At 39.5% G+C, this 144,179-nt stretch overlaps 1 protein-coding gene across 2 annotated transcripts; it reads left to right on the forward strand.

Moving 5' to 3' along the window:
- The first annotated feature begins 29,329 nt into the window (after positions 1-29,329).
- SNAP25 (synaptosome associated protein 25) lies at positions 29,330-108,679 on the forward strand. Of its 2 annotated transcripts, none has more exons than XM_081034706.1 (8): positions 29,330-29,496; positions 79,816-79,951; positions 81,994-82,035; positions 89,440-89,488; positions 96,249-96,366; positions 99,981-100,106; positions 102,004-102,148; positions 107,384-108,679. In XM_081034706.1, exons 2-8 carry the CDS (start codon positions 79,880-79,882, stop codon positions 107,450-107,452), a joined length of 621 nt encoding a protein of 206 aa, XP_080890832.1. In that variant the 5' UTR covers positions 29,330-29,496; positions 79,816-79,879; the 3' UTR covers positions 107,453-108,679. The 2 variants fall into 2 exon arrangements, with proteins under 2 accessions (XP_080890832.1, XP_080890833.1); XM_081034707.1 differs by lacking the exon at positions 96,249-96,366 and adding an exon at positions 95,964-96,081 and having other exon boundaries at positions 29,348-29,496.
- Positions 108,680-144,179: the final 35,500 nt, after the last annotated feature.

Raw genomic sequence — 144,179 nt, forward strand, 5'->3', positions numbered from 1 at the left:
CTGTCACCTGGCTGATGGAGGGTGGCCTCAGCTGGGATGACCTGGCTCCACTCCATGTACCTCTCACATCCCTCCCGCAGGCTAGCTCAGGCATGTCCTCTTCATGATGCAAGGATCCAAGAGAGAAAGCAAAAATGCACATGCACTTTTTCAAGCCTCTTCTTTCAATGGTATGGCTACTGTCTCATTAATCAAACACATCTCATGGTGAGACCCAGAATCAGTGTGGAAGGTCACTAACCAAAGCTATGGATAACAGGAAGCATGGAAATCTGTGTCCATTAAAGCAATCAGTCTCCAATTGACAAGCCAATAACCATGAAGCTGGACAGAGAAATGGGTTCTTAGAAGGAAGAATAGCAAAATGCCTCATGTAAGTGGAACTGGGGTATTTCAGGAAGGTCAGAAAACTGTGATAACAAAGTGAAAGTGAGTTAATGCGTAAGTACCTGGAATAAGTATGTGGGCACAGGAGTAAGTCTGTGGAGATCTAGTCTGCAGATAGGTCCAGTGTGGCCGAGAACACCTCCTACAATTTACTTAGCAACAAATTCCACATATTGACTTAGCAGAAGAGAAGCTCCCAAAAGGCACAAGTGCAGATCCAATAGGAGCTAAGGTTTTCAAGAGTGTGGTCTTAGCCTGTGCGTACCTTAAGACATGGCACAGTTGAACATTTCCTGGCTTCCGTGACCTTATAATCATTACCAGCCCTTGACTATAAACATGTTATTTCCATTTCTCAAATTGTAGAATAAAAAATGATCATTCTAAGGAAAAAACAGCAAATAATTCAAGAGTATAAAAGATGAAAATATTATATTTTCTATCCCACTCCTCAAGGATAATCACTCCTCTTAATTTGGGCACTTCTTTCCAGTCTTTCTCTTATACACATACTTTTTGAGTGTGTCTTTTGTTCATTACTAAACAGGGCTGGGGTAATGAGGCCAACATTCTAGGCATCACTTTCTGACAATCCAGAAAGCCAGCCTTTTCCTCTTTCTGTTCAACTCTTGTGCTATCCTTCCCTAACCAGAAAGATATTCCCCCGGTAATTAGTCCCACTTTGCATCTCTGACCAATAACATTGGAAAATCTAATGTAGAAATGCTGAACCAAAAAAGTAGGTGAGAGTAAAACAAAGGGAATAAAAAAAAATCAAGTTGGAAAAAACTGATGAAGTGGGGCCGGCCCGGTGGCTCAGGCGGTTAGAGCGCCATGCTCCTAACTCCGAAGGCTGCCGGTTCGATTCCCACATGGGCCAGTGGGCTCTCAACCACAAGGCTGCCAGTTCAATTCCTCGACTCCCGCAAGGGATGGTGGGCAAAGCCCCCTGCAACTAAGATTGAACACGGCACCTTGAGCTGAGCTGCCTCCCTGATGGCTCAGTCGGTTGGAACACAGGCTCTCAACCACAAGGTTGCCAGTTCGACTCCCGCAAGGAATGGTGGGCTGCGCCCCCTGCAGCTGACAGCAGCAGCTGGCCCTGGAGCTGAGCTGCGCCCTCCACAGCTAAGACTGAAAGGACAACAACTTGACTTGGAAAAAAAAAATCTTGGAAGTACACACTGTTCCCCAATAAAGTCCTGTACCCCTCCCCCCAATAAAAATCTAAAAAAAAAAAAGACAGAGAACTTTAAAAACAAAATGATGAAGTGAAAAAAAAATCTGGAAAATGCTATGGAGATCCTCTGGTCCAATATTGAATCTAAGGACTAATAGAAGTATATTACATCCCAAATAAATATGGGTGATTGGCCTAGATATTAGATACATCTTAATAACGAACAGGCCGAACGGGACCTCACATCTCCCATTTAATTTTTAGTCCATTTTTAGTCTTATTACTAACTGGGCCCTTTAAGTTGCAGAAGCCTCAGTTACATAAGTGTCTTCTACTTTCAAAGTATAAATGTTTCACTTAGGATTTGATTTGGGTGCATGTATGTGACAGAAAATGCAAAATAATAGTGGCTCAAGAAAGATAAAAGTTTATATCCCCCTCACAGAAGGAGACTCTAGATTTAAATAGTTCAGAGCAGTTTTAGTACTCCATGATACCGAGTACCCAAGCTCCTTTTATCTTGTTCCTCCATTATCCTTGTCATGTGGCCTCCACCTCATGATCCAACATGGCCACCAAAATACCAGCCATCAACTTTGCATTCCAGCCTGCACAATGGATAAAGGAAGTGGAGAAGGGTAGAGACTCTTTCTTTAAGAAAACTCCTCCGACCTCACACAATACATCTTCTTATACTGCCTTGGCCAAAATGTAGTCACATGACCATGGCTAACTGCAAAATAAGATGAGAAAGGTAGTCTTTGTTCTCAGGGGAGGGGCATGTGCCAACTAAAACTAAGGTTTTCTATTATTGAGGAAGAAAGAAAAAGTGATATTGAGGGGTAATTAGTAATCTCAGACATATAAAGTGTTCAAATTCTTTTTTTCTGCCTGAATTCTTTTGAGATGATGACTGGGCACCTCAAGCTTGTTTTAAATATACAATTTGTTCTTTCCAAAGAATCATTGTCCATACTGAAGAATGCAGACAATGTTAAACGATTGCAGTCCAAATGATCTCCATACCTCCAGAAGCCAGCCCAACCCAAAGAGTCTTTACCATAGAACAGTGGGGAAAGATCTTAATTTTCTGGAGAGTCTTTGGCTCTGAAGCAAAGCAATGCTCTCCTTACCTTCGAAAAGGAGTGCTACCTTCAGGTACTCTTCAAGGGAGGAGGAGGAAAGTTAGTTCTATTCCTTGGGCGTAGACCAGTCTTCCCCAGGCTCTGAAAGGAATGGCAAGCAGAAAGCCTGTCTTGTGTTGCTTACATCTGAACTAAAGAAGTTGGGCATTCTCTCAGATGTTCAGGAAGTACATAGAACAAGATGAGGAAGACAGGCTAGAAAGCTGACAGTGAGCACCCTTTGCTTACTCTTTTCTCATTTGGAAACCTCTGGAGAGAGAGAAAGATGCCATGTGCTTGCAGCAAGTTCCCTCTCACTCTCAGCTTTCAGTTTCCCAATGCATAAAATAGGGACAATGAAACCAGCCTCACGCTTATTATAAAGGGTTGTTTGGAAAATACTTGCCGAAGTACCTGGCATACACCTCCACTTAATGTGTACAAGTTCCTTATTCTTCTTCACGGTGGATAACATAATCTGATAAGTTTCCACAAGACAACATGATGAGAAAAGTTGGCAAGATGTCTAGAGCTACAATATGGTAGCCACTGGCCACTTGTGGCTATTAAGCACATGAAATGTATCTACTGACTAACTTTCCATGCAATTAGGAACTGAACTTCTAATTTTATTTCATTTTAATCTATTTAAACTTACATTTAAAATCTGATGCTTGATTCAAGTATTGGAAACTGTTTAAGCATGTTTGTAACAACAATTATCAACTATAAATTTTATAAAATTAAAATACAGATCAAGGATTTCCTATGAAAAGTTAACATTTAAATCAAGATATACTATAAGCATTACATACCAGATTTCAGACTTACTACAGAAAAAGTGAATGTAAAGCATCTCATTAATAATTTTTACATTAATAATTTTACATTGATTATAATGTTGAAATGATATTTGGATATATTGGGTAAAACAGAATACATTATAAAATTAATTTCATCTGTTTCTTTTTATTTCTTTAAAGTGATAACTTTTAAAAAATTTTAAATTACATAAATGGCTTGCATTATATTTCTATTGAATAGCGCTTGGCAGAGGATAGCAAATAATCTATTAGACTGAGTGTTTTCTTACCAGACTGACTGTTGATTTTGGCCTTGCTCAGACATTTCATTAATAAATTGAGCACCTTGGGTCAGCCGGATGGCTCACTTGGTTAGAGCACGAGCTCTGAACAGCAGGGTCGCCGGCTCGATTTCCACATGGGCCAGTGAGCTGTGCCCTCCACAACTAGATTGAAGACTACAAGCTGCGGCTCAGCTGCAGGCGGGGCAGCCAGATTGCTCAGCTGGTTAGAGCACGGGCTCTCAACCACAAGGTTGCCGGTTCAATTCCTGCACAGAATGGTGGGCTGAGCTCTCTTCAACTAAAGACTGAAAACGGTGACTGGACTTGGAGCTGAGCTGCGCCCTCCACAGCTGGGTTGAGGGACAATGACTTGGAGCTGATGGGCCCTGGAGAAATGCACTATTCCCCAGTATTCCCCAGTAAAATACATACATACATACATACATACATACATACATACACAAATTGAGCACGTATTGTGAGCTAGGGATAAAGTAGCTACTGAAAAATATAAAACCACATAAACAAACATTGTAAGTAATACAATTACAAATAAATATGAGTATAAGGAGGGAAATAGAGTAATGAATAAAGAAATAATTGGCCAGAGATGGGGGTGATTTACTTAGGTGAAAGAGCAAACAGAGAAGGCCTCTCAGAGGATAAAGATTTGAAGGATAAAGATTTGAAGGATGATGAGCTAGAAGTAGAACAGTCTAGATGAAAGGAACATTTTACAGAAATATTAAATGTTATGCTCAAAGTGAGACAGCTAGTGAAGAGTCAGGCTAGGATTATATACTTAGATTGGTCTGTCCTCAGAGTTTATGATCTTAATCATTTGTGAAAGATGCTGCTTTTCCCTCTGATAATAATATAGTCTTCTAAAGGGACAAAATTGTTGCCAATGACCACTCCCTGCCCTATCATATAAAACCTACCTCAACATGTTATCAATGGGGACATTTCCAGAGCAACATTGATACATGTAGGTATGTGGCATATCTTAGGGGAAAGCAGCCTTTTCTATTCTTTTTAGCATTTTGATTTTCTATGATAAGGGCCAATTACAAAGATTGTAGAAATGATGGAAACGATTTCTGAGGAAAGGAGTTAAACAGGTGTATCTTTCCAAAGCTATGACTTAATGGGGTCAGGCTAACAAGTTTGAGGGAATAGAAATGACCTAATGGGAAAATAACGGCAATTCTGAGAGAGAGAGACCATGTGGATTTGTGAGCAGGGGACCATCCAGCAGTACCATCCCATGGAGAGTTAGTTAATAGATGTGTTAATAGTTAATAGCAGCCATTCCTTGAGGCTTTATAGACTGAAAAATGGATGTAATCCACCACACTGGGTTACAGAATTTTACAGGCAAACTCATGAGAGGCACTACCTTTTTCTCAGACTTTGGGTCTCCAGCACTTCTCTTCAACTCCTAGGGGCTGCTGTGAAATTACACATGTGTGATGTGGAGCTGAAATAAGCTTCAGACCTTGATTCTTTTTTGTCCCTGATGCTGTGCCTAAGAGCCCAGAAATTTGGTTAGCCTTTCCATTCCTTCACAAAAGGAGAAAGCTGAAGAAAATCTTCATAGGTACAAAAAACTGAGATGGAGGAAGATGACTCCAGTTTTGTGTGAAGAAACCTGGATCTGAAGTGATTGGGAAATCCAAGAGGACACTGAGATTCACGGGTTTGGAGCAAAGCCGAGATAGCTGTGTCAAAAGAGTAATTCACGTTGAAAAAACTCATTTTTGTATCATAAGAGAAATTCTATATTTAGCTCAGATGTCTCCACTGAGCTCCAGGCTTGTAGATCCAATTGTCCATTGGATATTCAAACACCAATAGAAATTAGGCTATCTCATGATCATCCCAAACAGAACATGGCTAAAATAGAACTTTTAGGTTCTATGCCTAGTTTTTCCCATCTAGGGAAATTAGCACCATTTAATTACACAAGCCATAACTTATCATATCCATTCAATCACCAAGTTCAGTTAATTCTACCTCCAAAACATATTTAGAATTTCTTTACTTCTTTCCATTTCCAAGCTGCCATAATTCTGTATGGCAGCAACAGTCTCTGAACTGGTGTCCTGGCTTCTATTCTTGCTCCCCAACCTGCCATTTGTCCTTAAGGTAGTAGTGTCAACAAGCCAGCCCAGATCCAGGGACAGTGACATGGACCCCCACACTCTCAATGAAAGAGGTGTCAAAGAATTTGTGGCCATTTTTCTAAAACCTGCCACACTCATCCTTACTGAAATTGGCACACATTGTAAACCACTTCCTTTGGCATTCCCACTGCTTCTAATTACAGGGCTTACTCAATATGGAAAAAAACAAAATCTATGCCAACTGTATCTTCCATAAGGTCAATTTTTGCATGATTTACCTAAAAAACACAAGCCTCTCTGCTTAGACTTTGAGGTGATTAACTCAGACCAGCCCTATGCCCCTTTATTGTTCTTCAGATAGCCTTCAGTAAATGGTTTAATCTCTCTGGGCCTCAGTTTCCTCATCTGAATTAAGGGTCCTTGTACCTCATCATCTCTGAGTGCCTTGTTATTTAGCCAACTTAAGGACAGTTCAGCCACTGACCATGCTCAAAGGCCATGAGTACACAGGCAATCATAATTTTTCAGTTGTATTACTTATATGAGGACTGTTTCTATTTTAACTTTTCTTATAATGGAATACAAGTCTCAGGAGGATTTGAGCTCTCTTGCCATCCCTACTCCTCAGCATCCGTAAATCATCCAAACTGACTTCAGATGCCATGATTATTGCTATAGCCAATTTTCTAAAAGCTACTTTCTCTTTTTTGACCCAGCCAATTTGTCCGCATTCCAGTTTTCCAAGCAAGCTCCTATCTGATTTGACCTTTTTAAAATTCCTGCAAGGTCTTCTTTTCTTTCTAATTGTCCCATTTTTATTTTCTTTAGTTGTCTTACTCAAAAGAAACTTCTTACCTTTTGTTAGCATAAATTTATTTAAAAAGCTATTTCTCCTCATCTTGAATTTTCTTTTGCTCTATGTTAAAAGTGTATGAGATTTTACAATTAAGTTCGCAAACTTATCCCAGAAAAAGTGCTACATACCTCATTGCTGAATATTATTATGGTCACCTTCAAAGTACTCCCCTTAGGAAGCTATCCACTAGTGCCAGTACCTCGTCCACCCTCCAAAGCAATTTTGGAACTCTTTTTCTGGAATGGCCCTCAGAGCTGTTGTCATATTACACTTGATGTCCTGAATGTCATCAAAATGTCTTTCAATATTTCATTTATCTTTGGGTAAAGAAAGAAGTCATTGGGGGCCAGATCAGGTGAGTAGGGAGGGTGTTCCAATGCAGTTATTTGTTTACTGCCTAAAAACTCCCTCACAGACAGTGCGTGTGAGCTGGTGCATTGTCGTGATGCAAGAGCCATGAATTGTTGATGAAAAGTTCAGGTTGCCCAACTTTTTCACGCAGCCTTTTCATCACTTCCAAATAGTAAACTTGGTTAACTGTTTGTCCAGTTGGTACAAATTCATAATGAATAATCCCTCTGATACCAAAAATGATCAGCAACATCATTGCAACAAGTTCGTGAACTTAATTGTCTTAACTTAATTGACCTCATATGCTAAAGCAGAGAACTAAAGTTCTTTTACATATTGGGGGTTCATTTAAGCTGGGGTAGAAGACAAAGTTAATATTTGTTTTCCAAAACTATTAAGATAAAAGTTTTAAAAATTCATCATGATTAAATTGCTTATAAGGAGACAATTTATTTTGTTTATTCTCAACCCTCTTTCTCTAAATTTTGGTCCTAAAATATATATCACTATATTACATATATGTAAATTAATATAACAAAAGTAAGTTCTTATAAAAAGACATTTAGTATTTTTGTTTTACATTTAGTATTTTTAATTGAAATAAATCACTATCAGGGTTCAATAACCCAGAGATTGAGACGGGTGTTTTCTTTTAACTTTTTAATTTGTTTGCAATATAACATACATATGGAAGAATACACAAATAATAAGTGTATGATTTATCAATTTTTCACAAAGTGAAAACATCCATGTAACCAGCCAAAGGGTTGACTTTGATCTTGATGGAGGATTCTCAGTGATGGGCTCTTGAACAACACCTGTATAGTTGTCTTATATTGTTAACTTTATGTAAGCATGAACATGTCCCTCTAACTAAACTATACATTCTACATGATTTCTACAGTAAGAAAGACCTCAGTTTATACCTCATTTTTTCTACCACAGAGCTAGCTAAGTGCGTTGAACTGAGGATACCCTCAATAAATAAATATGAACTACTTTCAGACTCATTTTATGAAACAGTAACTCATGTTCTACATACTTCTATTTCCTGTTTCACCTTCTAAGACCTTTTGCTGGCCCCAACTTCATTGGCCAAATGCTGGAGTTTCTTAAGAGTCTTCTCTTCCTTATCTCCTCTTTCTCTCTATTGAGCTCAATTGTTCCCATAGCATACACATACATAAGTAATATAAACATATAGGCTGAAGACTCTCAAATTATAACCTGTACTATAGTCAATTAATTGTACCATTGGCCCAAGTAATGACCTCTCAATGTGACTTTGCAATAGCTTTCATTATGAGATGGAGTCTATTTCTCCACCCACTGAATCTTGACTGGCCTTATAACTTTCTTTGGTCAATAGAATGCTGGGGAAGTGATGGTGTACAAATTGTTAGCTTAAGGCTCTGCTTACTCTTGGTACCCTCCTTCTATCATATGAGCAAGCTCAAAGCAATCTACTAATATGTATATATATATATATATATATATATATGTATATATATGCATATGCATATACATATACATACATACATACATACATACATATGTGTAATATATATATATATATATATATATATATATATATATATATATATATAAAATCATATGACAATCAACCAACTACCAGAAGCAAAGCCACCTAGACAACTTACAGCTGACTGCTGATGTATTTGGTAACCCAAGTGGGATCAAATAAGACCCCCACCTTAGTCCAGGGGAATTCACCAACCTGAAGAAATATAAGGTAATATAAGGTAAAATAGTTAAAATAGTTATTTTAAGCTGCTGGATTTTAGTGTGATTTGTTACACAACAAGAGGTAACTGATAGAGCAGCTTAGACTTACGTATAGACATACATTCAACTACCAACCTCACACCTCCATATGAATGGTTCATTGCCATCTTTAAAAAACTCTACACTAGACTAGATTTTCTCACCCAAATCCAATATGTCCCCCTCAATTCTTTTTCTCTTATAATGTAGCCCAACCATCTTTCCAGTTCTTCAAACCAAAAATCTGGATGATACCATTTAATTTTCCTTTCCTTTACCTTCTACACCCAAACAGCAAGTCCTGTTGACTCTACTTTCTAAATTTGTCTTCAATTTATTCACTTCTTTCTAGCACCTCTAACATCACTTCTCTCAGTCTAAATCTCTGCCATCTCTTGCCTATAGTGCTATAGTGGCCTCCTATCTGATCCCCTCATTCTACTTCTGAACTTCTCCAACATTTTTCACAGAAAAGCTGGAGTTTTGATTTAAAAATCGTACAATACCATGCCACTCCTCTGCATAAAACCCTTCAAAGACTTCACATTGCAATTAGAATCAAATTGAAATTTCTTATTATGACTTATAAAGTTCTATATGAGCTAGATCCTGTCGTTCTCTCCAGTTTCACCTCTTGTCATTCTCCCTTTAACTCACTATATTCCAGCCACACTTACCTTTTTTCTTCTCCTAGAATAACCAAGCTCCTTCCATCTCAAGACTTTTGTTCTTGCTGTTCCATCTGCTACAAAATCTTTTCCCTTGCTCCCAGTTGTTCATCTGGTGGGCTCCATTACATGCTTCTCAGATTAAATCTCACCATCTCTTGGAGGTTTTCTCTGGACACTATCTAAAATGGTATTCTTTCCCCATTCATTGTCTTCCATCATCCCCTCCTGTTCAGCTCACTGAAATTATTATAATTTCTGATTCTTGGTATGGTTACTTAAAATTTTACTTTTTTGGGTCTGTCTTTACTAGATCACAAGTTCCATGAGAGTAGGAGATCATGTTTACTTTGTTCATTTAGTATCATCAATGATTACCACAATTTCTGGCTCACAATAGACACTCAGTAAATATTAGTTGAATAAATGAATTTAATATAATTCTTCCAATGATGATAACAGGTAGATTTTAATCATCCCAATTTTACCAATAAGAAATTTGAGGGCAAATATTAACAGCATCACCCTTTTTCAGAGTAGATAAAAGGTATGGAAACATAGTGTTTAGGCTTATTTGTCCGAGAAGGGATAGGGCCCTGGGATCCAATAAACCTATTGGGAACTTATTGGGGGTCTAATCATTTATCCCTCAATTCCAGTGACTTAAGAAAGAAACAACTGTTTATTTGTGGGGAGGGAGTATTGCAAAGGGATATGAAAAACAAAATGCCCCAACTCACTTTAGTTGTTTCTCACCCTTGGTCTGCTGCTGCAGTTTCCAGAGTCATGTCCTCATATGACTAAAGTCAGATGTAGGAAAGAAGGGGAAGACAATAACAGCCTTTCCTTAGCACCTCACTCTTAACAGAGAGTAAAATATTTCCCAGAAGCCTCCAGCAGATTTTTAGTTACATTTCATTGGCCACAACTTGGTCCTACTCCTATTTTTATATAAATCATTTGCAAAGAAGACCATGACTGTCACATCTGGTTTACATTCATCATCATTCATCACCTGGGCTAGGCTTGTTGCCACACAAATGCATCACAACTCAGTATCTATGACAGAAGTAGAGAATGTCTATTGATTATGCAAGCAACAGCATCTGCCATAGCAGTTCAATTACCCCATGTTCTTTTGTCCCACTTTATCATGGAAAGGAAATCCATGAACTAAGAAACCTGTAGTTCAATCTGACGACACTGAAGGGCAACAAGATTACAGCCTACTTTTCTCAAAACTGATGAATCCAATGTTGTACCCAAAGAATTTCAAACTCTCGCCTCGCGACAATGGATAAACTTCAACACCAGGCATAGTGTAACAAAACCAAACAATATAAAAAGCCTCTGTCCTGATGACAAACCTAAAATTTTCCTGATAAATCAGTCCAGCCATGTTTTAAATTCAATACTTTACAAGCAACCTAAATATGCCAACATCAAAATAAATCACTTTTGCCTAAATCTCAATGTTCCCCTCCTCATAATAATGATTTTTATCTCCCACAAAGTTCAATCTGTATATTTCTGTTTCACTGGCAGTCAGACAAGAGTTGCTGAAAAGTATATAGACTAATAGAGGCAAGTTTTGCCTGGTGGAGCCAACCTCTGACTGAGACTTGAGAGACTGAATTCTAATCCTGGTACTTCCAAAAACCAGCTACGTGAATTTAGACAAGTCACTTCATTTCTTCTTGTATAATGAAGAGATTAAGTACACCAAGAGCTTTCTAAGCTCTAAAATTCTGTGGCTATATCTGATATCCAAGTTGAAGCCAATTGGACAACATATTAGTAAGGTAATTGACGCTAGCAGTTATAACAAACAGCCTCCAAATTATAGTAGCTTAACACAGTAAAAGTTTATTTCTCACACAACAGTCCAATTGGATTCATGAGTCTTTCTTAGTGTCACCTCCAAGCAGTGTTTCAAGGACCCAGCTCTATTCATCTTATGATGAGCTTCTGCATTTGGCCTCCCTGTAAAAGAAGAAAGAACATGAAGAAGAAAACAGGAGGTTTCATAGGAGGTATGTCTATTTGGCCAGATACATTGACCAAAACTTTCTCACATGGCTTCAGAATTTAAAAAGTGAAGCTGAGGAATGTAGCCTGTGAGAACAGAAAGCAGCAATAGGATTGGTGGGTATTGAGCCAATCTCTGCCATAAACATTTTTGGAAATATTCCTTTCTCTGAATCCTAAGTAAATGGGGGGAATATTAATCTCACTTTGAATATCCCCATTGTGTCACTCCTTATCCTGTATTCCCAAGCACCTCATATAAATTAACTCTTTATATGTCTATTTCTCATTGTTGGCTGGGAGATCCCCGAGAGAAGGACATCTCTGAAACTTTGGGGTTTAGGACAGTATATGGCACATATGAAGGAGTGGAGGTCCTGGACGAATCAGAAAAGAGGAGATATTCCCAACTGCTTTGTGATGGTGGTAGTCAGTGCCCACTCCCAAATATCTATATTTGGGAGGGATGATTTACAGGGTAAGCAATTAACTTTTGAGTGTGTATTTGGGGTGGGGGTAAAATTATGTTCATTTAATACTTTAGAAAAGTTTGAGGAAACAGCAATTGTTACTTCATAGAAAGATAAGGAAGGTTTACTGAAATGGGTTGTGGGGGAGGTAAAACTATCAACTTTGATCCCCACCAGTGATGGGCGATGATAATAGTGGGAGTAAGTAATAGGATGATTGTATGTGTTTGTGAATGTCAGATCTTTTTCAGCCTAAGCTGGCAGGGCCTTCTTCTTGATCACCTCAGGCTACCTCCCTGAGCCCACAGACCCTACCAGGAGAGGATGTCAGGACCACCACACCAACCGACATAATAGTTCTGCTCTAGGATAATTGCTGATTTTTTCTCCACCCATCCCACAGTCCAACACTGCTACCCAGCATGGCCTAATTCACAGTCCCCTCCCACAGAAGTAATTCTGTAGGTTGTTAGAATTCCAAGAAGCCCCATATGCCAGAATTAGAAAACATCCCCGTGGCAGTCACAGATTTTCAGCAGACAGATCAGGCATGCACACATGACCTTCCTTTATTTGAAGTTAAGGACGAATTTTAGTTTTATTTTTAAATTCAATAATGATAAATATTTGTTGAATGCCCCACTTTTAGAGCTGTGCTATTCAATACACTAGCCACATGTAGCTATTTAGATTTAAATTTAAACTAATTAAAATTAAACAAAATATAAAATGCAGTTCCCCAGTCACCACTAACTACATGTCAAGTACCAAAAAGCCGCATGTGGCTAGTGGCTCCTTTATTGCCTAATGCAGCTGTAGAACATTTTCTGGCATCACAGACGGTTCTATCAGACAGCATGGCTCTCGAAACTGCTTCCAAATCAGTGTGTCCAGATTTCTAGATCAAGTTATCTCAACTGTATTTGGTAGAAAATATAATAAACTTTTTTTTTTAAAGGAAATCAAAAGAGGACCTGTATTTCGCTAAAATTTAGACATATTCATGCAGTTTCACTTATTTGAATGATCAGTCCACTATGGAAAGCTAAATTTCATGTCTCTAACATAAACAAAGTTTTAACTGCCTAGAGCTCATTGATCATTATAGATTATAGGTTACACAAACAGCTAATATCTCCTGAGAATATAAGAAATCTGAATCTTTTTCCAGGAAACAATAGAAGCAAAAATGAACTGAAAAAGAACCTTGACTATTCTTAAGTGTACTATCTCTGAGTATATATCATTTTAAAAAATAAAATTCTATCTTACTTTATTCAAAGCACTGAAACATATATATTCTTTATACATGTTAACCTCTAAGCAATATAATAAGATATGATATGATTTATTCCTAAGGGAAGAAGTTAGTCAACCCAAGAGGAAAGTGACTTGGCCAGGGTCCTATTTTATCATTGGTTCTGGGGAAGCAAGGACCCTACCTGACTATCAGAGAGACCATCTAGGCTAGTTGTTAGAATTATTCATAAAACCCCTGGCTTTACTTCTCCAGGAATACAGGGGACTCTCCTTCTCCATCCCATAAACTAAGAGAAGCCAGATAACTTGGTTTGCACAATTAAATATGAGCAGGAGTAACACATGTCTCGTCTGGTGGAAGTATTTAAGTTCCTGTGCTTGGCTGATTCCCCCTTTCTCCCGACTCTGACAATCAGGGAAGCCCATACTGGAATCTCCATTAATTGAAACCCATTAGTGATTAATTGAAATCCAGATCATCCCTACTAACCTGTATTGGACAAGTAGCAAGTAGAAGAATAAACTTTTGCTAGGTTAGGCCATTATGAACATGAGGGTGTTATTACTGCAGTATAATCTAGCCTGTTCTGACCAATATATCATCCAACTCCAAGTCATGTGGCTCAAAATGGAAACAATGGGTTTTGAGTTTTTTTTGTTTTTATGACTAAAAATAGAAAAGCTACATCTGTGCAGATCAAGAACTAGATCGCTTGTCTTTGCAAGAGATCAAATTTGACAGTCCGTCCTGATTTCCTATCGGCATTAACCAACAGCTTATGCATGTGAACATAAATAGTGTGTTGAGATTTATTTAAAATTTGCTGTGAGCTTGAGCCTCCTTTCTGACCAGTTTGAAGAAAAAAAAAATGCTGTATAGGTTGTATATATCTAAGATGCTTTTTCTACCAAAGCTTTAGAATCTTTATTATCCTCTTTCTAGATAGGAGGCTAAGAGAATTTCTTTCCTCTAAGAATAAATAAACCATTGAAATGCTTGCTGAGTCACTTGCCTTCTGCTTGAATTTTAGCTACAGGGATCTGAAGGCAGCAGGGAGAGAGAGAGAGAGACAGAGACAGAGACAGAGGGGGGGGAACTGATTCTAGAAAGAAAGAAATAACATTAAATCAAATGGAAAAAGCAAAAATAATCTTTGAAAGATTTGGCTCAGACACCCACTTTCTTACTCTGTAGTGAGAGCCCTGAATGCAATATTTTAATAAAAAATCTAATGTGATTAAGGTTTGAACTGGGTTGTAGTAGTGGCTAGAGCAAGGTCATTAGAATGAAAAGATCTGAATTATTTTTTATCCCAGGACTTCTACTACTAGCTGTCTGATTTTTGACAAAGTCAGATCACTTTTCTGACTCAGGGTTTCCTCATTTATACATAGGGAATAATAAAACATACTATATAAGTTGATGAGGAAGATAGAATGCTATAAAATATATTAAAGGACATAGGAAAATGCCTGACACCAAGCAGAGATCACTAAATGTGTCTTTCTTCTGTCTCTCTTACACCATCTCTTCTTAATTCTACCAGAAATTTTCTCCATAAGTCTTCTTGAAGACCTGTAGGAGGGCAAACTGTACTTCTAATTCTTCCATTTATTGAAATACTGTGTTGAATTCTTTACCTTCCTCATCATTTAATATTTACATAATTCTATAGATGCTTATCTCCATTTTACAGAGGAAACAGAAGCTTACAGAGGATTAAAAAACTTCCCAAGTTCATATACATACTCTTTTAGTGATCTACATATACCACAATAGTGCAGCACTGTATACCGCCCCAAAACTCAGTGAATAATAACAACACCCAATTGGCATGGCTCATCAACCTGTGGGTTAACAGGCAATTCTATTGATTTGAGTTGGCCTTGGCAGGGCCTACTCATGCAGCTGCAATCATCTGGGGTTTGGCAAATCTCTCTAGTCTACAGCCGAAGAACAATAAATGAGTAGCAGGAAGTGGAGTAATCTCTGACTCCTTCATTGAATAAAATGCTGACCATGGGCCAACTAACTCATCTTCCTGGGACCCTAAGCCAGGGATCTCCCTTGGTCCAATGTCTTAAACCTATGCTGGCCTGGAGTAAGGGAATAAGGAAGGCCATGATTCTGATGGAAAGGCTGCCTTCATCCCCATGTTCTCTGATGGAGGTGACAGACATTACTGAGGGCACACAGACCCTTCCAACCTCCCCCCACCCTTTCAAGAAAAAGGACAATCAAAGGGAATTCACCACTGCTAAAGATGATTGAATGAACATTCCCTGATGCTTCAGCACAACCTCACATCAAAATGTGGTCCACGAACTAGCAACATCAGCATCACTTGGGAGTTGGTTAGAAATGCGTACTCGGACTCCATCCTAGACCTCCTGAATCAGAATCTGCGAAGCACTGCTTTACCAAGAATCACAATGGGGACACACCACTAAAATAGCATTTGTAGCCTGATTTGCTCTCAGAGGTGAGTTAATCCTTCAAGACCCAGCACCATGCTGAGTCTCTGACTTCCCACCCAAGCTTTTACCACCTTCAGTTGCTCAACTGGCCCTACTCTCTGGAATGAGTGTTTGTTATTTTCACTTGTTCAGCATGCATCCTCCTTCTTGTTTACCTCATTCTGATTTTTGTTTTGGACAAACTCTCCTCCCACACTCTCGGTCCATGTGTTTTGGCTGAGACTTATCATGGTTCTGACCCAGACTAGCCAATTAGAGCACAACAACCTTCCAGCCACAGTGACTGGTTGAAGAAGGAGCACATGACCCACGCTTGGCTAATGAAAAAAGTAGTCAGACATTTCCCACTATTGGGAGAGTGGATTGTTGTTTTCTGCTACTAACCACAGCTGGGGGGGTCTATCTGAGAATGAAGTCCACACATAGATTACAAGAGATAAATTTTCAACAACATTGTTTGAACATCTGAATCAGAACTAGCTTGAAGCCAGACCTGATCCCAGCCTTTTTAATTCTGTAAGCCATCATGTTACCTTTTTTCCTAAGTTATTATGATTTGGATTTCTATTACTTGCAAGCAAAATAATCCTAACATACATATTATGGAGGAGCAAAATTGCCCCATGGCCCAACCTTGCTGACCCCACACAAGTCCTCAGCTCAGCTGCTAGTCTCTCTTCCATTCCCCATCACCTATGACATGGTCATTTTCCAACTTCCAAATTGTATTTTCTGCTATAGTCATAAGTCTAATGGCTTTTCATGAGATAATCCTGTGCATGTCTCTAGAGTTTGGGGAAACACAATTCTTCCCAAGTGTCACATAGATATGAAGTGCTAGGTTCTATGTAGAACCTCACTACTCAAAGTGTGGACCAGCAGCAGCAGCATCAACCAGGAGTTTGTTAGAGATGCAGAATCTCAGGCACCACCTCAGACCTATTGAATCAGAATTTGCATCTTTACAAATCCCCGGGTAATTCATGTGCACAAGTTGAGAAATGCCACGGTAAAACACTTATCACACAGTGGGAAATAGTTACTGCCTGGGAGTTCAAAGATTGGTTCTGTAGTTCGTCTGTCTCAGTTTCCTCATTTGTGAAATAAATAGACTAGACTGTTTCATAGATTTACACCACCCTGGACTTTCTAAGACACTCATGTTTTGGGTCTCTGGATCAAATTTTGACAGCCTAGCATGCAGTTTAACAGGAAAGGCAGGGGGCAGAAAAATAAAAGAGTGCCTCTATCAGTCAGCAATTGGTTAGACCACTTGGCATGGCATCCACTTCCACAAGAAACAGTTTTTTATTTTAAAGATGAGAAAACAACTCTAGAGAGGTTAAGAGGTTTTCAAAATTACACAGCACAGACACAGCAGAACAGGAATGAGAAGATACTGAAGAGTTGAGAAGGTTCAAAAGAACAGAGGATAATATGTGAGCACTTGTGCTTAGGAGCAGGGCTGCCTGAGTCCAGGAACTTATAACTGGGTGTCCTTGGTCAAGATATTTAACTGCTCTGTGTCTGAGTTTACTCATCTGTTCAATGGGCATTATAACAGTTGGGCATTCATAAAGTTCTAGGGAGTTAAATCTTTTTTAATTACTTTGAATTTTTTTCAGCGTGGTGAATATAAATTGATTTAATATGAATTACTTACCTGATAATCTATTCTTAGTAGAAGCTACCTGAAGTAGCAGGTTAGCTCCACTAGGGCTTCTTGAAAGGAGAAGGAAATTGAATAAAAAGGATTAATTAGATGGAAAGGACCAAAAAGGAAACAAACAAGGCAACTCTTATTCATCAGTGTATCTGTGACTTCCCCACAACAGTATTTTAAGACATTAGATATACTTAGGAAGCTTTAAAAACATTACCAATGTCCAGGATTTACTTTAACCCAATTAAATCAGAATTGCTGGAAATGATACCCAAGCTTCAGTGTTTTTTGAAAGCTCCCTTTAGTAGGCTGAATATATCCCCCAAATACATCAGGTTTTAATCCCTGGCATTTATAAACACTACTTTGTCTGGAAAAGGGTTCTTGCAGAGGTGATTAAGTTAAGAACTTTAAGATGAGATTATCCTAGATTACATCAGGTGAGGCCTAAATGAAATCAGCTCCATGCATTCTTATAAACGGGGGGCAGAGAGAGATTTGGATATATGTGCACAGAGGAGAAAGTGATATGCACTTACGAAAAATATGTATTCTGCTGTTTTGTGTGAAATGTTCTATAGATATCCATTAGGTCTAGTGAGCTGTAGAGTTATGCAAGTCTTCCATCCTTGTTGATCTTCTACTTAGCTTTTCTATCCATATCGAAAGTGGGTTGTTGAAGTCTCCAACTATTAATTGTTGAATTGTCTTTTTCTCTCTTCAATCTGTCAATTTTGGGCTCTGCTGTTTATATATATATATATATATATATATATATATATACACACACACATATATATATATACATATATATACATATATATGCACACATATATGTATATGTACATATATATGTGTATATATATTATATATTATATATAGCTATTATATGTTATATATTATATATAAATCATTCTGGTGAATATATATGTATATATAGTCTTTAGTTGTGCTGTCATGGCTGCCTTGATGTCCTGAATCAATTCAAAACATTTAGCTTTCATGGTCATTTTGACTTTGGGGAAGAGCCAGAAGTCGCACAGTGCCAGATCTGGTGAATAAGGTGGATGAGGACACACCGTAATGTTTTATTTGACAGAAATTGCTATACCAGAAGCCATGTGTGACACAGAGTGTTGTCATGATGGAGGATGAAGTAAAGACACTCATGAAAGAGGACTTCCAGAACTGCTTCAGAAAGTGGCAAGAACGATGGGATAAGTGTGTTTGAAGCAAGAGGGGGTATTCTGAGGGGGATTAATGGCAATGTGTCTTTTATTATAATACATTTTTTAAATTTAAACATTCACTGTATCTTTTGATCACATTTTGTATGCATTATATCTTCTTGATTAACATCTTTACAATTATAAAATATCTTTTGTCTCTAGTAAAAATTTTTGTGTGCAAAATATATTCTGTCTGTTATTATTAGGTCACTCTAGTTCTGTTCTGGTTGTTTGCATTGTTTATCTTTTTCCATCTTTTTTACTGTCAACCTATTTGTGTCTTTGATTTGGTCTCTTACAGAGAGCATATGGTTGGAGCATGTGTTTTTTAAAAAGTTCATTTGACCAATCTCTGCCTTTTGATTAGAGTGTTTTATCCATTTACATTTAATATAACTGATCAGGTAGGATTTATTCATGCCTTTTTGCTATTTGTTTCCATCTACGTCTTTTTGCTTTATTCCTCCATTACTGCCTTCTTTTGTGTTAAATAGATATTTTCTAGTGTACCTTTTTAATTTTCTCATCTTTTTTCTTTTACTATATTTTGCTAGTTATATCCTTGGTGGTTGCACTGGGAATTACAATTAACATAGTTAACTTTAAAAGTTTTGGTCAGAATAATACCAATTAATATTAATTAGTTAATATTGAAAACTGATTTCAATATTACACAAAAATTTTGCTTTGATATACCTTCATTCCCTCTCTACAGTTTTGTGTTATTATTATCATATAAATTACATCCTTATATATTATAAACCCATCAAAAGTTTCATGTTATTGATTTACACAGTTGTCTTCTCAATTAGTATGAGAAAAGAGTTACAAATGTATATATATATATATATATATATATATATATATATATATACACACACACAATAATACTGACTTTAAGTTTAATTGTGTAACTATATTTACTGATGCTCTTTACTTCTTCACATGGATTTGGGTCACTGGTCTAGTGTCTCTTCATTTCAGCTGAGGCACTCCCTTTAGTATTTCTTGGAAGGCAGTTTTGCTAGCAATAAATTCCCTCATTTGCTGTTTTTGTTTTACTCTAAGAATGTCTTGATTCTCCTTTTTTGAAGGAGAATTTTGCAGAATATCAAATTCTTGGTTAAGAGTATTTTTCTGTCATAATTTTGATTATGTCATCCCATGGCCTCTATGATTTCTGATGAGAAGTCAGCTGTTAATCTTACTGAGGATCCCTTGTATTTTGTGAGACACTTCTCCTTTACTGTTTGCAAGAATCTCTCTGTGTGTGGCTTTTGATTGTTTGAGTATGATGAATGTAAGTGTGGATCTCCTTAGGGCTTTCCTACCTGGAGTTCATTAACTTTCTTGGATTAGTTTAGGTTAATGTTATTCCTCAAATTTGGAAAGTTTGAGCCATTATTCTTCAAATATTCTTTCTATCACTTTCTCTCCATCTTGGACTCACCTTGTGCACATTTGGTATGCTTGATGGTGTCCCACAGGACTCTGAGGCTCTGTTAATTTTTCTTCATTCTTTTTTTCCTACTGTCTCAGACTTAATAATTTTAATGGACATATCTTTATATTAACTGGTTCTTCCTTCTGTCACCTTAAGTGCCCCTCTAGTGCATTTTAATTTCAGTTATTATACTTTTAAACTGCAGAATTTTTATTTGATTCTGTTTTATAGTATTTATATCTTTATTAATATTCTTTATTTGGTTCCATCTTTCTAATGCTTGCCTTTAGCTCTTTAGACATGAGTGCTTTTAGTTCTTGAACATATTTAAAATTTTTTGCCAGTTCCTCAAATGTTTAGGTTTCCTCAGGGCAAGTTCCTATTGATGATTTTTTCTCCTGCTTATGGGCCATATTTCTTTGCATGTTTCAATAGTTAATTAAAAACTGGACATTTTAAAGAGTATAACATGGAAACTCTGGAAATCAGATTCTGCCACACACACAACCCCAGTGTTTGTTGCTGCCACTGTTTGTTTGCTTATTCAGTGACTTCGCTAAACTACTTCTGTAACGTCTGTATTCTTTGTTGTATGTGGCCTGAAGTCTTTGCTCAGCTAACTTAGCGGTCAGCTAATGAGTGGAAAGATTTCCTTAAATGCTTTATCAATAAGTCTCACAGTCTTTGTAGAGAAGTTCTGTCTGTGTGTTAGGGTAGGGTTTCAACACCCTGGAAAGCAGTTTACAGCACTGCTTTAGCCTTTGCTTCCTGCTTATGCTAAGTCTCACGGTCATTCACAGAATAGGACAATTTCAGATCTTTCCTGGGCGTGCATACAGTCCTATACATGTGCATGATCTTCTAGATGCCCAGAAATACATTGAAGCTTTTGAAAACCCATATGGACATCTCACTTATCAGCATTTCCTTTTAAATTTTTTGGTCAGCTTCTTGTTTATCTCCAGTGTTATCACTGCGTCAGGCAGCTGCTATTAAGCATTTGCTGCTGATTGTTTTTGACAAATGCCCTAGGAAAACCCTGTTTACACTGATTGAATTCTGAGTCATGTCAAATAAAATCAAGCCCTGATAGTGGTAGTTTCCAGAAAACTTTCAAGCAGGTCAGCTAGTTACAATTCTCTCTGCATGTAGCTTCTGGGAAGCTCCAAAGAAATTATGTCCCCCTCCATTGACTTCTAGGTTCCTGGTTTCAAGGTTACTACAGAGCTGGGGAGAAAAAGATGAGAATAAGGAAAGTCAAATGCTACAAAGTCTGCTGTTCTTTCATAGATTCAGACATTTTTCTTCAATAAATGCTCCTCAGATTGTTGCAAACCTTTGATTAATTTCCAGAGTTCTAAAAATACTGATTTAGACAATTTTTGCCAGTGCTTTCATCATTTTTATGGAGGAGCAGATTTTGGAGGTCCTTACTCTTCCATTCCAAAACTGGCTCATAATCATAATTTTTTTCTTAAAATGTTAACTCCAAGAGGCCTTCTGCCCAGATGTCAGATCTCACATCTCACTTTTCAATTTTCATACAGACTCTGTCCTTAGCATTGCCTAGAAAACCAAAAGGGTTAAAAATACATTTCAGGGAATATTTTTTTCTTCTCCACTGTGAAAGTGGATTTCATTTTGATAGACTAAACAAACAAAGTTTTTAGAATTGCCAAGGTAGAATGTTGCAGCCCACTTGAAATCAGCAGTGTTTGCTTAAAAGCATTTTGAAATAATTTTAAGATTTCCATTCTTTTTAAGTGTAATACAGTTACATGAAAAAGAGAGTTGAAATAAAACCATGCATTTTAGTCTTTATCCTTCCCCAAAGTGACCATCTTTAAATATTTCAGTTTTAACTCCTTCTTTGTGTTTACAACCTTGATTTTAAATGGTATACTTCTATTTCTTGATTTACTAGCTTTGAAAAATATGTATTAATTCTCTCTTATTAAAGATTAGACCATTATCTAATTGACTCTTCCTTATTCTAACACACAAACTTTGTTACTTATATTTACCTTTGGTTTTCTGTTGGTTAATTTCATTATTTTACATATAATTTTATATGTAATTATATAAGATGATTGAACTTTAACTTTCTTCTATCAACTTTATACCCCTTACCATGTAAAATGAGTAAATTGGGACTTGTACAGTAAATAACACCCCTTCACCTTGTGCCCTTCTCAGTCCCTTCCTTTAATTACCGCATTATGACAGTTCTATCACTTTTATATGTTAGGCCTCATAACATTTAGATTCTGTTAGGTAAAGATAATTATCTTTTGTGCTTGATCAACAGCTTGGTAATAAACTTTGAAAATCAATAAATAGCATTTACAGCATTAAGATTATATAAGTACTATTCGCTGAAGAACCAGGTAAAGTAGTGTTTTTAAATATTCCTATGGCACTAAATCTTCACACCAAGAAAATAATCAAAGAGAAAGAACAATTGGAAGATTTTTCTTTAATTTCCATCAAAGATGGCTCAAAATTTTGTCATATTTGAACCCAAAATACATGGTATAGCTTCTATTTCTCCTGGCATTTATAAGAACCTTTTATTCTTATTGTTGTTAGAAGATGCTTATGCCATTGCCAGATTAATAGTAGGAGCAGCCTTTTTTAAATTACACTATTTGTTAAATGATCTTTTTTGAACTGATTTATTTTTATAGTTGCTTCCTAGCTTTGATCCAAGTAAATCAATTCTACATTAGTTCTGATATTTACTATATCACTAGTCTTCCTACATATTGTGGATTCCATTGCGAATTGTTTTGCTGGGGTACGATCCTTAGAAAATGTTTTTATTTGCAGAGTACATAGGAGGTAAACTTCCTGAGTCTGTATATGTCTGGAAATGTCTTTATTTTGTCCTTCATTCTTAATTAACATTTGGCTTGGTATAGACTTATAGACTGAAATTTATTTTTTTTCCCCAACACTTGAAGACTTATTCCATTGGCCTCTACCATCTAGATTTGCTGGTGAGAAGTCTGATGTTGGTGTGATTCATCTTTCTTTGTTAGCAACCATCCTTTTCTCCTCTATAGAGGCCCTTAAAAACTTCACCAAGGAAAGTGGAAAATTATTCGAAAGAAGAAGCATACTTATTGTGAGGTACTCACTTACCAGTGAACAATATTTACCTACTCATATTAATGGCTGAGTGATTATTTAACAAAAAGTTCTGGTATTGAGTGCATGGTGAGAGAAAAAAATGGTGATGTAAGTGAGCTTGATTATCGTCAAAGAAGTTAAATGATAGTCTATGTTATAAACCAAGAATTAGCAATGTCTGCATATTATTTAGAAACAAACAAAAAGAAAAAAATTACTCAAAGGAAAAACTAATGTCATTGAAAATTGTTGCCTCTTGGAAACAAGATATAGATAAAAATATAAACAAACAAGCACATAATCTCAGCAGGAGAAAAGTGCTATGAAGAAAACTAATTCAGGTTAAAAGAATAGAGAATGATAGTGAATTGGAAGTTAGCAAGTTCAGGTATTTGAATTGTCAAAGAAGACTCCTTCGAAAAAGTAGCATTTGAGGAAGCAAGACATGAGAAGTCTGGAGAACAGTCTTTCACATAAAGGTAATAACACATTCAAAGGTCCTAAGGTGGGAGTGAGCTTGATTGTACAAAGAACAAAAAGAAGGGCGGGAGAATGGTGGGAGAATAAGTGGAGGGAGAATGTTAGGAAATGAGTTTGGAGAGGTGGGTAGCAGCCTGGTCTCCTGCAGGTTAAGAGAAGGACTTCTAAGTGTTATAGGAAACAATAAACATTTTTTAGAAAGATTTGTCTTTTAAAAATATCATTGTGACAGGTATGTGGAGAAATAGGGCCTAGGAGGAGACAAATTTGGAGGCTACTGTTATAACCCAAGTAAGAAATGGTGGTGGCTTAAACTAAGACAGGATCTGTTGAAGTTTGATCTGTTGAAGTGGTTGGATTTAGACAATGTATTGAAGAAAGTAGAGCAATATTTGCTCATGGGTTACATGTGCATGTGAAAGAGATCAGTGAAATAAGACAAGATTTTCACCCTGAGAAATTAGGTAAATGTAGTTGCCATTTACTAATTTAGTTAACATTGAAGAGGGAAGCCATTTTGGAGTTAAAAACCTCAAATTCTTCTTCGTACATGCTAGTTATATATCTATATTTGCTTTATAGTTAAGTGCAGGTATTGAGTATGAAGTTGGATATACAAGCTGAAGTTCAGGAGATAAATCAGGGTTGAATATATAAATATGAGAGTATTAACACATAGATGCTATTTGAATTTCTAGAATTGGATAAAATCACCAAGAAATGAGTGCATAGAGCTGAAGAAAAGCCAGAAAAGGAGAACAAAACTAAGATATTTCTGACTGCTAGTTTAGTAAATGGGATACCTGGCGAGATTGTTAATTAAGAATGTAAGAAGAGAAGAAGAATAGAGGAAATCAACTGATACATAAATATGCTCAGTTTGGGATGCCTTTGATCCTTTGGGTGAGAGTATTCACTAAGAAGCTAAGAATATGACTCTGAAGCTCATGAGAGAATATGGGACTGTGAATATAAAATTAACAGTCATACATACATAAATTATGGTTAAACTCAAGAGCATGGATCAGGGTTTTTAAGACAACATATGAAAGAAGGAATAGGACATTGGGTTCTCTTGATGTACCATGGTCAGTACAGGAGTCTGGAAAATCAGCCATAATTCTCATGTATTAATTGGAATTTAAACTAATAATTACTTTCATACATACCTCAGAGTGTGAGAATAAAATGAGATCATGTGTGTGACAGTGCTTTAGAATTTGTACAGGGTTATACGAATGTGAGCTGTTCAATATTTTCAATATTCTCTTTGGCCTAAAGCATATAAGTTTTCACGATGGAGAGTCAGGAGATGTGCCGTGGACATATGGAGCTCCCAGAGGGCTTGTGTGGGGCTCAGGGAAATGTCCAGCTTAACCTGCTGAGCACCACAATTTTTCTGCTTCAACCCATCTGCCATGGAAAATGAGGAAACAACAGATAAGGGAGAAAAACAGAGATGAAGGCACATTATAGAGCACTTTAAGAAATGTAATGAATGGTACAGTGTCAGGTGAAGCCAGAGGTTCAGAAAGATGGAAGCCCATTGGATATAACCAAGAGATCACTGATGCTATCTGCTGAGATATTAGACTGTGTCTTGCCTAGCTTGGTGCCTGCTAGCTGGAAGAACTGCACTGCCCTTTCTGACCAACATGAATGGTATGGTCCCAAATATCCTTGCTCCGTTCCCCAGCCATATCTTGAATTAGTCACCTCAACCCATCTCAACCTGATTTTCACAGCCAGAGTTCCTGGCCCTTGGAATCAATTCCTACTTAAGATCTCATATCATGTCCTCAAAACCTGTGGTCAATGTTGCTGTTCTGTTCTGAATTTTGGCTGTCTCTCAATATATTTTGAGTGCAAGTTCTGACCCAATTTTTATTTATGCTCTTTATTAGGTATTGATCTCTGAAATCCCTCCTTGATTGTACTTGGCACTGTTTTCCTTTGAATATGTTGCTTCTGTTTACTCCATGCAATCATCTCACCAGCCTAGATCCCTCTCTTGGAATTCACCGCAACCAAACTTTGTGGTCAGTGATCCCATTAGCAAATAGAACTCTAAAGCTGCTAATGAAAAGTCGTACACAAACCCCAATATGCTGAAGCAGAAAGGTTAGCTATAAAAGGAGGGTATGATAGTTAATTTTATGTCAGCTTGACTGGGCCAGATGCCCAGATATTTGGTCAAAAATTATTCTAGGTACTTCTATAACACTGTCTTTGAATGAGATTAATATTTAAATCAGTAGATTGATTAAAGCAGATTGCCCTCCCTAATGTGATGGGCCTCATCCAATCAGCTAAAGGTCTGAATAGAACAAAAGGATTGATTCTTTCCAGAGAAAGAGAGAATTACTCTTGCCTGACTGCCTTCAAACTGGGACACTGGCTTTTTCCTGCCTTCAGGTTCAAACTGAAACAGCCACTCTTCCTGGGGCTTGAACCTGCTGGCCTTTGGACTGGAACTACACCATCATTAGCAGTCCTGAGTCTCCAGCTTGCTGACTCACCCTGCAGATCTTGAGATTTGTCAGTCTCCAGAATCACTTGAGCCAGTTCTTTGTAACAAATCTATTTGCATATATATATATATATATATATATATATATATATATATATATACACATATATATATGGATAGAGAGAGAGAGAGAGAAAGAGAGAGGAAGGGGAGAGAGAATGTGTACACACACACACACACACACACACACACTTTATTGGTTCTGTTTCTCTGGGCAACCCTAACTAATACAGAGGAGATGAGTCTGAAGGGGCTGAAAGAGCCTGTAAAGCATAGTGATTATGAACTTGGGCCCTAGGGTTCAAATTCCAGCTGTACCATATATTAGCTGTGCCCTTGGTAAGGTTATTTAAGCTCTCTAATCTGAATCATTTCAGGGCAAATTTTCCATCACCTTTCTTCTCTGTGGGATTTAACACGAATCTGCTAGTTTCCTATTATCAAGGATGACTATGGATTTTTTTTTTAATCAAGCAGTGAGAAAACCCTAGGGGAGAAAATTTCATTATCATATTAAAAATACATTGAAGGCTATCTGATCATCCTTAGTAGACTTATATTTATCCGATGTTTATGTTTCTCAAATTAGACTCCAATACCTTTCCCAGAACAAGATGGGAGAACCTCTCAAACAGCATCATTTGTAACACAAGCACAGGTAGCTGGAAAACGCTGCCGCCACCACAAGATAATCCTGTAGAGCCGGTGGTATTTTTTGTGATGCTTTGAATCAGCCTCTCTCCTCTTACCTGTAATTTCTTAAAATGTCAGTGTGGGGCATCAGCAGTTGAAAATCCAGAATACCACGCCAGTCCTCCCCTGTGACTGCCACATAGCTTTTGCCAGCAGGAAGAGACTACATCAGTGACGTAGTTACTCTTTTATTTTATTGTTTTCTTTAATTCTGGAAAATCCCTCACCTCCTCCATTCCTTCACAAAACTTTCTGCTGAATGACTTTCAGTCTGAGGGCCATAAACATGTTTTATTTCTCCTCACTGCAAGCTTATTCCCCCAAAACTTCCTCATGCCAAAAAAGTATCACTTTTTTTTTAAATGTGATACTAGAAAAGATTTTGTAGTGACACTGCATTTGTCGCCACTTCTCCCAGCCCAATTCCAGTGTACTTTATAATGAAAGTAAGAAGTATCACTAGTTTTACTGGCAATTAAGTGTCTAAGAACCACGCAGATTTTCTTCTTTATTGTTTTAAGAATCTTAAATGTTTAATGAATATTTAAGCAAATTTCAGCAACGTACCTTGTTTTAGGAATCCAGCTTTAATAAATTTCAAATATAATAAATTTCAAACCCTATTTGTTAATTATTATTGAAAACAATATTTCAGAATACCCTTTGGACCATGGAATCTTTAAGAAAAAAAAGGACTTTCACTTATTTCAATTAAAGACATTCTTTATTAAATATTTATAGCTCTGCTTGCTCTAAACACCCCCTTTACAACTCTGCTTTCTCCTTTCCTTTCCTGGGTCTCTCTCTCTCTCTCTCTCTCTCTCTCTCTCTCTCTCTCTCTCTCTCTCTCTCTCTCTCTCTCTCCCTCCCTCCCTCCCTCCCTTTTTCACTCCCTCCCTTTTTCCCTCTCTCCATCTCCTGTAGTGTGCAATTAAAAACCAAAGCTTGGTGTTCAGGCCAACACGTGTGTGTGTGTGTGTGTGTGTGTGTGTGGCGGGGAGTGTGGAGTGGTGCGACCGAAGGGTGCGTTATTTTCCCGGACCAGAGACAAGGATTTTCCATCACCTAAAAGAGGCCATCAAGTTTCAATATTTCGAGGCACGACTTCTCATCACATCCTTTCCGGAAAAGTACAAACAGTTCCTCAGCGGAGGTCCCCCACCTCCCACGCGCTTCCCAGTTCGCCCCCCCCTCGGAGCCCCGCGCCAGCCTCCCAAACACCTGTGATTCATCCGAGAGGCTGCCGCCGCGGAACCATTTGCATACCTCCCCTCTCGGGGCGCACAATACACAATAAAGAAGGACAGTTAGGATTATTGCTCACGATTATTATTTTTAATCCGTCATATGACCTGCGCAAGTACCCTTTCTCGCCCACACCCAGTTTTGGGCTGGCACCCAAGCCAGCCTCGACTGGTACCCAGGGTTTGCGCGCTGAATGGACCACCAGAATTTGTAGCGCCCGGGAGATCCTTGGACCCGCAGCCCTTCGCATTCCCCCAGAAAGTCTGGAGGGTTCTATAAGGCGTGTGCGCGCCTCTGTGGACTATTTGTAAGAAATCCAGGACAAATTCAACCGAAAACAGCGTCATCTATTTTGCCCTCCGCAAACAACTCTCAGTTCTAAGCCTTGAACTCCAGCAAACCCACGCTGTTTGGGTTAACTACCCTTCCGTTCTCTCCCCCCTAAGTCATTTCATATCTCTCAGCGATAATTGCTCTGACGTACTTTAAAATAACGTGCGCGAGTCTCTCCAGCTGACCACATTAATGCGAACTGCAAGGCCTCGATGCTGCTTTAATAAAATGAAGCAATCACTCATAAAAATAGCAACCCACGTAGTCTGTCCATATATGGAGCTGATGAGGGTGGATAGGGATGCCCCTTCCGACCCTCTCTCTTCAGAAAACAACAAATTCCAGCTGAAATCTCCACCCCGCCCCCCCCGCCCCCCCCCCCCCCGCCTTCTACTCCTCTGCCTTCCCCTCTCCTTCAATGACTCAACTAAACACTCAACTCAGCAGGGGAAATTTTGTATATGTATATATAATCCATATACATCATATACATACAGTACATATATATCATGCACACACACATACATATATATACATACGTACACATATGCAAATAAAGAATATCAGAAAACCAGCCGTGGGACAAGTGTGTTTGCCCGAGACCGGATGTTAAAATGGAGTTACACGACTCGTCCCTTTCGGGTGTTTATAAAAGACTGAAACGCGCAGGTTTGCAGTGCAGCGCACCTCTCCGCCCACTCCCAGACTCCGTCCTCCTCCAGCCCTCCCCCACAACACACTTCTCCCCGCCCCTCCAGGAGACGGCTATTAAAAGCTGCTGACGTCAAAAGGGACGGCCATCTTTGATGAGGGCAGAGCTCACGTTGCATTGAAGACGAAACCTCGGGGAGGTCAGGCGCTGTCTCTCCTTCCCTCCCCACTCTGCGGCTCCTGCACACTCGCAACCCGCAGGGGCCGGGCGAACAGCACCCTCTGGAGAAGCTAAGGTAAGGGGCCCACTCCCCGGGTCGTGGTTCTGGATCCGGATGACCGTATACCCAGCGGGGAGCACAGCGGGGCAGCCCAAGTGAGCTTGGGCAAATACAAGAATTTGTGCACCTAGGGTGCGGTGCTCAGTACGTGCGCGTCTGGCTAGACTCCCGCCTGGGGCTTTAGAAAGTATATTCGGGGTGAGCTGCTTGGGGAAGGGCTGAACGGGGACCCTGCAGATGGAGCGATTGGGAGGACGCGCGAGGATACGTGCTGAATAATAACTTAATCTTTTGAAACTAGTGGGATCCTCTCTTCCATTTTGCGATGCAGTTTCCAGAGATGTTTAGGCTGTTTTGTTGTGTTTTTTTTTTCTGTAGACCAAAATAAGCCAACTCTGTCGTTCTGATCCTATTATTATGACTGTTGACGTTAGGGCGCTATTACCCAGGGAAGAATGGGGGAGAAGGCAGGGTGTCGGCACCGGGGAGGCGAAAGGAGAAGGGGTTGTTCCCGCCTCGGGCAAGCTGGGCCGCAGAAGCGACAGCAGCCTCCATGCCCCACAGACTTGATTTATGCCGCCTGCTCCACGTCCACTGCAGGCTGGCGGGAGGCGGGCGGATCGTGCTGGGTGGGAGGGCTCTGCGGAGGGCTGGCGGGGGTGGTCTCGCCTCAGGGACTGCGGCGAACCGCACTCAGGACCCTGGACAGCAATACCGAGGGGCCGCTCTGACACCCTCAATCTTTCAGCACGGCGGACAGCGGTCCGGCCGCGGCGTCTCATCTGTGGCAGAGATTTCCTGACCAGGGCTAGATGTTCCAGGGCTGGAGGCCAAACGGCATCTCTGAGACCCTGGTCTCACAGAGACCCCTAACAGAGCAGACATGGAAGGAAGGAAAGAAGGGAGGAAGAAAGGAAGGAAAAGAAAAAAGGGAGGACGGGAGGAAGGGGAGAAAAGAAAAGAAAAATAAATCCTACCCATAGGGACTCCTTTGCTGGCAGTTACCTGCTCCCATCCTCTCAGCTCCAGCAAAGCTTTAAAAAAGTAGTAGTCTACTTGTGGAAATTTTCTGTGTTGCCCCCTTCCCTTCTTTTGCTAAGAAATAAACATATTTTGAAAAGATATGCAGTTATCCTTGAGTCGGATATCAAGGGTTTTGTTTATTTTTGGTTTTGGCACAGAGTAGATCTATCTACAGATCTTAGGTGGGCATGAGTGAGGTGTATGTGAAGCTGCCATATGGTTTGTTTATAAGAATTATATTTATCCATATATATTTCTGTTTGATAAAAATAATGGGGTAGTTGAACTAAGCAGAATCAACTTTGAGAATGAATCCTTCTTCTTCTTCCTTCTCCTCCATCCTTGTAATTACGCATGAACCCAAGCACATCCCCACAAAAAAGACAGCTCTAGAAATTACAGGTCTGATGGGGTGTAAATTTACTCTTTTCAGCCCTGGTTTCAGAGTGAGTGAAAGTAATTCCCACGGGCATTGGTTATCTCAGTGATAGTTTCTGATTTGACAACTAAGACTGGTTTTCCTCAGGTGAACCCAACTATGTCCTTCAGGGTAATGCTGGGGAAAGGACCGTGGTGTTAGACTGAAACTGGACTCTGACTTAAAGATCTACTGCAATTTCTATTACGGCATTGCGGGATTTTGCTGAGGTGGTGATAAGTAATTTAACCATTTTTTACTCTGAGACTTGGAGCCTCTCAGTGAGCAAATTATCACAGGATATTTCCAGCCATTTGATACAGATAAAATTTGCATTAAAATACCAGGAGTAAAATTGTACTATTTGAGTAGTGTTAAATAAGTGTAACAGTGCCATATGTAAGAATATATACGACGTGTTGAAAAAATACTATCATGGTCCCCTGAAAAGCCTCAAAATAAGATCTTGGATTGTGTTTAGTTAGTCATAGCTCCAATCATTTACATACTAGAGGTGCCAAAATGCCCTGTCCACATAGACAGAGTACTTTCATTCCCAGCCATTGATTTCCGAGTGTTTTCATTTTTATGGATAAACCATGTGTTTCCACATAAATATATATTGATTTGTTGTTGTATGTGATGTAAAATTATTATTCAAGAGTATGGAACTGCATGGAAGAATTTTATAACTGTAATCTGCGGAGGAAATAAACAACTGTGTTTTAGTGATGGGAGGAGGGGAGAAAAGATAGGTAGGAGTCTTCAAAAAGGCTCTGACTTCATGCTACATGTCCAGACAACTCTGCGTAGTTGCATCAAATGAAAAAGCCTAGCATTGCTGGCATTATGTGCTTGGACATTAGTAATTACTGCTGGGTTTGTTTGCTGGTGGAAGACTGGAGTGGGGGGTGTGGAGGTAGAAGACTGCAGTGAAGCTGGCAAAGGGCACCGATCTGGGAGGAAGTGGCGATGTGCAAAATTATAGAGCTAATTCTGGAATAGCTTACCGAGAAATTAAAGAAAAACATATTGAAGCATGAATTTAACATTTCCTTTATTGATAAGCTTCAGGAAAAATCAAGAGATGTCCTATTTTAAATTTTAAAACTTCAGGGCAATACAGGGAGAAGAGGCAGGAGCAGATGGCCATGGGACGCATCAGGAAACATTCACACAGACCCTCTAATAGTACCCGCTTATTTGCTCACTGGCATTTTCTGAATTACCACCTTGACACTCAGAAGACAAAACAATTTATAATTTTCTTAACCTCTCCATGTAAAACCTCCCAAGAATTCACAATTTTATTTTTACTTTGTTGTAAACATGCACACCCACACTTGCACAAACACAGTCCAAGCTGCCCCTAATTAGCTTGTCTAAAGACATTCTTAAGCTCTAAGTGTTAACCCAAGTGATGGTTACCAACCAGCTGATGTTTCTGCCTGTAGCAGCTGGTCTTCAAGCAGAACGTGTAGACTTTGATGATTAGTGGAAATGAGAGATAATTTGAGAAAAAAGGTTGAGAGAGAAGGCATAAAGGAGAAAATAGATAAATCTGCTTTTTAGATGATGCACTATGAATAAACTGTTTTTCTCACATTATGGAACTGCTTTACCATACTATAAAGATAAGAAAATTGGTGTTTTCAGCCTCAGTGCTAGATATGTTTCTGCAGTGTCATACCTTGTCAGCAGGGACCAACCTGATAGGAAGATATTGATCAATCAGTGAGCACCAGATACATAAATGAGCCCCGTGGAGGATATAAAGTCTCATGCTTATATGGTCTTTGACCTCAATAAGTTTAGCTCTAAAAACAATAAATAACAGAAATTAATAAATAATACCAGAATGAAAATGCAATAAAACAGTAGAAGAAAAATCATGAGAGCATATATCATTATTTGCCAAGTGAACATGACCAAAAGTAAGAAATGTAAATTCTGAGGACCGCAATAATGCAATATGATCTGAGAGTTAGGACTTGAGCTGGCCTTTTGGAGATTACAATGAGGTGAGGGAGGTATTCTATAACCAAGCAAAAGTTACAGCATAGGCAGAACTACAAGTTAGGCAAGCCCAAGTTGTGGTCAGCCAGCCCCAAAAATGTTCATCCATTGGGAAGGAGTGTGAAGCTTGTACAGGGGAATATGGTGCAATGAAGAGTTGGAGCCTGCTGTGGAAGCCTTTGAATGCCAAGCTGAGGATTTGGTACTTTGTCCTCTAAAGTGATTTCTGAGCAGAGGCTGACATAACAAAGTAATCAACTCCTTTTTAATATCTAGGAATTGCTATTGACAGACTGGATTGAGTTTGCATTCTTCCAGAAATAGAGGGTTGCAATTGCTATCATAAGGGATGATTAATTTTTAAAAAGAATCAGTCCTCATTCAGGCATCTTTTATGCTCACTCTTCAGGATACAGATAAATTTGTAAGTCTTGCCCAGAAGTTATTTGCAAGTTTCAGTTTTCCATTACTGATTAAAACAAATTGTTCAAGATGAGCACTTACCAGAGAGATTGAAAAGTGGGTCAGGAATCTGGTGATGAGAGGTGCCCAGAATGTACACTTGAATAATAAACATGCATAACCGTCTCTTGCACCCTCTGAGTATTCTGCATTGTCAAATACACTGGCTGGAAAGATATTTTTTTTAAAAAAAAAGTTTTTCTGTGCATGTTTCATGCAACATGATACATAGAATAAGCTCCAGTGGCTAAAAGTGAAAAAACAAAAAAGATGCTGTGGTAATAAATTTGGAAAACTAAGGTGAGGTGGGCATTATATCCTGTTTTTCCCCCGACTATCCTTGGTGACTTTGGCTGATTACTCTCATTTAAGGGCTAGCTTAAACTATACCCACTTCTTTTTTAATGTTTTACTCTCTCAGCAGAGCTTTAAATTTCCAAATGCTGACGGAACTGCTGAACCGAAATAGTTAATGGCTTTGTGTGGAGGAAGAAATAGCAACTGCAGACATAAATCTTGTTGCTATTTCCATTCTGGCTCTGAAGTGTCAAGGGACTATCCTCATGTGTTCTTCCCCAGAATACTGGCAGAAGAGACATCCTTAAGAAAACGTTTTGATTTTCAAGCTGACTCCCTGGGAGAAATTTGGAGGTAGTGAGGTTTGATGCTTTAGGAGGAGGTCAGACTGACTGTGCAGAGGGCTTTCCAAATATCAAATGAGAGGGAGGGAGGAGAGGCGACATAGCACTGAGGAAGCAGGGCATGACGAGTGGAGAGTTCGAAAAAAATTAATCTTTGAAGAAGTAAGAGACTTCAGAGAAATTGCCAGAGGACTCTGGTTGCACCATGAACTCTTCAGAATTGCTATTATTGCTGTAAAGATTATAGCTACTCATTTCCATATAATTTTCTTCATAAAGATCTCAAAGCATTTTACCCAATATAAAAGTCCAAGCAGTTTCTGATTTCTGAATTAATGATGCAAACTAAACCATAGTGATATGAGTTTATATATAATATTAGATAACATTCAGTAAACCATAAATCTGATTTTGAAAGACAGGTACCCAAGGCAGTGATTCATCAGAATAGGTTTGTGGGGAGAGACGAGTGAGTCACTAATTCTAAAAGCTTTTACCTGTACTAGCTCACTTAGTCCTCATAACAACCTTGTAGCCAAGGTATCATTATTATTCCCATTTTACCGATAGGAAAGCTGAGGCAGAGAAAGGCTAAGTAACATCACAGAGCAGAACCAGGATTTCAATGCAATCCTCTGACTCCAGAGACTAAGCTCTTAACTCTACCTCTTGCTTCATCCACATTTTTCATATTTGTCAAATGAGGTGCTGAGAACGTACATGCTTTTTTTGCACTATCTTCTCCCCCTCAGTTGGGCAACAGAGTGTGATGGCAAGGATGGTGAGCAGGAGGCAGGAGACCTGGTTCTAGACCTGAAGCAACTGCTTGTAATTTCCTGTGTTGGAATCATACCATCTTTAAATAAGTCACTCAACCACTGTTGAACTCAGTTCCTTCATCTGCAGAATGATAGAACTGGACTAAAGTTTTCCAATATTCCTACCATTCAGAATTCAATGAAATCAGTGCTGAAAACCCTGGGTAATAGGTCTGGATCCAGTGACCCAATAGTCTCAGCTGGCACTGCCTTAATACTGCTTTAGTAATAGACCTGACTTCCTCCACTATTGTAAGATTAATTACATCCCCAGCCCCCCTCCTCCTCAATCTCTTTTTTTCTTTTCCTCAATAATTGTTTTGTCATCATCTTTCTTCAGTCTGTCTGGTCAAATGTAAGAAATCCTGGCTCTTTCCTCAAAGCCATGATCTGACTCATCACTGCTTTGGGGATCTCCGTCCTTCTCAATCAGATTTATTGCTCTCTGGCACAGACTATTTTTTACAACCTGGCTGAACTTTTCCTCATTCTTTTTTCAACCTAATTAACTATTTTTTTATTCCTTTCTAGACCCCTTTTGATCATCTCCTATGTCTAACTTAAATGAATTTATTAACTGCTATTTACTCACTCCTCCTTTTTCTTTCTTTGTCACTTTAGTAAAGGGAAAACAGAAGCTTTTATAGAATCTGTGAACTCTTAAGTATTTAAAAAGTAACATTTCCATATGACCTGAATCACATGATATTAGTTGCCAGTTCAAACAAATCTGGAGGATGGGGGTGGGGTTTGGTAAAATAACATTCCAAAACAGTTTTAAGGACTAGGGTCAGGAGAGGAGGACTTTTTAAAGCCCTGGATATTTGAAGTTCAGAGGCTAGCAACTGTCAGTACGATATTAATTAAATTCATAGTCATATGTAAATTAAATCCACATATTTCAGAAAAGCCCTATTCTTGTTGCTACAACCCCATTTCTACTGCAGATTTCAGCATCTTTCCCAAAATAAAACATGATGTTGCAAGAGGAGATCCTACCTGATTTTCTTATTGCTGATTCACAAGAGGTTAGCATAAGTCGTGATTAGCTGATGATCAGAACACATCTGTATCTCCAAAAAGAGATGGAGGAAAATCCTGTTGAAAGGATTTGCCTTTAATGTCTCCTTTTAAATGCTTAACAACCATTCTAGCGAAACTCAAAGTGAATTACAACACCTGCTCTGGATTGATGTTGAATGACAGCTGCATGAGATTTATGGATTGCTTTCTTAGGTCCAGAAAAAATATATTTGATCCTCTTAGCTAATAAAGGAAGCCGAATTCCGATCTATGTGAAGGGAATACTGAAACAATTCATTTACCTTGTCTTCTGCATTTAGGTTTTGTTGTTGTGGATCTGATTTTGTTCCTGTTACCCAAAGATCGCGTGTCTTAAATCTCATGCTTAAATTGAGAATGCACTTTCTGCTGACTCACCTCATCTTGTCTTCCAAGATGGTCCATTTTATGCTCGAAGAATAAGGTTATTTTCCTGTTAAAATGGTAGGTTCCGTATGTTCCAGGCTTCCCCATCACTTCCTATATCCAAACTGGTCACAGATTTTCAGTTTGGGAGATGGCTTTTTTATGCCTGCAGGCTTGAATTAGTGCTTTCTGTCCTTTACTGATAACAGCAGGTAAGCAAATGAAAGCCTTGTAGGTGGCCCGGTGAGGCCAGAGTCATTCTGCTCTCCTACCTCATTCCTATTTTAGCTCTGAGAGTTCTTCAGGTTGAACAGAATTCCCTTTCCGTGGAGAATCTCAGACAAAATTACCGATCTCCTTTATTCATATATATTTTTTGTACAGTTTCAAAGAATAATGATGACAAATTGCAGAACAGTAAATTAAATTTTCCTGCAGTTCGTCCAAGACTGGTCTGACAGCTAGCTGTAAGTAAATCACACTGCAACTTCTCCATTGATAAACAGAAAGCAGAGGGAAGTAAATACCAGTAATCCCTGCTAGAAAGAACACTAGCAAATGTTTTCAATATGCATTAGTCGTGTGAAATACATTTTCTTTTAATGGGGAATTCCATTATAATTTCACTATAACACTAGAAATCAAGATGGTGTTCCTGAATTAAGCCTGAGAAACTGCTGAATATATCCACTTCTTTCAATTCCAAGATGATTGTCCCTGTATTCCTCAAACATAAATCATCTGTTATTATGACATTCTTCATTAATTAATTCATTCAACAAATATTTATTTAGTATCTGTCATGTACCAGGAAAACACTATACTGGTTACTGAACATAGAGCAGTAAATAAAATAGGTGTGTTTCTGCCCTCGATGCATTTTCCTGAGCATTCCCTTTTGAGGTATTATTATTTCAGAAGACATGTTTCACATGAGGTCCCTTTTAGAATCTAAGACATTAACTCACCTTAGAAAGTAACTTGTTTCTCTATCCAAAATATGCAATCGATTAAAGGTTTCTACTGAGTGGTCAGTATCCACCATCAAGCCATCAAGGAACTTCATAAATATCTTAGTTATGCCATGATATAAATTTGTTTCTATTTACATGGCAATTAACTAGGATTTCACTAAAATTTCCCTTAAATACATGTCTATGTTCCAGTATCCCAGTCTATTGGGACTTCTCCCTATATGGACTTCTCCCTACATAGGCCATTTCCCACCACCCATAGTGAAAACAGGTCAAGCTTCAAGATACATGACACCTTTTAGGCTGGATAACTTAGTCTCAACTCAAATTCAGGGAGCAATGTTAAGAATAGGGTGACAGAAAGAAACAGAAGCTTCTTTTGCATGACAATACCTCCCAAGCCAATCCACTTACCCCCTTGAAAACTGCCTACCATTAAATAAGACTCAAAGATTTAGGATCAATCTCCCAGGTGTTAGTCCTTGATTTTAGAAATTTACTCCCAACCCCTGATTTTAGAAATTTACCTCTTCTTATCAATAAGCAGTGTTCTCATCTCCCTTGTAAGATTTACCCCTTTGCTGTGTGACTATGTACTTATGCATTTCTCTTCCCTAATAGACCATGAAAGCCTTTGAGAGGAAAGGCAAGATCTTAACCATCTTTGAATCCTCAGTGTCTATAACAGTGCTTGTCACATACCAGGTATACAGGAAATGAATGAGGGAATGAGGATATCCGTTACCCCTTTGCAGAGATAAGAATTCTACCACATAAGTAATTCCTCCCTAATTGATCAAATGTTATGATCAGAACAACTCAGGAATGTAGATTCACCCTAAATGTTGGAATAAAATTATGTCCCAAGCAAGCACTTTGATCCACCCCAACCAGCTGCCAACCTCTGGCAAATAATCTATTTTTCTGACCTGCTGCTGTATCACCTGTGAATCAGGGGTTAAAATGCTAATGAAGAATTAGAAGATTCTCCAGAAAAGCATTGCTAAAAACAAGTTTATATTCAGGGATGAAAAACCATTGCCTTTGGGTGATTAAATTAAATTTCACATATAAAACCAAGCTATTTGGTATGTATGAAATACATAGTTAACTTTTTACTAAGATGGAAAAGATATTTTTGATACTACTGAACATGCATCCACTGAGATATAGATGATAGTCACCGGGGGATAGGTTGGTAGCTTAGGCCAACCCTTGCCTTCAGGGTCATATATTTGTTACTGCTCTGTTAGAATTGCTGGCATGGTATGTATAAGCTCTCCACATTGACTTCAAGGCTTCTTAGAAAGTGTCTTCCAAACACATCAATCTCTAACTTTTTTTCAAACATCCAATGCCCGCTTACATAGGATAGAAAAATAAACCTAACTATGATAAGTAAATCAGTACCATTTATCTTTTTTAAATATATATATATATATATATATATATATATATATATATATTTAACAATTCCTTTATAGACCCATTTATCATTAAGAAATAGCCATCACCATCCGAACACTAAATTTTGCATTTCTTCCAGTTCTTTTCTTGAAACAAGTCTAAAACCACTGGTCAGTTACTCTGCACCCTACTGTCTCAGTTTAGAGTGAAGGCATTACTTGACCACAAGAAAAAAAGTAATTAACTTATTGAATGCCTATGGTATGCTCCACTGGACCCTTGGCATACATTATTTCATTCATGGCAACCTTAAAAGAGTTTGGAATTCTTGTCTTTCTGACTGAATATTCCAGTGAGTTACGCATCGAGATCTTCTAATAGAAAGAATGCTCCTGACATAGAACATGAGACAGCAAAATCCAATGAAGTCAGTCCTATAGGCTAAAAGGCCAGGCCAGATACAATAGTATGAGTGACCGGGAGAAACCAAATATCCAGACAAGCTTATTGAGCCCCGAATTGAGAGTCAGATGACTGCATACTTAGCCCATCTGTGCCACTTCAGTTCTATGAGCCTGCCCAACTTACCTTAACTGAATCTCAGTTTTCACATCTGTAAAAAGAAAGCAGTGCTGCCATGTATATGTCACATGGTTGTCATGAGACCTAAAGGAGCTAATGTTAGTGAAGTGTTGTTACCTCCACCATTCTAGGAGAGAGGAAGGATCTGTTGTTATCACGTTTCACTATCTGCCATTTGCCATGCCAGATTTCCAATGTTCTTTATTGCAGGTATGCTTTGTTTTCTCTTTATGATGTTGAGTTTGCTCAAAGAAACAACTGGCTTGGTATCACATTGGGTTTTTTGTTTTGTTTTTTAGCTTGAGTATCATGCATGGTAAAATGGGGAAAATGTGTCGATTGTCTTTGATTTTTCTATTTGAGGGAGGATTTTAAAAATGCCTTTGAATATTATCTCTGGGAATGGCCCATTCTCAGGATAATGTTGGGAGACTCGATTATGGTTCAACTAAACACTGGTCCCCTCTTGCTTAATGCCTTGGGTTTCAAGGCCCTTAAGGAGTTAAATAAGATGATTTGCAAAATTTCCTGCTGTTCTTTAGCTCAAGAAAAAGAAATTTGCTATAAGCAATTTAGTGAACCATTATTAAAGCTACATCTGTTAGCTTCATTTTGTGTTCAGCTTTGTGTTAAGGTTTATTGTTATTGTTGGGGAGGTTTGGGTTTCTTATTAAATTTTGTGTGTGTGCATGTGAGTTTTTGTATGCACACACAACGTGAAAGCAAAGGGGTGTAAATACACCCTTTCGCGGTGCAGCCAACTTTGGGTACATGATTCCTACATGCATCACCTCATTCAAAACCTTTAGCTTTATTTATAAACCAATAAATATAGAACCTACAAGTTATATGAACATCAAAATGTTTGCCCACATGCTGCTTTCACAGAATGATTTCTCTTCAAAGTTGGAAAAGGTTTCCAAAGCAATCCTGTATGCAACAATGACCTTAAACTCTGCTTTTGGGAGATTTCCTGCAAATGTAGGCAAACAAGAGAGCTTGGGAAAAGTTTTTTAAACCCATACTATCTTTTGAGTGTCTACTATGTGCTAGTTATTATATTACTGTCTATTGTAGTAAGTATTATATTTAATTTCTACAGCAACCTCCTGAATCATAGGTGTTATTTTCCACACTTGACTCAGGTCCTATCAAAGATTCCAAGGTGCTAATTGGTTCCCTCTCCACGAATCAACTGGTTCATAGACAGGAGTTAGAGGTGAAAATTGCAGGCTTTTTGTTAAAGACTGATTGGGGGGCGGGAAAAACTAGGACCAGCAGCCAGAATCACAATAGTCCTACTCCAAGTCTAGACATTGGGACCCACCAAAGGAGAAAGGGCTACAGAGATATTTGTAATCAGACAGCACAGTTAGAGTACCTTAGGTGCTACCTCCCTTCTCCACCAGCCTTCCCAAGGTGCAGAACCTGCCTCAGGAGTTGTGCAGCTTGGAGGAGCAGTAAATGCCAGCTTGCTGTGGGGAGGCTGATCGCAGAGAAAAAAACCAAGTGGGTGCTGAGCTAGGCAGAAAATGTTCCTCCTTAGAGCTTCACACAGCTAATAAGAGAGAGAACTTGAGTTTGAATTTAAGATCCCAAGTGCAATGCTACTGACCCTCCACAATCAATGACTCATTGTTCTAGGACGTTGATTCTCAAACTACAGTCTTTGGACCAGCAGTAGTAGCAGCATCCAAGGGTTTATTAGAAATGCAATTCTCAGGCCCAACTCCACACCTACTAAATTTCAAGCTCTAAGATGGGGCCAGAGTGTTCTGTGTTTTCATCACTTCCAGGTGATTCTGATGCATGCTCAAGTTTGAGAACAAATGTCCTAGAGATCTTAGTAGCTCCTTCAAGTGTTGGCATTGATCGTAAACTGGGTCTGATGAGGATGTGGTGTTTCCACTGTTCTCTACCTTGCAAACGTTGTGACTAGGAGAGAGAAAATCTGTTCTGGGCCACTGGATAGAAGTCTCTATTCACCCTGCTGACAGAGTAATAAAGATGCTATTGTTCATCAGAATGAATTTGAAAGATAAGGAAGATGAGTGTCTATAGAATGAGGACACTGGTCTTGGGAGGGGGACAGAGGGCTCCTTTGTTTTGCTTTTTCCCCCTGCAACAATGGATCTGGCTCTTGGACTCTCCCCTACTCCAAACTTATCAAAATTTAAAATCTCACCAAATGATACAACAAACCCTTTTTTCTTTCTAAAGTCCCAGCCTGCAGCCTCTGAAGGACACCAAAGAGGAAAGGTACCCACTGTGAAAAAGATAAAGCAGTTCTCATTGCTCCTTCTCTGGGCCCCTCAAGAAACTGCCTCAGGCGAAAGGAAGAGGCCTGGCCCCTTTTCATTCGTTTTTGCAATTTGTTGTTTTCTGCCCTGGATCTGACCTTGGGAAAAGAATACTGATGGCTCACATCACCCTTCTTTTCTGCCCTCATCTCATATAGAATCAGAGATTTGGTTTGCTTAGGTAAACCTTACAAATGGCATTTTTTTAAAAATGACAAATAACTAGGCCTAGAAATAAATCCCTTACCAAAGTCGCAGGGTGAGCATTGCATCCAGGGCTCCTGACTCACAGTTCAGTTCTCTTTCTACTCCTTGTGCTGCTTTGCCACTTCTGCCTCCATCTCTTCCAAATTTTCTCTTCAGCACAGCTCCACACTCCAATCAGAAAACCTCTCTGTCTGTTGTTATCGTTAGAGGTTTTTGGCCTCAAATGGTGACCCAATGTCTATAAAAGCAGGGTTCGAACATTCCTATAATTCTGAGCCGCCAGGTAGAGTTTCCTGAAAAAGTTAGCTATATTGCTTATGCCTATTTGGATTTTGTACATGACAGAAACCCAAATGTAAGTGGTTTAGGCAAAAATAAGGATTTATTGGCTCAAAAGATCTGAGTAAATGTTAAACAGTCAAACCATGAGAAGGACAGAAAGGTCGCTGGGATTCAGAAACAACTCAGGCCCAATGTTTAAACACTACTAAGGCTCTTTCTCTGCCACCTGTCCCTGCTTCTTTCATTACATTGATTTCACTTCTCTTGGTAAAAAGCCAGTTCCTCCCTCCACATCCTAGAAACATGAGCACCGAATTTGTACTTCCTGCACATCCACTATGGAAAAGGAACTGCCATTGGTTGTCCATACCCTATGCTCAAAAATCTCAGGGAAGGGTTCTGATTGGCCCAGCTTGGGCCAGGTGCCCAGCTTACACCAATAAATTGTGAGTGTGGAGTGTCATGAAAGAGTATGACTCACACGCTAGAACCACACAATTTAACCGAGGCTAGAACCAGTTTCAAGACAGACATAATACATCTTTGCTTCAAAACCTTAGCATGGATAACAAACCACAGGCAAAATCTCTGTTGCTTTGGAAGAAGAAATGACTTGCCCTCAAGAACATAGAATAACATAACAGAAGTGAATAAAGATGGCTCTTTCACATCTTTCTGGGCTCAGAGTTTCTGGTTTTGTAGGATGTTCCCTTCTCATTATAATTCATTCATTAAATATTATTCATCAAATATTTGTTGTCCTCTACTATATGATGGACACTGTTCTAAGCATTAGGAATAAGCAGAGAACAAAGCCGATAAAGTTCTACTCTTATAGAGCTTACACTGTAATGGAGAATGACAGACAATATTGTGAATAAAATAATGCAGGATCGGGGATAGAGTGATTACCCAAGAGGGCAGAGTGCAGATTTACAAAAGGTCATGAAAGTTCCCTGGTGGTCTAGTGGTTAGGATTCGGCGCTCTCACAAAGGGTCATGAGAGAATGCCTCTCTGAGAAGTGGCATTTGAGCAGAGACCAAATCATCTGAAGTCTCAATGATTATTATTTTCCATTCACTCTAAACCTTTATCAGAACCTCAGCACTTGATTCCATCATTTATCAGCAATAAAAATAAACTAGACCTTGGTCTGAGTAACATACATATGCTTTCCCATTATCTTCTTATTTGTATCTCAGATTTCAAAACCTGGGGCACTTATAGCTCATGGTACAGTGAAAGAGACTCCATGAAATTCAAAGAGCCCACAGTGACAGAAACAAAGGATAACTCTGGTCCTCTGGTCCAATTTTTTCCTCTTCTGGCTCACTTTGCCTCTTATGTGCATGGTATGTGCGTGAATATTCTGATGAGCTGGGGACACGTATGGCCTATGTTAGGCTGATGAACTGAAAAATGAGAGCCAAACCAAGGATCTTGGCGTAGGATAATTAACTAGGTGGTGGATTTCCCTTTAAGGCTACAACTTATACTTCCACGTTCTTCTATAGCTACATATGCTGTATCCCATGTGGGATTCATAAAAACATACGTGACCCAATGGGAAAAAAATATGAATGTAAGTCCTTATCCCAGCCAACCATAATGAATTTTCCACAAATTTCTTGGACGCAATAAAGCGAGGGGAAAAGGGAGAGAAAAGGAAGGGGGAAGAAAGGGAAAACCTTCTGCTTCTGCATTCATTGACTTGAGCCCATCTGTCCATCAATCACCAAAAAGACCCAGTATAAAGCAAGTTATCTCTGGTCCAGTGAGACGTTTAACATGAAAGGTTGGCATCTGATTGAATGATGGGATGCAGGGAGGCACACAGACTATAGAAGAAGAAATAGGTGCAAAGATGCTACTAGGCCATAAGATCTTGTTTCTGGACCAGCAAATTCAGGTTCAAGGTCATGTTTTCATTCCATTTGCTCTGATCCCCACTTTCTCTAGCATTCCAGGAGTCTGATTTTTCTTTCTTTTGTTTTATTGATTTGAGCTTGTTTTCAACTTTGGTTTCTTGAATAAAGCTTTTGTGTATTATTAAATTAGAAATTAGTCTTCCACATTAGGGCTTGAGACTCACATGCATGGCTCTTACGGCTTTTTTCCCTCCTGGCTTTACTAACAAGTCTGGCCAAATGGATCAGAGTTGTCCTCTGGATTCCTTGATCATTATTGAGATACCACTTTAGGATGCAATTAGCTGGTGACTTAAAAAAAAGTGTCCTATATTCAGAGGCTGAATTTTTATCAGGTCACTTACCAAGCAATTGTATTGATTCACACTGCATCTATTTAATGATGCTTCTTTTTTTTTTTTTCCAAATTGTTTCCCCTACTATGATCTAATTTTTAAACTTCATGACAACTTTGGACAGGAAGATGATAAAGAAACCATAACCATTTGCAGATAAAAAAGCGGAGACATAAGAAATTTGTCCTGGAAAGAGCACTACTTTAGTCAATGGCAGAACCAGCTCAAGGAGGAAGATTGATGTCTGATTTTGATCCTAATCCATAGACGAAAAATGTCTGACTTCTAGGCTTAATACCATCCACAAACATATTTTATTTGGGCAGTGCTGGATTTCCATATATCTTAAATCTGAATGCTTTCAGGCAGGGCATTTCCTTTCCAATTTGCCCCAGAACCTAACACCGCATGTCTTTATATACCTGGTGTCATCTACACATTTTTATTATCTTCATAGCTCCTATAAGAATTTGAGTTTGATTCCACTGCCTACCATAGTTTTGCATTCTTGATAGTTCTGTGATCTGCCAGAATCCGATACAACTAGAAGTTTCCTGGGTTATTTTGCCACAACTTTTTCTTACAGATGTCTTCATAAGTTATGTCAATATTTTGAGAGACAAGATTGAGCAAATATGCACTAACTAGACTAATCAAGTTTTAATTTTTACCTGAATAGAATTAGCTTTTTTGTTTTTCCCATTGACCCTACTGGCAGTCTGGTAAAGCTTATGCAGAGTGATATTTTTAATGTATAAAATAAAATACATAGGATTTCATAGGAAACCAATTATACGGAAGTACAGTTATCAAAATAGGTTATTAATGTGTGATATAGTAACTTATTGTCTTTTTAATTAAAGCATTAAATAACAATATTTGGTGGGAAGGCTAATAACTACCATAATTTCAAAGTTGTGGTGAGAACATTTGATATTTTGAGATACCCGAAACAACTGTAAAGTGATATGAAGACATCTGATGTTTCCCCTGGTGATACAGCAGGGTTTGAGTGTTCCTCCATCCCTCTCAGGGGTAAGGTAGGAGAAAGCCAGTGAAGTGGAGGGAGGAGTGGATCTACATGCCATCCAGGCACGAATAATAGCTGGGAGACTGACGTAGTTATTTTTTGTTGTATAATAAATTACCCTAAAACTTAGTGTCCTGAATCAGCAACTATTCAATTTCTTATTGCTTATGGTTTTGTGGGTTAACTAGGTGATTCTTCAGTCAGTTGGTAGGCTGCCTGAGGTCTTGTTGGTCCATGAAGGGTGGTTGGTGCTTGTTGGTGGCTAGGGCAACTTGTCTCTCATCCTCCAAAAACAGCAAGAGAAGGCAAACCCCAATGTGTAAGGACTTTTCACGTCTATTTAGGCCAGTTTTGCTATTGTCCTATTGACCAAATTCTCACATGGCCAAGCACATAGTCAGTGTGGGAAGGCCCACTGAAGGTTATGAATACTGAGAGATGAATTACATAACCATTTTTGCACAAAAAAAAAATACACGTCTACCACAGCTTCCACCAATCTTAGAAGCATAAGTCAAAGAAATCCCCTTCATGTACCATAGGCTCTGTCTGTCCATCCTGGGACTACATCATTTCCATTAAATTCCACAAACCAGGGAATTTAGACATGGATTATTATGACCCTGGTGCTGTAGGCCTTCCAGTTTCTTCCCCAGCCAAACTTGGAGCCTTGGAGTGTAAGTGTTAGATACCCTTGGGTCAAGAGGAACATACTGCATCTCTCCAAGATAAGCAGTCACAGACCCAGCTGTCTGCTCAATTCACAGGAGAGTAAAAGGGAATTTTTTTTCTCTGAACATCGAGGATGAGTAATCTTTTTTGGATTCAATCTGGAAAAAAACCATCAGCTTCTTATTGTTTTGTGATGATGTTTCTTTATATGAAATTTCGTTTGGGCTGGTCTTAGTGAAAGCAACTGTATTTGAAGATTTTTCTCTGTCCTTCCAGAAGTGCCTCCTGTTTAAGCAAACCCTGCTTTCTCCTCTAATTGCAAGAGCTCCCCATCATGGCAGAAACAATTCTCAGCCAACCCTCTGCCCAATGAGTGCCTTGGAAATGGGAACCCAAGGGAGGAGGCAGTGGAAAAAACCCTGAAGGCTTTCCAGCGGTGCTGCTGCGTCATGGAAAACAAGCCAGGCCCCTGCATGGGGCTCCGCAGCAGGCACCCACAGAGCCTTCGTCTTCATTCTTTCATGGATGAGCAGGGGATGTCTGACTCAGCCAGCTGTCTAGTCAGGCACTTCCAAAGAACATCCTGAATCCTGGCTGTACAGTTTCTCAGCTCACTTCATCTGGAGCTCACCTGGCAGACCCCTGATGACCAGACCCTGGCCACTCCTTCAGATCGTTCACGAGCTTCAGGTTACTGAGCCACCAAAGGAAAAAAAAAGTTAAAGGTTGGGTCCTCCCAGAAGCAGACCCTGGGAGAAGGATGTTTTATGTGAGAGGTGATCCTAGGAAGCGCTGGTAGGTGAGCAGAGGAGGTAGATGGGGTTGGAAGGAAGCCAATACAGGGGGCATTAGTGAGCAAGTTACCACCCACTGGGACTCAGTCCTGAATTGCCCCCACTCCCAGGGCAAGGAATTCAGGCTATTTATGGGCCAATTCTTATTCCTCAGTGGCTAAGGGCTGCTCCCTGAGTTGTAAATTTGCACCCAGCCCTGTGGAAGGTGATGTCTACTCCCAAGACTTGAAATCCCTAAGGCAGTGAGTGGTAGGTGCTTGCAGTAGAGACGCTCAGAATATACAGGAAAGGTGGGTGCTAAGGAGACACAGGTGGAGCTTCAAGAATGGCTGCTACAGTTTTGTAAACTCTTGTCCAGGCATCCCAAGCATCATGCATATTCATTGGGCTCCTACTGGGAACCATTTATTCAGCACCCATGTGACAGGCACTGAACTAAGGTCTTTGCTTTATCATCTCATTTGACTCCCATGACAGCCTGCAGGGTATTATTAGTTTCAATTTACAGCTGAGAAAACCAAGATGCACTGAGATTACATAAATTACCCCTAGTCCCTCAGCTTGAAAATGGCAGACCTGGGGTTGTCTCATCCAGATCCATCGTCAAGACTAAGTACCATCCACTGTAATCACCACCCCACTTAGGCGGGGATTCTGTTCTCCTGCTGATTTGAGAGAAAGCCCCACCATGCCCAGCCGGTACCACCATTTCTCCAGAATGCTGCTCTCTCTTCTTTGTCTATCCTGTTCCTTTATCTGTTGTTCTCAAGTTGGCTCCAGGGAATTACCTTATGTACCTGTTGTGTTCCAAACTCTCTCTCCGGGCAGTGGGCTATCCCTTATGTCCTCCAGGCCCCCTTTCCCTGGGCACTGTGACCACTTGCTTTACATCTTTGAATCTCTGTGTCCTTAAACATCCTCCAACTCACACTCACCCATTATCTGTGCTCCTTCATCTAGCTTCTGTGAACCAGATGCTTTGACAGGTCCTGCTGCTTTTAGTGTCCTGCTGCAGGAGTCAGAGAACCCTCTCTTTGTGGCATCTTGTGACTTCAGGGTTGATTTCACGCAGGGGTGTCAAGCAAATGGGACCAAATGATTTGTTTTTAAGCATCAGACCAAAATGTAAGTCCCATTTACTGCTGTTAATACTTTAAAAATAAAGTGGCACAGGGTAAGGACTGAGAAGAGGAATAATTAATTCCAGCCTGCCAGCAGGGGAGTGGGAGGGAGGCGCCAGCTGCCATCGTCTCAGGACGACACCGCAGCAGTAAACACAGAACTTCAGCTTCCAGGTGACAAAAAAGTATATATAAAAGGGAGCAGTGGGGCACCAAACAATGCTGCACCACCGCGTTTTAGAGAGAAATGTATCTGACTTCCTGAGAATCATACCATCATATTGAAAAACTATCAATAGAGCATCAATGCCAATACCACCTCTGGTACCCTGAAGCCAGTGTCAGTGAGCAGCTCATTCTCTCCATTCCTTCCAGGATAAAATAGAAAATAAAGTTGGAACTAAAAACTAAAACAATGGGGCTGAGGTCTTTGATGGAAATGCCCTGGTGCAGATCAGAGAGTGTTTTATAGTTAAGTTTTGTACCATGGGTCCAAATAGACCATGCAATGGTAAAATCCAAAGTGTTTTAGTGGAGAAGGAAGAGTAGGGGGCCTTAGGTCATTCAGACCTAGGTTTGAAACCCATCTTAGAACCCAATTGTAGGTGCTTTGATCTACTCAGCATGCCATGCCACCTCTGTGCCCCCACATGTAGGGTTACATCCTGGAATTACGGAATACTGGAAAAAATGTTGCGAAGGCTCTAATTCAACCCCCTCACTCAAGTAAGGACACTGTTATGACTGTTAAATTAGTGCTTGTTCAATAGAGCCCCCATGTTACCCCACATACCCATGAGCTTCCGCTAAGTAGAGGAGCAGAGGGAGACAAGATGGGTAGAAGCCCTCTGATTTTGGAGAGACAGCACTGGGAACCCACAACAGCCTTTCTGGAACCCAGGATAGTGTATTCCCTATTTATTGCTGTGTAACAATATTATTGCAAACCCTGAGGCTTAAAGCAACACACATTTATTATCTCAGTTCCCATGGGTCATGCATCTGGGCACCACATGGCAGGGCTGTTCTCAGGGTCTCACAGGCTGCCCTCCATGGGTCAGATGGGTCTGCATTCTCATCTGGAGCCTGAGGTCTACTTCCAGGCTCATTACGGTTATCGGCAGAGTTCGATTCCTTGCATGGATGGACTGAGGGCCATTTCCTGGCTGGCTGTCAACCAGGGGTCACTTTTGGTTCCTTGCCACATGACCCTCTTATTTTTGCAAATAAGGGCCAGGTCCCCCTTTTAAGGGCATTCACCTGATTAGGTCAGGCCCACCTCAGGATTCTCCCTTTTGATTATCTCAAAATCACCTTATTTGGGATCTTAATTACACATGCAACGTCCCTTTACCTTTTCCTTATAACATAACCTAATCACGGAGTGACATCCTGTCACATTCATAGGTGCCGCCTATGCTCCAGAGGAGATTACAAACAGAGCTTATGTTCCAGGAGTGGGAACCTTGAGGGCTGTCCTAGAATCCTGCCTCCCACACCGGGGAAAGCCCAATTCTGCTTCCTTAAACCATCCACTTGCTCCAACCACAGAGGCCACCTGGATCCACACCACACAGAAGACTCCCAAATGAACAGTTCTCAGCAGCCAGGCCTCGTTCTGAACTGGGTAATTTTGATGTTTGCAGACCCGCCTGCCAGCCTGAGTTGGAGCCAGCATGCATTTTCTGACTTGATTGCCTCAATCCACAATCATCGTTCCAGAAGAGCCAAGGCCCCCAGAGCCCTGGAAGAGCAGGCAGGGGGCTCTAGAGCATTGCACTTTCAGTGTTTGCCTGCTGTGAGCATCCTGGGGAGTAAGGCAAATAGCTTCAATCACTGTGGAGCCAGCAATCACTGCAGGCTTTGAGGGTCCCTGACATGAGCTCCAGAAACATGGCTGTGAAGCAGCTGCTGGGAGTAATAGGGATGCCCTGTGGCCTCGCTGAGCTTCCACGGAGCCGAGCAACAGGGCTGGGTCTGCCTACCCACTCAAGGGAGGCCAGTGTGGGCTGTGGGGCCCTCGGCATCCTGAGCCCTGCCAATGCTGGGTTGCCTTGAGCCAGAAAGAGCAATAGAGGCCTTGGCCAGAAAGACAGGGATTGGGACAGACCTTGAGGGAGCAGGCTGGCAGGTGGGGGACAACCAGGGGACAAGGTTGGCATCGTTGCTCGGGCAGCCTGACAATGCCTCCTGGGCCTCGGAGGGCATGGGGTGGATTCAACACTGCCCACCTACATCATGCAGAATTGGAGTCTGCAGCACCCATCAATCCTCCCTCCCTCCTCCTGTCATTCACCACGTATTTATTGAATATCTATTACATAAGTGGCCCTGCTCTAGGCACTGGGGAAACAGGGGTGAACATGTTAGGCAAGATCTGCTCTTAGGGAGATAACTTTTTAGTTGGAAGTAACAGACATAGAATAAACCAACAAACGGGAGAGAACAATACCAGATGGGGATGGGGCTGAGCAGGAGCTTAAAATAATGAGAGACAGGGGTCAGAAAGACCTCTGAGGAGAGGACTGGTAAGCTCACATGAGAACAAACGATCGGTCATGAGATGATAGAGGAGACTCTTTCAAAGAGTTGGGTACAGAGCTGGGAGGCAGGAGCAAGGTTGGTGTGTTTGCAGAACCGCAGGAGGCAGAAGTGGGTAGAAGAAAGGTAGTGTGAAATAAGGCTGGGGTGTCGGGAAGGGCAAGATCAGTTGTGGCCTGGAGACTTTGGCTTCTGTTTGAAGAGCAGGGGGAGGAGGGTTTTAAGAAGGGGATTGACATGATCTACTTTATCTTTTTTTTTTCAAATTTATTCCTTTTTTTTCTTTTTAAGGATTTTTCTGTTTAATTTTTTTTTTTAAGTGTGTCTTTCCAGGACCCATCACCTCCAAGTCAAGTCATTGTTTCAATCTAGTTGTGGAGGGCGCAGCTCACAGTGGCCCATGTGTGGATCGAACCGGCAACCTTATTGTTAGGAGCACGGCGCTCTAACCAGCTGAGCTAACCGGACTGGATTGTAGTGGAGCAAAAAAGGAAACAGGGAGCCCACTAGGAAACAATCGCAGTTCCTGAGTGTTGTTACGGATGAAGAAATTTAGACCTTGAGAGGTGATGTGACTTACTAGGGGCTCCCAGCTAGACAGGGATGGCTAGTGGGTGAGCAGCATCAGACAGGGCCACCAGAGAGCCCTAACTACTGTCCCCTTGGTCCCGCTGGGAGCAGGATACCAACTGATATAAGTCAGGTTTCCTGGAGGCAGTGGAATCCATGAGCAAGTGATTCAGTGAGGAAGGATTCTCAGGTCAGCCCATAAGAATGCAGGGCAAGCAAGGATGGGGCAGGGGAAAGAGCCCAGCAAGGATGTGGTCTTAGCTGCTGACCAGCCTCATCCTGACCCCACAAAGAGCTCCAGAGTGCAAATTGCATCACAGTTCATCCTGCGTTGAGGCAGGGAGGTAGCCGATATCAGTCAGTCACTGGCCAGCGCAAAGTGCAGGGGCATGCAAACTCATCTTGGGGGAGGTGGCCTTGTCCACCAAGGTCTGGGCTCAGGAGAAGTCTCAGGTATAAACTGCGCCACAGCAAGCTCAGCATCTGTGGAATTGGTACACTTGTCAGTACAGAGTAACAGGGATCTGGATTGGGCATCTCTACTATCCATTATAGTAGCCATGACTTTCCTGAGTAAGGGAAGGGGGATGACTAGACTACAAAGTGCCCTGCTGCAAGAAAACATTGGGGTCAGATTTTAAAAAATAAATTCAGTGAGCTAATCTGGGAGGTCTGCTACAGGAGGAAGCGCTCATTACCACAGGTTCTCTTCAAAAAACCTTTCAATAGTCAGCTCCCACTATGCACTGAAAAATAGGAATTGATTTATGGGTATTCCATTCACCCAGCTTCTCCGGAATAAATTCACTGCATACTGGAAGGTGTGAAAACCCAGGCTCTGCACACTGAATAAAGCAAGGCAGAAAGATGAGTTGCAGGCGTTTGACCTGCAAGCGGGGAAATTCCAGGCTATGGGAACAATGAGTTCAGAGTTGCTCACAGACTAAGGGGATTTTTTTTTTTTTTTATGGGATAAATGAAGAAGTTATTTGGCTTTTTCAGCCTATTGGCTGTCTAGTGGTCTTCTTCGCTATTTGAATCAAGGTAGCTGAGTCAGAGGAATAAGGAAGTCCAGAGAGGATGTGAACAGACTTAGAATTTGGAGATTGACCAGTGTCCTCTGCTGATTTCTGAGAAGAGCTATAAATTCCTGTACGGTTAGGTTAAGTTTCCTTTAGGCATCTATGTTGACCGTCTCCATTTTGTTTCTGACATAAGTGACTCCATTTTAGAGTGGTTCTACAAAGATTATGTCTGAATATCCATTCAGCTAATGTAAAAAGATATTGAGGATAAGTCCACCAATCCAGTATATTAGAGTGTCCCACCAAAATGATCTGATTCTGTTTCTGAGAGTAAATATGGCCCATGGGCAAGGAGAGCTGTTCCAGAAGGAACGACTGCACTGTGATAGCAGAGAAGGAACAATTACCTCAGGAGCGTAACACCTCAATGAAGCTTCCCCTTGTGACTTTCTCAACTGTGTAGTTCTTAAGAGTGTAGGTCAATGGTTTCCAAAATTTGTCAGCACTTCAGAATACCCTAGGATCTTATAAAACTCAAAAGCTCAGACCATATCCTAAACGAATCAAATCACTATTTCTGGGGGCATTTTTTACCAAACTTTTTATTTTTGAATAATTTTAGGTTTGCATCAAAGTTACAAAGATGATATTACTCTCACCCAGAGACAGTATACCTCTCAACCAATTCCCCCCATTAACTCCTTACATTATCATGGTACATTTGTCACAATTAGGAAATCAACATTAGTCCATTACTATTATTCAAACTCCAGATTTTATTTGGATTCCACCAGCATTTCCATCAGTATTCCCTTCATGTTCCTGGATCCAATCCCGGTACCACATTGCATTAGTTGTTATGTCTCCCCAATCTCCTTTGGTCTGTGACAGTTTCTCCATCTCTTTTTGTTTTTCCAGACCTTTATAGTCTTGAGAAGCTTTTGCCAGGTACCCTGTAGAATGACCCCCAATCTGAGTTTGTCCTCTTTTTTGTTTGTTTGTTTGTTTGTTTTGTTTTTTAATCATTATACTGGGGTTATGGGTTTATGGAGGGAATATGGCAGAAGTGAAGTGCCCACTCATCACCTCATGTCACGCAGTACAGCAAATCCAGATGATATCATATGGGTGATGTTATACTTAACTACTTGCCCTAGGTAGTGTTTGCCAGGTCTCTAAAAAAAGTTACTATTTTTCCTATTCCATATGCTGATATTTGGAAATGTGTCAATGAATTTAGCCCACCCTCCAAGGGCGGTGTGTGTGTTTGTGTGTAGGGAGGTGGTAATCAAGCCCCACCTACAGGCAAAAAGTTGAAGGGCACATTTTCATGGCCACCATACTGTCCCAATCTCTGCCTTAGTTCCCGGTCACCATTACACTCACTTTCTCAAGTGATCCAGGACTTCACATCCTCCTCAGATCCTCTGGAATTAAACCAGCACATCTGGCTATGTTACCTTGGGCAGGTTATTTAGTCCCTTCTAAGCCTCAGTTTCCTCATCTGAGAAATGGGTATCAATAGAGCATCTATTTCTAAGAGTTATTGCAAAGATTAAATTAGATAATGCCTATAAAATTTTGACTACAGTGCTACACAGCAAACATTCCGTAAATTTTAATTATCAATAGTAGTAATAATAGTGGTAGTAATAATGCCTTTCTTACCCCAACCTCGTGTATCAGATCTCTAGTACCACAATAATTCATCTTAGTGACATAAAACAATAAGTTGGAATTTACATTTGAGAGGGACATATTAAACAATTTATTTTACAATGAGTTTATTTATAAAATGAACATGTATTTAGCACTTCCTATATACCAGGCACTTTTGTAATCACATTCATAAATATTAACCTATTACATAGGAACCACTGTTATTCCCATTTCACTGATGAGGAAACTGAGGCAGAGTGAGGTTAAACAGCTTACCTAAAGGCACACAGCTGTTGAGTTGGCAGAGCCAGGATTTGGACTGAGACAGTCTGCCTTTGGAGTCCATGCACATAACCACCACTCTACACCACGTGGTACAAATAAGGAAAGGGAGTTTGGCCTGATCAGGGCAGGAAAGCCCAGAAGGAAAAACGTGTGTGAAATCTTGGGTAAGCTTACACCCAAGGCAAGTAGGGGACGGGATAGAGGAAGGAGAAAAGGGTGTTTGGGAAAATTAAGGCGCCTCCTGGTTCCCCCCAAAGCCAACTGACATTAGGTATCCTCCCCATGGGAAATCTCTCTGTCACTATCTCTCTTGCTTTCTCAATTTCTGAATGCGCCCTTGGGAAAATTTAGTTGGTCTTTTATTTTAGGGAGATTGGAGGGGATAGGACACCTCTTTCAATAACTGGAACTTATGATCAGAATAAAAGAATTTGGACCATTCAGAATACATATTCATGCTTTGTCTTCCACACTTAAGAAAATCAATTTGCCCTCCTTTTTTATGTCAGGAGTGTGGTGTTGCAAAGGAAGTTCCTGACTGTGAGAATTTAGATTAGCCATCAAATTATGATTCGGGAGAATGACTGTTTATTTGAATCATGGAATCTAAAAAAGTACTGTTTCCTAGAAAGTGTGGGTGTCAGAGTATTGCATGTAGGTCCTCACCTTGGATATGTCCCAGACCCATATTCTTGCACCTGAGCTCAACTATATACTTCTTGGTGACAGGAGTGCTATCTTATCCACACAATGAAAATTCCCATATAGTAAGTGCTCGATATATGTTTTTAAATGAATTTATAATTAAATGGACTCATGGTAAAATGCTGTGACTTACTTATCTATTTTGTATTTGAAACTGCATCCAAATTCGATACCTCAAGAACACCCATAAATCATGAGCTATGTCCTTTCCTTTGTTTCACCTTGTCCCCATATAAACTCATCTTTCTGCTTCCAAACTTGGCAAGGAATAAAAGTATGTTAATTCACATCATGACTGAAATTTTAAACGGACCTTTACCGACATCTGAGACTTTGAAGCTGTGTGCCCTTCAGTCCAGGTAGCGAGTGTCCTCGAGTGTTAGCGTGTTCACTGGAGCTCATTGGAATTCATCTTAGGCTTGAATATGTGGGCTCCACTTTTGTCTGGAGCCTTCTGGGAAAACCCAGAATTCCAGACGTTTCACTGGGCACGTATTGTTCTGAGCCATTATATTTCAAAGAGTCTCACATTGAATTTTCCGGGTTTAGGGCAAAAGTAAGGATGGTGGGCATGTGTGTTCTGTGCTCCTCTGTACATGTATGTGGGGTGGGGATATTAGATGGAAGGAAAGAGATCAAAGGAGCTGAACTATACATTGAGAGGGAGAGCAAATTGTGCTTTGAAGAGTCTCCTTATCAGTGAGGACTGGATGATCATTGGAGCCCAGGAAACTTGGATGTTTGGTTAAATCATCTTTAGAGAAGAAAGAATAGAGACAAGCCACGTTGACAATGGCAGGTGGGGGAGGGTGTGATTTTACTACCTATCATGCCCAGAGTCTCCATCAATGCCCCAGTTGTCCCCCACCCACAGAACTACATGCATTCTGGGAAAGCTCATTTTCCAGACAAGTCTCCTAAAATTCCTACCAAATTGCCACTTTTAAGCTGTAAAGAATTTCATGGAACCCTTGAAACCCAGAAAGAAGAGACGTGCTGAGAGTGGCCCTTTAAGTGGAATGATAGGGACAGAAGAGGAGAATAAATACTGTAACTAATATTCATTCTCTAGGATTATTCACTGACCCCAGGTGCAACATACCTGTTGGGATTCACATGTTAGTCAGACACAGTGTTTATTGACCATCCACCATGTCCCAGACACTGTCGTGGCATCTGGTTGAGTTCTAACGTAAGGGTTAGTGGTGGGTACTCTGGCTTTAGACTGAGGGGGAAGCTATTTAACCTTCCTGTTCCTCAGTTTCTTCCTGTAGAGAATAGGTGCGATGATAATAGGGTTGTTATGGGAATTAGCACACATAAAGAGGTCAGACACTGCCTATGTGAGTCAGCTATGTATTAACTGTGGTGTTTCTAGGCACTCACAATGGACTAGTTCATCTAATTAAAACCCATAAGGCCCAAAAGTTAGAAAAGAATAGGCAATTTCTCAATGGCTAAGGCAAGGATCTTTTTTACTCCCGCAAGCTGTAGAGAACACTCTAATCCTGCCCAGAACACTGCACCTGAGCTCTCATTGATTGATGCCATTAGCAGTGGTAAAGAGGTGCCATAAATAATCAAATTGGTGGTGATATCTGGGTCTAGCTCAACACCCATTTTTTTCAAGCTCCTTAAATGTAATGGGATGACAACATTTGCTTTTACCAACTACATTTTTCCTGTCCCGGCCCACAAGTTTAGCATTCCCTTTCAGACGAAGATAGACATTACACTGGACATAAATCTCAGCTTCACTAGAGGACTAGACTAAGAATAGAATTGCTGGTTGATCCTGAGATGCCATATGAAAAATGTATATTAAGTCAGGCTTTTTTATTTCCTCTTGGCCTATTTTCTTTCACTAAAGAATGTGAAGACAGCACCTTCCATTACTGACGTGCCCCTTCTAAGCATGCTTGTTTCTGCTCTACTTGCTGCTTGCTCCTTACTCATACTGATAGTCCAACTGTCTGTAAAATTCCTAATATAAAAGAGTAAAAAGAAATTTGACTGCTGGATGCGAAGAAAAGAACAGGATGCTGGCCCTACAGCAAACTCTTGAGGTGTACTCAGTATATCAGTTTAGCTTTTGCTGGGTAACAAATAACCCCTCAGTAGCTTCAAATACCATTTGTTTAGCTCATGATTCTACAAGACAGCAATTTGGGCTGAGCTCAGCTGGACAGTTTTTCCAATCTTGGTTGGGTTCACTCTGTGGTCAATTGGTGGGTCAGCCGGGAGCTAGCTGGTCTAGAGTGGCCTTAACTAAGATGATTTACTTCTGTTCCACATGGTCTATCTCATGATCAAATAAGCTAGCCTGGGATTCGTCACCTAGTGGTTGCATGGATACAAGGAGGGATGGAGAACACCTCAATTCAGTCAATCATCTTGAGCCCATGACCCATGGGTAATGAGGCCTAAGAAGTTGTTCTTACTGATGGATTTCATGGGAGTGATCAAACTCACACACCGAAGTCAATAAAGTTATGTTTGGCTCAAAGGATAAAGGCATGGTTGTAGGGAAACCCATAAAATATTCCACAACTCACCCTATCACCTCATCTAACTCATTATTATTTTCCCTCCTTCAGCACAAATCATTTTTATAATGTTTCTGCTGATTATTAAAGTGATTCATGTTAATTGCAAAAAAACTATATAAAGAAAAGTGTAAAAAAGAAAAAATAATCAACAGTGATCTTATGGTCCAGAGGCAATAATTATAAATAATTATTATATATGTGGTATATCATTGGCCTTGTTTCTATATCTATATTTAAATATCTAATAATGCCATTTGTTGAGCCCTATGTGTCAGGCCTTCTGCTAATTGCTTTACATGTATTAACTCATTCAGTCCTTACAAAAATAATCATTTTTGAGATGAGGAAGTGAGGCCCAGAGAGGTTAAACATCATGCCTGAGATCTCACAGCAGGTAAGTAGTGGATCCAGCATTTAAAGTCGTGCAACCTCATTCCTTAAACCATTCTCAACTAGGAGAATCTACTGTCAGTCCACATATCCAGTGTTATTCAAACTTTAGTGAGTGTCAGAATTTTCTGGAGGGTTTAATAAAACACATATTGCTGAACCCTACCTCCAGATATTATGATTCCGTTGGTCTGGGGTATGGCCTAAGAATTTGCCTTTCTAACAGGCTCCCAGGTGATGCTGTCTCTGCTGGTCCGTGAACCATACTGAGTAGCTCTGTTCACAGCAGGATTTAGGTACATACGGTTAATTCCGCTTCACAGATGAAGGGACAGAAGTTCAGAGGGATTTAGTATAGAGGCTCTAGACACACAGCCAATTCTATTACATCCCTTTTCCAGTTTACTCTCATGGACAGCAATGAACCTGGGTAATTTTCACTTCGTTTTATAGCCTATGTTTTTCTTCTGGTGAGGCTATCGTGCTCAAGGAGATAGTTCGGAACTTAATGCAGCCTTTCTAAGAGCCAGACATTACTGCGAGATGTGGAGATTGCAGCCATTCATCCCTCATTCATTCCTCATTCATTCATTTCCTTGGTGAGGGGTTCTCACTGGGAAGCCCTCGGATGGACAGTGTTATGAGCCTTGCCCCCAGCAGCCTCTCTATAATGATACATAAGGGACTGTCCTCATCCAAAAAAGATCAGAAGGAAAAAAAAACACACAAAGATTTTGACTTTTGAAGCTTCAGAAAGAAACCTACTCCAAAGGACTCTATGCTATTTTTAAGCAGCAAAGAGCCTGGTTATACTTTTCTGGGTTTCTTACAAGGAAAAAATAAACCTCCTTGTGATCACCAAGCCTTCATGATGTTCTTACTAGATGGAGCGTAGCTTTTGTAGCCATGTAGGATTAGCAGCTCATAGCTTTCTGGGTGTCTTTGTTACTCAAAATGTGGTCCAGGGGCCAGCAGAATCACTATGCAACTTGATAGAAATGCAGTTTCATAAGCCCACTCCAAACCTACTAGATTAGAATCTTTAAGGTTGAAACCCAAGAATCTGTATTCTAACAAGCTTTCCTGGTGATTTTCATGCAGCTAAATTTTTAAAAGCCCTGGTCTACGGCCTGCTCTACTGAGAACTCTGCAGAACTAATTATTTTGCTTCCCAAGGAGAATAGCTGACCCTCTAGTAAGTTTTAAGTTCTGGGCTCAAACTAGTGACCATCAGGATCATGTAGAGAGCTGGTTAAAACATAAATTCCTGGGCCACACCCTCAGAGACTCTAAAGCAGCAAATCTAGGGTGGGACTCATGAATTTGTATTTCTAACATGTTTCCTGGGCAAGTTGATGGACAATGCCTGTGCTTTAGCATTCCTTTAGCCAACATTCCTTTTAAAGGAAAAAAAAAACAAAACACTGGCTTTAACTTACAAGACCTTTACAAGATCTCTGATTCTATAGTTACATTTAAAAATGATATTTCCTTAATTTGGGAACTCATTTTCTTCAGAAAATCACTTACTTTTAAAACTCATTTTTCAACCAAAGTCCACAGACTGTTTTGAAATAGAGCTGGTTCCAGTGTTCAGGGCATGACAGAGCCAGGTCAGACTAAATAAGTGAAGAGTGTATGGTGTAGCTTCATGATTTCATGTTTGGCAGGCTTTGATCACCTTCCATGTGCTTAAAACAAGAGCTCCGTGATAAACATTGCATGGGGCTACATTTTCTGGGTGCATTAATCAGGCCCCACAAACGTGACACCCAAATGGCCAAGAGTGGCCTCCAAACTCCCGGGAAAGGAAACCTTAATGCATTTCTCCAACACTTGCTTCCACTCTTAGGCTTTAGTACTTCACCTTCTATGACCCTGAGGCCTGTGATTAAGTGTGTGTATGTCTGTGTTTTCTTAAATTGCTTATTGGACTCTCCAATATATGTTAATTAACAGGTTCAAATTAATGGAGAACATATTGCCTTGAATGGTCAAAAGAAAATTGGTATCAAAAAGCTGTAGGAAACAATTAAGCACCACAGAATATGAGTGCTTACTCAAGTTTGAGAACCCAGCATCAAATCAAGCAAAAGATGTTACAAAGAAGTGTGAGCTATGATCCTTATCCTCAAAAATATTTACTCAATCTTTCTGTGTGCTAGCCACGCGGACCAAAAGGGTGCCCTCTAAAGACCTGTCACAAGGTACTGGGGGATGTTGATACATAGAGAGACCGATGTAGCATGAGGTGAGAAATACTAGGACAGGACACCTGAGAGCACACAGGGGTCTAGAGGGGGCGTTGGCCCAGGCTACCAGCCTCCTCCAGGAGATGCCATTTGTACTGAGTTCTGAAGGCTAGGTGGGAGCTGGCCAGGGAAAGAGGGAAGGGTGGGGTGGAGAGGTGATGTTATGGCAAAGAAATCACAGGGATTTGTAGGATTACAGTAAAAGTAAGTAGGTAAGCATTTTCATCTGGTTCACTCCTGAGGGAGCAATGATTAATAAGCATGAGATCTGATTCCTTGGAAAATGTTAAACAAACTTGCTGCTACCTCCAGAAAGGAACACATAAATCTATTTGAAGGGAGTCATGTTTACACTTGTGATTAAAGCAGGCTAACCTTTCCTGGGTACCTTTTGTCTTTCCTTTTTGCTATTTATGAAATCTTTCATTTTCATCACATCCCCTGGAGGTTCTAGCTTAAGTGAACTGCGGGCCCAGAAAAGCCTGTTTACCTGTATTACCTGGATTTATGGAAATCGTAGATGTTTGTCAGCTACAAAAAAAGAAATCTCAAATCTAGGGGGATGGAAAGAACAGGAAGCTGGAGAGACTCAAGGCACAAATTCTCTGTACACTTGTGTTTGCCAGGGCCCTCCACTGGAGCATGCTAAATAGGAAAGTAAGAATCATAACCTTGCTTTCTAACATGGTGGCCATGACCTTCTAGAACCATCTAGAGCTCTATCATCCTTAAATGGATAAGACAATATGTGTCCTGATTTGCTCTCTTTAAGAGCCTGGAGACACAGGAATATATCAGCACATTCTGAGAGACACACACAAATTTGGTAGTGGCAAAGTATATTTTTCAAAGAGTTAAAACACGACTTTTCTATCCACATATAGTGAGTACACCTACATACGTCAAAGTTTCATTCGTGTCATTAATGAGAAAACCAGTGGGCTGGTAAAGTTCATTCACAGAGCATGTGAGGAACAATGATTTATAAAGACAGTCAGGAAAGGAATGCTAAAAAAAATTTGTTCAGTTAAGTATGAAACTGATTAATGTTCTATAAGGCAATGAAACTATAACACTTGGGATTATCATCTCTACCAAAGAGAAATCATTTACATCTCTACAGGATAAAAATCATGCTCAATCTTCTATAAAGTAACATCTAACTTGACAATCTGGTCTCTAATTAAGAGCAAATAGTAACAACTTTTGGGGGTGATGGATATATTTATTACCTTGATCATGATGATAGTTTCCTGGTGATGACAAAGTGTATCTAATTGTACACTTTAAATATGTTCATTCATTATATATCAACTATGCTTCAATAAAGCTGATGAAAGGGAAAAAGTAGTAAACCAAAGGAACAGAAAATTAGATAATCATTGGATGAGCCAATTGGTCAATGCTTCAGTGTGGTATAAAAGAATGCTATCATCCTTTTGCTTTGTTTCTAAGCTTTGGATAATTTTTCTTGACACTAATCAAAGCAATTGATTCTAGAATCAAAGAGACTTAGTTTTTGGCCACTTGCTAATTGTGTGACGTTGGGCAAAATATTTAAACCTCCTCAGGCTCAGATTCTCCATCTGAAAAAAATAAAGATAATAATAGACTGCTATGTCACACGCATATAACGAAGATTAAATTTTTGAAATGCATGCAGACTGCTTAGCAAAGAACCTGGTGCATATACTATTAAGGAGCTAGTAAATGTTAATTGTTTTTAATTATTGTTTGTAAGGAAGAAGATAGCTAAGGAGCCTGAATGAGATGGTTTGGTGGATAGAAAGACCATAAACCAAGAACGAGGTCCTAGATACTAAGAACTGTGTGACCTTGACCAACTCACTTTTCTTTGCCTTATGCCTCTCATTCCTCAATTCCTCACCTATAAACTGTAATAAGAATAAATGAGGACCAAAGTGGGATCTAACTTTTAGAGTAGAATTCACTCACCAGGCCTGAATCAAGTCCTGATGGAATTCTGGCTTCTTCACATCCAGAATCTATTCATAAGCTCTTAGGACTGTATGTCCACAATACTGTAACTTAGTGGTCAGTCATGGAGACCCTGGATTCAGGCTGTCTAGCTTCAAATCTTAACTCCGGCACTTACTAGCTTTGGAACACAGGGCCATTCACTTAACCCTCTGTGCTCTGGTTTTCTATCTGGGAAATGGAGATAATAAAGGCACCAACCTCACAGAGTTGCTGGGACTATTGTAATGAGTTTCATGTACAAAGATCTAAGCAGGGTTTTGCAGACACTAAGCCTCAGTTTTCATTCCAGTATTATCAGGGCCTATAAATGAATGACTAAGCAGCAAAGGGTCCTGGACATTTAGCAAGACTAAGGAGTATTGTTGAACTTCTCAGAGTGATGAGGGTTGAAAATGTGATCTGTATATGCAAGACAATTCCCCGTTGTGGTGTCATTCAATAGTAACTCTAAAAGTATATTGGGTACCAGCACAAGTTGTCTGGCAGCTGCATATAGTTTATGACAAAACCTTCTGTGATGTACATGTCACAGACATACCTTGGGACTGGAGAAAAGGTCCTGACACCCACAAGGGCCTGGCCAAGCAGGTTTCAGGGTGACCTGGCCAGGCTTTCCACCCCACTAACTGGCAGGGTTCCCTAAACAGGATGTGCCCTCATGTTCCCACAGAGCCTACAGATGGCTTACCAGCTGCCTCTGGCAAGATGGCTCCTCTCTCATTCTGGGGTATGCTCAGCCCAGAGCACCAGAAAATCTATCCCCAGAGAGCTCCTATAGCTGGCATTATGGGTCCCCCATGAGGTCCCCTTGGGTTCCTTTCACCAGCCCACTGTGCAGCTTCTGCAGGTTTGGCTGCTAAAGGCAGCCTATGACTCTACCCATACAGTTGCCTGTGTGTGACCCCATAGAGGATAGCCTCGCCCGTACAGAGAGCCAGAAATACTTGGGAGCTTTTGTGCCCCTGCCCCAGTCAGTGGCTTTCACCAGGAACTGACTGGTGTGGGAGGGCGTCCAAAAGCCCAGCTCCCTGGCCTTGAGGTGCATTCTGAGCTGCATTCTGAGGTGCATTTCCAGAGCTCTCTACAGGGTGAGCTTGGCTTACTTGGTTTCCTCCCCTTTTTGACCTGCTTCCTCCACATCCTTCCTGTTCTCCCCTGGGAGCATTCCCCCCAATAAACTCCTGCACATAGATTCTTGGCTCAGCGCTGGCTCCTGGAAAACACCTCCTTTTACCTTCACTCTCAGTGCCAGGAGAGAAGTGTCTCTGCAGAGAATTTGTGGAATCCCAAAGGAGGAGGGTCCTGCTTTGAAGTTTCTACAAAGCCAGGCTTACTTTCAGCAATTGGCCTCCTCTTGACCTACTGGCTTTGTAAACACTTTAGTGGCAAGAGGAGAAGCAGTATAGGAAGCCTGGGGACTTGCAGTGGGTGGAGAAAGAAGCATTCAGAATCCTCCAAGGAAAAATAATCATGTCCCCAAGGCACAGTGCAATCTAGTCAGGCCTGCCTGGAGTTTGCAACCTTTTTTTCAAGCACTGGGCAGTCCCAGAGACTCAGGAACTTCTCCCAAAAGAGAGACAGCCTGCTCTGTGCCTCACTGATCTTGGAAAAGTTCCCTCAGCTTCCTCCTGCCTCTCAGCAACAACAAGGGGTCTGAGGCTTCTGCTGTTTCTCCATTTAAAGCAAAAGATTGCTGAGACACCGTGGGACTCCTCCGCACAGGCGTTTGCTCTCTAAAAGCACCTGAAATGACATCAAGGAATCACTTCCCTAGAAGGTGTCAGGGCAGCCCGCAGTCTTGACTTGGTAAGAGAAAGATCTGAAAGTTTGCCCATTCGAGTTTTCTGGATTACAAAATCCAAGTGGGCCTGGGGTGAGTCTAATGACAGTGACCACCAATCTGCCAGATTTCCAGAAGTAGGGATGGTCTCACATGGCCTCTTTGGTGCTGGAAAGCAGTTCAAAATTTGATCGCTTAGAGAGCCATCAAGTGATGCCTTCTCCCCTGAACACAGACAACATCCTTACTTCTTGTCCATCATTTTGTATGTATCTTTCAAATGAGCTATTAACTCCTTAATTAAGACAGAGGCTGGGTGGGAGATGGTGAATGGGTCAGGGTAAGCTCCCCCCAGTTTCTGGAACAGTAAAACACACACACACACACACACACACACACACACACACACACACCTTCCTCTGTCATCTCAGGGCTGTGGGTGGAAATTCACTGAAGTCAGCTTTTTCTTTTTGTAACACAAAATCACTAGTGGTCTGTATAATGCCTGCAATAGGAGATGCACAATAAAGGTTTCTCAGACTCAACAGTTAATAAAACGTAACAGTGCTAATAACAAAAACTCATTAAAAATAATTTAGTAGGCAAGTCTACCTTTCCTGTGATTTAATAGAGGAATTTTATGAGATAGGAGAAGAATTGTGTCCTGTATTCATTGAAAATGTTTGTTTTCTTGAGTATGATTAAAAATTCCATCCTCCTTTTCCTTTGTGTAATGTGGCTTTGATAACTTCAGGCTTCATTTAATGATTTTAAATAGGGCTATTAAGCACAGAACAATGAGACTATATTATTATAGAAATAATATTATACACACACGCGCACACACACACACACACACACACACACACTGGTACCTTGTTTTTCGAACATCTCCATTGACGAACATTGCAGTTTATGAACGCCATAAACCTGGAATAAATGCTTCGGTTTTCGAATATGCCTGGAAGTCGAACAGGTCACTCGGCTTCCGCTGAGTGTAAGTTCCTGAGGCGTAGCTGTCGGCTCTTTTCAAACGTTTCAGAACTCGAACAGTCTTCCGGAACAGATTACGTTAGAAAAGCAAGGTATCACTGTATATATAAAAAATAAAAATGGATCCCACTAAATTCAGAATTGGCCGTAAGTCAGTCTGGGACATTACGTAGAAAAACCTTTTGTTCACAGATAATGCGAGGGTGTATCCGATATTACAGAGAGAGAATAAAGTAGAACAGAGGGATTTAGGCAAGCCTGTTATTGGCAAAGTTGCAAGCTGCTTGCAGACAGATTAAAGCCATTTTAGAGAAGATGAACTTTAAGTTGTTTTTCAACACCTAAGAGTTTTTACAAGTGAGTGAGAGTTAACACCAGAACTAGAGAGCTCTAAGACTTAGTTAAAATTGAGACAAGAATACACGCAAAAATAGTTTGCTCAGAGTTTCAGTCTTTTTCATGTGCTTCTGTGAGTCTCTCCACTATTTCAAAATACACTTAACTAACCTACATATTATATTGCAAACTTCTTTGTGTAATGAACTAATGGAGAAAATATGAATTATTCCACACATGATATTGAGAAAAGGGGCTGTTTGGAAAAACATCAAATTAGAGCTTTAACTCTTTCCAAATACACACTAAAATAAATTTTAGCTGAATTGAAAAGTTAAATTAAAAATGACCATTGAGAAAGACTAAAAATGAATTTTTAACTATTTTTAGAATATGTAAATATTTTAGAAATAAAAATTGAGAAAATTATCAGTTAAAAAGTGTATATTGATAAGTCTTTGTAGAGAGCATTTGGTAATATATCTCAGATATCTTTAAAACACTTTTCTTTGATCTGTAAGTCTCCTCTCAAAAATCTATTGTAAGGAAATAATCCAAGAAGTAAGTAAAGTTTGTGTGTAAATATGTTCATCACAGCACCTGGAGAGCTTTAAAATACACCGCTGTCTGTGACCTATTCTCAGATATTCTCATTGGTTGGAACTGGGGTGTTGATTGTGCTTCTGGATTTTTTTAAAGCTCCCCAAGAGATTTTATTTTGCCCCTTACCCCTCTCCCCACCTCTAGTTTTGAGAACCATGGGCAAAAGATTTTATTTATTTATTTATTTATTTATTTTTTAGCCCTTCTTCATTAAGTGCCCTAGGAGAAGCATGAATATCCAAAAGCACAAGTTCACCTGGCGGCTGCTACCAAATTTCTTTTCTTTTTAACTTTTTAATTTATTTAAGTGTTTTTTTCCAGGACCCATCAGCTCCAAGTCAAGTAGTTGTTTCAATCTAGTTGTGAAGGGCACAACACAGTGGACCATGTGGGGATGGAACCGGCAACCTTGTTGTTAAGAGCACCTCACTCTAACCAACTGAGCTAACCAGTCACCCCACTGCTACCAAATTTCATGGTGTAGTGCCCAAGGAGAAACTCACCTGTTTCTGTTATTAAGACAAATTATCCAAAGTTTGGAAATAAGACAAAAGGATGAATGCATGTCTAAGGGACCCATCCAATGATTATCTAATTCTTTTGTTTTTCAACTATTAACTTTTAATCAGGCTACAAACTCTGACATTACATGTTTGTTAACTTGGAGATTTTTATATGATAAATAATTTCTGTCTAGTAGAAAATATAACTATAAAAGTTACAGGGTAACTTTTTTTTTTGCCCATAAGATGCTAACTAGCTTTGTATCTAATTTAGCAATCTCATTCTTGCATTATTATATATGAATTTTATTTGAACCAGCTTTATCATCTTGTTGGTTCTGTTATTAATATGTTTAATAAATCTTTGACATGTATTCTCTCTATATTTTTATGAGAGTAATGTTTTTAACTTTTGAAATTGTACCTTGAAACTATTCATAATCAAACACACATTCAATGATGGAAGTGAACACAGGAAGCTCACACTGAGTGTAGATTTATCCAGCATGAACATCTTATCATTTGGCCACAGAAAGCTTCCTTCCTTCTGATGTCCTCAGTACATGCTTGCTGTGTGGTTTGTAAAATTCCCCACGCCCTCTGTGAACTAGGTCTGAACAAAAGTGCTTTTTAAATCCACTCCTTATTAACGATAGTGAATGTGAAACTGAGTGACTGCAGAAGCCAGATTTATAATGGGGTAGTTACAGTCACACTAGTTACTTAGCTTAAGTTACTAGAGATTTGGGTAAATCTAATTTTATAAATCAGTCTTTTGTTCCCATTGACTTTCACATCATTTCAGAAACACTTTAACATCAATTGGAATTCTTCTGCCATCAGCTGGAACTCCTGACACTTGGGCCAGACTTTTTAATTCTTTTGTTCCCATTCTCTTTGTCAAGTATTTAATGATCTCTAAAATGCTACAATGTAAGCAAGGAGCTTTGCTATTTAAAGAAACCCCTGCAGTGAGTTCGTTTTTAGAGCAAATGATTTTCCATGAGTTTCCTAGCTCAGCTGCTTAGTAGGTCAGTGCATATGAGTTTGTTTAGAGTGAAATTGTGTTTGTAGGTAGATCCTGGCTGCTTCAAGAAAAGACATAGCAGAACTGTTATCTTAGGCAAAAAAAAAAAAAAAAACTCAATCAAAGGTGAAAATTATTAAGTCCAGGGTGAATACCTGTGTTGTTTGTTATGAGAGTGTCAGATTAATCTACGAAATGACTGTTAGGTTGGCATGTTTGGTTTTGCCAGCTCTGTGAAGCCAACTTTGCAAGTGAGTCATCTTCCTGAGAGTTTGTCCACTTAGGGAATGTCTTCCTTGTCTCCAAACACAGTGGATCCTTTGATACGGAGAAGCAGATGGTGTTGCTTCCTGCCTGGCAAACCAAAAGGGACAAGAAGGTAGAGTTGGGTCCATCAAAACTCTCATCTCTATGACTGCCTGGGGAAGAAGGAGACACTGAGGAGTCATGTTATAGGATTTTCCCCAGCTACTCAGCAAATCCCATTTCCCATGGGGATTTCCTGGGGGATTAGGCTTGCAGCACCAATATCGTAAATACACTTTCCTTCATAGAGCCAGAGACCTCAGCCTTGGAAAGGAAATTACAAATCCTCGGATCCAGTGACCCCCTTTTCTTCACCGAATCTTGACGACCAGAGGCCACTAGTCTTTCTTTGTATATTTCCAAGAACTGGAATTCACTTCATTCAAAGTTTCCAACCCAGACTTTGGACAGATCTCTTCAAGGTTCTTTAGTGACCCAAACTGTTTTCTTACAACTTCTCCCCAGTACTGATGGTTTTGTTCCTTGCAGTCTGTTGTAAATTGCCCTCTGCCAATTTGGTATTTTCAGTAATACTTAGTAGATATCTGCAGTCAGTAGTTAGAGTAGGTGATGTTTGCAGGTCTCTTCTCCCATGACTTTTAAACTAGGTATTATGTCACAAGGAAAACAAGCCTCAGGATGAATTCTGCCCTCCATGCAAACATTTATGACAAAGAGGACACAATCCTAGTTGGACAACCTGTTCTACCAATGCCCTGTCCCAGCTTTCTGTTCTTTCAGACACTCTTGAAAGCACCTTGCATAAAAGGCTCACAGGTGAGGTTCTAGCTTTGGCACGACCCCAAGCGAAATTTTGGAATGTCCATTATACCTCACGGTGTGCCTCGCCTTAAAGCAAACAAAGCTGGGCATCCGTACTCCTGTGCCATTTCAGTTGCTAGCTATGGGTCTGCCCTGGGAGACCCAGGTATACGTGCAGCTTTCAGTGAATCGGATGAAACCGCTCTTAAGGTGGTCTTACAGAGAGCGTCATAGGCATGAGTCAGGAGTGGAATATGCAGAAACTGGGGGACCACCACACAGAACAGTGAGGGAGATCCCGGGGGCTGAGCAGAGCATCAACAACATCCACTAGTGAAGGCAAGACTATCAGTGAGCCAGAATATACAGGATCTTCCTTCTCACCATTAACCTGGTCACATGGGCACAAAGAGTTTGTTTCAATGAAAATGAGGATCTCTCTGCCTGATCTAGGATTCTTTCTGTTCATGGAGTCCTGAGTGGAATCATTTTATTTAGGGTATAATAAGACTTCTTTTTCATGTGGCCAAGTGTTCGTCCTACATGGATGTCACTCTTCTCCCAGGAACCAAGCCAAGTACCTTTGTCAATGTAACAAACATCCAAACCTGTTGAGAATTTTTCTAAGAGTTTATTTGAGCCAGAGTCTATACCTAGAAGCAAGATCTTAACAGACTGAGATAAATGCTTCTGAGAATCAAAGTTTGCAGGTGTTTGTTGTTTTTTTTTTTAATTTGAAATTAAGGAGGGAATGTAAGAAAGATTACATGGAGGTGGGGGGAAACAATGTGGGGATGGGATTACAAGACAGTTATAATAACATAATTATGTGCTCTGTTGAGGGGTCTAGAAGGGGGCATTTCTAAGGTGTGTTAACCTAGATGCACAGAAACAATGGACAGGGCTTGCTTAAGGCAAAGATAAGCCTTTTACTAAAGAAGTTATTATCTATGCCTGGGGTGTGACTACCCACCATGACCTGCCAAGTAAGGAATTTATGATCAGATCACCCTGTGAAGTTACTTTCCATAGAATCCCATTTTTGGTTCATACCTTGCAATACAAACATTTTTGTCAACTGTCTCCTAGACAGATGGAGGAGGAAATCTGAAAGCAAAAGGCTCCTAGCCCGAGCTCCTACAGCCATTCTTAGAGAAAGCCATTCCACTCCAGCTGTGAGCCAGATGTAGCTGCACTAACAGTAGCACTCAGAAAATATTGGGTAAATGGATGAACCAATTACTGTGGTTTGCTTTGACTATGATCAGGTAAATGAGATGAGGTTCAGTTCTGCCCTTCCCTCTCTCCTGGTCAGTGAGTCCTTCTTGCTTCAGCTCCAAGTAAACAATCAGGAACTGTTGCATAATACAAACCTCAGTGCTAAACACCCATTTGGGCACTTGCAAAACAGACAAAGGAAACATTGGCATTTTGAAAAGGGGGAATTTACGCATAATCAGTGTTGGTTGTGGCTGGCTGCCCTGTTGCAATTACAAGATGCCAAAGCTGGCTGCATTGAAATGCCAGGCCACCCCAGACCCAGGTCCCTAAAAAACAAAAACCAAGCCAAGCTGCCGGTCAGCCATGCTGTCATTAACCCCAGAATAGCCCAGGGAAGGGGCTCATTGGTGAAGTCAGGTTTCCCTTCTCCAAAGAAACCATATCAGGACTGTATCTGTTTATACATCCAGGTGTACAGACATAGAGTCCCATTAAGAAATGAGGTGGGGGAGGTGGTTTGGAAAATAATTAAGCCGAGTTTGAAAGGAATTGGGCCCTAATGGTAGTCAGTGCATCCCCTCAGCGACATGGAGGGAGATGATGACAATTCTGTGAACTAGTTGAAATATCTGTCACTTGAGATATTTCATTAGCTAAATTCTCCTATAAGAAATGTATCCATGGTATTTAACCTCGCACATTCTATACCATCAAATATTGAGAAGAATAGGGTAGGGAGACAAGCAGGGTGCAACCTCAGATCAAGATGGTTTTCTAAATGCTACAGAACCATGTACTCAAATTTCTAGATGGTTTATCATAGCCTTATCAGTTTCCCATTGGATATTTGCAAAGCCCTTCAGCTCTACATGATGCTGTGCATAAATCCTCCCATTCTGGGGGCATAAGAAGAACCGATGGTGGTTGTTGAAAAGGCAAATTCTAGTCCCACCTTCCTAGATCTCTTTCCGTAGGTGATGTGACTGAGAATCTGCATTTTAACAAGCCACTAGAAAGGATTAGATGCAAGGAAACCTCAGGCCACTACTGAGAAGACAAGTTATGAGCACCTGTGACTTATCCAAGAACCAGGTAATAGGCCTCAAATGGATGTAAGGTGGGAAATCAGTTCACTCATGAGCTATTTATTTTTCATGTTTCAAAGACAATCTTTTGATTCAACTAAGAAATTTATTACAACCAGTAGTGTCCACTATAAAAAGAGAAGAAGGTTGAATTTCATGCACAAAAATGTTCAAAATGAAAGAACCGGGAACCACATTTAGTCTTCACTTTAAAGAATTCACACAACCATTGACACAAGATTTAAGAAATGGCCATTTTTAATAATAGACGTGAAAACAAAACCTTGCTGCCTGTTATCTGCTACAATTATTCTTTGCTGTGGGTCTTAGTTTAACATTAAGACATGCACTTCAACTATCATCATTTTCAGAGGGAGAAGGATTTATTAGGACAATCCATGGCTTCCCATACTCAAAATCCTCAGAGTTTTCTCCCTTCTGAGCTCTAAGTATCATAAAGAGCAAGTCTTAATCTTCACAGACTGTTATTTAGGGAAGATGGAAAGTCTCCATTGTGCCTTTTCTGATAAGCATCTTCCTTGTTTTCTGAATGAAAGACTTCACCTCATGAAAATCAACCAGTGTGTTTACCCTCCAAGTGCAGGACACTGTTGAGAGATGTTTAGAAATCATGACACCATGGAGCTTTCAGTCTGCTGGGAAGGCAGATGCTGCTAGAGTCTACAGGTCCTGTTGAATGGGCAAAGTAAAATAATGGCATGCGGGGCAGCAGTGGACATACAGGCACAGAGTCAGGCTCCCTAAGGTGGGACACTCAGCCTCTTCCATCAACCACCTCTCTGATCTTGGTTGGTTATCAAGTCAACTTGTACTTCATTCTTTTCATGCTTATTATGGAGATAATGTGGTTTAAAGCAGCAAATTTCCAGCTTCTGATGCTTGGTGATCATGTGCAGTAGGGGGTTTGACTCAGTAAGTGTGTGATGGAGACTAAGATTCCGTGTTTCTAACAAGTTCCCAGGTGAGGCTGATCCTGCTGGGCTGGGGACAACATTTGCAGTAGCAAAGGTTTGGGGTTCCTATATAAAACCCCCCGGTTTTATATAAAGTTCCTGGTTTGATTCCTATTATCACATAGAAAGTGCTCAACAAATGACTATTATTGTGCATAATATTTTGATATAGAACGTTGAAATAAATTCAGCTGATTTTTCTTACTCAAGAAAGGCTGTTTCAAACCTAGAGTGACTTCTTATTATTCAGGATAGAAAATGCCCCCAATTCACTTGAGGAATCTTAGGGACTTGTTTCAGCAGCTGTCACTGTGCTTCACTATTCCTTAGAGTAGGCATTTTGGGTCTTACAGTTCCATTAACTTCAAGGAGAAATTTCATCCAGTGCTAATAAAGTACTGCCTCCATACACATCCAATTGCTGACTCCTAGAAGGTAAGGACAAAAACACAAGGAAATCAGGTGACTGCCCCACTGTTGGATTCTGAGTCATAAACCAAATGAGAGCTCCCACAGCTTAGGTGCGTAATACTGGTTTGCTGTTTTTTGTGGGTTTGTTGTTTTTGTTTTTTTTTTTTTTTGGTTTGTTTTACGAAGATGAAAGTGATACGTCTAAGACATAAATCTCTGTCCCTTGAGTTTAACCAAAGTTGTGCAACATAATAACAGTGAAATGGGATATAAGAGTATAATACTAATCTTTAATATTCATAAAAGCTACAATCCACCATGAGAAAGTAGCAATCATGGGCCTATATATATGAGAATGTAGCTGCAAAATGTAAAAAGGAAAAATGGGCTGAAATATAAGAAGAAATTGGTAGAGTTACAATTACTATGGGAGACATGAATGCACAGAAATCGATAGATCAAGTTGCCTAAGGATTTCACGGAGTTTAAATAACAAATATTCCTTTTCAGCTTGACTTGATATAGGTAAGGAGCTAGATAGAGTCAAAGATAGAATAGACTTTCTCTTCAAACACAAATTAAACATTCTCAGAAATTAGCCATGTGTTAGGTACAAAGGAAATCTCACCAAATTTCAAACAGGAAAAATCATGTGGGCCACCTTCACTGGCCATAATGAAGATAAAATTAGAAATTACAAAAAAGAAGCCCCCATATCATATAAATTTTAAATCATACATTCAAATAACTCTTCAATTACAGAAGTTAAAAATAAAACTTAAAACTATTTAGAAATAAATAACAAAAGCCATATTATGTTCCAAAACCTATAGGATAGGGTCACTGTAATACAGAGGACAATTTATAGCAATAAATATATTATACCAAAAACAAGAAAAAGGTAAAACAAATTAATCTTTCATCATTTCAAGAAGATATAAAAAGAACAACACAATAACACATCTTAGGAAGAAAAGGGAAATAATATCAAAAGCTGGGAAATACTGAGATGTGGCTACTAAAACACTCTGTATTATTTTCCAATATATAAATGAAACTAAGAATAAAGTATTTCCAGTCTTAAATTAAAAGACATGGGGCAGCCGGATGATGGCTCAGTTGGTTAGAGCGCAAGCTGTTAACAGTGAGGTTGCCGGTTCGATTCCCACATGGGCCAGTGAACTGCACCCTCCATAACTAGATTGAAAACAATGGCTTGAGCTTGGAACTGAGCCGCAGGTGGATGGCCGGTTTGCCCAGTGGTGAGAGCGCGGTGCTCATAACACCAGTGTCACCAGTTCGAGTCCCACATGGGCCAGTGAGCTGTGCCCTCCACAACTAGATTGAGAAACAACTTGACTTGGAGCTGAGCTGCACTCCCCCACAACTAGATTGATAAAAAACAACTACTTGACATCCTGGAAAAACACACTGTTCTCCAAAATTCCTCAATAATAATAAAAAAATTAAAAGACAAAATATCAATATGTGTTTGATAAGAAATATTCTTTGAAAATTTTTTTGAAAATAAGCCAAATTCCTGATCTGAAATTCATCTGTGTGTGAATAGAGAGTTACTTCTAAGCTTGTTTTCTAATCTACAACATGGGGATGGTAATAGTATGCACACTATATATCATTTAACGTTTATGTAAGTTATTATACGAAAAGCACTTAAAAGTGCCCAGCAGAGTAAGCCCTCAATAAGTGTTGGTGTTATTTTTATTAATAATTAACGAGAATTGTTCTACATGGTTTATAAAGTCCCTTTGTTCTTCTTGGGGCTTTGTTGAATATTGTGAGTTTTTAATAAGCTTCTGTTGAATTTTGTTGAGTCTTTAATAAACTTTTGTGGAATTCCACCAGAAAGCAGGCAGGGTCTACAGGAGGGGAGATCTACCCTGCAGAATCTTTGTTTAAATGATTAGCACTGCGGGAAGACAGCAAGATGTAGGTTTCAGCACTCGGTGATAGTTCAGCCGATAGATGTTGATATACTAATATATAGTAATAGGTCCGTTGGGTGTTTTTATTAACTAAAAGATGAAACATGGAGAGAATTACGCCTTCCCAAGATGTTCCTGCCCTATGACACCTGGAATAATGGCCAGTGTCCCCAGCATAGTACCCATCCATGTCTCTGTCGACCTGATATATCAAAAATACACACCCCTTATTGCCACTCTCACCTCTTCTTCCTGGGTCCTAACCTCATATTTGAGTTCAGACACTACATCAAGAAAGCAGTCTCAGCCGAATGCATGTAAATAAATAAACCCCTTAATGAGGGAGAGAGGGCTATCTCTGAAATCCATCTGCCCTGTGTCTAATGTGGGGCTCAAATAGACTTGGATGCAGCATTAGAGAATGAAAAGCTTTACAAATTATGCTTGACATCACAGAATAACTGCAGCCAGCTCACTTTGTACCACATACCTTGAAAGTGACAGACCCTCAGGTGTTTCTGTCTCTGACATAGTGCTTCTGGGGCTGGGAACCTTGGTCTGCAGGTGGTCATGGAAATTAGGAATCTTTGTGAGGGCTTTGCAGGCACCCCAGAACTTCACGATTAATCCCACGGATTAAATATGATTTGTAGTCCTAAAACCCTGTAAGGATAGTCAATCAAAGCTAAATTCATTTTTACATTTTACTCCATGCATCCTCTCTTGTTTTAAAATATGGTCTAGGAAACGTGAACCCCATTACGGGAAGCTCCATGAAAAGGGAATTCTACAGACAAATACAGACAGAACAAAAAACACCACACACTGTTCCTGTCTACAGGAAATGTGCAATGATTTGTGAATATGAAAGTCTGATAAGGAATGCTTAAAGGATTTTTGTTTAATTTTATTTAGCCCAGGGATCAGCCAATGTTTTCCAGAGAGTAAATATTTTCAGCTTTGAGGGCCATATGGTCTCTTGCGACCACTCAGCTCTGCCATGGCAGCCTGAAACAAGCCATCGACAATAGGGGAACCAAGAGGCATGGGTATGCTCCGATAAAATTTTATACATATATGAAACGTGATCTCATATAATTTTTCACGTGTACACAGCATTCTTCTTTGAGTCTTTTTAACCATTTAAAAATGTAACAACCATCTTTTGCTCATAGCCAATATAAAAACAGACAGTGAGCTGGATTTGGCCACAATTCCCTGAAGCCTCTGGTTGAGCCCACTGTTTCCTCACTCCGTATGACTACAGAACCTTCCTGCCACCCCGCCTGGTGACATTTATTAACATTCCAGGAGAGAGTGTCCTGTAGATAGGAGCTCCTACAGGTGCAGTCTGTGGACCAACAGCATCGCCTGGGGGCTTGTTAGAGATGCAGAACCTGGTAGCCCATCTCAGAGCAACTGACTCAGAATCTCTGAGAGTGGAAGCTAGCAGTCTGTTTTAATAAGGTTTCTGGTTATTCTGATACCTGTTGACGTTTGAGAAGCATTGCTGTAGACCATATCTGGAAAATTGCTGATTTGGGAACATTAAATGCCACCTGCGGGTGTCAGAACAGTTCTTTCAGTCATTCATTCAATAAATCAATTAACATAAATTGAACACCTACTAGGGGCCGGACCCTTAGCTAACTACTGGTGATTTGAGATAATTAATAGAATGCTGTTGGGCCTTTGTGGCCTGGGAGCTTGTCTTACATCAGAGCCCCCGGGAATAGTTCTGAGTGGCTCTGCTTCTTATTTCCTCACTTACTAAGTAGGCCTTGCTGGCTGAGGGCACACGACCAGCTCAGGCAATACACAGGATGGAGGTTTAATGTGCTAACATGAGTGAAGTGTTCCATAGATAATAAATGCCATTTCACTATTAACATCCTTTCAGCTACTGAAATTACCATTAATCAACATTATTATGCCTCTCAGGTACTATCTCCTCAAATGTTAATACGCTTGGGTTTGGAGTTTATGGGATAATTTATAAAACACTGGCATTAAACATCCTAACAGAGGACGTAGAGGTGCGCCCCATGTCTATTCTCCCTCCACTCTTACTAGGTGAGGGAACATTGTTTTTACAGCTTAGACATGCTGTGCATCTCTCAGTCTCATCAGCCTTCCTCCCAAATCACAGACATATCCCCACACTTTAAAGCAAGACAAAGGTGTGGGAGCCCTTTGGGGGAAGAGGGGCGTGAAAGTGGTGAACACAAGGCCATCTACCCCATGGCTTCTCTGTCATCACACCAACTGCCCATCAGCCAGATCCTCATAGGTTGCTGTCAGCTTGAAGCCATGGGGCCCTATAGCTAACTGTTCATCAGGTGCTGAGAATAGCGACTTTGAGAGAGAGGAGATTGCCAAGGAAACACATGCGAGTGAAAGGAGAGAGAGAGAGAGAGAGACAGAGAGAGAGAGAGAGAGAGAGAGAGAGAGAGAGAGAGAGAGAGAGAGAGACAGAGAGACAGAGAGAGAGAGAGAGAGAGACAGAGAGAGAGAGAGAGAGACAGAGAGAGAGAGAGAGAGAGACAGTATGGATCAGCAAATAGACCTGGAGGAGTGGGAAGTACAGCAGTATTACAGATCTGAAAGTACACAGACCTCTGCCTTCTAATAAACTGGCCTATTGAAAGGAAAGATCAGTCTCTTGCTCAGACTGAAGGAAGAAGTTCCCCCTAAGGAACCCAGCAGCAAAATATGAAGATGGAAAACAGGTCAACACATGGTAATCCCATGAGAGGTGCTGCTTAGAGACTGGAGACTCAGGGGCTCTGCTGGTTTCCCTGGTTTCACGCTTCCCCAGGTGCTCAGCACAGCAGCAGCATGCCTCCTGCCCAGCTGTTAGTAAAGGAAAGTTAATTAACAAATACTGGATTTGCTCTACTCTTAGCAAAGGGTACAATACAGGCTTATCCAGAATGAGCAGGGCTTTCTGAATTTTAATCCCCCACATCCTTACAAGTAAGTTTGATCAGGACTTCCTATAATATATTCCTCTCAACAAGCCTATGAGATTGGTATTATTTACCCTATTGAGAAAACTGAAGTTCAGAGACGTTGATAAACTTGCCCAGAGACATCCGGGAACTGAGTGCCAGAGCCAATAGCCCATCTAGGTCTTTCTGACATCCAAGCCCTTATCCACTCCACTAAGATATGGCCCACAATTGACTCAACGTTCCCATTGATCCACCATTTTATTCTAGAAGGTAGATCCCAGTCACTCAGGGGAACATTGGAAATTTGTTTCTGCTCATCTAAGGGTTCAGGCGTGATTTGGTATAAATTCCTTCCAATTTCTGTTTTCTAGATCTCTTAATTTCTAAAATGAAATCCTGTATTTTAGCAAAGCACAAAGCATTTAAAAAGCTCTACATCACATCATAAGTACACATACTGGTGGCCAGAATAGGTGTGAGAAAATTAGCAGGCTCATGGTATGACGCCCAGTCAATATTTTAAATGACTGCCCATAAAATTTAACCTAGCATAGTTTACTACCTTTTATTTTAATGCCGCTAGTAGCATGCAACCCCGAAGCTTTCCTCCTTCTTTTTCCTATGATTCATACATGAAGCACAAGAGTCACTGATAGAACTAGAAATCTATCATCTCCAGAGATTTTACCTAAGGATTCCGCCTACCTAGGAACTCTGAATTGTCTGAGTTACTTCACAAGAGAGATAAATGTGGAAGATTCTAATAACATATACTAAATAAAGTCCCAGAGGAATTCAACCTTAGCTGTCAAGAAAGCAATGTAGCAGTGGGTCTGGGAGACAGGGGCATAGAGGCCTCTCCCCAGGCCCACATCGAGCATCTGCCTCTGTGAACTTTGGTTCCTTTGCCTCCCAATGAGTATGTTCCCGATGGTTTTTTGTTTGTGTGGTGTTGTTTTTTTCTGATGCAGAGTTTTCATTTTATTTTTGTAAAAAGTGTTTCTCATACAAATCATAATAGCAATTATAATAATAATAATAATAATAATAATAATAATGTAATAATAATAGAAACATGGTATTGTCCCCAAAGCCCTAAATCTCATTTCTCTACCAGCTTCAGTTTTTAATGGAAGGACAGACACAAATGTGTTTTTCAGTTAGGAAATCATGCTTCTATGCAATGTTTCGATTCCATTTTAAGTTTCGTTAGGCCTTTATTAGTCAGTGTAACACCAGCTGCTAGAACGAACTCAAACAAATCTCTCACATTTCAGTAGTGTAGAACAATAAAAGTGTATTGTTCTCCTCTGAAGGTTCAGGTCTTTCTTATCAACTATAAAGCTTCCTCCAGGCAAGGATTCAAAAGGCCCAAGTTCCTATTCTCCCATGGCCTGGCCTTCCTCGAGGGCCCCGTTTTGGCTGGCAAAGCGGGAAGGAGAGGACGTGGAAGGAATGCCTGCTTCTGAATTGCCGTAGTCTGGCAGGGACACACATTATTTTGACCACAACTCATGAACCATCTCTAGCCACATAGAACCACCTCCTTGCAATGGGAACTGGAAATTTAATTCCCGACTGAGCATCCATTTCCCAGAGACTGTGCTCTACCTTGGAAGAGGGAGGATAATTTCTGGTGCATGGTTGGCTGTCTCAGACACAAGACGAGAGCCCACCTTCTACAATTGTGCTACTCCCAAAGAAGTTTTCATTATATCAAATACTTATCTTCTTTAACCCTTCCTCAGGCCTTTTACCCCCTTCCCTCTGATTGTCATTCCAGGGACGTGACTTCCTCAGGGAGGCCTCCTATGACCCATGGCACCCATGGTACTCGTATGTCACCAAATATAATTAGCTTCACGCTAAATAATCTAATTTCCTCATTTCACTCCCATCTTCCCAATTAGACTGTAGTTCTGTGACAGCAATGAATTTGCCTGCCTCATTTATCACTATATTTTTAGTGCCTAACACTGTCCTGGCATATTATAGTATTCAATAAATATTTGAGAAGAAAGGAAGGACAGGAGAAAAAAAAAGAAGAAGGAATGGAAGGAGAGGGTCTGGTTGGCTCTGGAGATAACTCAGTCTGGCTACTTATAATTTGTACCACTTCAAGAGTAGCCAAAAAAATAAGATGGTCACATTTCAGGGCCAAGGACCCATCCCTCTTCGGAGAAATCATTGCACATGCCCACATAAGCTGTCTTGTCAACCTCTGATAGTAATTAAAAACAACTAATGATTTTCTGCCTTTTGCTTCCAAATGCCTCTAAATACAATGTAATACTACTCAACAATAAAAAGGAAGGAGCTATTAATACATGCTACAAGATGAATGAATGTCAAAATAATTATCCTAAGTAAAAGAAGTGAGGCAAAAATAGTACATACTGTATCATTCCATTTATATTTAATTTTAGGAAATACAAACTAATTTTTAGTTATAGAAAACAGATAAGCAGTTGTCTCAGCTCGAGGTAAGGTGACGTGGATGGGTGGGTGTGTAGGATTACAGAGGACATTAAGAAACTTTTGGGGGTGATGGATATGTTCATTTTCTTAATTGTGGTTGTGGCTTCCTGGGTGTGTATGTATACCAAAACTTAAATTATACACTTCAAATATGTGGGATTTATTGTTTTCAATTATACCTCAGGAAAACTGTTAACAATAAAATAAAAATATAAATAAATAAATGTGAGATTAAAAGTGTACTAACCCAGAATCACACCCCTCCATCCCATTATACCTAATTCTTGGGTGGTTTGTGTCTTTAAAAAATACTTCACAGGTAGACCGACAACTATCTTCATGGTGAAGTTGGCAAGCATGCATTATGGTATCTGTTGAAGACAGCATAATTCTGTTGACCCCTGTATGAGTGGGGCTTCCAGCCCAGAAGATGACTGAATCATGGAGATTATGTGTGGGCCATTTATGTCTTCTCTTATTTGCACACACCTACACATACACATATAAGCTCTCACATGTTCAAATCTGCTTCTTACCAGTTTCTGTGGCCGAACCCATCACTGACCCCCCAACCCAGGCACCCAGCCACTCCCCATCACTACCATGGCCGAAGACGCGGACATGCGCAATGAGCTGGAGGAGATGCAGCGAAGGGCTGACCAGCTGGCTGATGAGGTGAGGGATGGAAACATGAGAAGGGAGCCAATGATAGGGAGCTGGGTAATTTGTCTTATTCGGGTTCAGGGAAAGAAAGGACTTCTTCTAATATCTCAATTAGAAAGAGGGTGGGTTAGTGGGGTGGCGGGGGTGGGGGTGAAGTATGACTGTGATTTCCTATATACCAAAGCCTCTGCAGACAGAAATGTGTTAATTATAAAACCTACATACAAATTAACGTCTTAGCCCAAACTCCCAATTTCTAGAAATCTAGAGAATTGAAGATCCTCTAAGAAAAGCAATGTCTTTGGGTGTCTTACAGCCAGTGGTGTGCTGGAGCTGGCTCAATTTTGAGAGCTGATTGTTACATTTTCCAGAATCTTACAAGCTGGTGTTAAAATTGAATTATATAAACTGACAATTAAATAGATTGTGTTAAAATCGCAAGTATACTAAGTATTCAGAACTCACCACTTCCTAATTATTTTACTACTACATATCTATGCTCTCAAAGTTCTTGAAATGTATTGGGTTTGTAGTGTGGGGATACCATGTAATGACTTGTTACTACGAATCTTCCCAAGTTCACCATCAGTGACATTATGATATACTTAGAAATCAGACAGGAGAAGAGTTGTTTATACTGTGGGAGTCTGCAAACACCACAAATCAGGGCTAGACTTCTTGGTTTGTTGATTGTCTAGACTTAAGAAAGGGGAGACAGTATTAATAATGCAGGTTATATTTAAAAGTGTGCATATCTGCAGCTATTTCACTGTGATAACCAAAAAAATTGAGAAAAGTCTTCCAGTATTTGAAAACCATGATTCTCTTTAGCCAAGAAGTCACTTGCATCATTGAAAAGTTACAACATATGTCTTCTTGTTTCATTTCCCTATTACTTATTAATGTAAATGAAAATGTTAACCAGCATTCATGCCAGAACTGCACTTGTTCTACGCATACTTAGCTATAGGCAAAGAGGTCAGCAGAAATCAACATTCTGCTGAGAATCAATCGGTTATAAGGAATTTACAATAGAGAGTATTGTGTATTTTATTATTATTTATAAATTTTGTGCTATTCATCCTTTATATCATTAAAATAATGTGCTTAAATATATATATTTATATTTAGTTTATATTTGTAATATATTTATATTTATAACATATATACATAGATATGTGTATATATATATATATATATATATATATATATATATATATTCATATTTTTTTCCAGAGAGCCAAATGTTAAACATTTACTAGGATACCACTGCTTACAATCATTCCATTTCTAAAAGGAGGCTATTCACAGCTCTTCCAGGGAGGTTAACATTCTCCATATTTCTGAAGAATCTTGTCCAAAATAAATTCATCACTTAAAAATGCAGCTTTGAGAAATCACAGTGGCTGTTAGAGTCTAGTGGTTTCAAAGGAACTGACAATGCTGTGCCTGAGGGACCAGCACTGAGTTCAGACTTTCCATCTCATTTTTTTCTTATCTAAGGATGAAGATAATTATTATAGCTGTCTCCTATAGGCTAATTATTTCAAATATGCTTGATTTTTTTCACCCTAAGGCAACAGCTTAATTTGTACTGATAAGAACGTCCAATTGTGTTCCTAGAGGCTTTATAAGAAACTTGATGTTAGAGTCGTCTCAATTCATGAAAAATTTTGTTTGTGTTTAAAATTCAATATTCCTGTTCCAGGAAGGCCCAATTAGTCCTCTGAGTATTTGAGACAGTTTTTCATGCACCCTGCATAGGCAAAATTATCTTTCCAGATTACTTTGTCTTTGATTTCAAGATCGTCTTCATATGGTTTTGATTTTATGAAGATCAGCTTCAATGTAATTGCTTTAGGGCATCTTATTATGTAAAAAGCCTGAAAGGAAAGAGATTGAAAATGTGAGAGCCATTTGTGTTTTAGTTACAAACATCAAAGAATATGTGACAGCAACACTTTGTGTTTCCCAAGGGAAGAAAGTTGTTCTGATTTTCCAAGACCTCTGGATCCTGCATTCATCATATTTATGTTTTTTTTTTTTTATCTTAGTCACTGGAAAGCACCCGTCGTATGCTGCAACTGGTTGAAGAGGTAAGGAGTGACCATATTTTAGGATATACTAATCCCTTTCACTGACATATTCTTTTCCTAAACCCTACTATCTTTCCCTGGGCCAAGATCCCATTGATTTCAGTATTAATGGAGCCTACAGGAAGCCAGGTAGTGAGGGAGATACTGTATTTAAATTACCAGGTAGTCATCAAAGTATCCACTCTCCTTCCCAGCCTAGGCTGGCTTTATAGTCTGAGAAGCAGAGAAGGATAGTATTTCCAGGTTAATATTCCCAAGAAATCACAAAAGATTGAATTACTTTAAACATATTAGAGTGATTTTTAATATATAAAGGAATTATCTACATAAAAATCTCATTTGTAATGATTTTGATGCTTTTCAGTTGCATCTAGTCTTGACTTCTTTCTGTCTTTAGCTACATGTATGACTTTTAAAAACATATGCTTATATAGGTATAACATTTTCAGAAATTATGTTTAGAGTGAGGCACTAAAATTCATGAAATAATAGGATAATTCTTTAATAAGGAGAAATATCAAGACCAATAGTGTAAATATAGAAGCTCCTTTATATTCCTGACTCTGGATTGAACATCCATTTGCAAGGCATGGTTAATGAATCCCATACTATTTTTAAATGGGTAAAATAGGGCAGATAGCAATTATGGAATCAAAGGCCATTTGCAATAAAACCCACTGATTCCAATTTGGGAGAGGAGCAGTCAAACAGGAAGAATAAATGGATTAATTGAACTTTTCCTTTGGGAGAGATGAAGTAGAAAAAGAATGGAATTTGTTATTTTTGTCTTAAATGAACAAAATAAGCCTAATAGTTTTTATTCACTGAGATGCTGTTTTAGCTATGCTTTTGGAACTGATTGTCAATGTATAAATTCATGTGTGGTTATCATTTTCAGAGATCTTAGGGGTTCTCTAGCAGAATGATTAGATTAAATGAGCCTACTCGCCTCATGCTACTGTAAATTGCTTATACAATGACTTGAAAGAAAAAGAGATCAATTTTACAAGGCTAAAAGGAAGGGCAGCTGCCTCTCACACTATACCATGTTCCCCCCAAAATAAGACCTAGCCGGACAATCAGCTCTAATGCACCTTTTGGAGCAAACATTAACATAAGACCCAATATTACTTTATATTATAGTCTGAGAAGCAGAGAAGGATAGTATTTCCAGGATACTAAGGATAATATTATGCTATGTTATGTTATGTTATGTTATGTTATGTTATGTTATGTTATGTTATGTTATACCCAGCCTTATATTATAGTAAAATAAGACGAGGTCTTACATTAATGTTTGCTCCAAAAGACGCATTAGAGCTAATTGTCCGGCTAGGTCTTATTTTCGGGGAAACACAGTAGGAGCCAGCATCTTCCCTTGTTTCTGTAGTTTCAGCTTTCACTTAGGAATGAACTATGATGGCTAAATGTGAAGTGCCACAGGCGGAGCAGAGAGAAGGTTACAGCCAGGAGCTCCCAGAATGTTTGGGAAGGGCAGAAAGATACACTTAATAAAATATGTTATCACAATTAATTAATTAATTAATTAAAGACAATTTGAGCCTGCGTTGTAGCACAAATTGACACCCAGAGGAAGGCAGGCCAGTAAGGGATCCTGGGCGGTACAGGAAAGCAGCCTTCACTCTCTATCTAAATGAAGAGAGATTTTTCTTTGCTCTTTTCTGGGAACACTACTCATGCAGAAATACTTGAGGACCAAAAAAGTGGCAGATAATCTAAATCTAGCAGTGCTGGCGAGGCTTTTAGAGTAGATTTATTATCCCTCCTGAGAACAAAAGAAAGAAACAAACTTTAGTAACATTTCTATGTTAGCTCTGATATTGACCTGAAGGAAACCCGGAAGTGCACTGACATACCTTGTTTCCTTGCCAAATAAGACCTACCCAGACCATCAGCTGCTCTAATGCGTCTTTTGGAGCAAAAATTGATATAAGACCCAGTATTCTATATTCTATCCTATCCTATCCTATCCTATCCTATTCTATCCTATCCTATCCTATTCAAGACCCGATCTTATTTTACTATTAGACCAGGTCTCATATTACTTTTTGCTCCAAAAGACGCATTAGAGCTGATTGTCCGGCTAGGTCTTATTTTTGGGGAAACACAGTAGAACATGGAACGTGGTGGAGCAAATGCATGATAACACACCACTGTGAACTGGCCCCTCACCCGTTGGAGTCTTTGAGTCACAGACACTTCTTGTTTGTGTCTTCTTAAATTGCAGACAGTGTTGGCAGTCTTGAGAAAAGAGTATTTGCTCTAATTTATTCTAGGGGATGGGGGAGTCTCAAAAGCTCTATTGATTGAAGTAGGATTCTTGAATCCTACATGTTTGTTTTTCCTAAAGTGTTTCTCGATCAAGCATGAAGTTGTATCTTAGAACAAGCAGCAAAACAGATGGAAGCTCTCGCCTATCTCTAATAAGTGAGAGGAGGCTGTTAGACTTTCTATACTTAGGAAATTACAAGCAAACCATTATTAAAGTAGATTGATCTGCTCTTACTTCCTCCTGGGTTATTGTATATTTATGGTCAAACACCCATTATGTCTAGGGCATCAGCTATCTAGATGATATTCTTCTTTCCAATCAAAAAAGAAATTCTCTTTAAAGAGAATTAGCATTAAATATTCATCAAGGGCAGAAATCATTTGGAAAATAGCTAAGCATTGAAATACCAGGATCTTGCCCATGATCCCAAAGCACATCAGTGCTATATAATTTGAATTGAGCAGAATTCTTATTGAAATTTAGTCTCAAAGACAGGAAAGGTTACTAAACTCATGATGTCTCCCTAAGGCAAACTGTCTGACTTTGTGCCATCTCTCATGGACTTTAGGGTGTAACAAAGTGGCAGGATAGAGGTTTGCTTTTTAATAGAAGCCATTTTCAGAATTTCAAGGACGTTATAAAATTACACAGAGGTCAATGGGAAAGTTCAGAAAAGTTAAATGCCATACACAGGTAAAAAATTTAGAAATTATATACTCTTAGCACTTGGTTCCCAGCATGGAGGTGGGAACTGTCTCTTTTGATGGATGCATTTCAACAGATGGTTATGACATGTCTAACTCTGGGGCGGGGGGAAGGAAAGAAAATATAAATTTATATAATGCAGGAAAACAGCTCTGAAAATAACTCTCTAAATTCAAGGCTGTACCTGCCTTGGGAGCACAGAGGAGGGAACAATTAAGTCTGGTAGGAGAGTCATGAATGTATCCTCAAGGAGGGGAGTGTTTAATTCCAGGTCAAAAAAAAAAGTTAAATGCTAACACTAAATGCAGGAAATGAAGCCTACATTTAATGCCTTGGGCTATGAAAACGAAGCCCAGGAAAGGCCACACTGCTTTAGGGCAGGCTGATTCAAAAGGTTGGAGTGGTGCCTGAAGGCTACCCAACATTTAGTGGATGTTTTAGTATCTTTTTTATGCCAACTTATCTTCCAAGACACTTTGGCCAGGTGAAGAGAATAAGCATTCTAAAGCTATGTCTGCGTTTTGTCGGACTTCCTGCTGAAAATGAAAAATTCAGGTTGGCAGTTGTTTTCAGACAGGCAGGTGTGGGCCTTTCGGAACTCTGGCAGTTGAGAGAGAGCCTGGACCATCCTTGTTTCAGCTCAGATGTATTGGACTTGGGAGAAAACATCTCAGAATGACAAAATGAAGACTTAAAACTGTTCCATAAACATGGTTTTAGTTCCTATGCAAGAAAGGAGAAATAAAGATAGAGAAATAAAAAGAAAAAAGAAGGAAATGAAAAAAAAAAAATCCCTCACATCTCAAACTGCCTTGTTTTAGGTAGACAATTTTCCCGGCAATCTGAAATAGAAACCAAGAATTGAGCTAAGACAAAAATAGAACCACCTTTTCTCACTCTTAGTTATTAAAACATAATACTCTTTGAGGAATAGGAGGAATATTCTGCCTTCCCTGAGATATTGTGCCCATCCCTGCCCTTTCTCTCTTACGCTTCTAGTTTCCCCAAAGAACAATCCAGTTATTTTGATAAAAGCTATCCCCAAAACAGTGGAGCAAAATGTACCTTATAACATTTATTGAGAGCCTACTATATGCAAGGTATTGTGCTGAAAACTATCATTGCCAAACATACATTATCTAATTCAATCCTTGTAGTCACCTTTCATTACCATAGTTGACCCTTGAACAACGAGGGAGTTAGGGGCACCCACTTCCTGTGCTGTCAAAAATCTGAGTATAACTACAGCATTTTCATCTCCATTTTACCAAGGAAGAAATTGAAGTACACGGTGGTTAAGTAACTTGTGTGAGACACACAGCTACAAACAGCAGAGATGAAATTCAAGTCGAGGTCTACCTGATTCCAGAGTGTGAATTCTTACGCGCAGTAACTTAACTTCCCATCTACCAGCAACTACTACAGTACTTTTTTTTTCTTTGAGAATTCCACAAAAAGCAAAAGGATCAAAGAAAATAAACAAAAATAAAAACAGTTCATCCTAAACTGACTAAAATTCAATACAAATGAAGTCATTTATCTTAATGTACTTCTGGAACCATGGCCTCTCATAGAGTTGAACTTGTATAATAGAAGCCTTACATTCTGTAGCTCATTTTATCCTCTTAAGTACTCTGGGAAGTGAAGGAGCTGTTTCTGTTCCCATTGGACAGCTGGGAAAACTGACACAAAAGAGATGACTCTAAAACAACAGAATTTCAAATATAAGTCTAGAATTCAGAATTACTGACTCCCAGATCCCAACTGCTTCCACGTGACCAAATTGTCTCTCACACTGTGAAGCACAATTGAGAAGCCATGCATTTGTCTGTCTACCCCTATCCTTAGTTCCTGGAGCAGAATGGAAGCTCAATAAACACTGGTTGGATGACTGGATGGGTGGATGGATGGATGGATGGATGGATGGATGGATGGATGGATGGATGGATGAAAGACGGATGAATGTACAGCCCATTGAATGAATGAACCAACCTCCCAACCACCCAATCTTATTTACATCCTTATGTACCCTTACCTTAAATATGGGAAAACATCTTGAAAGGTCAGGTGACTCTTTCACAATCTCACAACTCGTTGCTAGCTGAGCTAAGAAAACAACGCAGCATTACTGACTCCTTAATCGGAGCTCAATGCTTCTGTTCTCCCAAATACTGGCAAGCTCTTGCTCCTTTAGAGGTTATTCACAGAAGCATTGTGAACTACTGTGAATAATTTCCCTGATGAAACTTTAGCACCAAAGTAAACAAATGTGAAACTATACTTGCAGAGCACCATATAAAACAAATAGGTATAACAACTTATCAAAAAAGTATAAACAGATGAGAGTTAGACTGACCAAACTGAAATCACTAACCTATTTCTCACCCTCTGCCCCCAGTAGAATGGAACAGGGATCTCATGTACAACCTTGAGTTGGATCCTCAGAGAAGAAAACGCTCTAAGATGTCTCTGGTCTCACCATAACTTTTTTTGTCACATCCATATGTCTGAATAAGCCATCTGCTTTTTATAACTTGTCATAAGCAATGGCTAACATTTGCAGAAAGGGCACAGAAATCATTAAAATACAGGCAAATGTAGATGAACCTCCATTTACAACACATTTAAGGAAAAGGTTTGAAGTGTACTATGGAGTCTAGACTCTTGGTGCTCAATGTACGTCCTTGCACCAGCAGCAGCCGCAGTATGGAAGAGCATGTTAGAAATGCAAAACCTCAGACTCTACTCCAGTCCCACTGAATCAGGACCACCATTTTAACAAGCTGTTTCCTATGCAGAGTATTCGTGTGCACATGTAAGTTTGAGAAGTCGTGGCCTTGAAGCTTCTGATGGTAGTTGGTAATGATGTTACTAATATTTTTAGTTTGCCTAGATTTCCTAGAGTAGATGAATTTTCTGAAGGTATTTATTTTATAAACACTTATAGGCCAGGCACCATGCTAGTGCATGCCACATATTAATTCACTTAATTTGCATAACAACTCAATGAGGTATTAACTATTGTTATCCTTATGTGACAAATGAGAGAATTGAGGCACAGAGCAATTAAGACATTTCCCTTGAGGTCCCGCAGCTAGGAAATGAAATCACCAGGATTCCAGAGCAGAGTCTGGCTCCACGACCTGTGCTGTCCATGACTTCTGAAGTCATCCTGAGCCATCACTCTCCAAACTACACCCTGATTTCACAACTAAAACCTATTGAAAATGTGTTCAAAAGGAAGGTAGGCTTTTGTGTCCAGGGGAGTTAACTGGACACATTCTCTGAAGTAGAGAATTATAAAAGCTCACAGAAACCATTTTTAGTGTTTTATTTAATGTTTTGAAAGTACTATTGGAGTTGAATTGTTAAAATACTGTTTTAAAACATATAACCGCCTTCTGTTGACCTCCACTACCATCTCTCTCTTTCTTTCTTAGTTTAAAGTGAGTCAGTGAAAAATAAATGGGGCTATGAGAGATGTCTTATTTTAGAATTTATTCTAGGGGCCACAGGAGCTTTCCTTGAAAAGCAATTAATTCAAACTGTAAGCAATGTCAGTTTGTACTAAATTTAACATTAACCCTGTGAAATGGGAGGTCTTTACTTCCATTGAGAACTGTAATAAAGAACTATAATAAAGCTTATGAATGAATTATATCTAACATTATATTATTGTGCAGAATTTTAGATTGCAAAGTGAAGAAAATTAGATCTCTCTATTCTGAAATCTCTTTCTTATTTCAAGTGAAATAAGAAATAGATTTATTTTAGATTATTCTGAAATCCTTATTTTATGAGACTAATCTTTATTGCTCATCTGCCAATCCCTTCTCTAAATTTCACAGAAGAGTGAGTTTCCTTTTGAGCTGTGTTTCTTGACCTTTGTGAAGCAATCTTTTGTTTTGATAAACCTAAAAATCTTACTCCCCAAGATTTTTATGCATCTTCCCAAATGGGGCATCCCTCCCCAATTTGATCATAGAGACTTTCTGATGTATCGTACCAGAGACGAAGACTTTGTTTAAAAGATTTTGAAAGATTAGCTTTCTGTGGTTGGTGTTACAAAAACTGTAGGTATTTTTATTTTTCAAATACAATATCATGGTATAATACTATGTGTATTCCAATTCCATGCCAATTCTCATCCAAACCCTACCCCATGGAGATTGAACTACATCTCCCTCTTCTACCCTGAGAATCCCTGACAGAGCAAGTCCACAGGTGACCCATTCCTTTGAGTCCCTGCCCAGCTCCTTATATTCTTGCCATATTTCCTCCCTTTTTTTCCTTTGGTCCTTCTTCATTTTCCATTTCTAATAGAGCTAATTGTCCCCTTACTGACTTATCTTTCTCTCTTTTCTCTCTAACTCTTTTTCAACTTTGCTACCATTATTGGAATATAGAGTAAAGATGCTGGTATCAGGACTTTGGTTATGTTGGATGAACAAGGAGGTAAGTTGAGATTTCTTCAGTAAGAACAATTTCTCATCCAAATGAAGTGCATTAAAAAATTTTTGGTGCATACATAGGTGGTCATTTTGACATGTGTTAAACATGTATGTGAGTGTGAGGATTCTAGGGTATTTATCATCTTGCCTTTTTTTTTCTTTTCCTTTTTCTGTTGAAAAGATTGGTAAATGTACAGAAATGTTGAGGCCTTCATGATTGAAGGAATGGTACTACCCTCCCTGTTACATACGGTGGGAGTAATAGAATTTTGAAGGCAAAAGTCATTTGTTTGGTTGGTTTTTTAAATGACAGTATTTTGGACAGTGTGAGAATTCTCTTATTCCCTTTATTCCCAACTTTTTCCATAAATTTGATTTTCTTCTCATAGTTCTCAGATAGAATGAGATAATGGAATATATCATGCTGTCCAATTTCTTTTGACTGTCCTAATTCAGTGTCTGGCAGTTTTGATTTCTAAGTCATTATGGGGATTCCTTAAATAATTGGATGCTATTTTTAACAAGCTATAAGCAGAGGAGGATCATTGAAAAGTGGGGAATTAAACTAATTGAAATATTGAACCTATTTTTTTAATTATTATGGAGATTCTAAAATCAATGAAAATTATAGGGACAATATTTTATTATAGCATCTCTAAAGTGGAATCTAGAACGATAATACCAAAATTTTTCTTTGTCAATACATACAGTCATATGGTGATGATTTATTTAATTTTAGCCACAAGTTAGTTACCTGATTTCATACTGATTTCTTATCATAAACAGAAGTTTTTGAGAAATTTTTTTCTCTTTATTCATATTTTATGAAAGCATTAGAAAATGATTCAGAATCTTGAAGAATTTTTAATGTCAAAGATAAAAGTGTAGAACTTATTCATAACATGGAACAGCATAAACAAACTCCAAGCATAAACCTCAAGCTGGGGAGAATTTGCCATACAGATAAGAGACATAAGGCATTTTCCTAAAATACAGAGTGCCCTTGCATATTATTAAAGAAAAGGGCAACAAACTAAAATAAAAATGGATGTAAGCTACAAATAATCAGTTTACAAATAGACATATGAAACCATGCTTCAACCAATCACAATAATGAGATACCACTCTTTAGCAGACTGGCACAAATTTTTTAAATTTATAATCACCAATGCTGTGAATATGTTGGGAAAACAGAAACTCTTATTCTACAGATGGGCATATTTGAAGAGTAATTTGATAATATCCTCAAATTTTGAAGCGCACCTATCTTTGACCAAGACATTCCATTCTTAGAATTTAGAATGCTGATATACATTGACAACTATATAAAGAAAAATGTACATGCCTTACCTGTAACAGTGTAAAACTGGAAACAATCTAAATGTCTGGCAGTGGGGAAACCAACCCAATGAATTATGGTATGGCCATAAAAGAAATATTCTGCAACCATTTATTGTAGGACAAGGAGCAGAGGGGACTGGACGAAGGTGTATCATTGGGATCCTTTGAAAAGCAAATGCTAAGAATCAGTTAGAAGTGTATGAGATTTATTAGGGAAATGTTTGTGATGGGTCAAGGAGAGAGGAAGCAGGAGCAGGCAGGGAGAGCCTTCAGACTGTGATATGGGTCTGACATTTGTAAAAGGAGAAGAGGGGGGAAGGAGGATTGGGTAAGAAGGGTTTCAGACTGCAGTGCTGCACTGAAAAACGTCTCCAACGGCCTATTGGGGAGCCCAGGAGCAAAGACTACTCAAAGAGTAACCCCATTTTGAGCAGGAATGCCTCAGCTCTCATAACCCCCATATGCTCAGCCTTTCACTGCAAACATCCCAAAGAGAGTATGGCTTACATGTAAATGCAGTGGCAGATCCCATAGGTGCAGCAGCTGGAGGTGTCTGCTAATACATTCCTCCTGGCAGATTCCCTCCTGAAGGGACATCTGAGGGTCACACACTCATGGCTGTCATGTAAGGACTTATGTTTTTATATTATTTTTTTGTATTCCAAGTTTTCAATAAGTATACATCAATCAATCAAAAAAGTCAAGAAATGTTTTTGGAAAGCAATTGAACATCAAACCCAATGCTTTCTCCCCAGTTTTAAAAATACAAATTGTCAAAATTTACATGCAAATAGCATTGTCTAGTGGAGTTGTATTTTGAAGAAATTACAATGGCTATGACAGTCTTCAGAACTCCCCAAATGAATTTGCTATAATTGTAAGATTTACTGGCTTGATCTTTGTAATTGTCCCAGACTTTGAAACTCGGGATGCAGCAAAACATGCTTTTTTTTTTAAGTTAAGCAGTGGGTTCCCATATAGAAGAGTGGTACCTTATATCCAGAGCAAAATTGAGCAAATATACTCAAATAATTAACAATTCCACCTTATTAACTCTTTTAGTTAATAATTTGTATGTGAAAGGGGTGTAAAAAGAGGCATTGCAATAGGAGGAAAGGTTTGGGGAAAATTTAGAATAATGTCCTTTATTCTCCCTTAACTATAAAACAGTGATATAAAAACATGGAAAATAATATATACAAATCTGGGATCAAAAAGAGAGAAAGTGAATAACATGCTTACCTGAGTTGCAAAATTCATTGTACTTTGAGGAAGAAAATATAGAGGAAAAAAATTGCCGAAATCACCATACAAATGCAAAAATATATCATTCTTAAGTGCAAATGATTCCCAGGAACATCTATAATTATTCTCTAAGAAAAAAAAAAACAGAATAGTAGATTTCCCCCATGAGATAGTTAATATTCTCAGCTAAAACATTTCAATTGTGGCCACACCAGAATGACTCCTGAATTCCTCAGTTAAATGACTTCACGTGTTCCATTTACACTATCATAGCAGATGAAGAACTCTTTAAACGACAGATGAGCAACAATTATCTTCACTGCCATCGAAATGTGTTTTAATTCTGCCTATGCTGTGTTTAGTTGTAACTGCTTTAAAATTTTTCTCCATTTATGCTCTTCCAATTTTGTCTATGCCTGAACACCAAAAGTGTTGACTGCTTCTATCCTGCAGCTGCACAGGAGTTTCGAGAAATAGCTGTCCTCCTAAGGAATCATTCCATGTTATCCAGCTAAATGGTTTCACTCAGAAATTCCTTACTGGATTCTTGTTTTATACCCAGGTATCAGGCAACATCAAGAAGCACTGAGCATGACAGATGGCCCTGGCAATGTACTGAGTCTTGGGATTTTTCTTTTCTACAAGAGAAATGCCCATGAAACAGCCTTAGCACTAATGTGGGATGATTTGACCTTTCACTTTCTTATTTCTTGTTCCTTTTGTTGGTCTTTGCTGGGGTATGTGTTTGTTTCAATGTTGAAGTTGCATCTCTTGGGAAAATCACATGGGATCAACTCTAAAGAGTAAAATCATTGACCCCTGCCTGGCAGAGTAAAGGCAAAGTCAAGCCTCATCCAGAGAGTCTGCTGACATTCTTAAAAGGTTCATGGCACTACAAGGTAGCATTTGTGAAAACATCCGTCTTGCTAAATTCCATTCACCGATACTGTTATGAATGACTAAAGCTGCGCTGTGCAATATAGGAGCCACAAGCCATATATGGCTATTGAAATTTATTTAAATGAATCTCCATATGTTCATCAATGCAAGAAAAAAGAAAATCATGTAGGCAGCACCTTATAACTGGATATACTCATGAAGGCTTGCACACGGAATCCACAGCATTAATATTTTGTTATTCTTCTGTGTTTTTTTCTTTTTTCTTTTTTTCTTTTGCCAGGATGAGGATTCTGCCCTATTTAAGTAAGATTAGTAGAAAAGATAACTAAACTTAGATCCCTGAACATTCTGCCATTGGTGGATCTATCACAAATAACCAGTCATCCAAACATAGCAAAAGAAATTTCAAGTTCTTGTCGCAACGTATAGTGCTATCTATTGAAATACCTCTTTTCACCCAAAATGTTACTCTCCTCTGAGGCTCGAAAAAGAAAGAGAAACCAGCCCGAAAGAAGCTAAGGGAGGGTAGGAGCAGTCAGCCCTGGAAAATGCATTGCATCAGCCTCCGACATGCTGCTGTCCACCTCAGAATGCAATGAGAATATTGGTTACTTTCAAGCATTTCCTGAGAAATGTCATCATAGAAATGATTGATGTGCTATGAAGTCCCAATATGCTTAATATATCCTCAGACATAACTCTGTACACCCTAAACATTCATATTATTTTTGGAATATCTGTGACAAAATGGTTCCACAATATTTTTTTAATAATATAAGCGTTTGACTTATAATTGTGTATAAAGAGACATTCAACCAATTTTGGTAGCTATGAAAAAGTTTTCTGAATCAACTTTTCTGAAAGTTTTTCAGAATTCTTCTTACTAGCTATGACCTTGCCAAACAAGCTGGTGTCTATGGAAAAACTCACTTCTGAGAAACATGGATTTGGATCTGCCTGTTTTTATCTTTTAACTTGAATTCTCTAGTTCAGAAGTCCAATGTTCGTGGGCCAATTTTTATGTTACATCCTAATCCCTGGAGACATAGTAAGTGGGGCTCCTGAAATGTAGTCAGAGAGTTAATATTTTGGTCAAAAATGTAAAGTCAAGAGAAACTCTTCAGGAAAAGCAAATACTTGAATATATACTTCAGGCCAGAATCCGTGTGTATTTCAACTGTCATTAATTGAGTCCAGCATACTTTTCCTTTGAGCCTAGATACTCCTTCAGTCTCATCTCAGCCCAGCACTCCAGGAAGCTATTAGCAATTCTTCAATTGGATTTGGCACCCCTCTTTCTATTTGTACTTAATATGGTTCTTCTTTTGATGATGTTGAGCTCCTTTCACCCCCCACCCCCAACCCCGTCATTTGATAATTAATTTGATCTACAAACTAATTTATTACATTCTTCAAAGGGAACTGGAATGAAGTGCTCAGGAAACTACAAAATCTTCTGGAATGTAAAGAATTGCCTTTTTTTTTTTTAGCCCTTTCAAGGATTGTCCTAAAGTCGTTACTTACTATACCTGTATTTATTCAGCAGCAGTTCACCAGCACTACACTGCTATTTCCTCCAGCTATCCAATGCAGGATGAACACTGAAATTTTGTTTTCACCAGTCATTTGAAAAGTATAGCAGAGACAACAGATTCCTAATAAGCTAAATTCTGTTCTTTGGCCCCACAAAAGAGAAAACAATAGGCTCTTGTTTTCTGAATATACTGTCTTCCCAGTTTAGGTCTCCAGTGACCCTTCATTTTTCAGAATGATAATTTCCACTGTACAATTTAATATGAAATTGTTTTTAAGTGATTACTTATGCCCATAGACCAGAAATGTATTTATCAGTTTTATTCTAATCATACTCATATTCCTGGAAGCATAAGCATGTAAGCCTCAAAGCATAGATGAAAAGTGGAATGGAAGTGTAATTAGGTTTTGTAATTAGATAGCCAAGACATACCATTGCTGCTTTCCTTTAATGGTGTTAAAAGCTGTCTTAAAAATCCTTTCATTGAACTTGTAGTTTACTCGATTTAGTGACGCAATTTCTGAAAAATGAATCAATTGTGTATGTAACCCTGGCAACCTAGGAGAACAATTCTTTTTTATGGCTATCGATCTGTGTCTTGGATACACTAAGGTCAGCTTTGCTGGCAGCGATGACTCAGTATTGTTCCATGTTCCAATCCATTGCCCCTCCTCCAGAGACCCCTGCACACATGTTCCCTGCTTTTTGCCTGGAGTTAAGGTCTAGCAAGCCCCTGTTGTAGAGAATGGGAGATCAGGGGGCAGATAAGTGAAATGCTTTCCAAAGCTTTTGTAACAAATAAGTCAGAGGATGAGATGAGGAATTTGAATGTTCCAGTACTTATAATGTGGTGTGCTGATGTTGTTTTCATGGCCTCTATGCATTAAGTATTCAAAACCAAGAACTGCCCATGAGCCACCTTTAGCTAGATAGCTACTACTAGGGAAAAAGAGATCTGGAAATTGTTGCTAATTATTGCTGTGGTTGTTATTGTCCCCAAAGAAGAAGAATTCTTTTTTCTACCCTTACCTGTTGTCGATGCCTAAAAAAAGATCGAGACATTTTAAGGTTGAAGCAGATACTTTGTCTAGTAGCATTAAATCTGAATGCCGAACACATAAACTAACATCCTGTTTTTCATTCTCTTGGGTGTTTCACTGGTGTCTGAGTAAGTGACTAGGCTGTGTTCTTTTCCTAGACAGTCAGCATCAAACAGGCCTACGTACCCCACCCCATCTTGTCTGAGTTACAAAATATTTTGAGCATTGTTTTTGTTCATTTCCTTCTACCCATGCCTGGGTAGGGCAGCAGAAGCAGTTCTACAGCAATGCATCCTCTTGGACAACGCATTGTAATATCTCTTTCTCTTTCAAATTCCGTTTCACATAGTCATTTCTCATGTTCTGTTGGAAACCCCCAAAAAATTCATTCCACACTGTCATCCCTTTGTCCTAACCAGAACAACTCGATCGTGTCGAAGAAGGCATGAACCATATCAACCAAGACATGAAGGAGGCCGAGAAAAATTTAAAAGATTTAGGGAAATGCTGTGGCCTTTTCATATGTCCTTGTAACAAGTAGGTACTGGGTACCAGCTCTAATCTGTGGCGTCCAGTTTTCTTTCTTTCTTTCTTTTTTCTTTCTTTTTTAATGTCAAAGTGAATGTCTGAAGTTTTGTCTTTTTTTTCTTTGTCCTTTTTCATCTGCTTCATTCTGTGGGGATAAAATACTTGTGTTTAATCAGAACAACTGGAACGCATTGAGGAAGGGATGGACCAAATCAATAAGGACATGAAAGAAGCAGAAAAGAATTTGACGGACCTAGGAAAATTCTGCGGGCTTTGTGTGTGTCCCTGTAACAAGTAGGTGCTGCCTGCCTGCCTGAAGCTTTGGTTTCCCAAGGCCCATCTCCAAGCCTTGACAAGCTCATTCCTGCCAGGCACAAAGGCAGGATGAGCATGTGGCATGCAGAACAGATCAATACCGTCTCCAGTGCATTCATCTCATAGCATAGATGATATTAGTGGGAGTTACTGTTGATGCATTAAAAATCAGGCATACTACAGTGAAAGCTTCACTGTCAGCAACTTTTACTGATGAACGTTTCAACATTTTCCAGAAAGTGTACCTCAAGAAAGAGGCACCCAATGCATTTTATTTTCTCCCAACCCCAAAGGACAAAATTGCAGATATAGAAAAGACGGGGGATAAGTTTGGAAGATGAGAAACACATACATCAAGGTTTGATTTTTCAGAAGCAAAAGAGACAAGTAATTTGGCCCAAGCAAGCATTCTGTAAGTTAGAGAGTATGACAGTGATTCACCCTTTTAACTACCAGCCAGTTGCCAAATCTGATCAGCGGTTAGGTAATTGATACCACAGCTGCAGCCAATGCAGAGGTGATGAGTCCTTCAGCAAGAAGTGCTCAAGACCTACCCAAATCGGGCCTATCCCTCTCAAATTCTTCCTCTTGGAAGGTCTACCTGTACACTGGCCGAAATGTTGAAATGTGTAGATTTTGCATGCACGACATTATAAGAACATTCAACTGTCCTAAAGGTCCTGCAACGCTTTTTTGGAATGTAGCAGAAATGTGACATGTGGTTATAAAGTTTGTAACAGAAGGAACCTGAAAACGAGGGTTCTGGAAGATAGTCTCATTTGACTAGCGGTGAAAAAAAATGCATGAGTGGGTTGTCCAACATGCATTTGGAAAATTAAACCCATTACCTGATCTCCCTCACCCACTTCCCTTTGAACAGAAGCTTTTCCATAAAAGCTCTCATGATCCTAGCTTTTAGAATAGAAATTGATGTCATTTCTAGCTGATTATGTGACCATTCACATCCTTTAAACTTTGAGGCTGATTTAAAATATCCCACTTCCTGTTTAGGAGGGGAGGGGCTCAATTTACAAATAAATTTAAAACGTTTTTTAAAAAAGAATGATCTACAGTAAAGTCTGATTAACTGGAATCTAGCTAACTGGAACCCCCAAATATATTTATATTTTTCCTCCTTTCCGCTTTGGGCAAAAAAAAAGACAAATGAACAAAGGGGGGAAATCACATCAGCGATTGAAAATGGTTTTCCTTCAAGGACAATCTGGTAGTTTGCAATCTTTCACTCAATCTCCATCCTATAACTTTCCGATCTAAGAGGACCAAACAATAAGAGTTGATGTTCAGAGGAAAGGCCATCAGACATATCAAGAGAAACCATAACCAAGGAATGATTTGATCACATTCACTACCGTAAGACTCTAAGGCGGGAAGGTGGCTCAAGAACCTAACAGATATTCAATAATTATCCCTAAAGCAAAATTTTCCTCCATGGCTGACTGTTAATTAAAGTCATCTAGTTCACCAAAATGACTCATTGCTAAGCATTCCAGTTAATCGAGATTTAACTGTATATCCTTCAGTGGCCACTTGCTCCCAAGTGAGATTTCCACCTGTTTTGTGATGATTTCCAACAGATATATTTTCCCCATTCATCAACTGTATGTGGAGGAAGGGTGGAGGCAAGCCCCCCTGGGATGGATTCTAATGTTCTGATGAAATGATGGCCCCTATGAATTCCACATGTTAGTTGGTACTAATTCCTTATTGCACAAGAGACCCTAACTGAGCTTCAAAGCTTGACCGAAGTGTTCCCTATTGTGTGTGAATAATGCTGTAAAAACCATGTGTCACAACGCAGTGGCTGGTGGTGCCCTGGACTCTCGGGGGGCTTCGCCCTGTCTCGGCATGTTTCAAAGGATTATGATAGATGTACGGCAGTTATGTGAGTCTATGTGCAACATTGTGGGTGCAGTGATTCGCCTTCTTTCAGAAACGCAAACTTTCCTACCCCTTGACTTTGCCAAAGATGGTATGCCAGACATTTACATAGCAGAAAACATCACAAGGTCCATATAACTTCTTTCACTGTGAGACGGGAGGGGATGGGGAATTGGAAAAAAAACAAAGCCAGACTCTAGGCTCTGTTAAATTAGTTTTTGGATCCTGTCCCACTGAGTGGGCCCATGGCTCTTTACTGCAGTAAATTCTGACTACTGTAAGGGCTGTGGCATTATACACTAGATTGTGGGAGTCACTGAGATTCCATTTATTCAGTTTTCTAATTTGTCTCCAGGGTAGTTTGATCCCTAATCTGCAAATATTACTAGTATAGCCTGTTTTAATAGATGGCTGTGGTTCTCTAGTGAAAGTTAAAAATGGGTTAAATTCTGGTATCTTCTAATAGAAAATGTAAACATGGGACCAAAAGAAGTTTCTTGTTTTTGGACTAAAAACTGTGTGGTTTCTACTATGCAAAGAACCTAAAAACATCTTTGATTGCCTTAAATTACAACACACCCACCAAAATATGCTGCACGTGTTTCTATTGGGCACAACAGGTATGCCTGGATTTTAAGTTTGTCTCCAAGGCAGCTCAGTGAAATACCGCCCATGGAGACCACACCAGTTCCAGACCTCTCTCCCCCCACCACATCCCAGGATAGTTTGAAGTAGGAGTTTGTAATCACTCCCACCCTGCCCTTGAGCCCGACAAAGAAGCTATTGAAACTGCGTTTCAAATCCTCATGAAGGCTATTACTGTCCTGCTAGTGCCTTTTTTCGAGAATGGTCAACTTCTGGAGTAGTTTGGCTTAAATGAGAATGCTTCACTTTCTACTCATGCCTGTAGCTGGTGCATGAAGAAGACGTAGAGGGATTTCCCTTTTTGGTGCTAGATGGCTTGTTCTCTCTTCTATTTTCCTGCATTCATTTCACTATGCCTCTTTTACTTTTTGTCTCTGTGGACAAAGGTTTGTACATCAACTCTGGATGTATGGTGACTGTTTGGAAGTACCGATATATTATCTAATTCAAATCACCTTAGAGGCAACTCAAAGACCATCACTCTTGGCCAACCACCAATCCTTTAGGTCCTTGACGCAGAGCTGGAACGGTTAATTCCACACACGCATTGAGAGAAAAAATTAAATATGGAATCTTTGCATGATGGTGTGTAAAAACTTGGTCAAGTATGTTTTTCTTGATGATAGTGTGTTGTTGTGGTGTGATGTACACACTCTACTTGGCAGTCTTGTTTTGTGTCTGTCTGCCAGTATGTTTTTCTCTGTGTTTTGTGTCTCAAAATCTAACCACGACATCGAAATAGAACCAGCTGCCTCAATCCTCGTCTTAAATCCCACTAAACCACAAAAATAAACCAAAACAATAACAAACTGTGGGCAAAGGTTACAGTCTTGACAATTGCAATTGACTTGATTGGAAATGAAATGCTGAGTAGCTGAGGCATGGTGGTGGCCAACTGTTTGGGTCCAGATTATGATATATCGGTATTCTCTAATGCCTCAAATTAAAACTCATTTGCTTGGTTCAGTTCTTGGCTTGAAGAGATAACCATTGCTGTGAGCTTGATGCTCCACCCCCTTGTCTTGTCACTCACCCTCTGTTTTGCATAGGCTTAAATCAAGTGACGCTTACAAAAAAGCCTGGGGCAATAATCAGGATGGAGTGGTGGCCAGCCAGCCTGCTCGTGTGGTGGACGAACGGGAGCAGATGGCCATCAGTGGTGGCTTCATCCGCAGGTAAGCCTCGTGTAGCCCGCACTGTAGCAGTTGTCTATTTTTTAGTAACAACCCCAAACTGAGTCGTTCCTAAAACAACACCCATTGTATTACTTTTGAATCTGTTTGTTGGCTTGGACAGATCTTCTAAGAGCCTCTCCTGGGCTCACTCATTACATACAATTGGGTGTGGGATAATCCAAAATGGCCTCACTCGTTTATCTGGAGCTGTCAACATTTGCTGGGGTTGGCTAGGGCTTTCAGCAGAGTGCCTCTGTAGCCTCATGTAGCCTCTCCGAAAGGATAGCTGAGCATACCTGGATTCTTATTCATCGTTTTCTTTCAGAGCTGGAAGCAAAAGCCAACTTAAATATCTATTTTAAAAAATCTCAAATTACACAGATCTGCCAATTCAGAACTCAGCTTTTAGGAGACCAGAAAACAGAATAATAGGAACAAATATTCGTGTTGTTGAAAAGAAAAAAAAACTGATAAGCTACTATACCAAGACCGAACAGCGAGTAGGGTAGCTGTTTGTCCAGCTATCTATACCCAGGCCACTGTAGCTGACATTGCCAACCAATAACCCGGATTCAAGTGATGGGTCACTGTTACTTAGGTATAAGGTTTAGATATCTACCTAGATTCTCACAGATGACAATTCTAGTCCTGTTTCTATCTGCTCTCAGGGAAACGAGACCAGGGGATCTGAATCCTGGCTGTACATTAGAATGGCCTGAGGGGATGTTTTCTTTTTTTTAATACCAGTGCCTGGACCTAATTTACACCAATTGAATCAGAATCTCTAGAAGTGGGACCCAGGCATTTGAGGTTTTTAAAGCTCCTCAGGTGATTCCAATATGCAATCAGGACTGAGAACCATGGAACCAGAAATAGGCTTTAGCTGTTGATGATCATTTAAATAAGCTCTGTACATTAGGAAGTTCCCCCTTTAATTTTCTCTGACTGGACTGCTTTGAAAACCTTATCGGGCTAGTCTGCACTGGGAGTTATCATGGGGGAAGGATTTTAACCCCTCTGAATATTTTTAGCACATCGCAGCCTGCAGTGGGAAAATCGTAATTAGCCAGAACATTCTGGAATAAGTACCTACTGTTTGCAATAAAGAGTTACTGTCTTCTTAACCTTCAAGCTGAGCTGTGGAAAAAAGTGGTAAGATGGTAAGGTACTTTAAGAGCCAGCTCCTTTCTACCCACTCAAATTGGAACAATAACTTTTATCACAGTTTTTTACTTCATTCACTATGCCACCAAAAATCCCGTAGCATTGAAATCTGAGCAAATAAAAATCATCTTGAACAAATAGTTCCCTTTGGAGTTCTTGGAAGCAAGAGGGATTAAGGGGCAGAGTGTAATTATTATTACTCTCCCCCTTGATGTTGGTCCCAAATGGGAAAGGAGATGAGCAGAGAAATTCTCTGACTTAGCACATGAGCTTTTTCTTCCAATCTGAATTTGACTATTGGAGATGTTGGTTGACATTTCAGAAAGAAAAATACACTTTATAACTAGTTCCATCTTCATTCTCTGACCTGGAATCCTCCCAACTAAAATAATTTTATCCTTAAAAATGAAAATTGGGGTAAACATTTGAAGGGAGAAAAATGATGTGCTGGCTGAAGTGAGAGAAGTAGGTAAACTATTTAACATGTCTTCTTTAAAAATAGGAATTCAAAGTTTCGAAAATGCATTTTTAAAAATTATTATCTAAAAAAATAAAATAAATAAAAATTATTTTCTAATGTCTGAAAGCTAAATCGTGTTCTCATATTGAGTGGAGATTATAGATGGATAGGATTGACACCTATCAGTCTATGGATTTTTTTCTAAATTTGAGGTCCTGGATACTTGCATTATTTCTCAGCCTTTATCCACTAAAAGTTGCTCTTTGACACCAGGGTAACAAATGATGCCCGAGAAAATGAAATGGATGAAAACCTGGAGCAGGTCAGTGGCATCATTGGAAACCTTCGTCACATGGCCCTGGATATGGGCAATGAGATTGATACACAGAATCGCCAGATCGACAGGATCATGGAGAAGGTGAGCACGTGGCTAGTCAGCAAGTTTCCATTGCTCATCATTTCTTCTGAAATAGCCACTGAGAAAACATGAAGTGCGTGACATTCTCAAACCGCGACATTGGATTCAGGCCCGCTGGTAGATGGAAATTTTCTCCTTAATTTTCCAAGACAAAAATTTAGCAACAGATAAATAAAGAAGAGGGTAGAAATTAATCTAGCAGCTATTCCTTAAAGGTACTTCTATTTCAGGCATTGTGCTAGGTGCCACAGGATCTATAAAGAGGAGTCGATACCATTCCCACTGCCAAGAAACTCACAGCCTAGGGGAGGCAGTTAGCCTCCAGATGAATTCACTACCACAGAAAATGTAATTCACCAAGAAAGCCACACATAAAATGCTAAGTAGTTTAGATGAGGCAAGATTTCAAGGGTCAAGGGGTGGGAAAATCTCAAATAAAAAAAAAGGGAGTTGAATTTGAACTGAGTCTTGAAAGATGGTTAGGAGCTTGCCAAGTAGATATGATGTAGGAGTAGAATCAGGAAATGGAGGAAAGAATAGTTATTTTAGTTTAGCCAGAAGATGAATATAAGCTTTGATTTTTTAAATGCCAAAGCTTGAATGATAGTTCAAAAAGGCCCAGATTTCATTTCCAGTCAAACAATGCACATGTCCAGATCTCATAATCTTATGAAATTGAGTTCACACAAGGATACCAGATGTAACTCTAAGACTGATCCCAGAGTGTCACCATGAGACATAAGAAAGAGTGGCGAGAGTAGAATGGGAAGGGGTGAGTTTGGGGGCTCAACATTAGAAGGGAATAGAAAGAAACACTGGAAAGCTTCTATTAAAAGATTTGGGACACCAAGACCTGATATTCCACACTATACAAATCTGACGTAGTTTCTATGTCCTTCTATTTCACTTCCTCCACAATCAGTAGAGTCCTGAATATTGCTTGTAGTTTTTCTAATGTCCAAATGCCAAAATGGAGAAATAGAACATTATAGTTTAAATGGTAATTGTGCATCTATATTTAATTTTAGTTGGCTAATCTTATTTTATACGAGTTTATTCCCTGGCAGATATTAAAGTTTTGAGCCTGAGACCCCAAATCCTTGTTTAACAATTCATTCTACTTTGGTAAACAGAGAAGGATGCTTTTGAGACCTCTTGAATCATAAGGCTAAATACTCAGTTTCTTGGTACCCAAGCAGTCTCCACTGACTTGAAAAAGGAATGAGTAGACATAAAGGGAACTCTTTGCCCTATTGTGTTCTATGCACTCTATATTAAAAAGTTCTGGTCGCATAATATTTTGCCTGATCAATAGTAAGCTACACAAATGATAGTGTTGGTTGGCAAAATGCTTGTGCTTTGCTTACTTTTACAAGTCATGACATACTTATTGTGAAGAGCCTTTGATATACTAAAGCTTTTAAAGCTGAGCAAATCAATAGATTTTAGAACAATATTGAGAGTTTCAAAAAGCACTGGAGCCAACACAAACTGACCTAACTCATTATGGCCCTGAAAAATGAACTAAGAAATAATTGCTGAACTACCTTCCAACAGAAAAATGATTTGAAAAAACAGGAAGTATTCACTTTCTATCAATGGACCCAATTTATTCACAGATGTAGGGAGAGAATGTAGCTCTAAGTCAATTAGAGTTCCAGAAGGAGAAGTTTTACTAAGAGAGAAGGGTCAACCTTTATTGATAGTGTTGGACTTTAACCAAGAAAAAGTGTTCCTGGAAAGGCAAGTGCCATTTTAATTCTGCCGCTTTGCATTTCTAGTTTTCTTCTTTAGAAAGAACCTTTTATTTTAGGCCCAATTTACTACAAGGACAAAGACTATGCAGCTCTATAATTTAATCAAAAGTCAAGCAAGTGAATGGGAAATAGCCATTATGGTTTGTATTATCCCTAGAATGCTGAATTACTTAAGAAGTGGGGGAGGGGTCTAGTTGCCTTTGAATAGCTAGCTCCCCAACCCCATAATTATAATCTAGACGTGATTTAGTTAGAGCCCATTTCAACACAGCATTGCCCTCAAATGATACATGTTACATGAGTTTCACAGTTATTAATAGACTTCCACCTACTCGTGTATGTTCTCCCTTCTGATAATTGGAAATGTGGTGCAAAGGTCTCCCATATACATAAGATTAAATTAAAATCACATAGTAGGAGTAAAGAGAATTTTCTGATGTTTCTCCCATATTTTCTCATGACCCCAACAACAACCTTGACCCAATTCCATCAATCATGATCCTTTCTAATCACTTGGATTAACAGTGAAGTTTTGGGAGTCCAAAACAATGTAATTTTCAATATATCCCCATATTGACAAAAAAATTACTTTGCCTATTTAAAAGCCTTGCTTTCTAATATAGGGTGTATAAGATAGATAGATAGATAGATAGATAGATAGATAGATAGATAGATAGATAGATAGATAGATATAGAGATATAAAATCTCTAAGGTTAAAAAGGTACAATTCTTTCAGAAAACTACAAAAATGGGGCAAGTTTATGTCAGATGCTTTATGGGAACTGTTGCTAGGGAAAAAAGTTAATGATGTTCAAACTTCTATTTAAAGTTGTCAGTGGTAGATGCCACACACAGTGAAATACAGTGAGACGGAAGCTTTAGCATTTCTCAAATTCTCCTATCAATGAGGAAATATGACATTTGAAAGCTAAGATCCTGGATCCAACAGGGCTTTCCTGCTCACCAGCTTCATAACCTGGTTTCCTCATTGAAAGATAATAACAGGACAATTCAAACCTGGGGTTAAAATGGGAAGCCGTGTGGATTAATGAGCCTCCACTTCTGGAAGGCTGAGCTGCAGCCTAAAAGCTACCTACCTGCCATGGTCTGAAGCTGAAGAGATTTCCAGAGTGTTCAGAAGGGTGCCCTAAACAGTTCCTTCTAACTCTCTTACTGGCTCTCCAGTGGGCATCCTGGTTTCCATACAAGGGCAAATCCTGTAGGATATCTTAGATATGTCAGCAAGCTTAGGATCATCTAAATAGAAATATGAACACTGGGATGGGTTACATTCTATAACTAATGTTCTAGAGTATATAAATAGAAGGAACACAGGGGCATTCTCCAAATACCAAGTAGACTTCTAAAAGGAGATTATCTCAGGATATTTTTCTAAAAGTTACTATTTCTGTTATATGTATTATAAAGAGGTGACACCTTTTTGTGTCAGGCAGGTATTGTTGTATGGGCTAGAATTTTGATATGCTTCAGAAAGAATTTAGGTGGACATCACAGATGCTCATTGCACACAGGCCTGTTCCAGCTCCTTCCAGCTCCTTTGAAGATATCCAAAGAGTAACCTCATGCTCAGTTTCAAAATATCCTCTTGCACCACCATGTGAAGCCTCATGAGTCTCTTCTTAATGCACCAGGTCCTGGAACATTTGCCCATTTTTTAAATGGATGATTTTTCTCATTTGAGCTTTTCTCAGAGTTCAGTCTGGAGGAATCACATAATTAAAACTGCAGGAATATTTCACATTGGACTGAGCCTGAAATTATCCTTTGCACCAAAGTGTTATTATTTCTGATAGGATTTGTATCTGAAGAAGGAAGATTTAAGAGCCAAGTAAAACTGGGGAGAATACCATTTTCCAAAGTAGGAACCTAAAGTCAAAAATACGAGTTTATATGGGCCAGCCCGGTGGCGCAGGCGGTTAGAGCTCCGTGCTCCTAACTCCAAAGGCTGCGGGTTCGATTCCCACATGGGCCAGTGGGCTCTCAACAAAAAAAACAAAAAAATAAATAAATAAAAAAGCCAATAGTCTAAAAAAAAAAAATACGAGTTTATAGATCAAAATAATCAAGGGAAATTAATGCTCTCTCTTACTTGTTTTGAAAGTCAACTCTTCATAATTCTAACAGATGGTAAGGAACGATTGCCAGATAATTCAGAGTTAGGAATAATCTAGAAATAGTTCTATTTTAACTTGGCAAACTTCTATTTGAGTATGGATAACTGTAGTTTCCTGGGAATTCACAATTAAACTGAATAAAGAAGACCCAACTCGATGGAGATTACAACCCGCCCAGCACAGTAGTACCTGCAATATCAGTAATCACTGAGTAAATAGTGGTTCACAGAAAAATGTTCTGTTTTTCTAGACTCTTTATTTTTGCCTCTACTTGCTGACTCATATATTTCTCAGTGGTGTTAGGAATATTTCATTTTCTGGGTTTAAAGGACTATCCTGGTAGCAGCCCTGGGTTTCATGCAGCAGAAGGCAACTCAAGCAATAAGGAAATCAATCAAGGCACAAAATTTTAATAAATGTACCTGTGTTAAAACAAGTCAGCTATTAAACTCATAGAAGTAAGTCTTCAGAAATGGGGCTTAAAAATTATTAAGCATCCTGAAAGCAAGCCAAGTTTTCACCCAATCGCAATAATTGCAAGATAAAATATATTGAACACTTACTTTTTGCAAAACATTGTTCTAAGCACATTATGTGTATAAATGCATTTCATCCTCACAGCGAACCTAAGAAATAAAATGATTAACATAGCAGTTAGCAGTGTGAACTCTGACTCCAGGTGGTTTGCCTTCTGACCCTGCTGTCTCCATTTATTACTATGATGACTTTAGACAAATTACCTACATACTCCCTGCTTGGTCTTCTCACTTGGAAAAGGGAACTAATCACAGTATATGCCTTATAGTTGATGTCAATCTTGATGTTGCCACAGTTGAATGAGTGGAACATAGTAGACACTCACATTCATTAGCAGTACTCTTTATTACACCCCCTACCCCCAGTCTATAGATGAGAAAGCTGAGGTCCCAAGATGTTCAGTAATTTACTCAAAGTGACACTACTAATAAGTTATCCATAATTCGAACCCAGCTATACAATGGTAGTAATTCAACTCAATCCAACAGATGTGAATGCCTACTGTAGAAGTCACTGGGTGTCATTTCAGGAGAGAAAGATAAATAATATAACTCTGTCCTCAAAAGGATGCTCCCTGGGGGAGGTGGGGGAAACAGTCCTGAGAACCAAGACCAAATTTGTATGATCATGTCAACTACTGCCATAAGCAATGGTTCTGGAAACACAAAATAAGAGATGGTCAATTCTGATTGAGAAAGTTTCAAGATGTCTTCACCCAAGAGAGAGCATTTGGACTGGACACACAAGGATGAATGGAATGTTAATTGATAACCTGAATTCTGTTTTTTTTTCCCCCTTTTACCAGGCTGATTCCAACAAAACCAGAATCGATGAGGCCAACCAACGCGCAACAAAGATGCTGGGGAGTGGTTAAATGTGCCCACCTATGTTCTCTTCCAAATGCTGTCAGACAAGACGGCACCTTCATGCTTTTCTCATGGTATTACCTAGTAGGCCTGCACACATACACCCATCAGTCTACCCCCATTGTGAATGTTGTCTTGTGTCATCCATCAGCTTCCCAAAACTATTATGTGTCTTTTGTTCTTTCCGGATCTCTTTCTTTCCAACGGTTGTATATAGTGGTCATTTGGTGGCTCTAACTTCCTACGTAAGATGTCTTGGGTTCATTGTTACTTTTCTCTCCTCAGTGGCGTTTGCTGAATGACAACAATTTAGGAATGCTCCATGTGCTGTTGATTCTTCCAATACACAGTATTGTTCTTGTAAAACTGTGACATTCCACAGAGCTACTGCCACGGTCCTTTCTTTGGGTGTCAGGCTCTGAAACTCAAAATTTGCTGTTTTTGGTTCCTCATGGCTATCATCTGTCTTTATGATTTCATGATTAGACAATGTGGAATTACATAACAGGCATTGCACTAAAAGTGATGTGATTTATGCATTTATGCATGAGAACTAAATAGATTTTTAGATTCCTACTTAAACAAAATCTTTCCATGACAGTAGCATACTGATGAGAAAACACACATACATGCAACAGCAACAACAAAACAACAAAGCATGCTCAGTATTGAGACACTGTCAAGATTAAGTTATACCAGCAAAACTGCAGTAGTGTCACTTTCTTTCTGTTAATATATAGACTTATTAACCATAATCATCCTTTTTTTAAAAAAAAGAAAAAGAATTTTAAATAAAGATGGATTTAACACACTCACCATTTAATCATTTCCAGCAAAATAAACGTTTTGCTGAAATTATGTCAAATGGATGTAATAAAGGGTTTGTTTGCTGCTTTTGAAGGCTATGTTTTGGAGAAAGCAATCTTGCTGTGAAACAGTGTGCAGATGTAAATTTTGTAAGGCTGACTCTTATTAATCACCATTTCCTCTGTGGTTTGTTATCAGTACAATTCTCTGTTGCTTAATCTAGAGCTATGCACACCAAATTGCTGAGATGTTTAGTAGCTGATAAAGAAACCTTTAAAAATAATATAAATGAATGAAATATAGATAAACTGTGAGATAAATATCATTACAGCATGTAATATTAAATTCCTCCTGTTTCCTCTGTCGGTTTGTGAAGTGATTGACATTTTGTAGCTAGTTTAAAATTATTAAAAATTATAGACTCCAAATGTCTGCTTTAATTTCTTCATGGACCCTGTCTGGTTTTGCACTCACCCAAGAAGATGAAGTCTGGCTATTCCATCCCATTGCTCCTAAGAAGCCAGTTCTGTGTGCTGAGGACACTATGGAAAAAACAAAGATGTCTCTCTTACACACGATTCCAATGGCAGTTGAAACTTGGCTTGAATTTTATAATCTATTTCAGGTATACTTGTGTGTAGATTCAGTGTTGACCATTGGAAGATATATAGTTTTCTGAAAGACATAGGAAAAAAAAAAAAGGAAAAAGTCTGTGGTACTCCGACTTTGCCCTACAGAGATTTAGGAATATCAGGTATCAGTCAACTCTTAATCTTCCTTCCTCTCCCCAATATTCCTCCACCAAAGCTGAGCCCTCCACAACCGCCACCACTGCTGCCCAAACTTTTTTTAGTAGCTTCATTGACATATCATACAGTTCACCCATTTAAAGTATATAATTCATTGGTTTTTAGTATATTCACAATTGTGCAATCGAATTTTAGAATATTTTTATCATCCCCCCCAAAAAAATTCCACACTTATTAGCAGTCACTCTCATTCCATTTCCCCCAGCCATAGGCAGCCACTAATTTATGTGCTGTCTCTATAGATTTGCCTGTACATTTTATACAAATGGAATTATACAATATGTGTTCCTTTCTGATTGGCTTCTTTTATTTAGCATAATGTTTTCAAGGTTCATCATGTTGTAGTATGTAACAGAGATTCATTCCTTTTTATGGCCAAATAATATCTGTTATATGGAAAGCACGTTTTGTTTATCCATTCTCCCCCAATTGATGGGCATTTGGATTATTTTCACTTTTTGGCTATTATGAGTTACACTGCTCTGAACATTCATGTAGAAATTTTTGTGTGGACGTATGTTTTCAATTCTCTCTACATCAGCACTTTTTCCACCTTCTTAGCCTCTACCACCAACACTTCTACCACCATCACTTACACCATCACCACTGCCTCAACTACCACCACCTTCACCTTTCCACTGTCTGCCATCTCTCCACCATCTTCACTAGCACCTCCACCTTTGTCACTGCTACCTTCCCAATCACCACCATCACCTCCATCACCTCCGCTACCACCACCATTGCCTTCACTTCCATTTCCTCTACCATCTTCCCCAACACCACCGTCACCACCATTACTTCCCTCTCTTCTATGGCCTCCTCTGCCTCTCTCTCCTATCCCATAATAGCAATGCAGATTAATTTATCCTGGATGGCCTGGTTGCCTGCCAGATAATTTCACCAGCAATTCTATAGATTTGGCGAGAGCAGTTAAAAAGTGAAAACACTGATGACAAATTCATTCTCAGTAAATGTTTACAGTTCTTGACCCTCTTCCAAAGCCTCAGAATAGGTTCCAAAGATACCCCAGATGCTCAGGGAAGTTATTCTAAGGACCAACTATAACATGTTTATTCCTTAAAACTAAGGGAGTAGAGAGGATGCTAGAAGACAGAGAAAGCGAATAAATATACTGCATATGTCAAAGCTGCTAAGAGGCCATGTATGGGACATGTTAGAAAATTCTGTTCCAAACTCCATCTGTTCTCAGTCATGTGAGTGAGTTTCCACGTTGTCTGAGCAATTAAAACCCCACACTGAATGGATGGGAGGATATGGACATTTTGCTCTAAGGTCCATCACATAATTCATTCTGAAGCATATTTCCTTTGATAATTGAATTTGTCCAGCCTCCACTCTAATGCAGTCAGCCCCTTTTGGCTAAAGGAAAACATTCCCCAGGGATGAATCAGCTCTGGGTAATGCATCAACTCAGGAAGCACATTAGAAATATAATGATTGGGGTAAGATGGAACACTGAAAAGAATAAATCTTCTATCTCCCTCATACGTGACCCTTTTACAAAAGACCAGAAGGTTAGAGGTGGTCCTCAGGCCTAGTAACAGAGTCCTTTCCTCTGTCTGCCTCTCCATTTCTCATTGTGATTATTCTTCCACATCATCGCCCAGCAGTTTTGACCAACTTTCCCCAATATTAATGTCACTGAATTTTCAACAAATCGATGATTACACTGGACATTAAAAGTAAAAGAAAGGAAATTTATACTTTGTGATCACCCAGTGCATGTCAGTTGCTGTATTAAGTGCCCTATTTTTGTTGATATTAAGTCCTCTTTAAAACTGCAAAATTGGCATTATTATATAATGCCTCATTTTACAGAAAAAGAAATTAATAGTTTATTTGAACAAGCTCTCTCAGCTAATAAGTGATGTAGGCATGATTCAAGCCACATGTGTGAGACTCCAAAGCTGTAGAGAGATCTGGAAGATAAATCCAGGATTGTGCCTCTCTCCATTCAACTAGCCAGGAAACTCCAGAAGATATTTTATTTCACAAAAATCAGCAAAGAAAGTGTACTGGACTTCTTAGCAAATGGTCTTGGTGAACCTGCCTTTCATTCATTTGCTCATTCATTCGTGAACCTGACTTGCATTCATATCCTCATTCATTCATGAGCTTCTATGCCAGGCCCTGTTCTGAGCATTGAGAGAAGAGCTGTGGAGGGAAAAACAGGAAAAATTCCCTATATTCATTGAACTTACTACACTCAAGCTGGAGGAAAATAGATAAAGCAGCAAATAAAATATAAAGTATATCAGATGGTAAGTGTCAGAGGGAAATGTAAAGCAATGAAGGGGGGGAAAGAGTGCAGGAGATGGAGGGAAAGGGTGTTATTTTAAAAGAGTGATCAGGGAAGACCTCAGAGATAAGGTGAAGTCTAAACAGAGAATTCTTCAAGGTTTGGAGTAACTAAAATGATATGCCCAGAGTGAACCTACTTGGGAAGCATGGGCCAGGAGTGATGAAACAAATGTACAAACTGCCTATATATTTTCATTAAGTAATACTGGAGTCCCTCCTCAGCAACTCAGTCAATACTGGTTTTAAGTATTTCCTACGCTGTCAAGAAGAAACTTTCAAAATCCTTGACCCAAGCAAGGAGGCAAGTTCAGAGGATGAAACAAACAGTGTGCAATGAAAGAGTATCAAATCAAATTTTCTTAGAAGAGTACAAAGTGTTGACTTCATGGTCCAAGATTTAGGCACTCTTGCTCTAAATGGTATTCATACAGTAATCAACTTACTAACTGACCTTCAAGCTGGTTAGTCATATACCTCAGGTTCTCCATCTAGGTTTTGGAAACTCAAATCCATCTCACAGAATGTAGGCGGCTTTGGGAAACAAGGAAACTCAGGTAAAGTAAACCATTAATAAGCCATTCAACCATAGTGCCCACAGCTATTTCCAGGATGAGTTGCCAAGCATCGAACTGTTCTAGAGTCCCATTTCCAGTCAGGGTGTCACCTGATATTCTCCACCCACCTTTACACAATCCGTAGTTCCTCCAGGCTCTTGCCATAGGGGTTTATTACCTTGAATTCATGATCCTCTTTCCACATGCAACTTAGAAAAATTTGGCCCCTAATCCTACCAGATGCTGCTGATACCCTGCCCACATCCTCTGAGCACTTACTTCTCATCACAAAATGGTGTTTGCAGTGAAGAATCCAGCAATTCTCTGCCTTGGGTCAGGAAGCACAAAAAGTGCTGAAGGCAATGCCCCTGGGAGCAGTCCTCAACCAAGAATGGATGGAGATGGGTGAGTGGATACTCTGTTTCCTTGGCCCCAGGTTGGGACAGTTCTAGGTGTGTGTTCTACATTGTCTCTCAGAGGTCTCTCCGCATAATCAATCTCCAGTTCCTCACATAACAACTTCCCTGGTAATTATCACTGTCTTTATTTCCTAACTGTTTCTTTCCCACCTCATTACATGTGTTTCCTGGATTCTCTTCCCAAATAAACTATTTGCCTCAAAATCTTTGTTTCAGGTACTGCTTCTGGGGAAGCCTAACCTCAGACAAGACTTTCTCAAGAGATAACATCCCAGCTTCTGAGCATCTCTCCCAAAACACTGCCATAAAGAAAGGTGTTGCCTTCCACCTACTTCCCAGCATTCTTTGGACCCATCCTTCAGTGAAATGCCTCTTAATTCCTACTACCTGCATTTAAAAACTGGCATTCCTCAGTGGTGAGCAAGGAGCTGCATGCAAAACAATACCAACTATTATCTGTGAAACCTAGATTCTGCCACCTCATGCACCACCACACCCTCCCCAAAACAAGCGTTGGAGGAACAAAAATTTAATAGAAAAAGCAAGTGCTGCCTCCCACAAAGTTATAAACTAAAGGGTAGCATCGAGCTGTTGTGGAAAGAGAATTCAACCAGGGAACTTAGGACTTTGCTGAGACTTGTCTACATATGTCTAAGCAAAATGGATATAATGATGCTTGCCTTACCTATTTCACAGGATGGTTAAAAGTATCAACTAGGATGGTGTTCATTAAAATGCCTTATAAATCTTATGTGCCATCCAGATGACAATTAAAGTGAAAGGAAACACATTCAACACCATCAAAGATAGAAACAGGTCTCCCTTGCCACTTCTAATTAGAGAATTCACTCATTGCATATACAGAGGGTGTCAAAAAAATGTAAACACATTTTAAGAAAAAAGTGCATTAAAATTGTAATGTAATTGTAACAAAAGATGAATACAAGTCACGTTTGACTTCTACAATTACAAGAGGTGCTCATAGTGGTTACCATCAGCATCCAGACACTTATGGTTATGGCGAACTACTGCTTGGGCAACATTGACCAAAATGTCCACTTGTATACATTTTTTTGGCATTCCTGGTATGCATACAAGATGTATTCACTGAACTTCATCTTAAGTTTAAGTAAATTAATTTCCACATTAAAGACGGTTCATACCTTTGTTAAATCTACCAATCAGCTATCCAAGTATCTCCTCCTACCAAATTGTAGCCATTGATGTGCTAAATTTTTCACCATTGAAGTTCAGTCTCTCCGACCTTTCCCCCACAGTCATAAAATTCAAGGGCATTAACACTGTTTTTGCCAATGCTCATGTCTAAAGTAGGAATCATTCCCTAGATGTTATTGTGAGAACCAAATGAGTTGTACAGTGCTATTCTAATATTACCTATTGTCATCACTGCTGCCAATATTAATAATGATAATAAGGCAAAGCTGGGCTGGCCCGCTGGCTCAGGCATTTGGAGCTCCGTGCTCCTGATGCCTAAGGCTGCTGGTTTGATTCCCACATGGGCCAGTGGGCTCTCAACCACAAGGTTGCTGGTTGGATTCCTCAACTCCCACAAGGAATGGTGGGCTGTGCCCCCTGCAACTAACAATGGCAACTGGACCTGGAGCTGAGTTGCGCCCTCTGCAACAAAGTTTAAAAGGACAACAACTTGACTTGGAAAAAGTCCTGGAAGTACACACCGTTCCCCAATGAAGTCCTGTTCCCCTTCCCCGATAAAATCTTTAAAAGAAATAAAATAAAATAAGGCAAAGCAGGAAAATGATCCAAGGAATATGGTGGAAGCTATGAACCTTCAGTTCGCTATAGCTATGAAACAAACCACTCTAAAACATGATGACTTAAAGCAATAAATGTTTATTTAACTTGCAATTCTGAGCTAGGCTTGGCTGGCAGTTCTCTTGGTGCTGGCTGGGCTCCTCATGTGATTAGAGTCAACTGCAGGTAAGCTGGGCAACTTAGCCTGTGGGTGCTGGCCAGCTATTGGCTGAGGCTCCTCACCTCTTCTCTATGTGGTCTCTCATTCTCCAGCAGGCCAATCAGGATTTGTTCTCATAGCAATGTCAGAAAAATTCCAAGAAAGACAGTGGAAGCATGCAAAACTTCTTCTAAGCTCATAGTTCCTATCACATTCTATTGGCCAAAGCAAGTGACAAGACCAGTTCAAATTCAAGAGATAGGGAAATGCACTCCACCTCTTATTGGGGAAAGCTTCAGTCTTATTACAAAGAGCATAGATACAGAGAGGAATGAATAATATGGCTATCTTTACAATCAACCTAGTATGACCTCAAAGAGGCCAATGGAATTCTCCTTCTCTCCTCCGTGTCCTTAGAGTCTTATGGAAACAGAAGGCTAGGGTGAGTCCTCTGAGTATCATAGAGTATGCTAATATTCTCCCCCTTTAGCAGTATTCAAAAGAAAAACTGTAGGGCTCAGCGGGCCAGCAGCCGAGGAGAGGATTCAAGAAGCATGAGCAGAGTGACTGTGGGACTGGAGACTGCTGACAAGATGTGGCAGCCTGTCCATAAGACTGACCTTAATCCTGAAATAATGAAACTAATCCCTCCTATTCAAAGCAATAGGAGGGATCAGCACCATCATCAACCCCTAAACAACAGAACTTGAAAGAAAACATTTCAAAATAGAACTGGATCCTCAACAAGCCCTTGACAAATACTCTTATTCTAGAAACTTCTGTGGTTTTTCCCTGCCATCTTTTATTTGTTGCTATTGTGTGGGAATTTACACTGAAATTTTAGGGGGTGAGTCCGGAGGAGCTATTTTTATTTTATTTTATGTTCCTTCCAATCTTTTCTATACAAAAATATACCATTCTCTTTGCTAAGGGGATAAAAAAGACTGATTACTCAGGGATGAAGAAGAAATTATGTGTGTCAGAGACAGCTTAAGTATACACAAGATGTATCCTGGCTGTCTGGGGGAGTCGGGGTGTGGGAGGTGACTGCTGTCTTCCCAGGCGCTGTCTTACTTCTTTAAAGGAACCATGACAACCGCCAGTTTAGGAAAGATGAAGCAAGTGCTAATGGTGTGTGTTTTTAAACTTTCAGAGGCTCTGGAGATAGAAAGCCTTAGAGGCCTAAACCCATATTCTTATCTGTTATGAAAGGCAAAACTCCAAACTAGGCCAAATAGATTCTCTAAGGGGCTACAGCTTTTATACCTCATCACTAAAAATCCACTTTGTTTTCCATACCTATTGATTTGAACCTGACCGTGGCCCATGTGAAATTCTGCCCACTGAACTCTCATGTATGCACCTTAAATGTAAATAGCCTGCTCAGCTCAAGATATTCCAACAACTACCATGTTTCCCCGGAAAATAAGACCGGGTCTTATATTAAGTTGTTTTTTTATTATTATTATTACTTTTTTTATATTAAGTTTTGCTCCAAAAGATGCATTAACACTTATGTTCAGGGAACGTCCTCCTAAAAAATCATGCTAGGGCTTATTTTCTGGGTAGGTCTGATTTTCAGAGAAAAAACGGTATCTCAACATCGTTTTATTCCAGAGCAATGATTTCAAGCCAAGAAGAACCTCAGGAGTGCCTTGGAATTTCTTTCCCCATTCTCCATGGGCTGAATCAGGGGGTGTTACAAGCTGGCTCCTCAGAAAACAAAGCCTGAGATAAAGGTCTCAGTTTAAGTAGTTTATCTGGGAGTGTGATTCCAGGGAGCGGAAATGAAGGATGGGACAGTGAAATGATGAAGGAGAGAGAGCCGATGCAAGAATGCATTATGGAGTTAGCCCATGCTATAGGCACCTGGGTGTTTGATTCCTGTGGGACAGCTGACAAGCCTAATGAAATGCACATTAGGACCATCTTCCTGGAACAAGACAAGAAGCTTTACTCATCCACTTCCCTGTCGCTTTGGTCAAAGGGTAGGGTGGTAACTCCCCTGCACTTTTCAAATGTCTTACACTAGTGGACCAAAGAAGCCCAGGGCAGAAGTGAGAGGCCGGGCTGAGGTGGGCACTGTCAGTTTGCACTTGGGTGAGTCTGGTTGAAGTCTGTATGAAATTGGTTGCCACTGCTGTAGCTGGAATGACAGGCAGGGACAAGAGAATTTGAAGGTATGTTTAAGAAGCGTCTGATGTGCACTGCATACAGTTGTGCAGATTACATACTACCCAACCCTAGAAGACACATTCACATTACAAAAGCAGCTTCATATTTCTCTGTTCCATATATAAGATCTCAACTGAGATTTTTGTTTGAAAGAGCTTTCACTGATAAAAAAGAAAATACAAAAATAGCCAAAAATGAAACCTATAAAAGTCATTGTTTTAAAATGATTTGGAGCACCAACAGAAAGGACAAACAGAATAGATGGGGAAAATACAGTTCTAAATATTGGTGGTGGATCAAAGATTTTGGAAGACAGCAGAAAAGTAATGAGGGATTTTTCAGTTTTGTTTTTGAGTCCTGAAGACCCAGAGGCAAAGAGCAAGAAAGTTTAGCATGAGGAGGGAGATTTAAAAAAATGAAGGGTGGGGGTGGACGTCAAAGATAGGGTTGAGAGATTCTGGCAAAATAATAACACAGATGAAAAAGGAAGGCAGGGCAGAGAATGACATAGTTAAAAGGGAACAAGAGAAGAACATATAAAATGGAACTTTTAAATAAAAATAATATCTGAAGAATTGAAAGACAAGAGTTGGTTATGAACTCAGTTCCCTGTTGCTACTTCCAGGCTATTTCTCTTTCATCTGCCTGATGAAATTGTGTTCCTTGGTCCCCCTCTCTACCTTGATTCTCATGGCCACCATCAAGGTGACCTTGATTACAAGCTTCTACACTCCCTCAGTTTCAACCCATCCAACATTGCCCCAGAGTTCAGAGAACTTAAACTTGTTCTCTGACCATAAATTTCATACCTCCACTCTCTCATATTCTTAGATCTCTGCACATACCCTTCAAATTTATCTAAACTTCTAGTTGCTTCTCGTAAGTTTTCTCTCAGTAAGTGTAACTTCCCAATGTCACCAACAGCCCTGGTACACAACACCCTCCACTCTTGTGTCAACATCTTCAATTTTCTGTCCTTCAACTCCAGACTATAAACCCCAAACTCTGCGTGAATGTGATCCTCTACCTGAACTCCCTTGTCTGGGGCAATGGGAACACGGGAAAATCACGCGAATACCTGAATGGTGCCAATAAAAACCTATGGTCCCACTGGCACGCTCATGCCCAGCAGGTGGCAGTGTAAATTGCCACTTCAGAAGAAAAACAAAGATTTGGCAGTATCTAGGAAATCTAAACATGCCTGCACTATGATTCAGAAGTTCCTTTTCTACCGCATTTCCCCAAAAATAAGACCAGGTCTTATATTAATTTTTGCTCCAAAAGAAACATTAGAGCTTATTTTTTCATGTACAACAATCTGCAATTTATTCATTTATTCATGTACAAAAATCTACATTTATTCAAATACAATCATGTTATCTTCTTCTGAAACTAGATCCTGCAGGCTCCTCTTCTGAGGCCCAAAACTACATTTGTGCCTGCCTACTAAACACCTCCCTCCAGCTCACCCACAAGCATTTCAAACTTACCATGAACCACACTGAAATGGTTACCACCACCCCCTTCCAAATTTTTCTGTCTTGGAATTGAAGACAGATACCACCCCCTCATTACATTGGTTGCCAAATTTTGTCTGCACCACCTCCTAATATTTCACTCCTCTGCGCCCTTCTTTCCCACGGCCATATCTAGAAGAGCACAGATTTAAGACTAGCTTCCCCAATTTCTGCCTGGGTCCACACCACTCCCAGGCTGAGCTTAATAAGCAATCAATCTGATCATGCAATGCCTCTTCAATTCTTCAGTAGTTACCTTTAAGATAAACAGCAAACTTTTCAGCAGAACATATGAAGCTATCCATGATCCAGTAGCTGCCAATAATTAGGACCAGCCCCTTACTATTGCTCCCAGCTTACTAAGATGCTTACAGTTATCTGAAAAAGATGTGCTTCCCTGATCCCCAAATTCAGTCTTCCACCCCACTCTGGTAAATGCCTGCTTATCCTTAGGACTTCATTATGGCATCGTCTAAAGTGTTCACCTTCCCTGAACACCCTGACGTAGATTTAGATACTCCCTTCTCACTCCTCTCAGAATACCTTATCCTGTTTTCAAGTATGATATGTATCATATTGCATTGCAAAATTTGCCTGTATATTTGTCTCTTTCATGACACTATAAACTTATATTAGTTACTATTGCTGTATAACAAACAGCCACGCAAGCTCTGTGGCACACAACAATAAATATTAATGCCTCACATTTCTGCAAGGTTTAGCACACCTAAGCTGGGTGGTTTTGCTGATCTCTGATAGTTTCACTCATGCATCTATGGGTCAAATGGTGTTCTGTCTAGGCTGGGCTTGGCTGGGACAGCTTAGGTGGGATAGCTCTGTTCTATCTGTCTCTCATCCTTGAATGCAGAAACTTTGTTTCATTCATCATAGTACCTGGTGTTGCATTTCTGAATTGAAAAGGACAATGAGATAACTAGGTAATATTGTATATATTACACAGAAAGTACTACACTGAAGCCAGTGGTTTCCCTTATTCTTCCCAAATCCTCCCCTCTATCCATACCTAAGAGAGCAGAACACCCTCTCACCCATCCTCATAAGTATTATTTTTTTTACTATTATATGCTATTATTTTTTCACTATTCCAATGATTATGATGTAAGACTTCTGAATTTTTTACAACTTCTCAGTATAACATTCAAATACCAGGTGGCATTTTACTTACAGGATAACAATGATTTGTTTGCTTTCTCTGGAGCTATTTGAAGGAAAGCCACTCTGATGGTTTAAAATATACCTGTAGATCCAAGATGATGGAGTAGATACTTTGCCTGCTTCCTTCTATGAGGACATGAAAATTTCAACTACATTACAGACAAACCAACCAGGAGAACCATCTGAAGTCTGGCTGAACAGAAGTTTTATAACTAAGGATATAAAGAAGCCTTTATGTACATCGAGACGGGTAAAGGTGGAGATGCAGAACTGGCTGGCCACAAACCCCTGTGTGGTGGTTGAGAATCAGGAGTGATATCTCAGCCATGGAGCTTCCCCTTGGAGGAGCTAGGGATTCCAGCTCCACTCCAAGCTTCCTAGCCTAGAGTACTGGTACTGGGAAGAGGAGAACCCACAACATCTGGCTATGAAAAACAGTGGGGATTCTGACCATCCAGGTGGGACAGAAGGCTGCAGGAAACCCAGACTTCCTTTTAAATGGCCCACATACAGACTCTCTTGCTTACATGCACTCACCTTGGGCTCCAGCAGAGGGACAGTAACTCAGGGGGTGTCAGAGACATATGGGAGGCAGACTGGGGTGTGGGACTTCAGGCAAAGGTTGGAGGACAGTCAGCATTTTTCCCATGAGGGGTCTTCCTTCCAAGAGGCCAACAGGCGGGTGCCACCTTTCCTGTATTGAGCCTGCCCCCTACACTTACAGCCAAATCTGAGCTTGATTGGTCTGGTGAGCTCCACTGCTCCACCCTGCTCACTCACTGGGACCACACCCTACCCAACTCACACAACACCAGAGGCACTTTCTCCAAGAGCAACTAGCCCTGCCACATTGCACTCTTTCTTTGAAAACTATCAGAGTCCAAAACACCTCAGGCAGGTGGCAACTGGCCTCAGTGTGCTCTGAGACTTTTGCTAAGTAGCTTCAGGCTCAGGACTGGCACTAAACTAGAATTTATATTAACATGGTGACCACAACTCTTCACACTCTAGTGACTCCCTGAATCCCTGCCTCACCCAGCTGGCATACCACGTGAGGTTTTATCACTGGCTGAACCTTAAGGGAACTGGCAGGTGGCAGCAGGCCTTGGGGTGTCCTGGCTTTTGGTAGAGCTACCCCAGGCCCAGTACTTGTGGCAGGCATCCTTGCTTCCCAGTGTGGCCTCTCCCATGCATCTCCAGAGTTAGCACAGGCAGTAAACAACCACAGATCACTTTGTAGCTTTTAGCAGGTAGTCCCCAGCTAGTCACAGGCAATGGGTAATCTGGGTCTGCACCAGAGCCCCTCACAAGAGGCCCCAGAACCAACATAATTGGAGGTTGGCTTCAGACAATAGTATAGCACTACCCAATTAGCCCCACAAGTGGCACACCCAAAGGGCAGTTCCAACAGACACCAGAGCCTGCTTGGGTGAATCCCACTCAATGGGGTAAACCCCCCGCACAGCAGCCTATAAGTTGTGGATGTGGCCAAACTCCCCAGCCAATCACCTGAGGGTCAATTCCACCCACTGACATGCCAATAGTAATCAAGGCTCAATAAGGAGGGAACACACAACTCACACAAGGGACACTCCTGGAGCATCTGGAGCAGAAAACCAGAGAGACTGTGCCATTGGACCCCAGAGGGCATCTATTACATAAGGCCACCTGGCCAAGACTGAGGGATGTAGCAGATCTACCTAATACATAGAAGCAAACAGAGGCAGCCAAAATGAGGAAACAAAGAAATACATCCCAAATGAAAGAACAGGAGAAAACTCCAGAATCAGAACTAGACAAAATGGAGGTAAGCAACCTACCAGAGACAGAGTTCAAAACAATGGTTACATAAGGATGTTCAAGGAACTTAGTGAGAACTTCCACAAAGATATAGCAAGCATAAAAAAGGACATAGAAACCATAACAAAGAGCCAGTCAGAAGTGAAGAATGCAACAACTGAAACGAAGGATGCACTAGAAGGAATCGCCAGCAAACTAGACGAAGCAGAGGATTGAATCAGTGATTTGGAAGATAATATGGCAGAAAACAGCCAATTGGAATAGCAAAAAAAAAAATAATAATAATAATAATCCAAAAAAATGAGGATAATTTGAGAGACTTCTGGGACAACATCAAGCGTACCAACGTTCACATCATAGGGGTATCAGAAGAAGAGAGAAAACAAGAAATTGAGAATCTATTTGAAGAAATAATGACTGAAAACTTTCCTAACCTGGCAAAGGAAATAGACATACAAGTCCAGGAAGCATGGAGAGTCCCAAACAAGATGAACCCAAACAGGCCCACACCAAGACACGTTATAATTAGAACAGCAAAGGTTAAAGACAACGAGAGAATCCTGAAAGCAGCAAGAGAAAGGTAACTAGTAACTTATAAGGGAGTTCCCATAAGACTGTCAACTGATTTCTCAGCAGAAACTCTGCAGGCCAGAAGGGATTGGCACAAAATATTCAATGTGATGAAAAGCAAGAATCTACAACCAAGATTACTCTACCCAGCAAAGCTATCATTTAGAATGGAAGGACTGTTAAAGAGCTTCCCAGACAAGAAAAATCTAAAGGAGTTCATCACCACTAAACCAGTATTACAAGAAATGTTAGAGGAAAGATGGAAAAAAAAAAAGATCAAAATTATGAATAATAAAAGGCCAGTAGCTACATATCTATCAACAATTACTTTCAATGTAAATAGTTTAAATGCTTCAATCAAAAGATAGGCAGGCTGAATGGATAAAACAAGACCCTTACATATGCTGTCTACAAGTGACTCACTTCAGACTGAAAGGCGCACACACACAGAAAGTAAAGGGATGGAAAAAATATTTCATAAAAATGGAAATGAAAAATAAACAAACACACAAACAAATCTGGGGTAGCAATACTTATACCAGACAAGATAGACTATAAAACAAAAGCTGTAAAAAGAGACAAAGAAGGACCCAGTAATGTCACCTCTGGGTATTTATCCAAACAAACCCAAATACTACTTTGAGGGGACATGTGTATCCATATGTTCGTTGCAGCACTGTTAAAATGGCCAAGATGTGGAGGCAGCCTGGGTGTCTATTGATGGATGAATGGATAAAGAGGAGGTGATATAATGGAATATTGCTCAGCCAGGGAAAGGAATAGGTTCTTGCCATCTGTGTCGGCATGGGTAGACCTGGAGGGTATTGTGCTGAGTGGAATGTGTCAGACAACAAAAGACAGACACAATGTGAGCTCACTTACATGTGGAATCTAAAGAACAAAATAAACAAACAAAACAGAAACAAAAATAAAAATAAATAAAATAAAATATGTCTGTAAATTCTTTGACACTCCCTCCAATAGGAAGAGAAGCCTGATTCTCTTCCCCTCAAGTGTGGGCTTAGTCACTCCCTTCTAAGTATAAAATAAGACAGAAGTGATAGTGTGTAACTTCTGAAACTAGGTTATCAAAGGCCTTGTAGCTTCTTCCTTTCTTTTTCTTGGATCACTTGCTCTGGGAGAAGTCAGCAGCCATGTTATTAGGGCACTCAAGAAACACTATAGAGGGTTTTATGTGACAAGGAACTGAGGCATCCAGCCAACGGGTTTATGAATAAGCCTTCTTGAAAGCTAATCCTCCGGTCCCTTCTGAAGACTACAGGAACCCCAACCAACATTTTGACGCTACTTCATGAGAGACGCTGAGACAGAATATGTCACTCTTGTATCCTGATTCTCAGAAACTTTGTGAGAAAATAAATGCTTGTTGCTTTAAGCTGATAAATTTTCGGACAGTTTGCTATGCAGCAATGAGTAACTAATTCAGCTACTTTGTGAATACATTATTAAACCCTCCTCCAAAGTCCAGGTTCCATAATTAAAACATTACAATGGCTTCTAAACAGCATAAAGGGGAGTAAATATTACACTAAACCTATGTGGAATACCTCTACCTAATGTTTAAAAAGAAAAAATGATTATCTACTTTCCTTGGAAGCTAACAGAAAACTCTCAGGTTTTAGGATGGACTGTTAAATTTGACTGCAAATGTTGTCCAGGGAATCTGAGTTGGGAAGCGAATTTGTACAAGAGTTTCAAAAATATCCTAACATCATCTCTTTGACTGAAGCCAATCCCTAGTTTTAAATTCCATGTTCAGCCACTACCTCCTCAGAGCAACTAGATTACTAGAACACTAACATGACCCCCCAATTTGTTGAACTGTCATTTGTTTTGTGCTCCCCAGCTAGGCACTAAGGAATAAAACCCTGCAGGCCAACTCCTGTTCTAGTTCGAAGGTGATAGATAATGAGCGAAATCACGCAGCTCCTAAAAATAATGAAAGAAGGGAGCAGTGTTTGAGGTTGTGAGTCACTGTTGTTTGGAAACCAGGAGAAGAAGAGCAGAGAGAGGAGGAGTGTATAAAAAGAGCAGAGCAGAAAATAAACACCAGTGCTGCAGCCACAAAGCCGAAGGGAGCACCCCAGGCCTGAGAGCGCTTAAAGCTTCAGAGCTAGCTGAGCAGGAGGGCTTGAGCTAGAGGGCATTTCCTAGGGAGAAGCCTGCACGTGGCTGACTCAGCCAGGAAAACTGCCAGCCACCCAGGTCCTGCAGATTTTAGCCAGTCATATGAGGCTTTCTGAGCCTCCAAATCTCCCCTTTAACCACTGACCAGCATCTACCTCCTCTTCATAGCAAGAAACAAATATTCACCAAGAAGTCACTTTGCACTCAGCATTGTGCCAAGTTCAGGGAATAAAAAGATGAATAAGGCCTTTGGGAATTTAAAATTCAACAGGGAAATTGACCTACAAACTTACACAAAAGAATGGGGCAAAAGCAATGAGAGAGGATTTTCATGGAACTGTGGAAGACAGAGGAGGTGTATCTACTCAGACTGAATCCTGAAGATGGTGGGAGGAGAGCTCTAGGAGGTTACCTGGAAGAGGTGGTGTGTAGGCCACAGAGATAAGGATCATCCTAATGAAGGATACAATGTAGCAGAGAGGCGAGCAGGCAGGTAATTCCAGAAAGAGGTACTATCACAACTGTATTCGTTTCCTATGGCTGCTATGACAAATTATCACAAGTGGGTGGCTTCAAATAACAGGACTCTTTTCTCTCAGTGTTCTGAAGGTTAGAGTCTGAAATCAAGGCGTTGACAGATCCATGCTCCCTATGGTGACTCCAGGGTAGGAGAATCTGTTCTTTTCTCTTTCAGCTCCTGGTGGCTACCAGCCTTCCTTGGCTTGTGGCCAAATCATCTCTGCCTCCATCTTCATATCACCTTCTCTGTGTCAAATTTTCCTCTGCCTCTATCTTACAAAATACTTGTGATTGCATTTAAGGCCCACCTGGATAATCTAGGATAATCTCTCTGTCTTAAAATCATTAACTATCACATCTACAAAGACTCTTTTTCCTTCTAAAGTAAGATTAATAGTTTCCAGGGGTTAAGACCAATATCTCTGGGTGGCAGTTATTCCATGTACTATAACAACCAAAGACCTGGACATGCAAAAACCTGGGTGAGTGGACATTTCAGCATCCCTTGAGCTTAAGGAGGGGTGAGAGATGAGGTAGCAGATATCCGAGCATGAAGAATCTTACAGACCAGAAGAAGGAAGTTTGGTACCCTTAAATATTTTATGTGAGAGTAAAATTGTCAGATTTCCCTTACTGGAAATTCTCCAGACTGAAGTGTGGAATAGGGTAGGAGAGGGCTAGACTAAACACAGACCAGTAAATTTCACACTGGCTAAATTACAGGTATGCAGCCCTGGAGAGAAAGGGTTAGGGTTCTTCCTGAAGTCACCAGTCACATTTCATTATCAAACGACATCACCGTGGGCTTTGAAACAGATAAGTTAAGGCCCTGAAAGGATCTCACAAATACCTAGTGCCTAGAATATATGGGCAATACATGCTTACCAAACAAAACAAGAAAGGTGTGTTTTTACAAAGATGGTGGGACTTGGAATGACAATGGGAGAAAGTCAGTTGTCCAGTGACAACAGTGGAAGGGCTTCTTGGCCTGCAAGGTCCTACTGAAAGTGCCAGCGCCAATGGGAGGCACCTCACCAGGGAAATGATGCCATACCACTCCAGGGCAACCCACCGTCAATGAGTGCTTGATATTGGAGTACTAAAGGGTGTGTCCCTGGGCAAGATGGAACAGCTTCTGGTGCCCTTCATGCTCCAGAGCTCCCTATGAGGCCAAACTGAGACTACATATGAGACAACATCCTTCTTCCACTCCTGCCTTGCCCACTTCCGCTTCCCTCAGCCTGTCACAGGTTCCTCCTGAGAGCTCTCCCTAAATACATTACTTGCACAAGAATCCGCTTCTCAGGATCAGCTCTAAGGACACAACATAAGGTGTCATAGTCTTAGCTAAGTGACAGATCAGCATGCCGAAATTCAAACCACTAGTCAGTGAGTTCTGGGGTAATGTTAATTCTGCATCCACTAAAATAAAGGAAGAAAGTTTGATCAACAAAATCTATATTCAATAATTAGATGCCAAAAATCTGATGGTCTTCCTTAAGTAGAGTGTTCCCCCCTCCCCAGAACTGGTTTCTAATTAAAGACTATTCCTTTGGCACTTATCTCATTCTTCCTTGCACTAAAAATTTATGTTTTTGTGACACATATGTTGTTTTCACCAACTAAATTCTTAAGTCTTCATGGATGAGGCCCCAACTGTGTTTATTTTTTCCCCATAATGCCTGTCACCAGAGCTGGCATTTAGTAGGGACTTACTAAAGGCTTCAAGTTCACATTCTCCTGAATTTGTGTGGGTTTTAGACTTTACAGAGCACGCTGCACAGCTGAATTTTGGTCCATGTACTGGTAGCATCAGCAGTGCCTGAGAACTTGTTAGAAATGCAGAATTTCAGCCCCCCTAGGCCAGATCTCCTGAGTGAGAATATCTGGGGTGGGGCACAGCAATCTGTGTTTTAAGAAATGCGCTAGGTGATTTTATGGACACCAACATTTGAAAGCCACTGACATACATCATCTCATTCAACTGTTAGGAGACATTGATTGGAGAAAGTACAATCAACAGAAACCCACAGACAGAGAAGTGCAACAGCAGTAGGGAATGAACACATCCCCAACAAGCTTGATTCTGCCCGTGCACATCCCCTGGGACAGCTGGGTGAGGTCTGCACTTCCCCACTCTGCCACTGGGCTCAGACACCACGACCCACACTGGCTGGCTTTAGCAAGCTATCTCCCTCAGCTTCTGTTTCCTCATCACTAAAATGAGAACCATCTTATTACTAGATCACACTGCTAAATAAATTATAGTACATCCGTACAACTTTGAGGATGACGTAGGCTTATATCTGCTTTTATAAAAATATGTTTGATTTGTATTTTTATATAATGAAAGATTTTGAAGAGTAAATTATATATATATATATATATATATATATATATATATATTTGCATGTCAGGTTAAAAATAAAGGATTCATTACATATATATGTACATTATACACATAAGTATACATTGCATATGTGTGTGTTCTACATATGCATTTCATATGTGTATGAAGTTAAAGAACTCATCAGCATAAACACACAAATACTTATCACATGTATTATGTGCTAGTGTGTGTGTGTATATGTGTTACACACATATCTCGTTACACAAACACAGAGCGTGGGCCATAGGTGAGGTGCTGAAAATATCAGTGAAAATAAGAAAATCAAGATCCTGTCTATGAGGAACTTACATTCTAACAAGGAAGGCAGCCAACAATGAAGCAAATAAATAAGACAATTACAGATTGTGATTAATGTTATGAAAGAAATGATCTGGGTGATCTGATTGCGACTTGGGAGGGGCCTCTTAGACAGAGGACAGAGACGATCTCCAAGAAGAGGTTGATGTTTAAGCCAAAACTGATGAGGACATAAAGTTGGTGATTAGCATTGCTGGGGAAAGGACGTTCCAGGCAGAGGGCGCAACACTGGCAAAGGCTCTAAGATGGGAAGAAGCTTGGCTTATTTAAGGGCCAAAAAAGGACCCTTGAGAGATGCAAATATTGAAAACTGTATTAACATATTAGATTTTATTCTAAGAGCAAGAAGAACATATCAAAGTGTTAATCCAGGGGACTGGTACCATCCGATTTATGTTTTTAAAAGATCCCTTGACTGGTGAATGGAAATAGCTTGCAGGGAAGCATGAGGGAAAGCAGGGGCCCAATCTAAAAGGCCATTACAAAATCCATGTGAAATATAGTGTAAGCGGTTTGGTCTAGGACATGACTGTGGAAGTGGAGAAAAGTGGACAAACAAGAATTATCTTGGAGGTAAAACCAGAATTGGATAATAGATTGAAAAATAAAGGAATCAGTTAGTTGTTGATTGATCTATACTGTCTTTACCTGGGACAAATGGTAACCTCTCATAGGACAGCTTTGCCCTAGATGTTGCTCATTCTCCAGCAGGATAACCTGGGCACACGCTCATGGAGACAACAGACACAAACCACAATGGAAAAGAGTAAGCTCTTTCTCAAGCCTCTGCTTGAGTCAGATCAGCTAATATCCCATTAGCCAAAGCAAGTCACATGGATGAAAGCAGAATCATAGGGCAGGGAAATAGGTTCAACCTCTTGATGGTCGAACCTATAAAGCCATATGGCAAAGGGCGTGCGTATAGGAAGGGCTGAGAAAATGAAAAATGGGAAGACAGTGCTTTTCAAAGGACTGGCAGCTCTATATTTACAGCCAGGGACAGGAGACAACAGAGGTTAACATAGTTGTGAAATGTTGAAAATGGTAAGTGCCTATCACTGAGGGTGAAATCAGTAAGCTTAGGAAGCGAAGAATTAAAGTGGTAAATGCTGGATTGAAATGCTTTAGGGCCTATGGGAATGCCAAAATTAGGTATTCCCTGCTCTCTGGCCAGTTTTGTCTTATCACATTGAAGCAGATATTGCAGGATAGCATGAGACAGGCCGGCAAACAATTTTATTTTCCCTTTAGTTTAATTATAAGTGCTTTTCAGTTATTAGTTACCTGGTGGGATTCTCCTAGGCTCTCCAAGTAGGTATGTTGCCCCCAGAAGATCATAGGAATTTCCCTGGGGGAAGCAGAATTCCTGCTACTATCCATTCCAACAGTCAGATGTGGGTGATGGTGGTGGTAGTTGTGGTGGTGGTGGTGGTCATGGTCTATTTTCACTCTTTTTTGGATTTAAAAAAGTTTTTTTGCTTAGAACAGAAATTGTGGGTCCTTGATGACATCAATTACAGTTTTTAACCTTATTGGGACAAGGAGGAATAAGTATCTCCCTAATTTCTAGAATTATAAATAGCAAGGAAACAAGATGTCTAAAACAAACAAGGGCTTTTAACAAAAAGTCTGCAAATGGTGCGTGCTTTTCTCCATCACTGTATATCTGTGGCCTGTCTCTGCAGAAGGGGCAGGAAACTCTGGGGCACCTTACTCAAAAAGAGTAGGTAAAAGTCACCGTCTGGCAAGCCCATGTGTATCCTCAAAGAAGAAAATATTATAAAATAGTAACCTCACGGCCCCATGGGATGCACTTTCCCGAGGGTCTTTGAATTAACTCCACCAACATGTCTTCTTCTATGTAAACTTAGAATCATGATGGGGATGAGGCAGTCAGCTGAATACACTGACTATGTTTGGCACACGGTGCAAAGGAAAAGGTACCAACTGTGCCGCTGCTGAAAAATGATGATGCATGGATGTGACTTTTTTAATGTTCCATCTGGGTATAATGGATTTGCCTCTTTTAAAAAAAAAATCCATATTTGATATATGTCTTTCTTGTAATAGTCTCCATCTATCTTTCATTATTTCTGTAAGATTTATTTCATGACAAGTATGACATGAAATATGAAACGCTAAGAACAAATGTCTTTGGGGGATGAGTGTAGTGTTTTTGTTTCTTTGGCTGACTTGTTCTTTATTTTCTTGTCATTTCAACAACATTTCCTATATGCAAAATTTCCTCTCACCGTCCTGAAAAAAATGCCCCGACTAGATAACTTGATACACAAGCAGAAAAAGAATATTGGTTTGTTATCTATACACAGGAGGAAAACAGGACAAGAATTTGTCAGAATACCCAGTTGCCCAGATTTCAAAACCCAGAAAAGCTGCAGTTAATTTTCTAAAAATAATGTTGGTTCTAAAGAACATTCTAAGAATAATAATAAAGGTAATTAGAAGCACAATTTGAATTTAGAGTGGCTTGCTTCTGAAGCATTAAAAGCATAAGAAGGAACAAAGGTATATGGAGGGGACTCTAACGTGCCTCTCTCCAGGTATAATTATAGATTTGAAATATGTTGTTACCTTCCCATGGCAACCTTCATATTTAATTTACCAAATGTTGAACTTTTGTTATCCTATTCCTTTGGGGAAGCCCTTCAACTGTTGCTTTCCCTGAATTTATGTCATGTCATTGCCTTCAATACCCAATGTTCCTCCAAGTACATGCTCTGAGCTCACTTTCCCAAACCAAGAACAATGGCAAAGAGCAGGAAGAATTTGGCTATGCTCTCAGCAAAAGCACTTAGATGTGTTCTTTCTGGATGACGGAAACTAACTATTGGACATAACTTCAAAGGGTCAGTGCCAACTTCGAAAGCAGAAATTTGGCCTCTTGTTCTATTCAATTTCCTTTATCTACTGTGTGCTGGGAGCCTCAGGAAATACACAGATTAGAATAAACCATATTGTCTGATCTCAAGAAATTTACACTGTAGAGGGATAATGAGATGCACGATAACTAGAAAGCACTTCTCAGTGTGTGGTTCCCAGATCAGCAGCAGCAGCACCTGGGACGGTTTAGAAATGCAGATCCTCAGGCCCCACCCCAGATCTTCTGAATCAGAATCTTTGGAAGTTGGGCCCAGTAATCTGTATTTTCACAATTGTTCCAGATTATTATGCTGCTCCCTAAAATTTGAAAACCACCACTGAATAGAGCACCAGCACCATAAAAGTGTTTTGAGTAAAGGGAAAAAAAATCACATCAGTTTTGTAAGAAGGATTTCCAGGAGTGACAGTATGTCTATGAAGCTATGAAAGTTAGCTCAGACATTTAAATGTAGGGAATGCAGCAGGAATTAGGATATTCTGGGTGAGTGAAACATGAGCCAAGCAACAAAATTAAGAAAGCAGAAGGCAGATCGAAGTGTCCAGATTGATTAGCATGGAAGGAGATGGAGATGAGGATCAGAAGAAAAGCTGGGGTCTCAAGTGTCATGCTGAGGAGTATGTTGTCTAACCAAGTGGACAATGACAAGCCACTTGGGTTTTTAAACAGAGAAGTGAAAAGATTAGAGCAGCGTTTTGGGAACAGTCACCTCAGGGTTTCCATAGGGTAACTAGGAGTAGGAAGGTACACAGGAAGTGGGGAAACAACTGAGCTGAGGATTGCAACAGTTTGGGTAGGTTATAATGACAGCTTCAACTAGGGAATCTGCAGGGAAAATATGAAAATGAGGAAATTAATTGGAGAAAATTTGAAGAAGTAGATCAATATGTTTTAACAATTGGTTCAATGTTGGGAGGAAAAGAATGTCGAAAATCAAAACCATGATTAACAACAAGGGATTAGTGATGTCATAAATAAGACTAAGACAATTAGCAGGAAGAATTGGTTTGGGAAGGGATTGTGTTGGACGTAATTGATGTTCTGTGGTCTGGTGCATCGTGAAGTTGGGGATGCCAGCATGGAGTTTCTAATAATAATGTCTACAATATTTTGTCTACATAGACTATGCCTAGATAGCACATGATCTATATCATGTCACATAAACCTTATACTGACTTCATGAGAAAGCATCATTATATTTACTTTTATTATTTAAATTAGACTTCATATGCCAGAAAACCCACAATAACAATGGCTTAACCACACAGGATTTATCCTAGCATGTAGAAGAAATCAGGAGGTAGTCAAGGCGGAACAGATATGATGTTTCCAAACGATGTCATCAGAGGTCCAAGTTCTATATGATATCCTGCTTTGCCATGCTCTACTGGGAAATTCCATCCTCATGAATACTTTATCAGTCGAGACTGCTGCTGAAGCTCCAGCCATCGGGAAGGCAATGGCTGAAAATATGGGAACGGATGCTTGTTGAGAGAACAAATATAAAGGATGGGAGGTTGGAGGAAAGAACAGAGGAGAACGACCACAGGGAAGGCCAGAAGGATGCACAGGAGAGAGAGGAGAATGTCAACAAAAGGCAAGGGAACAAGGCTTCAGAACAGAAGGAGAGGTAGGTAGGTGGTGTCCAATGATGCAGTTCATCAAGACTGAAAAATGCTTATTGGATTAAAGAAGGTGAGGTCCTTTGTGATCTTCAAAAGAACAGCATCATTCAAGTGTTCTAAGGCAGCAGATCTTTTTGTTTTCTTCCCCTTTTTCCATCCCACCCCCATTCCGGTTCAAGCCAGCCATTGTTTCTCAGTCAGTTGTGTAGGACACAGCCCCCTGGCCCATGCTGATGTTATAAGCCTTGCGCTCCATCGGTTGCCAGTCATCGGTCAGCCGCTCTCAGCAGCTCACAGCAGCTGCTCACGATGACTGCCAGCCACTCATGCTGGCCGCTGGCCACTGGCCTCTCATGGCAGCACCCAGCAGCCGGCGGTAGCCCATGGCAGCTCACGCTGACCTCTGGCTGCTCATGGCAGCCCAACTCCAGGGAGAGCTGTTGTTCACAATCTTAGCTGTAGAGGGCGCAGCTCACTGGCCCATAAGGGAATGAAACCGGCGACTTCGGTGTTAGGAGCCCGGCGCTCCAATCACCTGAGTCACCAGGCCGATGTTAGAGTTAATAACATAGTAGGTAGTGAAGCACTGGAGCAATAATTTCCGTTTCGTGAAGTTTAGTCAGAGAGGGAAAGAGAGACTGTGGTAGTGACTGAGTTGATTACTATTGAGGTAATGTTTTCATTGATTAGAAGACCTGAACACAATTTCCATTTATGATGTCAGGTCTCTCAGAGACTAGATTTAAATTGCCTGAGTGTGTGCGTGAGACAACAAAGTGCTTCTTCCATGATCAACAGCTCCAGTCCAGTTCCTCCCAGGGAAAGTGAAGCAAGTGTTGGCTGATATTATATCATAATAAAGGGCTGATATTACATTTTTAAAGGCTGTCTGATAAGATTAATTAAATAATTTTTGCTTTTCCCTCCAAAAGCTGGATGGGAACTTATCTACCTCTGGCTTAGGTTCTTGAAGAAATGTAAACTGCAAAAGTGAGGATGTTTCATTAGCCTTCTTGCACTCCTCCAAGGTCAGCGAAGGCTTTCTGGGTGCTTTGCAAGGCTATAGAGTCTGGAATGGCAGGGCTGCGGTTCCATTTCAGCAAAAATAAGTATCAGGTTACAACTCATTGTTTTTGCAGCTGACTGAGGCTTTGGTGTAGTGGATATTTCATTCTGTAATTGCAAATAAAGAGAGAAGTTGCTGGCAGGACAAAGTACAGTGTTTGCATCATTTCTTTATGAAGCCATTTTCTCCCCCTCAAGGAATGCATCCCCAGAGGATTTTTTTACTCTAACAAATGTCTGGTGCTTCTGCAATGCTCAGCATGCACGACTTGTTTGTAAGGCTGTTAAAAATGAAGACAGATAGTTGGACCAGTTCTCTTGGTACCTTTCATTCCTTCCTCCCTACTTTTCCACCCCCACCCTTATCTCCCCCACTGGGTACCCTACACTACAAAATTATGAAAGAAAGGAGGAGACTGAAACCATAGCATGCTTTGCAATTCTAATATTCTAACTTGAAACTAGTGAGCCATAAAACCCTAGACACTAAAAGCTGCCTGAAGCAAATCCAAATCTTCTGATTTTAAAATAGCAACACATGTTTTACCATTTTAGCTATTTTGAGGTAGATTTTCATGCACATGCATGATTATTGAAATTAAATACATTTCATTTTTATCCTTTTTTATTCTTCTGAAGAGATGTCAGTTTTGAGATGGGGCACTTGCTTTCTACCTCTTACATTAATAAATTTGGATGTCCAGGATGGTATTCAGCTGACTGTGAATTTTCTATCTACATTGATTAGGCATGATCTTACACTGGAAACTGGGTACATATAGAATATGGAGTTGTCCTAATGTAGCCTGTCTTTTAGTACACCAGTGTTATCACACACCATCTTAGTTTGGATGCTCCCAGAAACAAATCCTAAGATGAGGTTTTGAGGGCAAATAGTTTATTTAGGAGGTGATCACAGGAAACCCTGGTAGGAGGATGGGGAAGCAAGCAGGAGTGAGAAGATAGCCAATAAAGGATGTCTTAATGAGAAGTTGCCATTGTGGGCAACCAGGGCTCCAAACGGTTGGGGACCTCTGGGAGATATTGTAGAACATGCAAAGAGATGTCTTACTTGACAGTTGGAAAAGCATGGGCATTTGTCAACCAACTCCCATTGGTCATTGGTTGACAATCCTGTCCAGTAACGTCAATTCTTCCCAATTTTACCTATAGGTGCAATGTAATCCTAATCAAAATCCCAGCAACCATTTTGTAGATATCAACAAATTGATTCTAATGTGTAGATCAAAATAGCTAAATAAATAACCTAGAATAACTCACACAATACCGACAAAGAACAGAGTTGAAGGATTTAAAATACTTTATTTCAAGATTCACTATAGCATTACAATAACCAAGACAGCATGATATCAGTGAAAAAATAGACACATAGATCAATGGAACAAAATAGAGAGCTCACACACAAAAATAGTCAATTTATTTTTGACAAAGATTCACAGGCAATTCAATGGATAAAGGACAGTTTTTTCAATAAATCATGCTGGAACCTGGATATATATCTTTTCAGAAAAATTAACTCGAAATGAATCATGATCTAAATGTAAAGTGCAAAACTATGAAGTTCTAGAAGAAAATTTAGGAGAAAATTTATATGACCTTGGGTTGAGAGATGAGCTTTTAGATGCAATACCAAAAGCACAATCTATGAAAGGAAAAATTGGTATGTTGGACATTCTTAAAATTTAAAACTTCTGCTCTGCAAAAGACACTGTTAAGAAAATAAAAGACAGCATGGGAAAAAATTTTGCAAAATACATATCTAATAAAGGACTTGCATCCAAAATATACAAAGAATTCTTAAAATTCAATTATATATATATATATATATATATACATATATATGTACACATATATATAGGTAAAAATGATAGTGTCAAAATTGATAAAACCAACAGAAAGAATGTGATCCTGATTTTGTAAATAACAATTACAATAAATAAATAGAAAAATAAATTTTCAATAGTCTTTATTTTCCCTTTTTTCAAAAGGAGTTGTTAACCATAAACATTTCCCTTCTGAGCTCTCGTTGTTCTAAACTTGAGCAAAAGGGTTTATACTACGGGCAAAGGAATTGCAGGAGAGAGAGAGATTGACAGATGGATAAAGAGGGATGTTCTTCAGAGGGGAGGAGCTGCACAGTGAACGGGAGGACCCAGGCCCCATGCTTCATGCAGTGACAAGACCTCAGAGAGAAGCTCAAACTAACACTGAGCTTCCTTTTAGGGCAAGATTCTCTGTGCTCCTCTGGTCCCTGAAGCAGTAGAGTTCCTGCCCTCCTGAACTACTGGACATTAGACTGCCATGGTGGGTTGAAGATGAAGGCTGCCATGGTGGGTTGAAGATCATAGTTCTTCCCCCACTTTCCTAGCAGTGTATAAGTCTCTCATTTTTCTCTTCGACTCCAAGGAAGATCAGGAGGCCCAACACTTACAAGGATCTCCTGATAATCTGGTAGGATGAAGATCAGAGAAAGACAATTTTATTTGAAGAAAATACAAAAGTATGACATTTCTTACAAAACTGAGTTTATTTATATGTAGTCACATGTGCTTGATACATATGAATGGGAAAATAAATGTAAGGGTATATGCCAACATGATCGTAGTTGGTGAACTCTGAGTAATGGGATTATAAGTCATTATTTTCTTTTCATTTAGCTTTGCTTTTTTATTTCCATACAATGAAAAGGTATTACTGATGGAAAAATGGGGAAGGAGAAGTTGGGTAGTGTGGGGTATAGGCCTTGGGTTTTAGACGCATGCAGACCTGGGTTTGAATGACCAGTGCTTGTCCTCATTTGCTGGGTGAATTTGAGAAAGTTATTTCCATTTTTAAACCTCATCTATACGGTCCTTATCTATAAGGATGATGTCAACCTTACAGAGTTACCATAGAGATTATAATTAATCTACATAAAGAGTGCAGAATAATTTCCCACGTAATTACACACATAAATACTTATGATAATTGCACACTTTAGACTGGTGAACTTTTTTTTCAATTACATTTGACATTCAGTATTATTTTATCTTTGTTTTAGGTGTATAGACGGGTGAACTTTATAGTATGTACAATATATCACAACAAAGTTGTCAAAAACACAAAAAATATAATTATGATGATTTAAATGAATATTTAGATCAAGTATGGAACAACCAACCAGGGTACCTTGAAGAATATTTATAGGGTTGGCATATGGCCATCATTTATATCTTTTAAGACAAAAATAAAAGCATTGCTTTCTTCAAGCATGTTCTATAATGCCAACTCTGAAATTCCAAAAAGTCTGCACTCTAACAATGCTTTCTTCTAAGAATGACTTTTAAAAGCCCACGGTACAGGTTATCAATTAGATGTGTTGGCTGTGTTGGATTGTCCAGAGATCACGTAATCCCTGAACCTGACATTCTCCCACTACTAAAAGGAAATGAACAGTCCCTGTAATGGGATGAATTAGTTTTCCCCCCAAAATGCATATGTTGAAATCTTAACCCAGAGTACCTCAGAATGTGACTGTATTTGGAGATAAGGTCTTTAAAAAAAAAGTAATTATATTAAAATGAGGTCAATAGCGTGAGCCCTAATCTAATGTGACTGGTGTCTTTATAAGAGAAGATTGGGACACAGACACACTGAGGGAAGACCATGTGAAGACACAAGGAGAAGACAGCCGTCTATAAGCCTAGGAGAGAAACCTCAGGAAAAAATCAACCCTACCAACACCTTAACCTCAGACTTCTTCTCTCCACAATTGCAAGATAATAAATTTCTGTTCTGTAAGCCATCCAATCTGGGGTACTTTGGGTACTTTGTTATGACAGCCCTTGCTAACTAAATAGTCTTTTTGCTTGCCTGAATTTTTAGAATGTTGGGAGGAACTTGGCTGACATTTAGAAAAAGCTTAGGAATCCTTTCTTTTATAAAAGTCTAATAAAATCATTTATGGTGTACCCACTTAAATTATGATGTGGAAGCTATTTATGTTCCAAGGTATATAGCAAAGCTATTTACTCTTTAGTTTAAAATAAAGTGTGGCATGGAGAAGCGTATGAAATTACAAGTTTTTGTGATAGCCTTTTCCATTCCCTTCAAAGGATAAAGGACATTGTCCTGACAGTCATAGTGGAAGGAGAGAAAACTTGAAGTTGAGAAGATGAAATTACTTTTCATAAAAACAAAAAGAGAAATGATAAGGAAAGTAAAAAGAAGAGCTAGCACAACTGCAGACTTTTGGAGCACAAGTGAGAGAGAAGAGATTCAGGAACAGCCATTAGGAGTGGGGAGAGAGGTGCATAAGAAGGGCTGCTAGGAAGTGTTGCTGGATGGCATGCGGTGTTGTGTGGGAGACCCTGCGCTGAGCCATTTGTTGTGCTGGGGACCCTACCAATCACAGTTGATGGTCATTCACTACCTGAGCCAGCACCTCCCCACAGGAGGCCGAGAGCCTGGAAACTGCTCTCTGGGACTCTGTCCCCACAGCAGTGTAGTGTCTCCTAATTCTTCCATGAAAAACTGTCATAAAACTTCCACATTATTTTCCAAGGCTCTTGATTCAAGGCTTCAAGATTCATGGTGCTTTTCCTAATGTTCGAAAATGTTGCAAATGTGAAATGAAAACAGGGTAGCTCAAAAGACAGCTCTGCTCAGTCTATTTAGTAGGTTTCTCTTAAAATTTTTCACAATGTGAAACACAAAGTAATAAACTGTAAAGACAATGATTAAGCAAAGCCATTTTGTAAAGTTTACTTTTTCTTCCATTTGGTTTCTCCAGCTTTCAAGTATTTGCTACTCCGTCCATCTGTTGTCCTATGTGGTTGTTTTTGGCAAACAGATGCAAAAGGGGAACACTGTTGCCTTTTCCGTTTTATATAACCCTAGAGATACAAACATATTATTAGGTTTTCTTTTGTAGGAAAAAATTGCTAAGGACTAAAATACACCAAAAAGATTACTGGATGTGTTTTTCAGCGGGAAACTAGGCATTGTCTAGCATAGCCTTCTAGGTTATCTGATTCTTTGGGATCTTTACACCTTTCCTAGTATTGGTGTTTTATATAAATCTGTAAGTTGTGATAACTGAAAAAGATGCAAACAATTCTTTTCCACAACTATGCAAATGCATTTGGAGAAGGTTCAATTAATTTCCTTCCTTGTCTGTGGGAGGACATTTTAGCACCAATTAAGCAAATTCAAATTTATGTGTCTGATAGCCTACATATGTGTGTTGTCTTTGGAGTCTTTTGAACGGGTTGTAACATCTCTCACTGATTAATGAGTTAAATAAAATCTTTGATATGTGCCCATTTTACATATTATACATGAAAGTTGTGAACTTATCTTTTCCTAAAAATGATCCTTTAATACTTTCATAAATTGACTGTCTTTAAGCTTCTCGGAGCCCAGCTGAATATTAGTCTTCCCTGAGTTTCCACTGGACACAATAAAGTGAATTACTCTTTTAGAGTGAGGAATAGCAGGGGATGGCTGGGGAACAGCATAGCTGAACTGACCTCTCTGTACCTCAGTCAAGAGTCTCAACTGCGTACATCTCCAGTGAACCCAGGGGAACTGAGTTATAATCTGCATGACATTTTTATCTCTGACATTCAGTTGGACTTTCAAGTATCATAGAGTAGGAAAAAACACCCATTAATCCAAAATGAAACAGTGTTTTTCAGCTTAGCACTATACCATCTAGTCTAATGTAAAAGAAAATCCATTTCATTCTGCCACTGCCTGCTGATTGGCATGAACTCAGCTGTCCTTCAAAGGTTCAGCTTCTCTGAAAGCAGGAACAGTCATTGCTGTGAGCCAAAGGGAACAGGAGTTAGAATTTTCAAACTCTCCTGAGGGTTGTTTGGGGGGGTGGGAATATATTTAATGAATGGTTTCAGTTTACACTGAAAAATTACTTTAACTTTGTTGCATTTTCATGTGTGAAAGCAAAGGTAACATCAGAAGAGTGTGCTGAAGACATCCAGTGGGTAAGATACCTGCTATCTTGAGACAAATGTTGCCAGAAAGTAGAAGATGTTGTAAGAGCTTTACCCTGTGCACATTATCCAATCAGAATTAACAACACATGCCATATGCTTTTGTAGAAAAGGAAAAAAAGCATTTTCCTTCTACTCTTCTAGGTTCTCCACTGAGTCCCCTGTAACAAGACAGATTAACAAGAGAAAACAAACAGAAATTTATTTACATGTGTAGCTCATATACACATGGGAGAAACTCAGAGAGGTGAGTAACTCAAAGAGGGGGCTAGAACTTGGGGCCTAAATACCATCTTCAGCTAAAACAAAAGGAGAAGGGTGTGAGACACAGGAGGAGGGGAAGAGAGTTATGGAAAGGTGATGGGGAGAAGTATGTAAAGAAGGGAAAGGTTTGTTATGCAGATTTAACACAGATTTAACAAACTGTGCAGTCTCTATTGATAAGAGTCTCTTGTGATTTAGTCATCCTTCTCCTGTACAGTGAGGGAGACACCTTTGCAAATGGATATTTCCTTTATAAATGTAAATTTCCCTTAGGAAAGGGCAATTTGTTCTGTTTTTAGAACTCCTTCTGTGTCTGCTGTTTCTCAAAATAATCAGCTCTAAATAATACTTGTGCTAAAGAGGCATACTTTGGGATGGCGTATTCTGGTCTTCTACACTTTCTGCTGTTGCCAAACCTGAAGTCACATCCTGGCATTCCGTTTAAATATCTGCTTTGTTCAAGGCACCCATGTCTTCTTTATCATAGTCCCATGTTTTTTACTTGTTTTCAGCTCTTGGTTAGATTATTTTAGGGTATCAAATTAGTTTTTGAAATCAAAGGGGACACTATTTCCTTCCCTTTCCTGTTTATAAAATTGAAGGACAAGAACATGGGATCGAATTTAGGTAAATATCTTAACAGAACAATATCCAAAGTATAATTTTCAAAATGTTTAATATAATACAATCCTCCTGGAAAATCATAATGAGCAGAAATCAAAGTTTTATTAGACTCCTTGATGAAGGAAGCAGTAGGGTGACAAAATTGGTTTAAAATGAATACATGAAACTGATAACTAGTCAATAAAAGAAAGGAAGACTGCTACAATAAATCACAAAGTTAGATGAGAAACTGGTTATTGTGCTACCAGCAATAAGACCATAGCCTTTGAGTTTAACTTGTTTACACAAGAAAAGTCATTTGTGCCTGTGTCAGGCAAAAAATAATTTTCATTGATCCTGGACAAAATTTACTTGCATGATACTTGGCAAAAATCTTTTTCTGTTTTTTTAGGACGCCGCACCACACTCTTACCAACTAAGCTAACTGGTCACCCCAAAAATCTTTTATATCTTATCAGTTTCCAATAAAGGAGCATCCAACTTTACAAAGTTGTAAATTTTATGAACCCTAATCAATACTAAAGGGTAAATCAAATAAACTTGTATTTCATGTGACTCTAGGGCAAGGGTCCGAAAACTACAGCCAGGCCTTACTCACCACCTGTTTTGTAAATAACGTTTTATTAGCACACTGCCACAGACATCTGCTTATATACTGGAGATGGTTACTTTCACTGCAGAGTGGAATTGCTGAGACAGAGACTGGATGGGCCACACAATATAAAATATTTATTATCTGGCCCTTTACAGAAAAAACAAGAAACAAAACAAAACAAAAAAACTTGCCAATCTTTGATGTAGGAACAGGGCATTGAAATAAAGGTGATGCAGTCTTTATTTTTCCCCTAACAAGTTTTGGGTAATATTTTTTCTTTGCAACAATATTAATAAAAAAGCATGACAGTGAAATCAGAAAAATTTCTTCAGGGAAACGGCACATCAGAAGTAATTTAAATAGCATGCATATGTGACTGAATAATATGTGCATTGCAGCCACACTGTACAATGAAGTCAGCTTGACAGCATTATAGAGTCTCAGAATTTCCTTCAGAATTGATTATACATACCGAAAGCCAAGAAATACCAAGTTTTTAATTTCTAAGAAGAAAGCTCATAACCCATTTAAGTCCTCAGCATTCCAAATTACTTACTTCCCTTTGATTAAAAAAAAAAGTCAACCTAAATTACCAACCCAGATAAACTCATCCATATCCTAGCATTTTCCTTCAGGAATTTGCTATGTGTGGCTCACATAAGGAGATTGCACTTACAAGAATAAGTAGCTTGTGACTTTACCTTGATAACTTCATATACGAAAGTAGATAAATAAACTCACACGACTGATTATTGTTTGGTTATGGTATTGGAGCAAGTGTTTTACGATGTCACTCTAGACGCATCTAGTTCATGTTGCCTCTTCAGAGGTCATACCTCCTACAATCATTAGATCACAACCAGTGTGAATTACACAGATATTTGGGAGATTTTATAGATTCCTTGTCCCCATCTGCAAAGCAGGTATTGGCAAAATGCAATCCTAAACACAGTTCAAAAAAGTAAATATTGACAAAATTTATCTTGGTTATACTCAGAGCTGAGTTTCAGCCAGTACTCACAATTTGTTGCAATATTATGATATTTAAGTACCAATTGCTAACTAGCCATGGCTGTGAGTCCCTTAGACAATCCTCAGATTACCCCAGGTATCCTAGCCTCTCCCTCTTGAAGCTCCAGAATCAGCTACCAAAGGGTTAACCCTGGCACAGGATGGAGAACAGTCAAGAACCCGTGATGACTGGCTGGTGCCCAAACCGTGTTGTGTGTTAAATATTTTACATCTTACCCACATTACATTTTCCACATTACCAAATTGTTCACTTTCCAGTTAGTTAAGTCCCTCTGGGCACCCACCAATCATATTATAAAATCAATGCAAATCTCTAAAAAAAAAAAAAACAGCAGGGGCTAATTACAAGGCAAAACAGGAGAAACAAGCCTAGAAAGTGAACAAATCTTACCCCTATGTCCAATGCTACCTGAATTAGGAAAGATTGTGCAAACTATTCTAACGAAGGGCTCTGTGCATAATCAAGACAAGACTGAGTACAACCTAGTCCAGTGAAAACAACAGGGGCATTTGTACCTCAGCTGGCAGAGGGGGCTCCTTTTGGGAAAGCCTGTAGGAAACAAAAAAAGAAAATAGAAAAGAAGAAAACAGAGTTTTAGGAAAAAAACCTCTAATTTCATACTTCTGCTCACTCCAGTTTGTATGCCCAGAAGAACTCATCCATCCTGATTTTAGCTTTCCCCAATATGAAATACTGTACTTGCACACATGGAGCATCAGATGCTCATGGTGTCCCACCTGTATCCCCCTACTCCTCACCTCCAAATTACGTTCAAATCCTTTTCTCAGGACCTGTTTTCTAAAACTACCCAAAATAAAACATGGTAAATAAGTGCTCAAGAAACATGCATTCATTCATTCACGCTTTTCAAGTATTTCTACTTCTTGGAAAATTTATTGAAGTGTTTTTTTTTCTTTTTTTCATTCTGGACTGTAAAGCTCTTTTTAATTATACTTAAAAACTATACTTGAAAACTATATGATATTAGTTTCAGGTGTATTACATAGTGATTTGACATTTGTATACCTTATATATTATCTTATGAAGTGATCAAGTAGTAGTATCACAATAAATTTCTACGGTGACAGATGGTTACTAGCTTTATTGTGATCACTCCATAAGATAATATAACTGTCAAATCACTATTGAGGGTTTTAATGTGCCCTAATTTTTTTTAATGTGGTCAATTTTCATGAATGTTTCATGGGCAGTGGAAAGATTGTATATGCCCTACTTTCAGGGTACAGCGTGATACGTAGCAATCAGTTCTACTTCCAAATTGTGTTATTTAGACTTTCCATATTCTTTTGTATCTTTCATCCACTCAAACTATTAAACACTAAAAGAACGGAAGTCCTTAACTACCAGAGTGCTTCTATTTTTTCTTTTTATCTTCTATAATTTCTGCTTTATGACTGTTGTTGCTATTATTTGACATATTTGTAACTGATATACAGAGGGCACCAAATAAGGTATACACATTTTAAGAAATGAAAAAAACCCTGTATTAAAATTACGCTGATGGTAACCACTGGGAGCACCTCTTGTAGTTGCAGAAGTCAAACATGACTTGCATTCATCTTTTGTTATCAGTATATATTGAGTATTACAATTTTCATATAGTTTTTTCCTTTCTTAAAACGTGTAAACATTTTTTTGGCACCCTCTGTATTTTTATATGCATTGCACCCTTCAAAACTATAAAATGTCCACTGCCTTTTGGCTCAATTACACTTTTTCTGATATTATGATCATAATTCCTGTTTTTTTTTCATTTTTATTTATTTATTTATTTATTTATTTTTAATTCCTGGTTTTTTTCAAATGTGCCTTTTTCTAGTAGACTTTTGCCCATCATTCTATTTTTGACCATCCAGAATTACTTTGTGTGGTGTGTCCCTTTTATATGGCATAGTTTACATTTGCTTTATAATTCAATCTAATCTAAAATTCTCCTTTTAAAATGTAGGTTAAGCCCATTTATATTTACTGAGATGACATATAGGTTTGGTCTCAGTTCTGTCATATTGTTTCATATTTTCCATTTTTACATATTTTAAAGACTTTATGTAGTCTGTTCCCTTTGGTTTGCTCAGTGCATTTTGTCAGTGCATGATAGTCCCCTGCTATGAAAAATAATAAAAATAATATTTCCTTTCTTCCCCATTCCCTTTCTTTCCTCAACCAGTCAATTCTAAATCAATAACATTACTTTTCTTACTGTTATCTTTCTACTATTAAAAATGTTTTTATGTGTTGATTAGTCAGTTTTTAATGATGTCATTTAAATCAGTTATTGTAGATAAGACAATTGGCATATCTATTCTGAGTCCTACCTTCACTCTAATTTTTGTAAGCTGTAACATTTGTGTATCATCCATAGTCACTTCAGGATGACACTGTCACATTCAGCAAATGTATTCTTACAGTACTTACTGAGATCTGTTTTTCTCTAGGTCCTTTCACTAATCTCTCGCCTTTTTCCTTCCCTTTCTTTTTTCAGCTGCTGCTCCCTCTCTGCTGCTTTACTCATTTTACAGTCAATGAACCATATTTCTTTCCTACGGTCAAAGAAGGTGGAATCTATGGGGATGCTTTTTCATTATCCTTGAAGATTTCGTATACTTTTCAGGAATTAAAAAAGAAAGAGGCTTACTTATGCAGAATTGCTCATACTCGAAGTTGCTGTGTCTGTTTTTGTTGTTATTTTGTTTTCTAATCCTGTAACCCTTACCCATGCACATTTAGGGTTAAGTCTTGCAGAAAAACAAAAGAAATAACACTAATCATAGGAAATGTAGGTATTTTAACAAAACAATGAAAGAATCATTGGTGAGGTGAACTTTTTTTTTAAGTTGAACGGAAATACTTTCTTTTTTTAAAAAAAAAATTTATTGGGGTGACAATTGTTAGAGAAATTACATAGATTTCAGGTGTACAATTCTATATTACATCATCTATAAATCCCATTGTGTGTTCACCACCCAGAGTCAGTTCTCCTTCCATCACCATATATTTGATACCCCTTACCCTCATCTCCCTCCCCCCACCCCCCTTACCCTCTGGTAACCACTAAACTATTGTCTGTGTCTATGAGTTTTTGTTTCTCATTTGTTTGTCTTGTTCTTTTGTTGTTTTTGGTTTATATACCACATATCAG

This window comes from Rhinolophus hipposideros (genome assembly GCF_964194185.1).
Source record: "Rhinolophus hipposideros genome assembly, chromosome: 22".
NCBI lineage: Eukaryota > Metazoa > Chordata > Mammalia > Chiroptera > Rhinolophidae > Rhinolophus > Rhinolophus hipposideros.

Bases quoted from the DNA above. Each gene is read 5' to 3' on its own strand.
- SNAP25 (XM_081034706.1), top strand. From the start codon at position 79,880: ATGGCCGAAGACGCGGACATGCGCAATGAGCTGGAGGAGATGCAGCGA. The intron at 82,036-89,439 runs GTAAGGAGTGAC...ATTGGAATATAG, and splicing joins TGCTGCAACTGGTTGAAGAG to AGTAAAGATGCTGGTATCAG. The intron at 102,149-107,383 runs GTGAGCACGTGG...CCCTTTTACCAG, and splicing joins TCGACAGGATCATGGAGAAG to GCTGATTCCAACAAAACCAG.